General features: G+C 45.0%; 5 protein-coding genes across 53 annotated transcripts in view; 3 read left to right on the forward strand and 2 right to left on the reverse strand.

Annotated features, from left to right (window-relative positions):
* Positions 1 to 2,457: 2,457 nt before the first annotated feature.
* MAPK8IP3 (mitogen-activated protein kinase 8 interacting protein 3) lies at positions 2,458 to 75,887 on the forward strand. Of its 25 annotated transcripts, none has more exons than XM_085237933.1 (32): positions 2,458 to 2,911; positions 22,060 to 22,180; positions 22,952 to 23,022; positions 23,764 to 23,855; positions 27,646 to 27,669; positions 30,449 to 30,593; positions 35,272 to 35,518; positions 37,971 to 38,073; positions 40,547 to 40,665; positions 46,760 to 46,771; positions 50,085 to 50,142; positions 51,050 to 51,202; positions 52,773 to 52,854; positions 54,493 to 54,644; positions 55,342 to 55,398; positions 55,850 to 56,020; positions 57,719 to 57,845; positions 58,659 to 58,754; positions 59,720 to 59,881; positions 60,798 to 60,963; positions 61,522 to 61,614; positions 62,261 to 62,447; positions 63,154 to 63,276; positions 63,532 to 63,612; positions 64,127 to 64,194; positions 65,596 to 65,744; positions 66,578 to 66,749; positions 66,883 to 66,996; positions 68,303 to 68,341; positions 71,919 to 72,098; positions 72,370 to 72,513; positions 73,081 to 75,887. In XM_085237933.1, the coding sequence occupies exons 1-32, from the start codon at positions 2,594 to 2,596 to the stop codon at positions 73,200 to 73,202; spliced, it is 3,948 nt and encodes a 1,315-aa protein (XP_085094059.1). In that variant the 5' UTR covers positions 2,458 to 2,593; the 3' UTR covers positions 73,203 to 75,887. The 25 variants fall into 25 exon arrangements, with proteins under 25 accessions (XP_085094059.1, XP_019476422.1, XP_010718200.1 ...); XM_019620877.3 differs by having other exon boundaries at positions 2,459 to 2,911; positions 61,429 to 61,614; XM_010719898.4 differs by having other exon boundaries at positions 2,459 to 2,911; positions 54,496 to 54,644; positions 61,429 to 61,614.
* A 2,308-nt stretch (positions 75,888 to 78,195) lies between these two features.
* On the reverse strand, positions 78,196 to 80,138 carry MRPS34 (mitochondrial ribosomal protein S34). Its single transcript, XM_003210827.5, has 3 exons — positions 79,749 to 80,138; positions 79,629 to 79,671; positions 78,196 to 78,890 (listed from the first exon to the last, which is right to left on the reverse strand). The coding sequence occupies exons 1-3, from the start codon at positions 80,064 to 80,066 to the stop codon at positions 78,619 to 78,621; spliced, it is 633 nt and encodes a 210-aa protein (XP_003210875.2). The 5' UTR covers positions 80,067 to 80,138; the 3' UTR covers positions 78,196 to 78,618.
* A 608-nt stretch (positions 80,139 to 80,746) lies between these two features.
* GLYR1 (glyoxylate reductase 1 homolog) lies at positions 80,747 to 108,132 on the forward strand. 7 transcript variants are annotated; one of them, XM_085237938.1, is made up of 17 exons: positions 80,770 to 80,866; positions 81,410 to 81,599; positions 82,936 to 82,972; positions 84,018 to 84,097; positions 91,544 to 91,682; positions 92,298 to 92,540; positions 95,527 to 95,613; positions 96,520 to 96,576; positions 97,615 to 97,665; positions 97,769 to 97,842; positions 99,578 to 99,677; positions 101,514 to 101,624; positions 101,916 to 102,017; positions 103,099 to 103,261; positions 103,717 to 103,896; positions 104,366 to 104,490; positions 104,850 to 108,132. In XM_085237938.1, exons 5-17 carry the CDS (start codon positions 91,596 to 91,598, stop codon positions 104,922 to 104,924), a joined length of 1,455 nt encoding a protein of 484 aa, XP_085094064.1. In that variant the 5' UTR covers positions 80,770 to 80,866; positions 81,410 to 81,599; positions 82,936 to 82,972; positions 84,018 to 84,097; positions 91,544 to 91,595; the 3' UTR covers positions 104,925 to 108,132. The 7 variants fall into 7 exon arrangements, with proteins under 7 accessions (XP_085094060.1, XP_085094061.1, XP_085094062.1 ...); XM_085237939.1 differs by having other exon boundaries at positions 81,410 to 81,539; XM_085237934.1 differs by lacking the exon at positions 81,410 to 81,599 and having other exon boundaries at positions 80,747 to 80,866.
* Positions 108,133 to 108,486: 354 nt separating this feature from the next.
* On the forward strand, positions 108,487 to 120,539 carry ROGDI (rogdi atypical leucine zipper). Of its 9 annotated transcripts, none has more exons than XR_795426.4 (12): positions 108,487 to 108,579; positions 109,639 to 109,710; positions 110,697 to 110,779; positions 111,945 to 111,999; positions 112,671 to 112,751; positions 114,683 to 114,778; positions 117,001 to 117,099; positions 117,580 to 117,693; positions 118,440 to 118,489; positions 119,011 to 119,137; positions 119,683 to 119,852; positions 120,343 to 120,539. XR_795426.4 is itself a non-coding variant. In XM_003210822.5 (11 exons), the coding sequence occupies exons 1-11, from the start codon at positions 108,538 to 108,540 to the stop codon at positions 119,722 to 119,724; spliced, it is 861 nt and encodes a 286-aa protein (XP_003210870.1). In that variant the 5' UTR covers positions 108,487 to 108,537; the 3' UTR covers positions 119,725 to 120,539. The 9 variants fall into 9 exon arrangements, 7 of the variants coding, with proteins under 7 accessions (XP_003210870.1, XP_019476436.1, XP_085093480.1 ...); XR_014886753.1 differs by having other exon boundaries at positions 119,103 to 119,137; XM_003210822.5 differs by having other exon boundaries at positions 119,683 to 120,539.
* Positions 120,540 to 139,203: 18,664 nt separating this feature from the next.
* Positions 139,204 to 140,250, reverse strand: part of LOC100539108 (galanin receptor 2b-like) — an 8,299-nt gene continuing 7,252 nt past the window's right edge. For all 11 annotated transcript variants that reach the window (XM_085237351.1, XM_085237350.1, XM_085237349.1 and 8 more), the window contains exon 3: positions 139,204 to 140,250. This exon is cut by the window's right edge and continues 432 nt beyond it. In XM_085237351.1, coding sequence (XP_085093477.1) covers positions 139,944 to 140,250 — 307 coding nt within the window. In that variant the 3' untranslated portion in view covers positions 139,204 to 139,943.

The following is a 140,250-nucleotide window of genomic DNA, read 5'->3' on the forward strand; positions in this document are numbered from 1 at the left end:
GACAATTTCCTTTTTATTTTTTTAGAGCATTAGGGACACTGAGAACCTGGAGTGTATCCAGAGAGGGGCAAATGAACTGTAAAGGGTCTCTACAAATATGTATGTTTCAAGTATCTCAAAACTTCAGCTGTTCATGCATTGCAGTTTTAAGTGTCTAGGCTTGATCTGTAGAATTCCAAGCGAAAAAAAAAGTAAGAAATCAGGATTTGGATGAATGCCATCTGAATGCTCCACTGGAGTTTCCTGACTGTTAATACTTTGCAATTAACACAAATGAGCATGACCACTATGAAGTCCTGCACTGCCTCAATAGATTCAGGCTGAAGTAGTGCCTCAAAAAAAAAAAGAAAAAAAAGCATCTCCTAATATCCAGAATCTTACTACAAGAACAGTTTGGCCATTCTCCCACACCGACAAGTTCTAAGGGTCTGTTCTGCACATCTGAAATAAACACAGGTGAAAGTTGATTGAGTACCAGGGGGCCAGAAGAATTCCTATGACTCTGTTCTTGCTTTTGTGGGCGTAAGTCAAATATCCTACTTGGGACAGGCAGGCTGTGGTAATGCGAGAGCAGTGTGGTGCTGGATTCTTCACTTGAGAAAAATGATAGGACTGTGTAGAAAACCAGAAGTGGTACCTGCTGCCATAAACAGATTTTCTTTATACTTTCATTTCAGGTAGCTGGAAACTCCGGGAAGTTCAGAGAAATAAGGGTGTGGAGAAGATGAGATATACTGTGTATTTCTGATCATCAGGTGATTGCACAGTTATTTTTCATATCATAAATTCTTTTTCAGGGCTGCATTTTTTATCTGCTTTTCTAATTATAAAATCTTCTTCTCCTTTGCCTATGTTCATTTCTTCCAATAATGTAAAACATGTACCTAGCAGGTATACCTTTTTATTTCTGATCAGAATGCCTAAATGAGAAGCTTTCCAATTTCACAGACGTGTAAAGGATTTAATGATGTGCTTATTTGCCTTTTCTTTGTCAGGAACCGTAACCGTATGTCCCTCGTACTTCAGACTCTCTCCACTTCCTCAGCTAACCACGTGAAAAGCAATATCTCTCACATGTAGGTTATTCACAAGGATAGTTTGTAAAAGGGCATCAAGATGAATAAGGATGTAATGTCATCACTGCAGTGAGAATGGGTGAATGCTGATACCATGTGCATTTTGGAGCATTATTTCCCTTTTCAATCCCCTTGTTAGATTCCGTTAAGTTGTATTACGTAACTGAGTACCACATACTACTATGATATGAGCTGTGGATGCTGGAGTCCGGTGCATTTCTCTGACAGTGCTTCTGCTTATGGTAATCTGTTGATGAAGCTGTGAGGCTGCAGTGCTGCTTTCAAGGGCTCAGGCGCTGGATTTTTTAGCACTTAGGACAGCCAGTTTTCCCTCTGTTTTTCTCTCTTGATTCATCCCTGTCTGAATACGGCCCTTGACCCTTTCACTGTAGAAACCACAGCCACTTCACCTTGAAAGAATAATTACCTTAATTGAAACAACCATTACATATGGATGCACAGTAGTGCCCTGATTTTCATAGACCCTGGGCAGAAACATGCAGGTCTGAAAGTGTTTGGTGGTTGGCACTAGTAACTGGGTTGCAAAATTAGGTTCTAACTCCTGACTCCACCCTCTTCCAGAAATACACCTCCTAGATCAGGCCTCAGACTGAGCAATAGCCGGTTTGGATGATGCTCCTTGCCTTTTTGTGAGATGACGTGAGAATTTAAAGGTGTACTCAGGGAAGAATTGACTTGTTTGCAACCTTCATAGCATGCACTTTGAAAGCCTTCCCAGTTTGTGGCTTGTTAGGGTTTGAGGCCTGGGACGGCTCTGTGCCATGGCACGCTCAGCCGTGGGTTGGGGTCAGGGTGCTGAGGACAGAGCTTGGATTTGTTAAGAGCTAAAGGGACCAAAACACAAAGCCAGATTTGCCGTGGCCACGTCCTGGTGCCAGGAAAGGTGTTCCCGCAGCAGCAGCACGGCTGTGCGTGTTTCTGACACGGGCAGCAGCGCCTCGCGTACCCGGGGATTGCGGGGCTCCGTGCGGTGAGGGCACAGCACGGCACGGTGGAGCGGGGCGACCCTGAGCAGCGCTGGGGACAGGCGGAGGGTGGCGGCTGCGTGGCTTCGTGGCGGCTGCGGCTCCTCACAGGGAGCGGAGGGGCAGCGGCAGAGCCCGACGGAGCAGCGCGGAGCCGCGGCTGGGGAGGGCGGAGGGGTGAGGGAAAGGCTGCTGCGAATTTGGGCGGTGCCGTGAGAAGCCGGGGGTCGGCTTTGAGGGTCTTCGTGGGCCCCTCCAGATCGGCACGTTCCGGGCTTCCACGAGTCTGGGATTCCCGCCCGCCACCACTGCGCGGCTCGGGACGCACGGAAGGCGCCAGAACGGGGAGCACAAACCCCGCCCCGCGCGGCCGCAGCTCCGCGGCCCTCAGCACCGGGCTCGGTGACGGGGCGGGGCCGCGCGCTTCATTGGCTCCCGGCGACGGCGGCGGGGCGGAGCCCGGTGGGGGTCTCGGCGGCGGAGCGGAGCGGATCGACGAGGGGCGCAGCGCAGCGCTGTGAGGCCGGCAGGATGCTGGAGATCCAGCTGGACGATGGCGGCGTGGGGGGGTACCCGGGCGACGACTATTGCTCGGGTTCGGTGATGTCGGAGCGGGTGTCGGGCCTGGCCAACAGCATCTACCGCGAGTTCGAGCGGCTCATCCACTGCTATGACGAGGAGGTGGTGAAGGAGCTGATGCCGCTGGTGGTGACGGTGCTGGAGAACCTGGACTCGGTGCTGACCGATAACCAGGAGCACGAGGTGGAGCTGGAGCTGCTGCGGGAGGACAACGAGCAGCTCCTCACGCAGTACGAGCGGGAGAAGGCGCTGCGCAAGCAGGCCGAGGAGGTGAGCCGGCCCGAGGGCCGCCGGCCCCGGCCTCCATCTTGTGCGCGGCGCCGAGCCGGGCGGTGCGATGCGATGCGATGCGGGCGGGGGGGGCCGTGCGTCCCCGGGGCGGCGATAGCCGGCGGCCGCCCCGGCGGTGCCGCGCATCGCAGGCCGCGCTCCCCGCCCCGCTCCCGTCCGCTGCCCCCCGGGCCGGGGGCGGCCGATGGGGACGGCCGCGGGGATCGGCGCGCTCCGGTTCTCCCGCATCGGCGGGCGCGGCCCGTGTGAAGGGGAGTGGGAATGGGAATGGAAATAACCCCGCGTGGCTGCGGTGCCACGAGTTCGAATACCAGCGGCACGCGGATGACTTGAAAATTCCTGCTGGTTTCTGGTTTGAAAAGCGACCCTTAAATTGTTAATTTCTTCCCTGTGCTTCTCCCCCGTAGAAATGGTGGCCCGTCTCGTTACAGTAGGCTGCGCGCAGGCAGACGCCGCTGTTCGGGGCGGAGCGCTGCCCGCACGCACGGGCTCGGACGGCCGCCGCCCCCTGCCCAGGCTCAGGGGGTCCCGGGTTCGCGGCGCTGCGCCGGGCGCTGTGCGGGCTGTGGGAGCGCGGCCGGCCTGAGGTCAGCGCCTCGGGCGGGGACAAAGGAGAGGAGGCGACGTGCGCCGCTCTGTCCCTGCGCGCCCGATTCTGCTGAAACCACGAGCATCTTCTTGGCCTTAGGCGAGGCCTGCCAGCCCTGGCCTCCAGAAGCTGCTGTCTGTGCAGTGGGCTAAAAGCATTGGTGGTGCTGGAAGTCCGCCGCCCACCGCGTCATCCTCATGTCTTTACAAAACTACTGAAAAAGGAATACATATTTGCTGTGTTTTAAGATAGGAAAGAGGATTTCGGTTTCAGGAGTCTTGCTAAGAGTCAGGTTTTGATTTGCTTAGATGTTGTAAATGAAATATCTTCAGAACTCCAGGACAGTGTAAAGCACCGTGCAGTATTTTAATGGAGGTGTTCTGGTTGCTGAATAGTGATGTGCAGGAATCTTGCTAGCTGGATGCTGAAGAGGACTTAAGCCCAGGATGCTTATTGTCCATTACTAATACTGAGAGCTATAACCAGGCCTTAAGTTTTAAGTATTAATAAATCTTATAGCTAATCTTTTCAAATTCTTATGAAGGCATGTGGGGATTGAAAAATAGTCCCGAGTGCGCAGGATTTCATTCCATAGATCCAGTATTCTGTAGCTTCTGAGAATTAAATGGGTGGAAATGTGCTATTCATGGGATGGAATGGGACTTGAGGTGTGGAGTGGAACAGCCCGATGGAATGATCTTGCATCTTTGGACTTGCATCTTTCTGCTCTCGGCTTAGCAGGTACAGGGTGTGCTTCTTTCGAGTGTGCCTGTTCCTGGAAGCAGATGTGGTGACAACACTTACATCCCCTGCAGGGATGCTTGGGATCCACAGCAGAGTGCTGTTGACAGAGATGTAAAAAGCACTCTGTCATCCTCAGGCGCATCTGAGCTGAATGGGCAAAAAAGTATCTGCAGAGAGCCGTGTTAGCAGAAAGGAATAGATAATGTGCTTCTTATGAGAACAAATGAGTTTTGTCCCTCTACATAGCCTCTGTTATCAGCTTATGTATGTAAGATGCAGCTATTACTTCCCTTTGCACTTGCCTGCACCTGTATGCCTCTTACTGTGCAGCAGATTAACTGTTATGGAAGTGAAAACCTCTGCATGTTACAGAGAATTCTGCTGTTCATCAGTTCATAGTAAGCAGAGAAATGCTTTCCCCATCAGAGCACGCCTTGCAGTTCTGTAGCAGGGAAGCCCATCTCTGTCCCTGAGCAGCATTCAGTGCTGTGTGCTTTGCCTGTGCAGCTCCTGGGTCTGCAGCTTCCAGTGCCACCTTCACTGGCGGATCCTCCTCTGGGAACAAGGTTTAATCCCCCACTCTTGATTTCTCTGCATGTATCATTCAGCAACATTTCAACAACTAAAGCAACACTGGGATGCTGGGAGTTGATGATCAAAAAGTAATTTGTTCTTCTGTTGCAATATCATGTCGAAAGACCTGGGCTTCTAATTACACTGTTAGTTTATTGATTTTAAGTGAAATAAAACCAGAAGTGGATGTTGTTCTCTGGCATAAAAATTGTGTGTCGTATCCTCTTGTTACCGCTACTGCAGAACCACCCAATCTTGCTTTTACATAAGTGTATTGGGATTGTGCATATAGCTGTGTCCTGTTAAATTAGGGCTGTGTGCACAGCCTTCGTTTCCCTTCCCCTGAGTGCTCTGAAGGAAAGATTTCTGTCTCGGTATCCTTCCACGTGTTTCCCCAAGATGGTTGTATACGATGTCTTTTAAAACAAACTTTGCCAAAAGCAAAGCTTTTCTAGACATTTTGACTGCAGAGTGACTCAATATTTTCCACTTGCCCTGAAATAGGGCAGCAGAAGCACCTGGACAAGAGCGTTGAAATCAGAAGTTCCTTGAAATGAAGCAGTGCTGTCAGTCTGTGATCGCAGGGCTTAGAATATAACATTTCTTTTCCTTAACCTCCAAACTACTGAAGATGTAGAACGGCATCAGATTTTTGGCATTTTTGTGTTCTTCCATCTGCTTTGTATTGTGTGAGTGTAGGGAAATGACTGATCATATGGCACATTTGCAGAACTGCAGCACAGGCTGTCCAGAGAACTGGGGGTGCCCAAGGGCAGGCTGGATAGAGCCCTGCTCTATGGGTGGGACTGGGTGCTCCTTATGTTCCCTTCCAGCCCAAACCAGTCGATGATCATGTATTTATTTATCTTGAAATGAAGTTCCTGTGGATGCTTTCAGGCTGATGCCCCCAGTAACTTAGGAAGGCAGTAACCACTGTCAGGATGTGAGAAACACTCAGAATCAATAATTTTTTGTCAGGCAAAGATCTTCATGAAGAAGGAAATGTATTCATTGCAGTAATGGGGCACAGCCCTTTATAGCAAGGGAAGAATTGTGCAACTTATCACAGAAATTCACTTCATTAAATACTCTCACTCCAGCACCTCTCCTGGTGTTACTGTTACTCACTGGTTGAGCGTATCAAGCTCACAGTCTTCACAATGTGATTACTAAAATATTTTTCCATATCAATTTATCATCCACCTGTTCTTTCATCTTTCAGTGGGGAACAAGCGAACAGTGCATTCTAGGCCCCTCCATTTTTCAAGGGTGACTGGAGGGCAGTGCATATTGGGCCCACCTACACTTCTTCATTTATCAAGGGGACAGGAGGACAATGCATGCTAGATTCTCCCTCTCTATTAACTTATCGTGGTCTAGGTATGCTGGCAACCAAGCTACTTGGCAAACTTACTCTACCCTGTACTAGGCTATGCCCCAATGATTCGTTGTGAACAACAACCCCTGCGGCCATTTTGTAGGAAAGCTTAGCAAAAGTCTGTATCTTAGTTAGCATTGTTCTACTGCAAAACACAATTTACTTCTCACAAGATGTTTTGCCATTGGACAGGACCAGCACTAAGGTCACAGGCACCAACTTAAAGAAGCATGTTTACTTAAATTTAAAGCAGCAAGACAATCAATTCTTTACAAGGGTAGATAATGGCAGGACAAGGGGAAATGGTTTTAAGTTGAAGGAGGGAAGGTTTAGGTTGGATGTCAGGGGGAAGTTGTTTGCTGTGAGAGTGGTGAGGTGCTGGAGCAGCTGGAGCAGCTGCCCAGAGAGGCTGTAGATGCCTCATCCTTGGTGATGTTCAAAGACAGGCTGGATGTGGCCCTCGGCAGCCTGGTCTGGTATTAAATGTGGAGGTTGGTGGCCCTGCCTGCAGCAGGGGAGTTGGAATTCAGAGCTTTATGATCCCTGAGGTCCCTTCTAACCCAAGCCATCTGTGATAATAAGTGAGATGATACAGCAAGAATAATAGAGAGCAAGGCAATGCACCTAGCCATTACTGCGTGAGGATTGCAATAGTGATAAAAAAGATGCATCACCAATTGCCCGAATATTTCACCATCGTCTAGATTTCCAGTTGCTGGGAGCCCCAGTTGCAGTGAGGTCTTGGAGAGCCCTTCCCTATAGCTGGGGGCCCTACGCAGTATATCTGTTCATAGATGAAGTCTCCAGTTTTGCTACCAGAGGATCCAGCTGTTATATTGTTGAATAAACAAGTTTATGTGACAGTTAGGCAGAAACATAGAATCACAGAATGGCTTGGGTTGGAAGGGATCCCAAGGATCATCAGGTTCCAACCCCCACTACCGCAGGCAGGGCCACCAACCTCCATGTCTGGTACTGGACCAAGTTGCCCAGGGCTCCATCCAGCCTGGTCTTGAACATCTCCAGGGAAGGGGCATCCACAGCCTCTCTTGGAACATTTGGTTTCATTCTCTCTAGGATTCTACCTCAAATCCAGCTAGGGCTCAAGGAGGAACCAATGAAGTTTGTGTACTAGTAGGCCTTGACACAATGATTCTAAACGAGGAAAGGTTAATACATTTTCATAACGCTTTTCTAAGCTCCATCTCTTGCTAATGAGAGGTTTTGTCCAAGATATTTTGCTAATTAGCTTAAGTATTTGTCCAACATATTTTGCTAATTAGCATATGTATTTGGCTAATAGTCAGATACTGATGATATATAATGCTGAGTTGTGAGATTCATCTAGAAGTCAATTTTGGTTCCAGGCCTGCTGTTCAGGCCTTAGTACTTCAGGAGAAGGGAAAGGAATGGTACTACTTTTTGGTGGCAATCAGAAGGCCTGGTGGAGAAAGGTCTGGTGAGGGCCCTGCCTGCGGAGCAGGCTGCAGGGCACCTGCATGGCCCTGGGCTCATGGCATGGCACCAGCCTGTGCCTGCTGCCTGCTTGGTGTGCTCAGACCTCTGACAGGTGAGCAGAGATCATGGGTGTGCTAGCAGAAATCCCCACGGGAAATCAATTTTATTTTGTCCAATGTTAACAATTTTTGATTTATGTAAACCTGGATTCTTCTTTGCTTGCAAGAAAAGTGTGGTGTGCTCAAAGTGCTGGCTTCCACAGAGGTTGGTGGGACCCCAGCTGTTAGGTGACCACGAGTGTATGTGCAGCTGGAAGCTTCCACAGGCTGTGTGGCCTTCGGGCTGCTGCTCTGTGGGGCACAGAGGGGCGGCGAGGGGCTCTGCCAGGTTGGATCGGCTCCGGGTGTTGTGTGGTGGTGCTGCCAGTTCACCTCCAGCACGTGGTGGCTGACCGGATCCAGTGGGCTGACAGCAAAGTAGTGTTTTGTCCAGTGGGTGGCTTGCAGCATCAGTTGATACTCAGTAGAATTTTTAAAACAAATGTTAACTTAATATGCACATTGATACAGTACAAAAATAAGTACCTGGTGCTGCTTAGTAGATCTGGCTCCTTAATAATAAGCTTTTACAGTTAATGCTCTGTACAGGGACATTCCAGCGCCTGGGGCAACCTCCTTTGGAAAACAGTAGAAGAAAAAAAGAAACTGAGGGCTCTGTAAGTGTGAGTGCTGGCTGTACATGCCCCTTCTCCTCGCAGCAGGGGTCTAATTCCAGGCCATAGCCGTGAGCACTGCCTGCGTTCAGCTGCAGGAGCATGGAGCCAGGCACTGGTGCAGGGCTGCAGTTGGCAGCGGCTGCTGTGTGTATCAAAGCCCTGTCTGGTCTACCTGGCACCTGCAGGTGCTTGGGTGGAGTGGTTTGTGGGTGTCATCCTTTCCCCCACTTTTGCTGTCATGTTGCTGTGGCCATTGGTTCATCTCTATGGCTTGCTATACAAAATAACAATGGCATTGTTATTTGCAGTAAAAACACTTTTGCTCACTAGCTGAAGATGCTTCCAATGTTTTGTTTGAAAATCGGTGGTCAGCACTGTGGAAAAAAGTGGTCCTTGGAGAGTGCAGGTTGTAGTTGTCATAGGTGTGACAACTGTGTGGCTTGAAATCATTGAAGAGCTGTTCAGCTGGGTGGCAAGTTCACTAGCTTGTGTCTGCATCTTAAGCAACATAATCGCTCGTGAGAACCGCCCTCAGCCCAGCATAAAGGATGCTTTAAGCACAGTCCCTCCCTCTTAGGTTAATTCCCTTTACCAAGGTGATGGAGGAGAGCTCTGTACACAGCCATCTGCTGATCTCTGTTGTGAACGCTTTCCTTGCTCTGCCTTGTGTGCTGGAACAGTGGGAGTCTGGGAGGGCACTGTCTGTTTCCCCACCCTGAAATCCAAACTCCCAACGACCTGATGGATGGGAGCTGATGGAAGGGAGCCTCGGGAGCTTCATGGCGACCTCATAGTGTTGGAGGGGGAGAAGCATTCAGAATAGCAGATGGAGATGAGGGCTTTGCTTATCACGTGGATCCTTTCCACTGTGTTGGCAAGTGTGGAGTGCAGGCTGACTGTCCATGTATGAGACCTGTTTTTGTGTTCTTTAGACGCTGCTCTTCCTTTCCTGATGCCTGTGGGTAGTGTCAGGTTTTGCTAAAATAATGAGCAGCAGAATTTGTAATTATTGGGGGATTCTTCCAATTTAATGAGAAACTGCTTTTGCTATTGTCTTAATTTACAGAAGCTGTCAATCCTGAAGAAACTGGATTTTCTTTTTTTCTTGAAGAATCCTGTAATATTGTAATGATATTTTTCTAATGAGCCTGCAGTTATTAGGTGTCATATTTCTGATGCCTGCCTCCTTACTCGCTGTCGGGTGAGATATCCATATAATTGTTCAGACATGAGAGGCAGTGCAAGTGAGCACTGGCAGAGGGATCACCTGCATCGTTTGGAGACAGCACTTCGGTCACAGGGCACTGACTGTCTTGTCTCATATTTCTGTTGTGTCTTTGGTCAGGGATAGAACTTGAATGTGATTCATAGTGTTGAGAATGATGATTAAAACAGAATGTTGAGGGTACTAAGAACTGACTCCATTTATTAAAAAGGTTGGAACAGCAATGTTTCTGGAGAACCTTGTTTCAAGTTCATAGCTACGTAGGCAAGCACTGGTTCTTTTTGGTTTGAATTTTCTCCTTTCTTAGCTAGCAAGTTCCCTTTACCATTTATCTTTACCAGCAGTCAGACCCTGGTCACTGATTTGGCCTTCACTCCACACGTCCACTCCGGAAAAGTCAGAAATCTTTTGATTCAGAGCATGTCTTTACTTAATGAAAATGCAGCGATAAAACCAAATAGGGTTACAAGCTGGAGATTTGGCTTTCCATTACCCGTGTCCTGCTGCAGCCCTGAGATCGAAGGTAAAGCAAATAGTAATGATAGAAATGTTTCATTCCTTCCCCTGAAGGTGAACAAGGAGCGTACACTGGGAAATAAGTAAATGGCATCTCGTCTGTTTTATTGTGAGGCCTGAAGACTGCCTCTTCAAGCTTAAGGACTATTCACTGCTGTTTTCTGCTGCTTTTTTCCCCCAAATGCCCTCCCTCAGTGCCATGAGGGAAGCTCCCACCTGCAGAAGCTGAGGAGTGGGCCGCTTGTCCTTCTCCCACAGGATGGTTCTAGTGTTACAGAAGGCAGCCAGCTTTTTTATTTGCTTTCTTAGTAGTGCATCATTTGCTCTGAAGCAGTGGTTGCATGGTAGGCTGTGTGTCTGCGCTGAGGAGCAACCCAAATGTGAGCTGGTGGGAGAGCAGCCCCTTAACAAGTACAGAACAGGTCGGTCCCTCCTGTGACCCCATCTCCCATGGGATCCTTCTTTTCACACACAGGGTGGTGAGGCACTGGAACAGGTTGCCCAAGAGGTTGTGGATGTGGTTGAGGATGTTCCCATCCCTGCAGGCATTCAAGACCAGGCTGGATGTGGCTCTGGGCAGCCTGGTCTGCTGGTTGGTGACCTGCACATAGCAGGGGGTTGAAACTGGGTGAGCACTCTGCTCCTTTTCAACCCAGGCCATGCTATGATTCTGTGATTGGTGGCAGACCTCTTGGCTCTGGCTTTGCGATGCATGACAGTGCAGGAGGGAGATGTGTCATTCTGTTGGGGACGAGCCAGGCTGGTCTGACACAGGGCTACCAGAGGGCTTAGCTCTAGCGATTTCCCAACAGAGACATTCAAGTAAATACAGTCAGAACTTAACTACAAATTAGATAATTTATTCTGTAGTCTTTTGGGAGAGGGCAGTGCGTGCTTGGAGGGGCACACGTAGAAGGATTGTTCTGAAGTCTGTGGGTGGTTGTTTCAATATTACACTTGATGAGCTCTGTAAACATCAAATGGATCAAATGCTGAATTAAGAACTAAAAAGCAAGACATAATGCTTTGGGGTTAGGTGGAGGAAAAACACTCTTGGAAATGCAGAAGCAGCATGTCCTTCCCTCATCACTCTTGATTATTCCCCTCTAAAATGTTTCAGTGCAGAACATGTCTGCTGAGCAGAAATTACAGGTTTGTTTAACATATTAGAGATGTTCAGATCTGGCAAACAGTTGCTGGAAAATTACTTGCTCAATACAATTAGTTATGGTAAAGGTTTCTGATGTATTATATGAATTCTACACTGATTTGATGAAGTACATTTGGAGTCTCTTCATGTCACAAGTTTTATCCATCTTGTGAAAATTAGCGGACTGGGTTTGTGGTGGGCCTCACCCTATGATAAATATATCTGACTCAGTTCATTATGAGGGATGAGGCTCTTAAAATGTGGTGCCTGTCTGGGCCCTATGGTAAGTTCATTCATTCCCAGTAATGTTAGGGGGAAAAGTCTATGTCCAAACATGGATTCTTCATGCTTAGGTTCTTCATCTTCTTTACGTCACTTAAGCTTATGACACTTATTAATATCCATAAGCAGTGTATGTTATTAAAAAATACCTTTAAAGTAAAGCTGTTTTGAGCAAGCAATATGAATTTTTTTTTATTTAAAGATCAATTTGAGGTAATGTTCTGGATGACCGCTGATGATGATCTGGGCTGATGGTCAGGTCTCCTCGTAGCACATTTACCAGCAGCAGTCAGACTGTAATCCCTGTGAAACTGAGTCATGACCTGATTGAGCACCTGGGGAAAGGACCTGGTCAGCCCTGGCAGTACAGGTGAAGGCAATTCAGCTGTGTGACTGGAAGGGATGGAGCCTGCTGCACATTTCAGACCTCATTTAAGGGCTGACTGCCACTGGGGAAGGATTTCTTTCTGGAGATCCCTTCTTGGTGGAGCTTTCTTCTGCGAACCTGGAATCTTTTGGTATGGGTGAGCAATTTCTTCCTTTCCTTTATGGTGCCTTTCTATCATGCTGGTTTTTCAGTCATCACACCTTTGTTGTAATGCTCTTCCCATTGTATTGATCTGTCCAATTGCTACCATTGCAAATAAAATAACTGTGATGTCTCTAATTTCAGGAAAAATTCCACTATCTGTCTTGACAGAGCTGCAGTAGCACAAGTGGCAGCTTTCTGAGGGATGTGGTTTTGTGCCAGACAGAGGCATGTGTGGTTCTCCTGTCCTGTCCTGAAGGGAGGGTGATGATGGAGAGGAGTTGTCTTGTATCCCCTTTGCAGCTCATACCTCAGCCCTGAGGCCATTGCTGTGGAAGGCTGGTGGCTGTTTCCCTCCTCACCCACTTGCCCTGATTCTGAGGGCTCTGCTCGAAGCAAGATGTCATCCTCATCTGGGCCTGGCAAAGTCAGTATTCCGCTTCTTTTTGCTCCTGTTCTAATTGGGATTTGGCCATTCCCACCTCAGCGTGCTGCTCTGTGGGACAAATGCTGGCTGCTTGGTGCTGGAGCAAAGTGCACATCTGCAGGAGGACAGGACTCAGTGTCAGAGCAGTCCTGCTGCCCTCCCCTCTGCCACACCTGCCTGTCAGACATGAGCCAAGTTCCTTCCTGGAGGTAATGATACATCATGCTTCTGTCTTCAATTAGGATTTACAGTGAAGTAATCTGTAAGTGATTGGATTTTTTTCCCAGCGTATGCTGCTCAGAGGCACGTTTCCTTTTTACTTCCTTTTTCAGAGTGCTAACATTTTTAATTTTTGGAATTTGGTAGTTAAGTGGGCTGAAAAGACTCACGTGCAATGCATTTCTGAACAGCACACTCAAAAGAAATGTGCAGTATTGCATGACACATCTAGAACTCTGTTGTGGAAAGGTACCTTCCCTTTCCCACTGCAGGGAGAGGTGTCATTTTGGGATATTTCATGGTTATCTTTCACCCATCAGTTAGAGGTTAGGAAAAAAAATGATTTGATGGAACTAAAACTGAATCTTTTTTGTCTACTTGGTTGCTTCTCGATGTAAATTAGATTATGTCTTGCAGAAAGCAGGACATAAGGAGCATCCAAGCTCAACATGTCACAGCAAACATGTGAGAATGATGGGAAGCATCATTCGTGTACATGCAGACATGCAGATGTGGCCATGTGCAAGACATGGAGGCAGCAAGGTGCTGGTGTGACAGGGCACAGCTCCTGCACCCGGCCCTGGCTCTTCCCTCTTTAGTTTGGAGCTGCAGTTGGGGAAACAGGGCTTTGTTCTCAGGAGGAATTGTAATAGTTTGAGAAATGAATATGCAGAGTTTGTGGTATTTGTTGTAGAGCTGGTAATAAAACTAAGAGGATTCTGTTTCTCTCAGCGTCTTATTTGATGTGTATCTTTTTTTCTCCTCTGATGTTACTTAAGGAAACCATATAGGCTGTGTTTCAGAGCTCACTTAGAGCAAGTGGCTTCAGAACTAAGATATTATCAAGGAACAGATACATTTAAGCGGCTTTTTTCTTGGCAAATATGAAGGAGTTCTGTGTTCTGTGGTGATGCAATGATGCTCAGTGTTGGTGTGTGCCTGGCAGGGCACGCTGCTGGCTCACGTTCAACTTGTACCAGAACCCCAGGTCTCCTTTCTGGGGCATTCCCCAGCATCCAGCGCCCACTCAGCACATAGAGCTGACGCTGCCCTGTCCCAGTGCAGAATGTAGCACTTCTCTTGTTAATCCTCGTGTGGCTGCTGATGCACATCCCTCTAATTTGTCAAGATCTCACTGCAAGGCCTCTCTACCCTCAAGGGGTCAACAGCTCCCACTAATTTAGTAACATCTGCAGCTTATGTATAAGACCTCGCATAGTAATTTTTCCTCCTGCTCTGTAACTGTTTTGTCTCTGGTGTTAGGAGGGCACCCACTTGTATAGGAGCATAGTACTGGAAGGGACTTGCTGACTCAACATGTCCAGTCCCAGTATTGCAGGCAGTTGCATTACGTAAGCTGTTTCATAAATTTATCAAGCTTCGTCTTAAAACCTTTAGTTAAATCTCTTGCTTCTACTCTTCTAAAAGTAACCTCCTTCTGAATTCCAGTTTTTTTTTTTTTTTTTTAACTTGCAACCTCTTTTTACTGGTTTGTTCTTGTGCCAGCGTTGTCTTTTGCTCTAAGTAACTTCTGCCCCTATTAAATATTTATGCCTTTGATGTATTAATAGAAACTAGTCCAGCCTTTGGTCTCCATTGGCTTGGCAGTGCAAGCCAAGCTCTGCTTGCTGCCCACTGGAGAAGGGGGCAGCTTGGAGTGCCACGTGGGGGTGTTTGTGCAGCCACCTGCTGACACACAGCCTCAGCTTCCCTCATCCCTGTGTGATTTGGTGATGCTTTGCTGTGCCTGGCTTGATCCTCCCTGAACATTGCAGCTACCTGCTGCAATAGCAGGTGGCTTTCCTGGAAGGCTTTAGCAGTGTGGTAGCATGAATGGACGTACTGGAGTGTTGCATTGTTCAAAATCACAATGGTAGGATTTATCAGGGGTGATCGCTCTGCTTGTTCACCTCTGTGACATCCTGCTGGCTGGAGATGGCAGCACATCTGTCTGTCTCCCTCCTCACGCTGTGTTGCAGTGGCCTGGGGCACATAATTGCTCTGTACTCAGCTCTTTTCTCTCGAGACTTCTCATTGCAGTCAAAATGTTTGCCATTACATACATGCCCTTCCTTAGTCCCAGTACCTCTCTGGCCATCAGCATCACTTAGTTCCTCCTGTGTGATGTTTTGATTCTCTTCATGAGTGGCATCTCCCAGTCCTGTGTCATCTGCACTTGACTAGCACCTCCTCTCTTGTCAGCCTCACTTACCACGAGGCTGGCTGTGCTGCCTCTGTGTTCCTCTACAGCACTGATCCATGGCCTGTGGGAGCAGAGCTGTGTCAGGGCTGGGGTTGGGAAGAGCCCCTCTGTCTGCCCTGGCTCTGTTGTAGCACCAGGCCTGCTTTGTGGAGAGCATCTGAAAAGCAGAGCTCTCTTATTCTTGAAAAGAAGGCTCAGATCCCTTGGAATAGGAATTCAGGGGATAGTTTTGTTGATATATGCCAAAATAACAAGTTTATTTCACAGAAGCATTCAAAGACCAATATACAGCTATAAAGTAGCTAACACATAAAAGATGTATTTGTGAATCCTTGAAATTAGCAACAGAAGCAAAAGCCTTTCAGTGCTGCAGTTGTCAAGAAAATGTTATTTAACTATGATTGTGTGCTTCTGTGCAGATGGAAATGTTTCTTCAGAAGAGTGTTCGTCTTTGAGGATAGCAAAGATTTGAGTGTGGGGTGCAGCTCAGAGCATAATGCTGTGTCCTGCTGGGCAAGTGAATTCTGGAATCTAGCTTAAAATACGATTAAAATGGCTCTACAGTGTATCAGAAAAAATGGGGAGGGAAGAAGGAGGGGTTGTTCTCAATGCTCTTATGGCAATTTAGCTGTTTTACTAATGGCCTTTTTCACTGTCAGCTTTACTTGAGGTTCAGAGACCTCAGCCGAATCTGTGTTAAATGTTTTAGTGTTTGAAATTTGTGTAAGGATCTTCATGTGAATTGGTGTTCTGTGTCATGAATATTCAGTACAGAAACATTCATACAATCATGGAATCATAAGTACAAAACAATTCCTGGTCCCAATGGTGGTGTGTGCCATAAGGTGTATGGTGGAACTGCTTTGAAGTTCAGGCAAAGCTCAGCAATGAAAACTTGTGAGAGTTCTGTACCATGGCTGTTAAGCTGGAGCTTCGTACTTGTGGGATACAGCAAAACATGGGGAACCCAAGCAGAGCATAAGGAGAGGCTTGAGAATGCCTTTGTTGTTTGCTAAGTCTTGCTCTAAGTACAGGATAGATTTCTTAGAAGCTGTGAAATTTGAGATGATGAAGTAATTACCTGAGAATTTCAAATAGCATAGGGTAGGCAAGTGTTCGGAATTGCTGATTGCATCATTTCAGAGTTGCAGCTGAACTTTTTTCTCCAAATGATTATTTGCTACCAGAAGTTGTCTGTCTGCAGTTTCTGTCGGTGACCTTGTAGTAGTTTGGGGTCTGATGGTTGGGTGTTTGTTTGTGTGAGTGTAAATATATAAAAACTGTCCTTGTTCTGATAGAAATGAGGAACGTTTTCACACAGTGGAGTCAGATTAACACTCATAAAAATGATATGCACAAGACTCAGTTTCTTAATCATCCCCTTTTGCTTTGCTATACAAATGACTTTATTTTATATACATTCTACATAAAATAGAGATCTGAACGCCTATTTATAGTGTGGGGTTGTTAACTATTTGTTGATTTTTACAGAGCTCTGTAAGAGAAGTAACTGAACCAATGGAGCTGAATTCAGAAAGTGAGAAGCAGGATTCTTTTTATTTTGATGATGGAAACTGGAAGTTTTTTCCTGACCAAACCTGCTGTCTATGGCCACATCTATGAGAAGTGGCTTACTTTGAAGCATCCTCTTTCTAAATGTTAAAGTGGAAAAGTACAGCTTTACTTTCCTGAAGCTCTGGCTTTGCTGTTTGACTTGGAATTGCCTGAAGAGTAGCTACAGTAGGAAACTGTGACTTGCTGTTTGAATGTCAAATGCCATGCTGTAGGCATCTGTGTCACGAGAAAGTAATCCTCCCTTTTTGAGCCTCGCGTTGAGTGAAGTGAATTCTGTTAGGAGAGCAGAGCAGTGACTTCTCCTTGGGTAGCAGCTTAGTAGTCCCCCCACTGGTGAGTATAATGGAGTAGAAACTTAGTTTGGAACAGGTGAGAAGTCAGATAGCTGAGAATTGGCCTGCTCCTCTGTCTTGGCTTCCTAAGACAGAACACCGTCAATGTAACTTCCCAAATTGCCAGTTAATTCCTGCCCCAAATTGTGAGTTGATGGCTGCATTGCCTCCCTAGCCCATAGGCTTCCTGCAGCCCATAGGTGCATCCAGCTGAGTATTGCAGCTGTTCTGCAGGGCACTGCACCACAGCACTGCTCTCTGCCCAGCATGGGGGTGGCACTGGCTGAGCTGCTGCTGTTCCTGTTGGCGTGTACTGCGTGCTGCCAGCCAGCCCAGATTAAGGGCTTGTAATAAGATTTCCGCATATATGCATATCTAGCTCGCTCTGCTTGATTTATTGTTAATATGATATGATGATTTCTGACTGCGTGCTACTATTTTTAGTCATTTTCTTCCTCTGAAAGCCAGAAATGCAGGAAGCTAAGCAATCTCCAGTGTACCACTGCTTTTCAGAGCATTCTTTCACTTAAGATGAATTTATGCTAGATGTTTGGTGTTTAATGATGAGAGTGTGAGTCATGTTGGTTGTTGTAACCTAATCCTGAGTTGTTAGAGACCAGTTATCCTGCTTGAAATCCAGGGAGAGACTCTAGCAAGACTATTGTTTCAGCTTTCTTAATAACTGTTTAAAAATATCCGGTTCCTGTAACTGCTGAAAAATTATCCTTTGAAAGCAAGTATAAGGGTTCTGAAAAAAATAGTAATGCTGTGGTGAGCTTTGCTATCCAGAACAACTGAGAGTGGGCTGTTTGTTCTTCCAGTTCACCATTCTATTTTATTGTAATGGGATTAAAAAAAAAAGGAATATTTTCCCTTAAACATAATTGGAGTTATCTGTTACATTTAATTTGTTTTCTAAAAATCTTTGCTACATCTCCATAAAAATAAAGATAGGAGCTGTGAAATCATTGAGGTGTTGGTCTGAACTGAGCTCCTTCAGTGAGATAACTGAAGAAAATCAACCAGAGCATCTGCCTCTGCACATGAGATACCTCTTGATCTGCAGGACATCTCCGAGCATGAAGTTAAGCCCATGTTTCCTAACCAGTGCTGTTTTTTTTTTTTTTTTTTTTTTTTTTTTCTCTTGGCAGTGGTAAAGTGAAAGAAGGCAGTCAGCAAATGCAGCACTCACTGCTCTCCATGAGTTCTTCTCCTGGTCTGTTCTCTTACCAGGGATTGCCTCAATCCAAATGCAACACCCCACATCTGGCTTTGTTGAACCTCATTATTTCAAGTGGCCCCACTTCTCAAGCCTGTCCAGGTCCCTCTGTTTTATCAACTGCACTCATTCAACATAGTGGTATCAGCAAGCTTGCTGAGGGTGCACTTGAAACCCTTGTCTATGTCATTGATAAAGATTGGAATAGCACTGATTTCAAGACAGACTCCTGAGGGATGCCTCTTGTGATGTCTTCCACCTGGACATGGAGCCATTGGCCACGACCCTCTGGCTGTGACCATCCAAGCAATCCTTTATCCATTGAATACCTTTCAGATTTATATTTCTCCAACGTAGAGATAAGAATGTGATATGGTACCATGTCAGAGGCCTTGCGGAAGTCCAGGTAGATCATTCGCTCTTCTGTCTGGTGATGCCATCAATCCATTGTGGAAGTCCACCAGATTGGTCTGCTGTTGGTGAAGCCTTACAAAGCTGTACTGATTTTAGTTCAGCATCAAGAGAGGTGTGCAGCTTCGTCTTTCTGCATCTAATTGCAGCATCTAGATAGGATTGACAGTACACGGTGTTAAAGGAAAAAAAACCCAAACAAAACAGTAAAATAAACCAGAGTAAAACAGAGGGATAATTTTCCTGTGATGCCTGCTTTTGATGCTATTTATTTTGGTGCTATTTATGAATGTACACGTGGAGAAAAGATGACTTTTGAATCAGTGTCTCCACTGCCTGTTCATTTTTAGAAGTCTTGGAAAGAGTGAAATCTTTCTCTTGTTTGAGTTAGTGAGAACTTTCCCACAGTTCCAGTACAAGCAGGGTTGTACACTACATGTTAATGTAGTCTAGCATTAAATGGGGAGGTTGGTGGCCCTGCATGTGGCAGGAGGGCTGGAGATTCATGATTCTTGAGGTCCCTTCCATCCCTGGCCATTCTGCGTAATGAAGGAAGTGGAAAATGTGAGATGTATGTGGGTTTACTGAGCTGCATTCACTCAACAATATGCTTTAAAGTAAGCACGACTGCCTCAGAGTCAAGTTAATAAAAAATAACCAAAATTCATGATTCCTTTGTTGGAGTTGGAGGAGACCCACCAGGATCATCAACTTGCTGTCATCGAACCCCCAGCTCCCCTTCTGTGGGGCTGCTCGTCTCCCAGTCTGTGCTCAGAGCTGGGGCTGCCCTGTCCCAATGCAGACTCAAGTGCTTGGCTCTTGTTAGACTTCATGGTGCTGGTGATTGTTTACCCCTCTAATTTTTCACCATCTCCCTGGGAGACCACTCCAGCCAGATTTAGGAATCTCCTGGACTTTTTGTACCAGCTGTGTGGAATTGTCAGTTAACACCTGGCAAGTTGAAGTCACCCATAAGGATCAGGTGGCTGATCTGCAGGTCTCTCTTTGTTCCTTAAAGAACAATTCCTCTGTGTCCCTGTGCTTGCTGGGTGGCCGCTCCCACAGCACCCACTTGATTCTTGTCTTGACTCTCTGATGCACGGGGAGACGCTGGCTGAGAGATTCTGATGTGGGAACAGCTAGAAAGTGTTTTGGAGCCAGACAGAGTAAGGAGCCTTTGGGTCCCTGTGCCCAAGAGCTGGTGTTCGATCTCTTTAGGAGACAGAACAGGATATGCTGCAGTACACTTACCTGAGATGTTCTTCTTCCCTGAGAGCACTTAGAGTGGCATTAATTTTTAATATTGCTGTCTCTGTTTCTTCTCCAAGTGGTTACTGATTTCTAGTTTTCTGTTTCTTTGATTACTCAGATTGCAAGACAGACAGGACTGAGTAAGAAGACCTTTACTGTGGGACATTTAATCTTCCAATCAGTTTCTCTAAACTAAACCCAACCAGTGGCAGTAAATCCAGGAATCCTATTAAAGTTGACCTACATAGTGGGAATAAAATTGGTCTCATGCCTTCTTTTGCTTCCTATTTTACTGTTCAAATGTTTTCCTTAACATCAGTTAATGTTTCTGGCTACTATAAACATAATTCCTGCCTGGCTGGGAGGCACATTCCTGGGTGGGGAACTGGGGAAAGATGGGCCCCTCGAGCCAAGAAAGCTGTGCAGGAGTGAAAGCCAGGCACGTGAGATGCGACAGGGATTTGGCAGTTGGCTGTAATTAGAAGTTTGTCAACAGAGCATTAGTGTGGAGCACTTCCAGCAAATCCCTGAGAGGAGGCAGAGGAAAATACTTCTTTTCTTAGTATTGCTTCAACCAGTCCGAACCAAGTTAAATGGCTTCTTTAGGTCTGTTGCTCATGTGGTAGATAACTTTTTTTGTGGTTAGAACTTTTTTTTTTCTTTCCTTTTTTTAGTCAGAGTTGAACGATACAGTTATTCTGGAAAACATATCACAGAATGGCCAGGGTTGAAAGGGACCTCAAGGATCATAAAGCTCTGAATTCCAGCCCCCCACCCCCCGCTGCAGGCAGGGCCACCAACCTTCCCATTTAATACGAGCCCAGGCTGCCCAGGGCCCCATCCAACCTGGCCTTGAACACCTCCAGGGATGGACGGGGCATCCACAGCCTCTCTGGGCAGCTGTTCCAGCACCTCACCACTCTCTATAAAGAACTTCCCCCTGACATCCAACCTCAGTCTGCCCTCCTTCAACTTCAGACCATTTCCCCTTGTCCTGCAGTTACCTACCCTTTCACAGAGTTGATTCCCCTCCTGTCTGTAGGCTCCCTTTAGGTACTGAAGGCTGCAATGAGGTCACCCCACAGCCTTCTTTTCTCCAGGCTGAACAAGCACAGCTCCCTCAGCCTGTCTTTGTAGGGGAGGTGCTGCAGCCTCCTGATCATTTTTGTGGCTCTTCTCTGGACCCTCTCCAACAGCTCCCTGTCTTTCTTGTACCGGGGGCCCAGATGTGGGCACTGTACTGGGGAATAAGAATTTCAAGAATAAGTCTGCCTTTCTCACAGTCCATAAAGTGGTTTGCTGGTTGTTGGTTAGCGACTGCGTGGTTTTCATGTTGCATTGACATTTCAGAGAAAAAAAATCTAAAATTTTCTACAGCCTCAAAATTTAATGAAAAAAGGGGTATCGTGGTACATCAAGGCAGAATGGAAAAGAAAGTTGAAGGCTCCATTAAGGATTAAAAGCACAGAGTGCAGGAAAATGAGGCATAGTCAAAATGTGTGTATGCGTTTCTATAGATACAGGTTTGTAGGAATAAAAAGTGTTTTATTGTTGAGGTGAATTTACTGATGTCCAGAGAAGACTGGCTGGGATTTCCTTCCTGTGAGGTCTCATCAGCCACTGCTTCCTTTCTGCACTGATTGAGGCGTAACTCAACTTATAGAACTGAGAAAGTAAGACTCAGTTTTTCTCAGCAACTCAGGAGTTAGAAGTGCAATCCTTACAGAATCATCTCTTTCAAACTTACTCTGTTTTTGGCATGTAACTCTCTATCCCTTATTTGATGTATGTCTTTTCCCTAACCTCTGGTTGAAGATCTGGGAAGTGGATTGCAAAGGTGACTGTGAAGTCTGACAGTTTTCCACAAGACTTGTACGTTTCCTGCAAAACTTAGGTGCAACATCATTTATAGTGGAAGTTTTCTGATGTCTGAAGGAGATTTCTGACATAGATGCTTCTAAATGCATGATGTAGGCCCAAAATTTGTCTTTTCTGACATAAAACTAACAGGAATCCAAATTCAGCCTAGCATGACGAATAAAGATGTGCTGAAGATGATAGAATCATGTTGGTTTACATAGTTTGCTTTGGACAATAACATATCTTAGTGATACACAGAATACATCTTTTACTTTGTTTTATAAGAGACTATTTCTAGCTTGATTAAATGTGATTATACTACTTAAAGCACATGGAAATTCTCATCTCTTGCTTTCTGTGTATATATGTATCCACACAGCATGGGAGGAGAGGAGGGGAAAAGTCATATAGCACAAACACTTTATGTTTATTCCTCATCCTTGCTTCCTTCTCTGGTTTTTCCCTGTCCAGAAGTTTATAGAGTTTGAAGATGCACTGGAACAGGAGAAGAAAGAGCTACAAATCCAAGTGGAACACCTTGAATTTCAGACTCGACAGTTGGAGCTGAAGACCAAAAACTATGCAGATCAGAGTAAGCAAAGTTGTGCACCAGTTATGATTATATAGTTTGCTTTCCATGAGTATGTACTTGCAGATATTTTTCATGTGCTGTTTTTTTGTTATTTGTTTTAATGTAATTTATACAAAACCTGAGATCTTTGGCTGTCCCCTTCTTTGGTAGAAAATTCTGAGCCATCTACAGGGTGGATGTATCCACACTAGTCTAGTACAGGTTTAGTTGTTTGTCTTGCGTGGAGCATGTCTAGTCTCCCCAGCTGTAAGGTCTGGACCATGGCTGAAGGTTTTGATACCTGGTTTTTAGTTTCTCCTTGTACCTGAATAGAACCTCCCATGTTTTTCGTCATATAAACAAATCATATTTAAGCATTTGTTTATGCAAATATTTCCTTAATAAGCGTAATGCATTTTGTTGGTTAAGGTTCTCATCATGTTCTGTCTAACACTCCTACTGAAACAGCCAGAGTCACCCACCCCAAAGGATAACTTAAATTGTTGTCAAACCACCACACTTACAAGGCACCAGGCTCAAGAGTTCTTTTTTTACACTTGTCTTGCACTACCTGGTCTACCTGTTTTGGGAATGTGCTTGCATCCATGAAGTGACTTAGTAACGAAAACCACATACTCTAATGTGCATTATTGTGTTCCTTTTTGTTCAGTAGGTAGGAATTCATTTTCAGCATAGCATACCTATTTTGTGGTACAAGTTTTGAGATTTCTCTAGATTCTTTGAGGATCTTCATCTGTATGTTAGCTAATGGTTGGAATCTTTTCTTGGCAGTTTCACGGCTGGAGGAGCGTGAATCAGAAATGAAGAAAGAGTACAATGCTTTACATCAGCGTCACACAGAGGTAAGCTTTTGTCTGATTCCTTCCAAATAAACAAACTCTTACTCATAAAATCATGTCAGAGGATTCAATTTTGTCATCCTGGCAGTGACTAGAGCTTCTGAACTTTGAGAACATCAGAATTATCTGAAGGGGGGGTGCAAGGAGGATGAAGCCATGCTCTTTTCAGTAATGCCCATTGCCAGTCGGAGGGCACAGAAGGTTCTGTCTGAATGTCAGATAGCACTTCTGTGTGTTCAGGTGACCGAGTGCTGGCACAGGTTGTGTAAGGAGATTGTGGAATCTCCATAATTGGAGATATTCACAAGCTGTCTCGGCATGGTCCTTTGTGACCTGCCTTGGGTGGTCGTGCCTAAATAGGAGCATTGGACAAGGTGACCTCCAGAGGTCCCTTCCAACTTCACCGGTCAGTAATTCTGTGAACAGAGCTCTCCTCCCTCACCTTCCTCAATTAACCAGCCTCATGCAGACCTATATAATTGTTGGATATGCTTTTTCATGGCTTAAAGGTTAAAAAAGGTTAAAAAAAAAAAAAATGGCGAAGATGAGTGTTTTATATATATATATATATATATATATATATATATATATATTTTTTAAAGAAAAAGGAAAATTGGAAGTGAATGCTGGAAAACAATATTCAACAAAACAGGAATGACAGGATATCCCAAGTTGGAAGGGACACAACGATTGAGTCCAATAGAGTCTTTTCTGTTTGGCTCATGTATGTTTTCCTCTTCACAGATGATTCAGACCTACGTGGAACACATCGAACGATCCAAAATGCAGCAGGTTGGGGGAAATAATCAAACTGAGGGCAGTGTACCTGGGAGAAGGTAGGACCATAACCTCTCCATATAATGTTGCCATCCAGGAACTTAACAAATGAGTGCATATTTGTGTGAGAAAGAAACCAGACAAAGGATCTTTCCTTGTGGGCATGGATTATACCTGAAGCTTTTTGTAATGGGTTGAGGGTGAGTTGTAGGTAAGTTCTCTAAGGTTTGACAGAGAGGAGTTCTGTGTGTTCTGTTACAAAGCTTAGACTTTATGGTGCTGCTGCAGATGGGGGTCTTCTGGAAGGTGATGTTTGTATTCTCAGGTAGTATGTAAAAGACTTATCTATAAAATGGATGGAGGTAGAAGAGAGTGTTCACCTGTGTGTGTGTGTGTCTGTCTGTGTGTGTGATGGCCAGCAAAACTGGAGTAGTTAAATGTATTAGCCTTTATATAACTTCCTCCCCAATTTCTTCAAGAGAAGATTTCTCTGAGTCAGTCACTCAGTAGACCTACTTATGCCCCAGAAATATTTTTTTTTTTCCCCTTGTTTTCATAGCACCAAACTGATAAGAACCAGCCTCTGTTTAAAAGAATGACAGTAGTACGAAATGAAGTTTAGTATATAAAAGCACTATTTTTTTGGAGCCTTAGTCTAAATTTAAAGCACAAAAGTTCCAATTGCAATCATTTCATTACAGATATGTTACATGGACCAATAATATTGCCCATAGGCTGTGAAAGAAAAAAAAAAAGTGGTGTTCCATAAGTACCAATCGGAGAAGTAATAAATCAAATAAAACATCGTATAAATCTATTTAGACTGAGCACAATCTATTAAGCCATATAAAAAGATTATTTCAAATGAAGAAAAGAAGAAGTATGTTTAGAAAAAAGGAAGAATAAGAGTATTTTAGTACACTATGTTTAGATCTGTAACATTTAAATACTAGGGTGTCCATTGGGTTTGGGATAAAGAAAGTGGAAGGAAGTGTCAGGTCTCGAAATAAGAAATATAAGTTCTCTAGAAGCTGTGGCTTCCTTTTGCTGGATTGGAGTGCCTGGGAAGAAATTCAGATTGTCAAAGTTTTGACTGTGTATTGTAGAAAAGAAAAGGAGAGAGCAAGAGAGACACAAACTCCTATCCCAAGGAGGGAGGCTTGAAGGATGTGGAGAAGGAGAAGTAGAAAACATGAGTTTTTGGAAGAGCGTGAGACTTCTGCCTGATTCCTTATGGACATGATATTCCTTCTCCAGCCACTGCTTTGCATTCTGCCAGAGCGTCATGGTGTGAGAGGAAGGTGGGAGGGTCAGCCTCTGGTTCTGTACTGGTGGCATGCTAGTGTGCACACAGGGCTGGTGGGGGGAATAGGAGTTTTGTTCACAACTGTTGGTAATGTAACATCATAGTGTTGGAAGGGAGGGAGGATGCTGAAGGAAAATGGGCTCAGTAACTGCAGAACATCCACGTTTGAGACTTCTGCTGAGCTGTGTGCCTCTGCTGTCAGGTGACTTTGTACACCCATGGTAGAGGAGAAACAGGGTAGACTAGGTCTTGGTCAGTCCACCTCACCTCTCCCACCTGCCTGAAAGGTATGGATGTTTGTAGAAATAGCTGTGCTGATGTGTGCATTTATCTCTTGTTGCCATCTCCATGTCTCAGCTGGGAATGGGGGGAACTGTGAGCTGCTGAGCTGGCAGGGTGCAGCATAGCTGGAAGCGAAGTGTCAGTGTGTGCTCCTGTTTCTTTTGTTCTGCAGGGAGCAGCTCAGCTCTCCTGCCACAGAAAATATTCAGCAGCATTTCAGGAGCAGCAATATAGCAGTTTTAAGCAGTTGTATCCTAACCTCAAGAGGCAGAGAGTCTTATCTAGGTTTTCTCCCACATACGCGGTCTGATGGACAGTACGGATCTGTATCAGATCTAAAAGGAACTGGAACAGGAGCATTGTGATCTGGCTGAGCTCTTTCCATAGCCATAGAAATCCCAAGCATTTCAGAACTTTAGAGCTGGTGATCCTCTGTGGATCTGTCTTTCCAACATGAACAGTTGCACTTAAAGTCAGAAGCAACTGCTGTGTGACCTGTGCTCCGTCAGAGTTTAAAAAACAAAAAATAAAAGCAAACAGCAAAGTTGTGTTTATTTACTATTTTATTGCATTCCATAATAATTAAAGATACTTACAGCCTTAGCTACAATACCAGCATACAGCTGGAAGATAGTAGTGTAAGAAGGATCCTTCATTTACACTGAATTGATAGATTGATGATTATAATTTCTAATCTCATTATCATTTCTAATCTCATAGGGAGGAGAAGCCACAGTTAATTTACTCTTCCTCTTCTGATGGTTGAGTAGTCCTTTCAGGAAAGAGTATCTTAATGTACTTGTTTTAAAGAGGAATAACTAAAGGTTGTAGTCTTGTAAAGTGGGCTGAATAGTAAGTTCTCAGTGCTGTGTTTTCTGCAAAACAATAAATTAGTGTCTGGTCGGAGAGTGGCGTAGAAGAATAAAAGTGATTACAGGATACAGTGTTTGGCATTCTGGCCCCTTCCCATCTGAAGGTGATGCTTTTCCAGTATACTGGTGGACAAGTATTGAAGCCTATACAGGGAAAAAAGAGCAGCAGCTAGATGGTGGCCTCCCTGGGCAAACAGAGGCAGGCACAATGGGTGTGGAAAGAGAAGAGATGGTGTGAGAAGAACCAGTAGGTTGTTCTTAGGATTGTGAGAGCATGTGTTTCTGACAGCTCCATCAACAGGCTGTTTCTGTTTTCCTTCTCCTCTGCCCCAAATTGATCCTGGTCACAGCTGTAATGGTTGGAGTGTGTTGGGCTTGTTTCCCTCCCCAGTTTTCCTTCTGTAAATAAGGATGTATCTGTGCAATTACTTAGATGGTAAAATATGAAAGTACTGCAGGCAAAAGCAAGCTCGGCCTCCCTCCCTGCTTGACATATGCACCTGCCAAATTTGGAATGGACTGCCTAGTAGAAATTGGTTTTGATGAGTTTTCTCTAATTATGAAAAAAGCTAAAATTAATGGTGGCTTTTTGTTACCATTCAATGAAGGAAATACACAGTGAGAAGTGTTTGCTGGTTATACCTGTAAGACCACCGTTCTCTGGTGCGAAGGACAAAACTTTCACTGAGGATTGTCTCTGTGATGGAAGAACACTTTTACATGTACATATTGCTAGTTCCTGGAAGAATGAAAAAATAAAGAAGCTCTCTGTGTGTCTGTCACAGCCCTGCCAGGCCTCCATCTGAGTCTGTAGGAACAACTGGGCAGTGGGTCTTTTTCCTTCATTCCAAGCTCTGCACTGCTCGTGTGTGCTGTGTTTGTGTATGCTTGTGCCTTTGAGGGATGTGTGTTCCTGTGTCTCTGCACAGCTGCGTGTGGGTGAACACCAACATTTGTGAGTTGGTACATTGATGTGTTTTGGGGAGGGTTATGGCTGTAATCTCTCACTGTCTTCCTAGGTGTTTGTGAGTGCTTTTGGTTACTTTCACCTGTGGATGTGCTTGGGTGTGTTTTATATGGTAGACTATGTAGGTACATATTTGCATAAGGCCATAAATACACCAAGGATGCTTGCTTGTCACTTGAGAGAAGATAGTGCAAGAAATGCTGGGTATGTGTGTGTCTGCTGCCATCTGAGTAGGGGGATGAGTATAGTGCACACCTTCAAGTAGTAAGAACAAAAATGCATGTATATGCTGTCTCTGGTAGGGCTGCATGTTTGCATGACCTTCATTCTCTAATAGTTGTTGTTGTTTTTTTTGTTTTTTTTTTTGTCTTGCTTTTTGTGCAATTGCTGCTCTGTTTTGGCTGTTACGTTTGTCGCTGCAGTCATCGCCAGTCATGGAGGAAAAGGTAAATCCTACTGCTGCATCTTAACTTTGTTAATTGTAGTTTTGGAGGTTGCTGTTGGGTGGCCATGGTGTGATGCTGGGAGGCCTGTTTGCCCTCTTTGTGTACTGACATCCGCGTTAGACTCACTTACACATGGCACACTTCCCTTGGCTGGTGCAGAGGGAGCCAGCAAGCTGCTACATGTGGAGCTTGTGCACTCAAAAGCAGAAGGTGCAGAGGTTGGGTCCCAAACCAGGATCAGCCCTGTGTGATTGGACTTTTGCACTTCACCTTCCAGAATACTTTAAAAAGTTGTCTCTTCTCCCTTAAATTAGAATCATGGAGTCACCAAGGTTGGAAAAGACCTCCAGTCATCCAATCCAACTGTCCAGCTAATACCACCATTATTTTCCTTCTAATGCAGATCCCTTCCTACTGCATCTACATTTTTCTTGAACACTTCCTATAGGAGTACAAAATAGGCATATCTCCTAAGCAGGGCAGGGAATGCATGTCACCAGTAACTGTCAGAAAGCACATCTGACTTTGGGCGAGGCAAAGCTCTGCATGCTCAGCCTACAAAGAGGGCAGTTACCATCCTGCAATGATGGCAGACCTAGTAGTTCTGTTACATTTTCTAAGCTTTAGGATATTATGGGAGGAGCATTCGGATCCAGGTTTTGGGTACTGCAAGCCACTATAGAGGCTTTTGCTGTTTTCCTCACAACACAAGGTGGAACTCACCAAGTGCTCGGAGTCCCTCTGGACCAGAAGGGCGTGGGTGTATGAAAGTCACTCCAAAGGGCTGTAGTCAGCACTGAAAATTTATACCAACCCTGAGGATATTCTGAACTACTTTGAGGACTGGTAATGCCAACATCAGGACTGCAAAACTGAAGTTAGCTTTCCTGCAGTTTTTGCTCTTCCCTGGGAGATGCAGAAGAGACTGGAAAGTATTTCCAGAGAAACACAGTGTGGAAATTTTAAATGCAGCTTTCCTTGCAGTCTACATCAAAATACTTCCCTGAAGATCCTACAGTTTCTGATGTTACTTCATACTCCTCTTCTTTGTTAAAGTTCAAGTAGTCTGTGTACATTCAGTGGGGATCTGACAAATTACCTGAAGAGGAAGTATAACTTAACATCAGTGTCAGTGTGTTTGGGATGGCCCCATTTCTCCTAAGTGGCACAGTTGCCATAGGTAGGCCATAATCTCAGAAGTGTTTATAGTATACTGTCAGATAATTTGACACTTGTTTTGCAGAAATAAATTATTTTTTAAGAATATTTTAGAGCTATGGGAACTTTTCTCAAGCTGTAATGCAGCTGTGTAGTGTGATGCCCTTAGAGCCATCATTTTCATAGCGATGTGCTGCTTTTGTAAGAGGATTTATTTATAAAATTTCCCTGTGTGAATCGTTAGGATTTTCAGGTGAAGATTTTAATGGGGATTCTTAAGAATAGCGTTTCCCAAGTCACCCTGCTGGACCACAGTGAAAATTCCTTTCTGCCTCTCCTGCTTTTCCCAGATGGGCCACAACAAGCAGCCACTCCAAGCAGGAGCCACACTGGCACAGCAGTGCAGCGTGCCATGTCAGCTGGTCAGTGCTCAGAACAGAAAGGCTGAGCATTGTCTATTCTGTTAGACATTTTGCTTTCGCTTTGTAAATGAACTCTTTTCTGCCCCTGTGTCAGTGTGTTTGAGTTGGTCTTGGGGTGGCCTTAAATGCAGCTGGAGTTGTTTTCACCCATGGTCACAGACCACAGAATCACAGAACAGTTTGGATTGAAGGGACCTCTGGAGTTCATCTGGTCCCACTCTGTGATGGTGGTGGCTAAGCTGAATCTTAGTAAAGAGATTGCTGTGTCCAGGAGCAGCACTGATCTGGGCTGGCATGAAGCCTGGTGGAGAGAGACGCAGATCAGTGTTTTGCAAGGAGATGCCCACTGCTGCCCTACTTCTGGAGTGTTCATGCTGACAAACCACTTTCTTTCTTTGAATTTCCACCTCCACTGCTTGCTCTATATTTTCTCCCACTGGAACTTTGGAGAAAAATCCCCAAATCTGTGTTAGCTTACATATTCAGAATCAAATCCACCGCTCGCTGGTCACCTGCACTTGACAGAAAAGAGAGTGATGAAGAAAACGTAATTCAAACATCTGGCTTTATGAGTGATGCATTTATTTATAAGTTTGTTTAAATTCTGAATTTTGAGTAGACTGTAGTTAGATATGGAGAGTGGGTCACAGAATGCAAGTGTTACTTCTCTTGCTTAGTATTGGAAATGATCCCAAACCCACTGATTTCTGCTGCTGGTGCAAACCAGGTTTGGGGTGGAATGTACAAAAGTGGCATGTAGGTGACTCACTTCAGCCTCTTTCTTCATTCAATGATGACCATTTGGTTGTGGGATTGTCTGCTGTGGCTTGTTTTCCCACAGTACATCCGTTTCTCAAAGGCCACATTGGTTTAAATTGGCTCAGTTCCTTGCACTTCTGCATTTCCTTGAAACATTGCATGGGGGTGATGATGTCAGTTGTGCCTGTTTTGGTCTCTTGACCCCTTCTGACTTTCCAGGAATATGCGTGGCTCTACCAGTAGACACCCTGAATCTGAACAAACAGCACCATGGAGCTGTGGGTTTGGGAGTCCACCCAGCTGCTAAGTTGGGAGAATAAGTGCAATTCAGTTTCTAATAACTAATATTTTGCATGAGCTAGTGTGCTGTTTCTTTGGTGTATGAACCTTGTAAACAGCTAACAGATTGGCTTTCCCTCTCTCTCTGTTTCTCTGTTTAGCAGGAAGGAACGTCCTAACTCTCTGAATGTCTTCCCCCTCGCGGATGGCATGGTACGTGGGCAGATAGGGGCCAAGATCGTCCCAGCACTGGACCACTGGCACCTGAGTGACCTCGGCCAGCTGCAGTCCAACTCCAGCTACAAGGTTTTATAGACCATCTCGGAGCAAGGGTTTCCCATTCTGCAACTGTCAATAGCATCCCATGTTATCATTAAGGTGGAGATTAACCTGTGTCCATAACCCTTTGCAGCCTCTTCCTGCTGCGCGTTTACTCCTGTGATGCTGTGCTGAGGTGGGAGGATGTCCCATCACAGATCTGGCGTACGGTGCAGGAGGGATTTATGCAGCTCCTCTTGCTTGTTACCTCCTTGTCTCAGTGTTAATCTCCTTTTCTTGGCTGGCCCCGAGTTGAAAGGAGTGTGTGTGGAGGCAGCTAGAAATATAGGGAAGATAAAATCTTCACCTTTTTTAGCTTATTTGTGAGAGGAAATGATGGAATCTGCCTCCTCTCTTCCTTCAGTAAGAACAAGGCTTTTGCTCCTCAGCTGGGGCCAGGCATAGGGTTATACTTGCCCTTCAGCAATTGTTCTTTTTGTCTTACCACTCTTCTGGCCTTCCTATTTTCAGTTAAAAGGGGTACTAAACCTCCTGACTGCACTGTGCTTAAAACTCTTCACTTCCTCACACGTCTGGTCTGTGGCTCTGTTCTTGCCTTGTCTACATCCAATACACTTGTCACATTCAGTGCACGGCCTTCTGCACTGGGTCTTGCCAGAATTTGGTGTGGCCACGGCAGCCACACCAAAGCAGCTGGATAGTTGTGCCTCTTGCTTCAGGTGCTTGCTCTGCTATTTGGAGACTGGTTTGAGCCCAAAGACCCAGAGGTTGTGCTCTTAGTTGACAGATTTGTGCATTTATCAACATTTTATGCCATGCACAATGAGCCGTATTTCCCACATGCTGTACCTGTAGACTTCTCAAAGTCTTTGCTCAGAATCCTACCGAATTCCTCTTCAAACAGTGTTTCCCAGGTGCCTGGTGGCAGGCCTGACAGCCAGTAATGCATCCACCCAGCATGGCTTGCAGTATGTCCTCCCTGCAAAGCTTCTGGTCTGCTTTAAAAATGTCTTATAAAGTGCTAGTCAGATCCTACACTACTTCCTGGAAAGTTTTGCTGCAATTAGGGAATAGCAAAGCCAGTACAGTAGGATGAGGATGTGAAGGTGTGGCTTCAGGTAGACTAGGATGTGCCAGCACGTTGCTGGAGGTATGCACACAGCAACCAAAATGTACAGAGACTATACTTCTGCAAATGACTTATTGCTCTGGATCTCCAAACAGAGCTGTACACTATTGTATGAATGTGCTCTCAAACTCTCTACTGGTCAGGCACATGGGGCAGGTGTAAGCCTCTAGGGGAGCTGTAAGGAAGTTGAGGTCAAATCCACCTTCCAGGCTTCTGGAGGTATAATTCTTTCAGATATATATCATTGCAGAGCTTCTGAAAGGTTTTCAGTGAGAGTTGAGTGGAACTCATCAGTAACTCAGGATCTGCATTACAGAATACAACAGGAATCCAGATAAATTCTGAGCTTTGGTTTCCAAGCTTGGATAATGGAGAGTTACTGACTTGATAACTTTGTAATTTATTATTGGTGGTGTCAGGCAAAAAGTCCATTTCTGGTAAAAAGAGAACATTGTGCAGAGGTAGTTCTGTACTACTCTACATGTATTTGATGGGTAGTTCTGGGATTTGTGTTGATGCTTGTTAGGAAAATTCAGAATTGGGAAACACTTGAGGAGGTCAGCTGATAGTGTGCAGGTAGAGCTTGGGCTATGGAACATTTGGATAGCCAGTGTGTTATGGTGGATTTCCTAAGAGTATGGAACAGACCTATGAATAATTAAAAGGACTGATTAGCTGACTTGCTAAATTTGCAATTTGGAATGGAAAATTTTCCTCTTGCAAGCTACTTGTGCACTCTTTGACTAAAATGCTATTTCTCAGCTCTTCTGCATGACCGAAATCTCAGCACTGGTGGTGCTCATGCACTCCTTGCTTTTTCTTTATCTGCTCTGGTGTTTCATTGACAATGACTGCAAACACATAATTTACTTTCCCAATATTTTTATCTTGATTTTTCTGTCTAGTTTTCCTCCTTCATGGGGCCATATGTTAGTTATGTTTTAATTGTCCTTGTATACTTATTATGACTATTTTTTATTTAAGTTGCTGTCTTTGTTATTTTATTTTTACATTCAGTTGCACATTTATTTTCCATAATAGTTTGGAGATGAAAGTCCTTAACATTTTTGTTTTTATGTACTATGCTTTCAGTGTTATAACCATACAATTGTGACTACTCATGGTGACATATGACTGCTATGAATGTTGAGCCTTTGCAATGCATTTTGGAGGTCACTACTACACATTTGATGTTTAGGAGGTTGACAGGTATGGCTGTAGGTAAGTGGTGGTTGTGGAGAGTATTCTTTGGGTGAGCTATGGGCTAAGCGGTGTGCCTTCTAGACTGCAGAGGAAAGCTGTACAGAAGGACAGTAGAAGGAAGTTTAATAGAGATTCTGGACTGTGAAGAAGAGTGTCTTGGTAGTGTTTACATTTGAGAGGAATTTCTCCAGGGCAGGCAGGTAGACTTAATAAAGGACGCTTTTAGGTGACTGTAAACTACAGATATATAAAGTAAGTGTAATTACATGTGTAATTGCTCCCTGATGTGTTCTGGGTGAAAGAAAGATAATGTCAATTAACAAGAAGCTATAGGATATTTTCTCAGTACAAGTATCACTCTATACACTGATGATGTAGAACTTTAAATGACATCTAGATCTCAAGTGCAAGAAACTACACGTGTACCCATCTGCATGTCTCTTTTGCAGTGCTAAAATCCTCATGGACTTCAGTTATGCTTACATGTTGTGGGTACAAGAAGAAGCTCTGAATCTGTTCATTCAACAGAAGTTCTTTTTGGGTGGGGAAAGAGGTTTTATGATTGCACTTTACACTTGGTTTTCTTTGTCCCTTTATATGACAGAAAGCACAGCAGATAAATTGCAGCTGAAGTGTTACAAGGTTTACTGGATCACATTCCCAAAAACTGAACAAAACTATTAGAAAAGTAACTCACAAAACAATCTGAAGTAGAGATGAGAAGTGTGGTTTCCACATGTAGCCACATAAAGTGTTTCTATCTCACTTTTACTTGTAAAATCAGCAAACGTGCAGGGAAGCAACTGGAACTTCCAAGTGGGAATATGGGGACTATTTGGACTGGCAGTGCAGAAACCAAACAAGTCATTGATTTTATTGAATGGTCAAATATTAAAAATCTTAACTTTTTATGTAAATACACAGATGCAATATAAAACCTTTGACTTCTGCAGTACAATGTATTGCAGGGTATTTTAAGATAAGCATAGAGGCCAGTCTAACTAAAGGAAGGTGTTAATAAGATACCAGATTAAAAAAACAAAAAGGCTGCAAAGGGTTAATATATTTCAGTCTTTTCTCTCATCTCATTTTGAATTGCTTTGTTATGTTGTGCAGTTAATATTAGAACAGTAGAGCAAGACTTAGAAATCGGTGAAGTGAACCAGCATCACAGCTCCGAGGATGGGAGGCCCTGAAGCAGCTGCTGAGCAGTCTGAGTCTTTGCAGCAGTTGCACAGGAGGGGAGAGGCAAGCAATAACAATTATAGCTGAGTCTGGGTGTGCAGCTGCTGAATGTCACTGCACCCAATTGCAACTCGTTAGCACATATAACTCTCCAAATTTATTTTGCCATCTCCCTGTTGGCAGCAATTAGAGTGGGCTGCCATGAAGAAAGGAGAGATCTCATTTGGTTCTGGGAATGATCACTGCATCGGTCAAGACGTTAATTGGCTGACTTTGTAGCAGTGCTACTTTAATTGACAAAGAAAGGCTGTAGTATAAAATCCTCACAGAGCCTTACAAGCTTCCCATGTTTTTCAAGAGGTGTTATTACAAGAAATGGGGCTGTAATGTCTGTAAAGCTGAGACTCATTTGTGCACATTTCACAATGGAAGTCTGTCGCCTATGTTAATTTGTCAGCTTCTTATTGTTGAGTTTCTGGGTCTTGCCTAATCAATTTGGGGAGACCACACCTCTTTCTGCTGTGTTGTCAAGCCGGACCCATGCCTGGCTAGCTTCTGCATAACATCACGTGGGGACACAGGTCCTCTAGTGACATCAGACCATCAGTTTGTTATCTTTGCTTCTACAGTTTGGTGTCAAAAATACACTGCTGTTCTCTCAACACAAGGGATTCTCATCCTGGTTATGTCAGTGGCTTACTATAATGACAGCTTCTGGATCCTCTAAGAGCTCACGTCTTTCCCAAGCAATGTCCGTGTTACCTTCCAGTCTTGGGAAGTGCTGTCCTGGCTTACTGCAAGTGCCAAAGCCCTTCAGCTTCTGCTGTAGTCAGTGGCAATTGGAGGTGCTTTTCACTTATGAAAAGGCCTTCTTCCTTGAGGTGCATGATGAAGAGGTCACATAATGATGTGACTTGTGAAGATAAGTCTTCATAGTAGAAGAAGAAGGATGTCAATCCTTTCACAGGTAGGATTTGCTTGCTGAGTTCAGCATGAGAACTCACTGCTACGTTCTGGTTGCAGTGCCATGTGTCACCTGTGAACGCTGGGCATTTAGTCGGTACTGTGAGCAAGGCTCATTTTGCTTAATGCTATAAGGCAGCCATATACCAACAAATGGGAGATTAACTGAAATATATAGCTCTGCTTTTCCCTTTTTATTCTTTCCCTACCCTGGAATTGCCGTAGTGTCCCCAAGATGAAATGTCTGAATCTGGGCAGTCCTCAGCAGCTGCCACGCCGAGCACCACCGGAACCAAGTCCAACACTCCCACATCATCTGTGCCCTCTGCTGCTGTCACACCCCTGAATGAGAGCATCCAACCCATCAGTGAATACAATGGCACAACCAAGAGCAACAAGAGGACACGAGAAAAGCGGAACAGCCGGAACATGGAAGTCCAGGTCACGCAGGAGATGAGGAATGTCAGCATAGGTATGGAAGCTGGAGCATGTGTTCTTGATCATTAATTTACTTCACAGTGCTTGTGTCCTTCTGTAACAGGAGGGGCTGGGAGACTGATAGGTAATCAGCTTCAAGTAGAATTAAGCGTGAGGTTTTTTCTGAGTAGCAAATTTTGTGAAAAAGTCAGTAATGTGACTCCAGGTATACAGGATGACAGTAGATATTGAGTCCATTTCCCTGCAGGTGCGTTCATCCATGTCATAGAACCCCTGTCATGAACAAGCAAGTCCCATCTTAGGGCTTTTGGGAAGCTGTTTCTGGGCCTCATTAATATGCTAGTTAAAAATTTTGTTAATTTTTTTTCTCTGGATTTATTCTCAAGTATTTTATACCAGCTATTCATATATCAAAATTGTCAGTCGGGTTAAATAATTATTTTCCCTCCTGTGTGTTTACACCCAGATATATTTTAAAAGAACACGAGAAAAGCCACTTTCAGTGCAGTTTAATATGGCAGTACCAACATAGTGTGTGTCATCAGCTCTCGGGTTGTATTGTGTTTAGACTTGTGGCAGCCTTCAGAAATGAGAAGTGATGTGTTTCTTACGTGTCACTGACTTAAATTCAAAAGGACTGTAAAACTCAGCGAAGACCATAAGGAAGAAGTCAGTGTAGGAGCATCTGAATGAGCACAGGTTTCCCAGGACCATCAGAACCAGAACCTTTTCCTGTGTAATACAGAGAAAATGCCTGTGCTAACATTCAGCAGCTGGTTCCTAACAAATTAAGACTAGAAAACAACATGTAACATCTTCTGTTGTAGCATTTGAATAAAAAGAGTCACAACTGAGTCCCATGCTGTATTTTTATTAGCAGCTGAGGGGCTCCCAACTTCATGGATTTCAGTCTGCCAGAAACCAGCACAGTTCTCTATTAGGACATATGGCTTCTGCATAGACAACTGAAATTGTTATTTTGTGTGTATCCTGGCCAAGGCGAGTCAATGGGCATTAGTGACAGAGAAATTGAACGTGGATGTCTGTGGTGGCTGAGACCAGAAGTTAGAGCTGACAAGAATAAGCTGTACTGTGCGTGCAAGAAAAGAGGGATTGCTTTAGTAGGTCCAGTGATGATTCTGTATTTGCTTCAGTCATAAGTTTGTCCTAGTCCTAGTATTTCTGAGTTCAGTAGCTCAAATGTACTATAAATAATTATCCTCATTTTACATTTGCTTCTGAGAAGACTGTTTACCATCAGTAGCTCTCCTTTAATTCTGAAGGAAATGCCCATGTGAAAATTTAAGTTTTCCTGGTGAAATGATCACAGTGTGCAGTGTGCTCCAGGCAGATAGTTGTGTCTTTATGTGCTCTGCTGTTCATCTTTCTCTCATGTGTAATGCAGAACACATCTCTGCTGTGGAGAAACTCGGATACTTGAATTGTAATGACATATTCTATGCATCTGTTATTAAAATGTCTGTTACTGATGCAAATGTCTTAAAGAGGAACCAACAAAAATTATATTCCAAGGTATTTGCTGCAAAGTTTTCCAGGTTGAAAAGAGAAGGAACTGTCTGTTTGTATGAGCTAGAGAACTGCTGTGTATGGATGCCTGCTTTGGCAGCAGATACACATCAAGCTTTGTCTTCAGCATGGCATTGCTTGCCAGCTAGCCTGCAGTGCCTGCCTGAATGGAGGAAAGAACGCTCTCGTTGTTGTGAGCTTTGTATATCTGGGTTCCAAGGCAGTTTGGAAAGGACAAAAATGTCACCTCTAACACATTAAATAGACTAACATAGTATACAGATGACGTCCTTAATCCTTCAAGAATTTTGTATCTGAACAGACATTGTGTTTATGTTGCTTGCCTCAGCTTTTGAGCATTTTGGTTTCTAATACACATAAATTGACAAGAGGGGGAAGTCCCTTATTTACTTCCTCAGATATTGGCCTCAGGCTATAGATTATACAGAAACCAGAGTGGATTTCATGCATTGTACAGTGCAGTTTCTAAGTGAAATTTCACTACAGTGGATATCTAGACTACTTGTAGATTTGAGAAATTGTGTTGACTAATTGTTTGTATTTAAATGAGCCAGTGCCAGTTCATAGCTAGAATAATCTCTGTGAAGTGATGTAATTTTGGCTAAATCTGCACAGTGACTGAAGAATTTTTACTGATTTAAAAGATTATATGGAAGTTATTCTAATGGATGAAGTATTTCTGGTTGTTATGTTCTAATGAAGATCTAGGCCAGCAGTGTTGGTAGCACTGTGGTATTGCAGGGAGCATGCTTATGGTCTGTCTGCCCTAAAGATATGAAGGTATCTTTCCAGCACAGGTGCATTTGTGACTCCAGGTGATCTGCTGCTTTCTGTTCCTATTTTAACAACTGTACACAGCACCATGACATTCTCGATTTGAAGCTGCAGAAGTGCCTTTGAGGAGAAGTGTTACATAGATTATGTGTTGTCTCACCTAGGTATGGGAAGCAGTGATGAGTGGTCCGATGTTCAGGACATCATAGACTCCACTCCTGAGCTGGATATGTGTCAAGATCCCCGCCTGGAACGCCCTGGGAACAGGTACTGTTGTGACTTTCTGCTCTTGGCTCTCTGTCTTGATTTTGTGAGGAGTGAACAGTGGATACCGTGGTTCAGAGTTCAAGATGCAGCTGTTTCAAAAAATGCATGTATCCTGCCTAATGCAGAAATGAGGGCGTGTTGGCCTTCTTTGAGTTCTCTGGGGAAGGCACATATCAGCTGGTAGTCTGGAAAGATCTGTGCAACTGATCCCTGATCTAGGCAGGTTAGGTTGCCTTGCTGGATCAGGGAGTGCAAAGAAATGTAGCAACAAAAGGTTAAAGTTAAGCATAAGTAATATGGGCTCAAGTTTTCAGGGAGAGGAAAAAGATGTGTTTGTCTAATGAGATCAGTTCTGAATGCAGTTTAAAGCTTCAGGACTTTTAATTTTGTGTGGTATTCTTTAAGTGTTGGAAGAGCAGAAGCAGAGCTGCTGTGCATGGGAGGACAAGCAGGAACAACCCCACTGGGCAGTGCTCATCATGAGCAGGGTGCAGGGGTGTAGTAGAGTGCTGGTAAGAGGCTCCATCAGCACTGCCAGACAAGGAGGGGATGCATTAGGTGCAGAGGATACCCAGAAGCTGCAGACAGAGCTGAGGATAAGTACTCCTATAGCATAGCTCAGATAAGGACTGAAAACACAGGCCTGAGGTTTAAGGGATGCCTTGGACCAGCAGGATGAGAGTGTTCAGGTGTGAAGTGGTCAATCAAAGCACTCAAGACCTCTATAGAGTCCTCTGAGTTAGTGAACCAATACGCTGATGTGGTTCCTGCCTGGCACCTGGCACTCAACTCCCTAAAGGCTAGTAATTTTGGCTCCATGTGTATCTGTGAAACATGTATCAGACTAGAATTATTAGTCTAGGTTCCTTGATCCATTTTTACCAAGGTCTAGCAATTTTGTAGGTTTTTTTTTACTCTTTTTTTACTGTCTAGTGGGTAACTTGACAACACGTCAGCAAAAAGGTAGGCAGAAAATAATAGTCTGACAAAGCAAGATTTCCTCACAGACCAAATGTGAGCTGGATTGCACTTGTTGGGCACTCTCCTCTAGTCTCTAAGAGCATATGTGAGCAGCAGTGACAGATGCCTTTCTCAGTTAAACTTCCTTCAGAATATGTAGGATGCGTGGGCAGTTGTTAGCAGTGCGACGAATCCAGTCAGCCAGAACAGTGCTGTGTGAGGAAGGCAAAAGTGACTGCTGTGGTTGGACCAATAATTGGTTTCAATCTGAAGAAGATAGGAGTGGAGAGTACTGCTGCATGGGGAGCTCTTCAGGCAGTGATCTCTGATCCTGAAAGCTACAGGTGACACAAGATAACTCTGGAGCTGCACCTTTAATAGCAGAATGCTTTTGGGAAAATGTATTGCTTCAGAAAGTGGAGTGCTAAAGCTGAATGATGCCTTCAGGTCAGACCTTGAATGCTGGTTGCTTGTCATCAGTTGTGCTGCCTGTTAGACTGCATCAGCTGATTAATTCTGATGCAGTTGTGGCACCCATCTGTATTCCTTAGTGTTCTTAGATTAGATACCTGGATAGCTTTGTAGTTAAGAAAGCTGTTTATTTCTTTTCTCTGCAATATGCTGCATTGCTGATGTATCAGTGACATCTGTAATCCCCAAGCTTGATCACGGAGACTTGATTTACCTAAGAACAAAGCCACAGAACTTGGGATGTTATCCAGTGGTGCTGGCGTTTCTGCTAGACTGCTGGAAAGATTGCACAAGCTGGTTCCCCTTGTACAAGGCATGGCACACAGAAGTGTTTTTGTACCTGCTTCAGTGCTGATTGTTGGAGTAGGCACTGGCAATCCCACAGGACACCTCACTCATGCTGTGCCTTCCTGCAATGACTGTCTTCTCTTTTAGCCACGAGTCTGTCAAGGCACGCAAGGTGATCCTCCATAGAGAAGTTGTGGAAATGTACTTCCACATGATGTAATTGGAGATCATTAACTTTGATTACCTTTAATGAAGTACATTTTGCTGACGTACAAAAAAGCATTTGTGCCCACAGATTCACCCAAAGAAGAAACTAATCCTTCAGGCTGATTTTACTTACTAGCTGGCAAAGAAAAAGGAAAACCACTGTTGTTTGCAGCATTTGAGTCCTTATCTGATCTTACTGCTATGAGGATTGCTGTTTAAGTTGGTGGGAGTGTAGGCATCATTGCAAAGTCTAGGACTGTGAGTTGAAAGTTTTCTATGAAATACTGAGAAGTCATCAGCTATTTGAAAAGGAGTCAGCTAGGAGAGCTTTGAGGTTATATATGGTAGGTACTTGGTATGGGGATTAAAACATGCTTTTTCCTTTACTTACTAAATTCCCTCAGTCAGTCCATCGCAGGCAGGTGGAATCCACTCCACCTGTTTTGATTATAATGGTCTGTGATGCTCAGTATTTCAGAGAAATTATGTTCTAGCTTAAACATTGCCAAGTAACAAGAATCCTTGCCTTTCCTTCTTCCAACCACAGCCCAACCCAGGGGATTGTGAACAAAGCATTTGGCATCAACACAGACTCTCTCTATCATGAACTTTCCACAGCAGGATCTGAGGTGATCGGGGATGTTGATGAAGGAGCAGATCTGCTAGGTAAAAACTTGTTGGAACTGTTTTCTCTGTTTTCTCTGATGCAGTGACAACTCCGTTAAGCTTCTAGAAGCATTTAAATTCACTCTTTTTTCAGAATTTGGTCATTTGGCCTTTAAAAAATGGCATGGAATTTGGGATACACTGTGACTGAAATATGTACCTACAGCACAGTTATTCTTACCCAACAATTTAAGTTAATGTATGTATTGGGCTGTCTTTATGTGTCTTTAAGTTATTTTCCTATAGAATTCTCCTACACGAGCAGTTTGAAGATTGCTTCTTCCACTCCTTCCACAAATTTTCACTCCAGTAATTCTGCACTCTAGCAGCTTCACTTGAAATAAAGGTTTTGTTGGAAGTTTGCAAGAAAACAACTCCTTTTGTTAAGTATTTTAAATTTAAAGGAACAATTTTTCTTTGTTCTCATATGGAAACATCATAGTCTTCACTGCAGTTTTTACCTTTTTATAGTCAATCCAAGAGAGATTTGCATTTTCCTTTTAGGCTGATTTTGAAGAAGCTTTTTGTATCTGAAGTCTGATTATATTCTGTGTTCCTGATGAGGACTTTGAAGCAGTCAGAGAAGTGGCTTTGTGTCAGTAGCAGTCTGAGCCCTTACCATGCTTTCTGATATTGAACTCTGAGTATGCAAAGCTTAATTCATAGCAGAATTTAAGCTTGTTCTGAAGGCCTACTGAATATTTTCAGGAAAATATTATGGTATTTGAATATCCCGATAACATAAGCTACTGACAAAGTTTATAACTGTGTAACTCACTGTCAGTTTTACTGCTTGATTTAAAGAACTGTAGAAAATACAAGGACTCCTACAATATTTCTGTTACGACATTGAGCAGCAAGAGATCTGATGTGAAAGTGAACATTTCTGGTGGTTACTGACATAAGAGCTGCATTTGGATAATCTTACAAGTTTGGTTCTGGAAACAAAATTTTTACTGAAAAACTTTTGGATATACATGGGTTGCTCCAGAAGTAATGCCTCCTATTTATTTTCACAACAGATACAAAGAACACAACAGCACTGTTTGATAGAGCAAATTCTCAGCTTCAGAACATTATTTTTCAATGCAGTCACTACCATTAGTTATTCATTTTCACCAGCAATGAACAAGAGCTACATGATGTGCTTGTACAAATCTGCACCAGTGGAAGTACCTGCTGTCAACATTGCTGAAATGCACCACCCACTCCTCACTGTGCCAACACCCACTGTTTGGTCTCCATCAACGTTCACAAGTGTTGATGAATGTTAATGGTCCTTTTTTTTTTTTTTTTTGCATGGAGAAGTTCAGTGACACCTTTGCTTCATCTGCACTTTCATGTCAGTTACCATTCTGTCAGACTGCCTCTCTGCTGCCATCTGTCACATAGCAAAAAATTTAATGCAGTGCAGGTGGGAAGGTTCAACCTCTGATGGATTACCACCAACATTCGCCTCTGACATCATGGATCAACATAATAAAATAGGAGACATTACTTTTGGAGCAGCCCTCATATATCTAGAACATGATCAGCTGAATCATGTCGCAGAATTGCAGCAGCTTCTCTTTACAAGAATTAAATTAGGGGAATACTTATATTACCTTTGAATGAGTCTGGTATCAGGAACCTCTGAAGGAGATGTTTCTGCAGAGAGGACAGATTTTAGCCTATTCACTGAAGATTTAACCATGAAGAAGTGGACTGAAGGCTGTAGAGTAGGTTAGTATATCATTTCTTGCTCTATCTAAGACAATCTCTGAAATTGATACTGTTGTGGGCAAGTGTGTGACTGGAATGTAAAAGAGATCTAGACTGTGATCAGAACTCTTGCAATAGCTGTTTGATATAGATTTGTTTTTTCTAGAAACATGATGCTAGCTCTGCAGCATGCAGCCTAACTCTTGGGCATGAAGTGATGACCATTGCCAGAAGTCTTAAGACATTTATTGTTTGACTCCTCTTTCACCATGGTGGAAGAAAAAGTCTATAGAAGAGTAGAGATAAACTTTTGCAGTTTTGGAGCCAATATGTGCAGATATTGAAAATATCAGAATTAAAAAGAAAAAGCAAGAATTCTAGGTTTGAGAGTGACCTGTATGTTAGCAGTCATTGCAGAAGGGTTTGATCTCCTGCTCCTAGTGAAGGTGGCAGTAGCAACAAATTGCAGCGGCAATTAAAGCTTTAATGTGGGATGAATTTTGTTTAGTCAGCCCCCATGCATTATTGGGAGCTCTCTTTGTGACAGACTCGAATTAAAAGCAATCAGAATCTTGCTATTTAGCATGTGTTTTATCTTGATCCTTAGGTGCTTCCTTGTCTAGAAGAGCATATGATGTAATACATGGCTTTCTTCCCCTAAATCACATATATCTTCTGTGCCACTTGTTGCTTTTTATCTCTCTTGAAATGGCTGTGGCATCAGGAAGCATGAGCATCTAAGAGTCATTCAGGAAATGAATGACTTGCTGTATGAACTGCTTGGGAAGACCCATTTCCCACTTCTGGAAGCCTGTCTTCTCTGAATCCACTCCCCAGAACCCAATAGTCTGACCCAGTGATCAGTGAGAAATATAGACTTCTTTTTGAAGGATACAAGTGTTTAGTTGCCCAGTTTGGACCTTGCAAATTACATCACCACTTCCAGTTCCAATTAGTCACCTTTTCCAGTAATAAGACAGCCCAGACATTTGTAGACGTCTTGAGTCTTCTGTTATTTGGCAGTTAACTCTTCTAAGAAAATTATAAGGAGACTTTGAACAGTATATCCACGTAAGTATGGCTCGTGAAGATCAATTTCCTTTCCACCTAAAGCCTAAACTATCAATATGTATATATCGAGTTTTTAAATTTAAGCATTGAGTTTCTTCCTTGGGAGGAAGTTCTTTACTCAAAGGGTGGTAAGGGTCTGGCACTGCCCATGGCCCTGGATGGGGCTGTGAGCAACCTGGTCTGGTGGGAGGTGTCCCTGCCTGTGGCAGGAAGGTTGGAACTAAATGGTCTTCAAGATTCCTTCTAACCCAAACCATTCTATGATTGTATGATACATAGACATAGCTTGTCTTTATACACAGGGATGCCCAAATACACAGGGAAAAAAGGGAGATTGTTTAATCCTTCGATTTCTTTTTGCTTAGGAAATAAAAATCTCTTCTCCCCTCTTTGTTAAGCACAAAAACATTTCCAGCTTACACTGCTGTTGTTAGGTTTCTGGTATTTTGTATCTGTTAGTTTTCCTTTGAACAGTACACACATTTCAAGCCTTATTGAAGTTGACATTCTTTTTTCTGTTCTTCATTTTTGAAGTATTCTGGACAAAATATGAAAGTCTGAAACACCTAAAATATATTTTAATGAGAGCATTTGGGAGGTTTGTCTGAGGAGCAGTAGCTTAACTATACGTGCATGAATTAAACGCTTAATGGAAAAGATGTGCACATTTTCTTCCTCTGTCCTGGAGATGTGTATACAATGTGCTATGTGTATACAATACCCTATACAGTGTCAGAGGGAGTAGTATTAAAGTTGATGTCACTCTATGTTTTTAGTTCTGAATGGCTCCTCTTTTTACTGGCTCTTTAGGAATGAAATAGAAGGATGAAACTGCTAATGGTGAAGAATTCTAAAACTCCTCAGAAGGAATTTCTCTTTGTAGTTTGTGTTCCTAACTCACTTACAGAAGAGTTACATTAAACCTTGGTTATCATCTTCTCAGCAGAGATGCTGTGACATGTAATTTGGCAGTTTTTCTGTACTCTTCTCTGGGATAATTTTCTGATTTGAGAAGAGCAGAAAAACTCTTGCAGATGGTGGCATGGTGGGCTAGCAGAACAGGAAGGCTTCTTCCAGTTCCTTTTGAGATCTGGAGTGTGATTAAATCAGTAAGCTGAGTGAGTTTCATGACAGAATTGTCAATCTAATTGATTATTTTGTTGAGTTCTGGCTACCACCTCTGTCTTCTTGAAAGTGTTCTTTAACATGAACACGTGTTGCCAGGATTGTTTAAAGGAAGGAGGACAAAGAGAGATCTGAGAGGTCATGCTTCTCTGATCGAGAAATGAGATTCAAACTTCTTTTTTTTTTGCTTTGAACTATAAAAAGCACTTAGAATGTCCGGAGAGTAGATCTCAGTACTACCAACGTTGGCACAAGAAAATTGGCACTCTTCATTGCAATTTTGAAATATAAAATCTACTTTTCCCCCTTGTTCTAATACTGCTCTACACAAATCATCATAGAATCACGGAATGATTTGGGTTAGAAGGGACTTTAAAGATCATCAAGCTCCAACCCCATGCCATGGGCAGGGTTGCCACCCATCAGATCAGGCTGCCGAGGGCCCCATCCAACTTGGCCTTGAATACCTTCAGGGATGGGGCATCCACAGCCTCTCTGGGCAGCTTGTGCCAGTGCCTCACCGCTCTCTAAATAAATAATTTTTCCTAAAATCTAACCTAAAATCTCCCCTCTTGTGGTTCAAAGTTATTCCCTCCCCTCCTCCCCCCATTTTGACACTATCAGAGTTTGTAAAAAGTCATACCCCTTCTGTTTACAAGCTCCCTTCACATTCAGGAAGGTTGCAATGAGGTGTCCTCAGAGCTTTCTCTTCTCCAAGCTAAACAAGCCCACCTCTCTCAGCCTTTTTTCACAGCAGAGGTGCTCCAACCTCGGGCATCTTCGTCGCCTCCCCCGGCCCCGCTCCAACAGCTCCCACCCTTCCCGTGCCGGGCCCCAGGCCTGGACGCAGCACTGCAGCTGGGGGCTCCGAGGGCAGAACAGAGGGGGACAATCCCCTCCCTGCCCGCTGCCCCCCTCTGCTGATGCAGCCCAGGATGCAGTTGGCCTTTGGGGCTGCGAGCGCACACTGCTGCCTCACATCCAGCTCTTCGTCCCCCACAGCCCCCCGTCCCTCTCCGCAGGGCTGCTCTCTGTGAGCTCTTCTCCCAGTCTCTGCTCTTATCTGGCATTGCCCCAACCCAAGTGCAACACTCCTAGATTCTCATGGCCCCACTTTTCAAGCCTGTCCAGATTCCTCTGGATGACGTCCCTTCACAGTTGTGTCAACTGTGCCGCTCTGCTTGCTGAGGGTGCACTTGATCCCATTATCTATGTCATTGATAACGTTGTGAAAGAGTACCCGAGATAGGCTTCTGGGGGACACCATTTGTCATCAGCCTGCGCTTGGACATAGAGCTGTTGACAGCAACCCTCTGGCTGCAACCATTCAACCAATTCTTTATCCGCTGAATGGTCCAGCCTTCAAATTCATAGCTCTCCAACTTGGAGATACGGATTTGGTGTGGGGCATGTAAAAATCCTTACACAAGTCCAGATAGATGACATTAGTTTGTGTAGGGTGCATTCTGGAGAAACATGTAGAATGTGACCGTTTTCTAGTGTAACTGCTGATAATTACCTTCTTTCTCACTACAGCCTTTGGAATATTCTCACCATCTAGTTGGCTGCTTTCCTGCCTGTTTATTAATTGCATTTCTTATCAGCTGCTCGTGGGTAGTTCCCACTTTCTCTCATATCCCCTTTCCCAATATTCATTATCCCAATACTCTGGAGATGGGGGAGGACTAACAGTTGGGTTATGGGCACTAGGAAGTCCTTTCTTTTAGAGTTAGGATGCTTACCTGTGTTTGCTTTGGAGATTAAAGTCTCACTTCATGTAATGGGTGTTTTATGGTGAAGACAGCAGGTTTTACATTAGTGGTAAGTTGATGTATATAAATACTGTTTTTCTATACAGAAGTTGAAATGAAATTATCAAACTGAGTCCTGGCACTGCTGTAGGGAAAATGCAACTGTCCTTTGCACACTAGGGGTAGCTGAAGCATGTGGTTGCAGTTATAACATGAGTTACCTCCCCTGGATTTTTTTTGTCCTGTGTGTGGAATCGTGCCTCCTACAGTCATGGCAGTTCCCGTCCTTACTATTTCATGCCTTTTGACATTGAAATGGCTGAATCATTGTTAATTTATTTTTTTTAAACAAAATTTTAATTTTGTTGGTTTCAGTCACTGATCAATCCTTTTTTCACTTCCTTTTTTCCCTTGTCTCTCTGTGCTTCGCTGGACATGGCCCATAGGGGAGTTCTCAGGTGTGTATCTCTCCTCTGCTCAGTTTCCTTTCTTGTTTGTTTTTACCTGGTTGAGACTGAATGACATGGTATACACGTGTGATACTCCCCTGCTCTTGTCCAATCACGGTTGGCTTTGCTGACTTTCTCCCACCTTTGTCTTGCTTGGTTCCTTGCACTGGCGGGCCCCTGGGCAGTAGGGCTTCCCTGCTTTGTGTTCACGTGTCTGCTGCGTTTTGATCCACTTTTTGTGTAGCTTTCTGCAGGTTTGCTCCCTTATATTGCACTGGTCCGTCTCTCAAGGTCTTGGGAAAACACACTGCACCTTTCCTTTGCTTCAGGGTGCAAAGTGCCTTTTTTTAGGGCAAGTGCTGTGCTCTGATCAGAGTTAGTTTACCACTTTTCTTCAAGTGAACAAGGCTAAGAGGAGTCCCTCTGCTCCTGTGATGCCCACTATGAGTTTCTTACTGCATACAGACCCTCTTCTGCACAGCTGCAGTGGAAATAAAGACTTTCTTGTGGGGCAGAGCCACAGGCTTTTTTAAAGTTTTGTCTTTTTGATAGGAGTTTGAAGTGCTATCTCTGTTGCCTTTCATGCCATACAAAGGTCAGCAGGCCCTAAATTGCAGGATTTTCACCTTTCTATTAAATGCAGTTGAGTGCTGATAAAAAAAAATCAGATGAAATCAAGGCCATCTCTCGTCAGTGCAAACTGTAATAAGGGTAGGTGACTTGGGCTGATATGGTACAAAATCTGTAGCATAATAGTGTGCAGTGATAAGCTCTGTCACATTCCTCTACACAGCACCTCCTGATGTTGGGTCTGTAAGGTTACAAAAGGAAGGAATGGCATCATCCTTTCTCTTAGTTCAGATTGTTTGTACTGTTACCCTAAGCCACTTTTTTGTGTTTTTTTCTCAGAAACTCTTCCACTGAAGTGGCACTGGAATTCATCTCAGTAAAGTGGATTTGGGTTTGTGCAAAAAGGCCAGATAGCAGCTTTGATATCCCTCCTCTTTTGTTTTTTCTCCTGCCCCTGTCCTTTTTTCACCCTATTCGTTATGTCTGTTGAGTCCCCGTTGTGGTGGGGTTGGAAAGCACGAAGATATTTAGTCCAGGGTAAATGATGAAGATGGAAGAAAAAGATGAGTTCATCTTGAGCTTGTCCTGAACAATCAGGCATAAATCTCCATCAGGCCAGGCTGCAGCTGAACAGGATGTATGTTAGTTTATGCTGAGCATCACATATACTGGCACCACATACGTTTGCACATGCTGATGAGCTGCTCTGTTTGCTATTTACAGATTGTTACTTAATGGCTGCTTTTTTCTCTTCCTTTTTTCCCCTTTGCCCCCCTATCTTTCTGTTCCCTTTCTCGTATGGAATGGTCCTCATAGTACGGGATGATTTCTTTGGTAAGGCGAAGGCCTTTTTTCTTTTTTTTCTTTTTTCTTTTTTTTCCTCTTTTAACCATGCGTTTTTTCTTTGAAAATTTCTTTCATCCACTCAACATTCCCCCCATATGTCTTGCATTACCTTGGTTTGTGGGTTTGTTTTTTTCTTTTTTTCTTTTTTTTTTTGTGTGATGGTGGTGTCACCTCTCCAAGAAGCAGGATGCAGCTGGTGCAGAGTTGTGATCTGGGGATTCTCTTCTTTCCCTTGATATAGTTGATTATCCACTTTGATGCTTCACACTATTTGCCTGGCTATAGGAGGTGCACAGTGATGAATGGCTCCCTCCTTTGTTCCACACCACAAAGAGTAAAGAATTCTCTTTTTAGTCACTCCACAGTGCCTTTTTTTCTTTCTCATGAGTGGGGCTTTGTCATTACAGTTTGCATGAGATTATCTCATAATGTCTCACTCTGTGGCTGTAGGATGGTTTCATCCATCTCTTCATTGCAAGACCAGTCCTTCAGACCTCCCACAGGTTAAAGCATTGGGCTGGGACTGGGCCACACACTAATTAGATGGTTCTGGGGTAACAGCTGACCCTCTGCACCAGAGTACCTTTCTCTCCCAGAGGCAGACTCATGAGTGTTATCTTACTCGTGGATGAGAAGGAAAACTGTTACTGACCAACCCACCAACAACAGAAAAACCAAGCTGTGAGGATGACGATGCCCCTCAGCACTCACAGTATCCTTGTGCCATTTTAATGTCTTACTAGTTAAATACTTATTTGATCATTTGTAGAATCATTCAAAAGGAACAAGAGAAGTATTTAATAAACTGATGTCTGTATTGTATGACCTCTGGAATTTAGGAACAACATATATGCCATGGAAAAAAAGGGCTTTAGCTCATCCACCTTACCGATCCAAAAGTACACTTCAGTTGTCACATTTTTGTTTGCAGTATTCCTTGACACACAAAGAATGCATTGCCTGAAACATCAAAGTGATTAATTATCTTTCTACTGATTAAAAAAAAAAACACAAAAAAACAAAAAAACTTGAAAATGCTGCTTCTTATTCCTTCCTGCTGGGAATCTGCTTTTGCCATCATAACTTCATGCCATCTAACTGTGGGAAGAGGATTTGTTTTGTTGGAGTGTTGTGATGTGTTCTCACTTCTTGTATGCTATCACGTTTCTCTAACTTCCATTAACTTAAAGTTTATTTTGTTTTTATTTTATTGTGAATATTAATCAGCAAATAACAATTGTGGGAAATATTGATGCCTTTGCTGTAAAGGGATAGGTAGTCCAGAGGGCAGGACAAGGAACACTTCAGCACAAACACTGATGGTTGTGATGCCTTTTTGTTCCCTGGGGCTTGTGTTGAGAAACAAACTGCAGCACTCAGCACTGTCCCTTAAAAAACCAGGTAGCCTCTGTATACATTTGCAAAATAGAAGCAGATCCTGGGATCCAGCAAGTCCCTGGCAGCAGGAAACACTTCTGCTGTGCATTCGGTCCCTAAATTCCTTTCAGTTCATTTTTACTAAATTCAATCTCTACACTTTGCACGCACTCTGAAAGATTTGGAGCTACCTGACCTGTGTGCTGCAGCCCTCATGCATTCTTACCCAAAGTGCAGTATGTCTGGTCTAAGTGCTTTTTTGGGAGTGATCCTTAAGTCATGGGCCTGAGACTTCAAACTGTAAATCCCTTTTCAAGGTAAATAGTAGAGTATTGGACAATATGAAATCCTTTTAATGCTGCCACGGTGGAAGGTTGGTAGTAGGAAGCCTTTCAAGTGGATGAATCTGGCTGTAGGGAAGCCTAACAACAATTTCTCTTCCTCAAGCATCAGTCAGTCAGTGCCACGCAAGCTCCATATCCTTAGGAGAACAGATGAAAACTGCTTGACCTTTTTTTTGTTTTTTCAGGAATGGGCAAAGAAGTAGGCAATCTGCTGTTGGAGAACTCACAGCTACTGGAGACCAAGTAAGAAACTGTTGTGTGCTCTGAACTGCCTGCCTGGTTATATAAGTGAGATACCATCACAAATAAGGTTGTGGCTAGAACTCCAGCCTCACTATGGCTGGTGTATCTGGCAGTCTCTCTTGAATACTTGTTATGCTTTGAAATGTAGAAGAGGAACTCCTCTCCTGACTGGTTTTCCTAATGGGGTCTGATCCTACCTGAAGTCAGTGGCAGGCTTTTCACTAACTTCAGCAGCAGTCTAGATGGGTCTGTGTCTCTTTGAAGTTTTTATTTGCAAGGTTTACTATTTGAAAATAAACTTGTATTACTGTTGAGAATATCTAATAGTTGATAAAGAAAAGTGAGGCAATGTAATTTGCTTATCCTTTGGGAAAGGCTGGCAAGCTAGATAGTAAAGAATGGCTAAACGGCCATGAAGAGGAAGGAAAAGTAATCCTAAGGGCGGTAGCTGTAGAACTTGCTATGATGGGAAGCTGCTCATTTTAAAGATTTGAAGATACTTCAGAACTGATTGGAAATGATGAAGTATGTCACCATCATCTCCAGCTATCAATAACTACAAATAACGTAGGTTCTGAAAGGTATGTTTCAGTACTTAATTCTCTTTAAATGGATTTTAATGGAGTTTAATTTCGTGCAGCTGTTAAGTTGCCCCGTATATCTTTCTGCATCTTCTATGAAGCATCTGAGGTTGGTCTCTCAGTCAGAATGCAGAACTGGATGGACCTCATCCTGACCAGTTATGTTCTTCTGCAAGTTGTGCTTTTTCATGACTTATAGTCTGACTTATTTCAGTGTGCTCATTTCAGGTTTCCTTGTAGTGGCTGTGAGTTTAGTTTCAGGTCTCTCTTATGGATGGCTTACGGTTTTGGGCAGTTTTGCTTATTGTCCCTTTCACACCTTTAAGAAATGCTTTGAACGTTGTGAAGAATGATTTGATTGCCAAGGTGGACCAATTGTCTGGAGAACAAGAAGTACTGAAGGGAGAGCTTGAGGCAACGAAGCAAGCCAAAGCCAAAATGGAAACCAGAGTGAAGGAGCTGGAGGAAGAGCTGAAAAGGTGAGTGATTCCCATGCTGTGTCGGGGAGCTGGGAGAACCTGAGTGATGAACTCACAGCCTCTGTGAGAGGACCTGAGAGAGAAACTTGTGCCAGTCAGCTTTTCTGCATTTCATTCATGAGCATTAGTGTTAGAATTCAGAGGTAGCTTACAGAGCATTTCAAGGCTGATAGTACGTGGCTGAGATAGTTTGAAATGAGTTATTGAACCTTAGAAAATCTACAGAATTTTCCCCTCCAATATTAGGGCTCCATCACAGTGGTTGCAAATCTAGGCTTCCCAGAGTGAAGCTTTCAGCATTTCAGTTTGCAATTTAAAACAAACAGCAAAGGAATTTCTGAACCAGTAGTTTTGAAGAAAACTGTCAGGAGCTTGATCCTGTTGGTGGCCAAGATTGTGCAGAGAGGCATGAATGCTCATTCATTTAATGAAAGAACGAGTGCAGATTCTTACAAACAGTGTTTAAATGTCAGTATTGTTAATTGTCTCATTGTTCACATTAAGAATAAGAAGAGGGAGAGGAGATTCTAGAGTTCTGCACAGGTGGCATTTGGACAGATCCCATTTCTTATTTTCCACTCAAATCAGAGAAACCCAAACCTGAATGCCTACAAAGCCTGGGAAGTTTTCACTTCCATAAAGCTATGCATGCCCCATTGGTCTCCTGGCTACATAACTGCATTTTAACTAGCTGTGCCAGCTGCACTGTGACACTCAGATTCAGAGGCCAGTGTTTATTTTGCATCTTGAATCTGGAAAGTTGCCTCTGTTCTTTTGAAATTCTTGAGCACAGAGTCTCTAACAACAGCACAGTCTGGTTTCTTCAGTGTTCAGAATGTCTGAAGTGAAGGTGATCTCACCATCAGTGGAAATAGATCTGATTTTTTGAAAATGCCTTTTTGAGTCTCCTGATGTGTTATGTAGTACATAAAATATGCTATGCAGCATGGATGTGGACTTCTAACTGTCCACTGTGCTTTACTAGGAGATAAAGATGGCATTTTTTTTTCCTTGCTAATAGAAGTGCATCTGATTCAAATGGGACTGACCCTCATCATGAGGCTTAAATAAATTTAAACCATTCAGATAAATACTTTAAATTTGTATTTACATATATTTGGGATTCATTTCTTTGCTGTGATGGTAAACTGCCCTTCATATTAGAGGTTTTTTTACTACATTGGACAGAGAAGCAGCCCAGAAGAACTTAAACCAACGTTAACTGCTGGTAATGGCTCATTTTTTTACATTGTTAAGATCTCAACAAACATTTGAGTATAAATTCTGGCTTTGAAACAAGTCTGTCCCAGTGGTCCATATTTTGGAGCCCGGTGCTTAAATCACGTTTTCCAAAGAGAGGGGATGATGTCAGTTAAGCTGTTTTCAGAAACATGCTGCAAGAGTGAGGAAGAATGGCACAGAAGCACCTTGTAATTTGTTTGTGTTACTCACAGTTGGAAAACAGTTTCTTTCTGATGCAATCAGATCTCCCCCAGAGCCCTCTCGTTCAGCCCACCCGTTGCAGTCACAGCATCACTTGCTGGTTTGATGCATTTCTTCTGTTTCCTAGAGTGAAATCTGAAGCGATTGTTGCCCGACGAGAGCCCAAAGAAGAGGTGGAGGATGTAAGCAGCTATCTCTGTACAGAATTGGTATATTACATTACTAAAATGCCTGCGGGGAAAGGGGGTTTATATACTTATACTGTAATAATTGATATAAGGTTCTTGAGATGCACACTGATCTGTCTTTCGTAGAATCACCAAGGTTGGAAAAGACCTCCAAGATCATCCAGTCCAACTGCCCACCTATCACCAATATTTCCCCACTAAACCATGTCCCTTGCTGCAATATCTAAACGTTTCTTGAACGTTTCTTTGTTAATGATGAGAACAGATCTGCTGAATTGCAAGTGGTTGTCGTGCAATTACCTTTGCATATAACTTGCAAACTATAATTTGGCAAAGAGCAGCAGCTGACAGTGTGCACAGTGTGGTTTTAAAACACCAGTGTTAGAGCAGTGCCCAGCTCAGCACCTTTCCATTTTACCTGTTTTCCCTCAGTTTTGGAAGCCAGACAGCACAGTGTGTGGTGAGCTTTCTCACAGAATCTAGTGATAGGCTTCCCCAGAAGAGTTAGTCTCATGTTGGCAGTGAAGCTGTAAACCATGAGGACTCTGTGCAGTGAAACTCAGGTTAACAGCCAGCTTTTCAGCAGAAACTGCCTTCTTTTCATAGCTCTGTAAGCTCCAATCTTGCAGTGTTATTTTTTTTACTTTTACATAAGCCTGTACTTATTACAGAGTGCAGGCAGAGAAGGCTCAGTACTGCCTTCCTATTTTGGCTGAGTTTGAGGCTTTGCAGCAGAGCACACTGTAGTCAAAAATAAAGCAAACCAGAGACTAAGAGAGTATCCTCTGTAAATGTCTCCTCTGCTAGTGTAGGAGATCAGAATCATGGAACTGTGTAATGGCTTTGGTTGGAAGGGACGTTAAAGATCATCTAGTTCCAACCTCCCTGTGCTTGCCAACCACTAAATCAGGCACTAGGTAAGGTTGCCCAGGGTCCTGTGCAACTTCGCCTTGAAGACAGATAGATACATTTCTTTTTAATATAACTGTGTTATTCCTTTGTAAAAAGTATAGAACTGAGTTCAGTTCTAGCCTAATTCTCCTGCGTTAACTGAGGTGAAATTACTCTGGTTAGAATGTAGGTAGATAGGAAAATTTTCAGGTTGTGCTTGTGAAGTGCTGCAGCCTTGTTTGCTTTCATTGGGAAACGCCATTTTGTCACCAGGGAGGAGAAGGTCGTTCTTCAGTTTCGTGTGCCCTCTGCCTTTATCAGTGCATACTAACAGAATGCTTTCTGCATAGCCATCTAGAAGGGAGAGAGAACATTATTTTCTGCTCTCTGCTGCTTGTTGCTGAATTTGCTACTGAATGTTTTTCACTAAAACTTTGATTTCCAAACTTTATGGGCCAGCAGACTGCTGTCAGTTCTCAAAACCTCTTGCAGATTACCAAAGCACCTTAATGGCAATGTTCCCTGAGTAGGGTCTTCAATTTGGTGGTAATTCTAGTTCTATTTTCCCTGGGTTTTCAGAGCACCCAGATGTCCATGGGCCATAGTTTGGAAATCATTTGTCTGGAATTAGTGCCTCATTCGGGAAGGGTGGGGGATGGGGAGGGGTGCAGTCAAGCAGAAAAGGAAGAGCACTAACCAGTATGTCTTTCTGTCTCCTGACTTGCCCTGTACTAACTTCAATCCCCCTCCATCTTTTGTTGGCTGAAGCAGTGCTCCTCCCCTCTGCAGGACAACATTCCCATAGCTCAGCGCCGACGCTTCACCCGTGTAGAAATGGCCCGGGTTCTGATGGAGCGCAATCAATACAAAGAGAGGTTGATGGAGCTCCAGGAGGCTGTCAGGTGGACTGAGATGATCAGGTGAGGATGGAGGTTGTTGCAACATCCATTTAGGACAGAGCCTGCTCACACTGGACCTTTTGCTTTTAGCCTTAATGCCCTTAATAAGATACGGGAGATATGCTGACCATTTTCCAAACTAGATTCTTCTCATACCTAATCCTTTCTCTCTTATTGCTGATCCTGGGCTGCAAATCAAGAGTTACCATTATTATTTGGAGACACTGGGCAGCTGTTTCTTTTGATAGTTTCTTGTGCTAATTAAGCTCAGAAAAGCTGTAGGGAAAAGGTTTGCTTCTAATTACTGAGTTCCTTTGGCGGTGGCTTTAAAGGACTGTAATGCTGCGGTTTGGGTTAGGATTAGGGTTTATAATTACCAGACTTATACTGGTAATTGCCAGTTTAAGTCAAACTGGCAATTTTGCAAATACCAGCATAAGTCTGGTAATTGCACAGTGATACTGTGAAAGAGAATTGATACAGCACTGATCTGAGAACATTTATTTGCACTTCATGTTGACATTGAAATATAAAGCAATTGGATGTCCCTTCATTGAAATGACTGCATGACATTTGCTCTGTGTTAAAATGAATTCTGACTTGTGACATGGCTTCCTTGGTGCAAATGGCCTGCTGGTTGGTTGAATTTTAGGTTGGTTGGCAGAAATTTGGGTAAAAGATGCTGAAATTAAATTGATTCTTTTGTATTTGTCCTTAGAGCTTCCCGTGAGCACCCATCCGTCCAGGAGAAGAAGAAATCCACCATTTGGCAGTTGTAAGTTCTTTGGTGATCTATGTGAGATGAAGAAAAGGGGAAATGTTGCCATTTCTACTTCATACAGCAGCTTTGTAGACTCTTCCCCTCATATTAATGAGAAGTCAGTTGAAACTCTTGTTAGCTGAACCCTTTTGCCTTCAAGGGCTTTCTTTGTCCTTAGCGAAATTAAGATCAGATCTGAACATCCCTCTCAGTTTTGCTTCACAAGCTGAAAAGGGTTCTGCTTGACCTGGGATGGAAACAAATGTATACTCAGAATCTTTTTTAACAAAGGAGGTTTTTCAGAAGGCCCCTGTTTTTTAAAGCTAAGAACACCTCATGTTGATCAAACAGAAGTAGGGCAGTTTTCACGAAGAGCTTAAAGCAGCTGTGGGCACCCCTGTTGTGTGTCTGTGGTATGTTGTGTGCCTGGGCTCCTTTTCTCATGTCGGCCTTTTCCTGTCCCTAGCTTCAGCCGTCTGTTCAGTTCCTCCTCAAGTCCCCCACCAGCGAAGAGGACCTACCCGTCTGTGAACATCCACTACAAGTCTCCAACCACAGCAGGGTTCAGCCAGCGACGCAGTCACACCATGTGCCAGATCTCCTCTGGCAGCCGCACCCTGGAGTTCTTCCCTGAGGAGTGAGTTACGTGCTGTGTCCCAAGCCAGGTCCCCCAACACTCACAACTCACACTTTTTCTTAAAATGGGCTGTTTTCCACTGGGAAAGAAAAACCCACACATTTGTGTGTGGTGTTAGCTCATTGATTACTGTGTGGATAGGCTCAGCAAAGTGAGCAGTTTTGTTCTCTGAAAGTATGACTGCTGTGGTTTTTGGGCTGTGATGGTTCATATCAGCAGAGACCACTTTTGGCCTCAGGATTCGCCTCAGCCCTAGTTGTGCCCTTGTGTTTGCACATCATGTAAGAAAATGAAGTAGGGCTTTTGTGGTAGTGTGTGGCAGCACTGGGACAGTGGACTGGGGACAGTCTTGCCCAACCCCATCAACCAACACGTCAAATGAAGACAGAAGTTCTCTCAACAGCACATTTGTTTTTCAATATTTGGTTTTAATTTTCCTTTAAAAGAGCTTCTAAATACTGCTACTGCAGCACTTTCTCTCTGTCCTTTATTTCTCTGACACGAGGTGAAAAAAATCTTCAGTTCTTCATGTGATTTCAGAATGGATATGTTCTACAACTACAAGGTTGTACAGTTGTATGTGCTGTGTTTGTGTGGAAGGGCTTTGGAGAGTGCAGTGATAAACTACAATATGTAGTGTCTGCAATATGAAGTTTTTACTGGAAGGCCAGTAAACCAGCTGTACGCAGATTTTCTGTAGGTAAAAAATATCTTTAGGAGGGTGAATTTGTATTTTATAGATGCCCACTGCTTTTCTTCATCTTATCTGGTTACTATAATGCAGCCGTTGTGTGGTTGCTGAAGGCATTTTAATACTACATGAAGTGATGTGGCTAACAGCTGCTAGAAGCTGTTTTCTCCTCTCTCCGAGGGAAGAAGCATGTGCTGGGAAATGTTTTACCTTAGGAATTTGTTTGAAGTGTATTTTTAAAGTTTGAAATTACATTTTAAGTATAATCACTGAAAAATAGTTCAACTATAATTTTTGAAGTATATAAGTTTGATGGGATTTATTTTAAGAATGTGCATCATTCCGTGTGTGGAGATGTTTGGCTTGGATCTTTTTGCTTCTGTTGTTCATACCTTGGAATGATTATTTAAAAACCTACTGAGAGCTGAAACTGATATTCAAACAAACCTTGTTTATATGAAAACACATCCTAAGAGGTGACTGATGTTTCATCTTACCTTTGCCAAAATTGAATTTATTGTGTTGAAACCAGAGTTTCAAAAGCAATTAGTGCATATTTTCCCTGTCAGCAAAGTTTAAAATGGACATAAAAATAAATAGTTGAACATAATGAAGGAGGGAAGAGATCAAAATGCATTCCTCATGGAGTCATTAGCTCAGGAAACTGTAACAGCTAAGCAAAAATGGATGGAGTCTCATAGCTAGTCATATGGAAGGTGGATGCTGTGTCTAAAGGGCTCATGGAACATTGAAGTGGAGATGATCATGGTTTGGCCTGTGCATCATTCAGGTGACAAGGCATTGGAGGTTAGGGCTGCTGAGGGCTGTCTGCTTCAAAACAGTTTTTCTCTCACTTCCTGCATCTCCTTTTCTCCCCGTGCAAAGATGGACTGATGCTGCTTTGCACTCTTAGACTTTCTGCCTGAATTTCTACTGCCCCGTTAAGGGACAGCTGCCCGTGTTTTTAACCCCAGGCTGAGAAATAACGCTGTTGCTTCTCTCCTCAGTGACTGCACGTCCTCAGCACGCCGTGAGCAGAAGCGGGAGCAGTACCGCCAGGTCCGGGAGCACGTGCGGAACGATGACGGGCGGCTGCAGGCCTGCGGCTGGAGCCTCCCTGCCAAGTACAAGCAGGTAGGTACCTGCCCAGGGAGACAGGGGGTGTAGACTCCATCCCTCCTAGTGAAACTCTGAAGACCTGACTCTCCCTCTGGTAACCTTAGCCGTAATTTTTAAATATTCCAATTGAGGTACCGTGTATGTGGTAATTTTCTGTGTGATAATTGCAAGCACAGAATAAATGAATTTTTTTCTGTATCTCCACCAAAGTTAACAGGAGATAATTTTTCTTTTTGAAGGTACAGAAAGGACCTAGCCTAGAACTACAGCAGCTGCTCTTTGTCCGAAGTCCAATCCTTGTTTTCATTTCCTTCATTATTGAGTTTCAACATCAGCTATTTTATTTACGAGAACTCTACTGGTTGTTCAGTTTAAAAGCCAAATGCAGTGCAGTTTGTTCCCCATTCTCCTCTTGAGTAAAACAAACAAAAAGTTATCAGCCTCATTTGTTGGCCTATGGCTTGTATAGCTCTGATCAGAAATGACCTGAAAAGAGTGGAATTGAATGCATTTCAGGCTACGATGGAAAAGAATGCCAGTGTTCTACCTCTGCACAGGGAGTGTACTCCAACAAAACCTTTGTCTTTCGTCAGCCTTGGCTGGCTGTACCTGGGACACCGTACCATGGTGGGAGAGATGGTTTCTCAAGTTCCCATCCCTGTAGGGAGGGACATTTTCATACATGATGTCAAATGAAGCAACAGCTGCTATTGGCAACCAACTCTGAAGCTAAGAAGCTTGGTCTGCCCTGTTGGTTAGAGCTCTGACAGTGCCACGGCCTGGTGTTTATGCCCTGGTACTGTCTTTTCTGTTTTCTCTTTCCCACAGCTGAGCCCCAATGGTGGTCAGGAAGATACTCGCATGAAAAATGTCCCTGTGCCTGTATACTGCCGCCCACTTGTAGAGAAGGACCCAACCATGAAGGTATGTTGCATGACATTTCAGTGCAGAAAGGGGCATGGAATAAGCAGAATTTATTTGCAAAGTATGCAGTTTTTATGACAGTCTGCATTTTTTTCATTCCGAATGTTATCTTCTGCTTCTTTTTTGGAAATAGTAGTTTCTAGCATATGTGGGGAAAAGTACCTCTCATACATAATTATCAGCTGATTCTCAGTGCCAGGTCCCACATTTGTCTTACTTTTTTTTGGTTTTTTTTTTGAGGCATCTCTTCCATAATATCAACAACATTTAATACTTAGGAATAAGGCTTTTGATAAGTCTCATACAGATATAATACAAAGCAATGTAAAAATTCATGAAAAGGAGCAGGTTAAAGCAAAAACACATTTCATCACCCTTCCTTTGAGTTCCACCATCGATCAGGAATCACTGATTACAAGCCAAATTAGCTAAGGGAGTCTTCTGGGAAGCTGTGTCTCTCAATACTGGAATATTTTCAGTAGAATTGCAATTAAGAATAAATGATCTTCTTCCTGTATGTAGCACATTTGTCTGCTGTAACTGGTTGTTTCCAAATAAGCAGTCTATCATTAACTTCACCAAGATTTAGAGCTGATTTTTAGACATTAGGCTTTGGTTGAGTACAGTGCTTCTTACTGTGCCCCAAATAGTTAGAAAGAACTGCCATGTCCTGCTTGCTTTGTTACTCTGCCTTAGGAACACCAGAGTCAGATGGAGGACGTTTCAGAAGTCTGTTTTCAGTGATGTACCTGATTTTTATATTTATTTTCTTTAAACATTAGTCATGTCTGTTAAAAATCAAAATGGTTTTCATGAGGTGGCAGAGATCCTTTTTCTTATCTCCATTTAGTCTGACTGGGTCTCCTAGCAGAAATCAGCAAGACCTGTTGTTTCCACCTCAGTGTTTGAGGTGTTGGGTATTGTGCTAAGCAGTGTGGGCTTAGGATTCCATTTCTGTTGTTTAGCTCTGGTGTGCAGCTGGAGTCAATCTCACTGGATGGAGACCATTGGAGCAGGAGGCTGGGAATGGGCAGAAACTGGATCCTGGACGGGATCCTCTCACCTGTGATCGGGAAGTGGAGGGTGAGAACAACAAAAGTAACCATACATCCCCTGAAAAGAAAAAGGTCAGATTTTTTTTTTTTTCTTCAGTGTTATTTCTCATTCCATCTCTTACATTCCTTGTCTCTCTGCACTGTCTTGACATTATGTAATGCTCTGGATGAAGTCTTCTACTGTCACTACTGCTGTAGTCATTCAGAGGCATTGGCTATTTGGGGAAGCTTAGTGGGGTTCTCTTAGACAGGAACTTTTTGAAATTTGGCATAAATCCTCTGGGGCGAAATTTTCCACTGTCAGTTTTTGGAACATTTGGAATTTTGAAAAAAATTCTAATAGTGATAGATAAGGACCGATGAAGTTGCTAGGAAGACTGCAGAGTCCTCAGCACTATAAATGAAAAAAGAAAACCACACAAAACCAAACAGCAAAAAATGCTTTGAGAAGAACATAGACATAACAAAGTCCATGAATTCATTTGGTTCATAAATTGAAGTTCTTGAGATTTTATTACAGCTCTGTTTTTTCAAATGTTGTCTTAAGCGTTTTTTAAGACCCACTTACAGAGTACAGATGTATATATACAGATACAACAGATACAACATTTTCTCCTTCCTGGTTTGTAGATTTTGTCACACCTGTCTCACACTGTGATCAGTTTGCTTATGCTGACAGCTTGAGCACATCCCAGCTTCATGGTATTCTGTCTAAAGTGAATGTTCAGTGATATTAGTCAGATAGCTCAGAAATTAATGGCTGAGTTCCCCTGGCCCTAGGAGCCATACAGGCTTTTGGCCACTCTTCCAGATACAAGTGCAGCAGTGTGAAGAAAATTTGCATTGCTTCCGTTGCACCAGCTAGGAGGAGAGTGGGATCTTTGGAACTGGTATTGTGATCTTTGCATGCACAAATGTTGCCAAGCAAGAATATGCTCGGTCTGATCTGAGGGGAGCACTGATTCCGCCTGTGTTTGCTCTCCTGAAGGCAAAGGAGTTCCATGAAATGGATGCCACGTCCAGTCGTGTCTGGATCCTCACCAGTACCCTGTCAACAAGTAAAGTTGTAATCATTGATGCCAATCAGCCTGGCACAGTGGTGGACCAGTTCACTGTCTGCAATGCTCATGTGCTCTGCATCTCCAGCATCCCTGGTAAGTAGTGCTCCACCACTGGCTGTGGTCTGCACAAGGTCATGACCTGCTCAGCTAAGGAGTGACAAATGTAGCATCCTCACTTCAGAGTTGGCCTTTGGAAGCTGCTGCATTCTGTAATTGTCCCTCAAGAGCATAACTCCAGAGCTTGCCTTCTTGTAAGTGGAATCTTTTGGAGATTCTTCACTTCTGAGCATTTAATAAGTGATTCCTTTGGCATGCAAAGGATGACTCTTGGGGAGAGGAGTGACCCTTGCTCAGGTTTGGAGGGCTCTGTAGCTGGTGTGATAGTTGACACTGGAATGAGGAGATTCACTACAGTGTTGGCTGATGCTGTGGTCCCTCCCTGGGGCTAGTGAATCCTGAGTATCAGCATCCAACCATATGGTGACCTCAGGACTACTGGGATGTGTAGGTTGGCAGTGACTGCTAGATTTATGGGAGAATCTGTTCTTTGCCCTTCAGCGGCCAGTGAGAGTGATTATCCTCCAGGAGAGATCTTTCTGGAGGGAGATGTAAATCCTGAAGAGTCGTCTGGAACAGATGGTGTCTTGGCAGGAATCACTCTGGTGGGCTGTGCAACTCGCTGCAATGTGCCACGAAGCAACTGTTCCTCGCGTGGTGACACACCTGTGCTGGACAAGGGACAGAGTGAGTTTTGGATATAAAGCCTAATGGCAGCTATTAATAGCTAGTTGCATGTGATCTTCTGGTCTTACAGCTGCATCCTTCTGCTCTGACTTAACTATTTCAGAGATTTCAAGACGTTTCTTAATGCAGTACATGATATCCGAAGCCCATTTGGTGCTTTTTCCTTTAGACCCATCCTTTTCTGAGTGATCCACAGCCTAGTTGTGGGGTCAGTCAGGAAGAAATAAAATAAATAACAGAATATTTTTAGTAGGTGATGTTAGCTCTCCTAAATCCTGTTCTAATTGCTTTTTCCTCTCAACCATGTCTTCAAGTCATATAAGCTTATATGAAAATGTAATAATGCTCTTGCTGATTATGTACTGCTGATTACATGCTAGTGATTACCCACTGCTGTGGGTAGCCTTGGAGAACTCTTGATATTCTGTTAAGCTCGGGTGGTGTCTCACTGGAAAACTGCCTCTATTTTCCTCCCAGAGCAGCAGACATTCTGGAGGAGCTTCTGTCTGCGATGCAGTCTTTAGGTTTGATTGTAATTTACAAATAAGGATAAAGTGAAAGAAATTAAGACACGATTTCTTTCTGGCTAGCTTTCAGCTCGGTCCCCCTGCTCTTTGTGCAGCTCACACTGTTCTTTGTCTCCTAGGTGAAGTGGCTGCTGTCTGCAATGGGAAGATCAACCAATCTCAGTCTACAGAGGAGGCAACAGAAGCTACAGAGGTGCCAGAGAATGGTACAAGTGAGACAGAGCCCGTTCAAGCCCGTTCTGGACCCCTCACAGAGCACGTGTTTACAGACCCAGTCCCTGTACAGGCACCTCTTCGTCAGAACGGGTAGGCTGTGTGGGGCCAATGTGTCCCTTCAGTTACTACCAGGTCTGATTTCATAAGCTGCTTATGAGAACAAATCTGATCTTCTCATAAAGTGTCAAACTTTTTCCCATTTTGTGTCCAGATAGTATTTCTGATGGAATGATGAGGGCAGGAAGAAATAAAAAAAATGCAGTTCAGGCAGCAGCAGATTGTGTCAGCTGTTGAAGAGCAATTATTTGATCTCTTGATGATTATTTAGATAGATCTTCCAAATACACAAACACTTAATGTTCTTACCAAAGGGGCTTTTTGATCCATGTGTGATCATTTGTTTATGCCAGCAGTAACTCTGAATGTCTGTAAAGATAATGAAGAAAGCATAGTCAGTGCCCCAGAATTCTTAATGTGCCTGATATGATTGGTTGAGGGGTTGTTCTGACTGATTTCTGTTGGAGCTGAAAATGAACAGAAATTGTTAGAGAAAATTACTTCCGAACACTAAATTAATTTTGTTGGCCATAAAGTAATGGCTGTTTGTTTTGGCAGGGGATGGGAAAGGAAATTTTGCATATTCAGGAGCCAAGGAACTGAAAAACACTGAGGGGAGGGATGTGTTGTGTATGTAGAAGTGCCTTTATCTGCTTGTGCAGTGCCAGTCTGTGAGTGCAGGTGAGCATTCTGTGCATTACAGCTAAAGGCCTCTAACAACCTTCCTTTGCCCTTTAAGAGAGAATGGGCAGCTGAAGACAGAGTCGAGCACAGCACTGCCAGATCAGGAGCTGAATGGGGATGCTGCTGGGACGTGCACCAGTGCTGCCCCCACCATGTGGCTGGGAGCACAGAATGGCTGGTAGGTTCCCTTTATGCAGATTCTCTGCCTCAGTCGTCCTCTGGCCTCCACTTTTCATGTCCTTGCATATCTAGTTTGCTTTTGTTGCTAAAGTAGGTATTCATTACTGTTTCTGAGTCCTTAGCTCATAATGGGCGCTGTAACTTCACCTAACTGTGCACATTTCTGTCTTACCAAAAGAAAAAATGCAGGCCTGGTTAGTGTTAAGATGTGTGGCCTTGCTGCTAACCCTCCCTGATTTGTCCTTTATCCCAGGCTTTACGTGCACTCTGCTGTATCTAACTGGAAGAAGTGTCTGCACTCAATAAAGCTAAAGGACTCCGTGCTGAGTCTAGTGTAAGTACACACACCAAGGGACACTGAAGGAGGATGCTCAGTGCCTAAGCAGTATCTTCCATGGGGGTGGTAATTCTTTGTCAGTCATCTTTTTTCTTACTCTGAAGTGCATTGATCTATCGGGATAGTTTTCCTGGGGCTCCTGCTGAGTCACTTTCCTGTACAGTTGCAGACGTGAGCCAATACAGTGAATAAGGAAGGTACTACAATGTATTTACAATATCAGGTGAAAACAAGTGGGAAGGAGAAGAGGAAAATTTGAGAAGGGTTGTAAATAGGGTGGAACCTGTTGAAATTGATGGAGTTGATAGTGTGAAAGAGAAGTTAAACTCAGAAGGAAATTGATGATCTGACTACACACAAGGTAGGAGATTGGACTCTGAGCCCTTATAGGCCATTCCAGCAAGACTAAATCTGAATGGAAATACTAGAGAAAACATAAGAATGGTTTGCCTGGATATCAGAAAGAGGATCTGTTAAGTTTTTTATAGTTTTTCCTGTCCTGTGATTTCAGACATGTGAAAGGAAGGGTCCTCGTTGCTCTGGCAGATGGAACACTGGCCATATTCCACCGAGGAGAAGGTAAGGATTAGTGTAATAAAAGAAAAACAAGCTGGTCAAGACTGTGGCAGTTATTTAAATAGTATTCCAAGTCAAGAAAGAAAAAGTGCTAGATTGCCAGAGTACAAACACATAGTTAAAATGCATAGCTATTATATACCTGTAACCCTTATCCTGAATCATCTCCAGACATCTCCATATATATTAGAAATTTTCCAACATCATTTCCTGAGGTTTTCTGAAAAGAAAAAAAAAAAGTGTAAAAATGCTATATAGCATAGGTGGAACAAATGCAACATGCCTAGGAGCACATACACTGTGCAGTTGCTTGAGGCATGTTTGATCTCATCAAACATGAGATTAATGCATTTGGGTCATAACCAGTATTACTGGGCGTTCACAAATCAGCTGTACGGTTCGTGTGAAGGGAGCTCCAACAGCTCCGGGAGGCAGTGCCTGAGCAGATCATCTGTGCAGTGCAGGGAAGTTAGAATCTGTGTCAGTAGTGGAATTGGTCTCTGTGTATGCAGAAGGACGGAGCTAGGATTTTCTGGAAGACTGAAAGTCCCAAACAAATAGATCCTTCACATTGCACCACTTGTTCTTGTGATAAAGGAAAGATGTCTGAGTAAACTGATGTGCCTTAATCCTCTCATTTCAAGATATTTTTTTGAATTCTGTGTTTCTTGTCCTCTTCGCTGTTGTAGATTTTGTTTCCCTATAACTTCAGCAGTTCCTGAGCTGTGCTCATACAGCTCAGAGGAATTTGCAAAAATTGTGAATAAAAGAATTTATTTATCAGGTGTTCTTTGGGTAACAGTTTATCAACCAGATACTCTGGTTTTGTGCAATGTAATTTTCGATTCAGGCTTTTTCGTGAGTCTAAGCCTGACCGCTGGCACACTCTAAATGTTCCCATCAGAAATATGATAATGCTTCATCACCTAGAGGCAAAAGACAGTATCTATCTGATGAGGTAGAAAGTAAGAACAAGAGAAGAAATATCTGATTCCTTATCCTGGATTTGACAATTCACAGAAATAGTGTTGTCTGTGTATGCAGTGGGACAACCTCACCATAAAGAACTGCGTGCTCCATTTGCTTTTAAGTTTCCACAGAGTCTTGTTAGCTTGTCTTTCTTCTTCCCCTTCTGATTTTGTTGTACTTGTTAAGGAAGACTGTTCACTTCATTACTGTAAAAGGATCTGTAAATTAGCCTGAGCTGGAGAGCTTTTAGCCTACCAAACTAAGCTTTGTCATGTGCCTGCTAACTATAAGGCTGTGCCTGAAGCAGTATCATGTGCTGATGGGGAGTTCACAGACATAAGCAAGATCAGCTTTTAAGTATCAGCTAGGCCTTGTATACCTAGATATAAGTGGAATGGCAGAAATGCATCTTTCTGCTCTTATTTTTCACCCTAGATCGTCAGTGGGATCTCAGTAATTACCACCTAATGGACCTTGGTCACACCCACCATTCTATCCGCTGCATGGCTGTTGTGTACGACAGAGTCTGGTGTGGCTACAAGAACAAAATCCATGTTATTCAACCTAAGACAATGCAGATTGAGGTAAGAGAGCAAATGTGTGCATGTATGCATACAGATAGTTACATTTATTCTTCTATCTGTTTTCTGCTGCAGATATGGAAACACAGAACTTATTTGTTGTTGATACTGACTGGGATGAAAACTATCAAACTGCCAGCTGGGGTTATTTTGAGACCCAATCTGCCAGGGGGGGTTTTATTCCTTCCTCCATTGGCAGAGATTAAATCTTGCAGAAAGTCTGAAATGAGCGCTGTCTTTGCCTTTGTTTGTGAGACCCTGGGCTCACATGCTGTACAAACATGTCTGTGCATTACAGCTGCCTTCGTGTACAGTCTGAGACTTCTCCATCTGCAGGCATTGTGGCATGAAGGAAGAATAAGTCAGCAAGCCAAAGTGGTTCCACTTGCCTAATTAAAAAAAATAAAATACTCAGACCCTTTTGGTTGAAACATTTGTTTAGTGGTGTTAGTGCAAGCATGCTTAACAGTGCGTGGAGTAATTTACTCATAGAGAGAAGTGTTGAAGCTACAGTTCACATCAGTGAGCGAAGGCAGCTTGCTGATCTTCAGAATTTCTCTTGGAGCTGCTGGTTTCTAAATGTTTTTGCTCCCAAAGTGGCATGCAAAGACTGTCATATTCTCTGGGGAGCCACAGCTCTGCACCATGAAACTCATTGTTTGATACAGCATCATCTGTACCCTATACTGAACTTCTGAGGTCATGTGGCATTAATACATTTTGTCCAAGGCCTTTGAAACCCAAACAAGCAATCTGTTAAGGAAAATAGAATATATGTATAGATAATTGGAACACCTTTTGTGAACTTGCATTGCTCTACTTATGTGTCATTTCAGAAGTCCTTTGATGCCCACCCTCGGCGCGAGAGCCAGGTGCGACAGCTGGCGTGGATTGGAGATGGAGTGTGGGTTTCCATCCGCCTGGATTCCACCCTGAGGCTTTACCATGCCCACAGCCATCAACATCTGCAGGACGTTGACATTGAGCCTTATGTCAGCAAGATGCTAGGTGAGGCAGTAGGGATCGCCTCTCGATGGTCTGTTGCTTACTGAGATCAGAGAGAAGTGAAAATTCGTTAGCAGACATTGCCCAAAAGTCATACAGATTTAACTGCTGCTCCCATTCTTGTGTGTGCTTACAGGTACTGGAAAATTGGGCTTCTCATTTGTACGGATTACAGCCCTGCTCATCGCTGGCAATCGTCTCTGGGTAGGAACAGGGAACGGTGTTGTCATCTCCATTCCATTGACTGAGAGTAAGTGACATTTGTCAGAGATTTTTCTGTGCCCCCCTGAAAAGAGCAGTGCTTTGATGTAATTGGTGATTCCTGGCAGGTGGCTTTGGTGGGCTAATACTTTCTGGACATTTTTACTCTGAGCTTGACAAAGTGTTAGAGAGAAGAGCGCTGAGTGTGAGTGACCCAGGCCTCGATTTAACTCTTCCTCAGTTATGTAATTAAGTGTTCAGCTGAATGGATTTAACCTGTTTAAAGCCAAATAGACATTTTATCACTGTTCCTTTTCAATTCAGTTGAAGACGTATTTCTCTTGGGTGCCAATGTCATCTGTACCCTCTGTACAGCCTTCTCTTTTGAGGGTGACCTTGACAGAGCAGGCTGATGTGAACTGATTCTGTACCTACTGGGAAGCAAGTTGAAACAGTTGGGAATTGTAGCAAGTCTCCAAAAGGAGGAGGCTGTGGGATGAGAAGTCACCAGGAAGATCTCCCTGGAAATTTTTATCTGGTGTGGAGATGCTCAGATGTCTATGAGACTATTTTGCAGAAATTGACCTTAGAAAAAGCTTCATTTTCTCAAATTAGAGTTCAGTTTTTATTAGTCAAGTAGAAATCAGCATCCTAAGACAAGTCCAGTGGCAGCAGTTGTTGAAAGGCACATCTCCAGCACTGGAAGTTTAATTGAAGCTCTCAGTAAGCCTGTTCAGTACCTGCCAGTCATCATCTAATTTTTCGTGGTGGAAGGTCTGTTTCAAAATATAACAAGGAGTAGGACTTGAGGCTGACTGCAGCTCCTTTCAGTGGAAAGCAGCGAGATGTACATTTTCTCATCAGTGCTGGCAGGAAAGCTGAGAAGAAAATGGCTCTCAAGTAAAAGGGGCAAACCTGTTGCAACTCTTCTGGAAGTCAGAGTTGAGGTTGTCTCCTCTAAGGCTACTGGAGCTGAACACCTCCTGGGTCTGATGCTGTTGTCATAATTCCAATTTAAGCTTGTTCCCTGCTGTAAACCAGTTCCATTATCTTTTGATGTTTCTTTAAAAATGTGATAAGCTGTAATCCTTCACTAGAAACTTTAGCAATAGATCTTTGTGACCAAGGACCTTCATCTGTCTCAGATACTTCATTTGTCTTTGTAAGATAAGAGTAAAACGAGCAAGAACAGTGTTGGAATGAACTAATGGAGCCCGTAGCTCATGTGGTTTCTCCAAGTATATACATTTCTGTTGCTACCTGAATTTTCTCCCAGTAATCACCTTTTTCTTTTCTCCCATCCTTCCTGTCTCTTCCTGTGCCCCTTTGTGTTCCCACTCCTTGCCTCTGCCTAGCTGTAGTCCTCCACCGAGGCCAACTCCTTGGGCTCCGGGGTAAGTCCATTGCCTCCTTCCTTCAGCTTTCACTTCTGCAGCTGCTCACCTTTGCAGTCACTTTCCTACCCTTCCATCCTGCCATTCAGCTCTCCCCCTCCATTTTTCCTCATCTCTTTCATTTTAAGTTAGTCAAGTAAGAAAAGTGACCAGAGACAATAATGTAAATATGATCATTTCCTACGGTCTGAAACGTTTTCATCCATCTCATCAGCTGCCCCTCTGCTTTTTGTGTCAAGTACTTTACTATATAGTACTATGCAGTACTGCCTTTCTGGTAGGCCAGGTCTGAGTTGGAGACTGTGAGGATTCATTCATTCAGCTCCAGGAAGCAGGAGCACACTGTTCTTCCAAGGTCGTCCTTGATCATCCTTGGTTTTCTGAGGCTGCATCTCACATCAGTTTCCAGGCCAGTGTAGGAAGTGCTGTGACACCTGCCAGCTGCAGGTAGTCAGCCAACACTTAAAAGAAGAACTTGGATGAATACTGAGAATTGTTTGGTTGTGTCAGTTAAAGCAAGGTCTGATCTTGCTGTTCAGATTTATACTTGCCTCAGCGTTTTTAGAGACAGAAAGTGTTTTTTCTCATTGTAAGATGCTCCTGTCCAGAAACATTATTGGTGCATCTCTCTTCCTTTTAAAGCCTCTGGTAGTGATCACTGTGAGAAGCCAGATACTGAGCTGGAAGAGCCTTGTCTACTGGGGCTCAGCCAGTTCTGTCTGTCCTCAGTAAACCAAAGCACAGAGGTGCAGAAAGCTTTCATCTCAGGGATCTTCCCCCAGCACACACTGATTCTCATTCCTCCATCCAAATATTTGTACTTACCTCAGCATCCCATTGCAAATCTGCTAGGTGAGAACCTCCTTTGTTCCTGAGCCTCTTAATAACTGAAAACCAGCCCAAGCCAACATACACAGCTACAGATAGTAAGTAAGCGATTCATTTTGCTCTGTCAGTAAACAGGAAGTGAAAACCTTCTGATTTTAGTACTGTTTGGTTTTGTTTACTGATATGGGTACATGCAGAAGGAAAGCATTTCCCGTCCTCACCTCTGAGAACTGCTTTCTTCCCTGGTGAATGGAAGCTCTCCCACCCTGAAAGCACAGGCCTGATAGATGCATGCCTCTGAGCTCACCTTGAGGTCCTTGGATGCTGTGGATGTTGAACATCTTTTTGATGTTCGTTGTTTGAGTAGCTGATCTTCTAAATCAAGGACTAAGGAAGGCGCTGGTTCCACTGCTCTGACACTTGCTGGGCTGAGAGGCCTTTGCCAGACACAGAGGCTGCTGAAAGCAGCTTGGCGTGAGCAGAGGACTTGATTTGGAAGCAACTTCATTTCCCAAAATAGCAGTAGTCCTCCAGGTCTAGTATGGGAGACTAGAGCCTTGATTGTGTCTCAGGTACAGTGGATACATTTGCTTACATTGCCGAGTCCCAAAGGCTGATCACTAGGACAGTAAGTGACTTCTGAAGGCTGGACAGGATTGTTCCTGGAGAAGAACATTATTATTATTATTATTATTATTATTAGCGCACCCCAGAGGCCTTGTCTTGTGTGCCCTAGAGTCACTCTTGTCCACCACCACCACCAGGGAAGTGTGCATCATTAACAGCCAAATAAAAAAAGGACTTTGTTACTATGAATGGATTTAACCAGCCTAATAGAGAGGGACCATATAGACTGCTATGGTCTCCTCTGTTACAGGGATGGGATGCCATCTAGGGGGACCCAGACAGGCTGAGCAGTGCACTCAGGAGAACATCATGAGGTTCAACAAATCCGAGTGCAAAAGGTCTGCACCTGGGTCAAGGCAACATCCATTACCAGTACAAGCTTGGGGATGAAAGGATGGAGCACAGCCCTGCTGAAAAGGACCTGGGGGTACTGGTGGATGGCAGCAGGACATGAACCAGCACTATGCTCTCACAGTCCAGAAAGCCAGCCATATCCTGGGCTGCATCCAAAGCTGTGTGGCCAGCAGATCAAGGGAGCTCTGCTCTGTGAGAACTCATGTGGAGCTCTGCATCCAGATGGGGAGTCCTCAGTACAGAGAGACATGGACCTGTTGGAGCACATCAGAAATGATCCAAAAGATGGAACACCTCTCCTGTAAGGACAGGCTGAGAGAGCTGGGGCTGTGCAGCATGGACAAGGGAAGGCTGTGAGGTGACCTGAGAGTGGCCTTCAGTATCTAAAGGGGAGCTACAGGAAAGAAGGGGACAGACTCTTCAGCAAGGTCTGTGGTGATAGAGCAGGGAGAAATGGTTTCAAGCCCAAAGAGGGTAGATATAAGTTGGATAAAGGAAAAAGTATTTTACAGTGATGGTGGTGAGGCACTGAACGGATTGCCCAGAGATGTGGTAGATTCCCCATCTCTGGAGACGTGCAAGACCAGGCTGGATCAGGCCCTGGGCAACCTGATCTAGCTGTGGTGTCCTTGTGCATTGCAAGGGAGTTGGATGAGATGACCTTTAAATTTCCCTTCCAACTCTAGGGATCCTATGAGTATAACCCTTACATAATTCTGGGCTTAGTTCTAGGGCCTGTTCTATTCAATATTTTATCAGTGATCTGGATGTAGGACTGAAGTGCATCCTCAGCATGTGATGGCACTCAGCTAGGAGGTGCTTTTGACTCCTCAGAGGGTTGAGAAACCTTGCAGAGGGCTCTAGATAGATAGAGCATTGGGCAAGGAGCAACAGCATGAAGTTCAGCAAAGGAAAATGCTGAGTTCTGCACCCAGGATGGAGCAATGCTGGACACAAGCAGAGCATGGGAGACGAGTAGCTGAAGAGCATCTCAGCAAAAAGGGATCTAAGTGGTGACAGCAGGCTCAGTGGGAGCCAGCAGGGTGCCTTGGCACTAAGAGAGCAAACTGCATTTTGGAGTCTGTTGGGTCACAGCATGGCTGGCAGGTCAAAAGAGGTGATTTTCCTGCTGTACTCAGTATTGGTGTGGCCTCACCTTGAATATTTGGTGTAGTTCTGGGCTCCACAATATAGAAAGGATGTTAAGGTGCTTGAAGGCATCCAGATGGCAACAAAGCTGGTAATGGGACTGGGAGGCATGGCTGTAAGGAGAGGCTGAGGGCATTCTGGAGAACAGGAGGCTGGGGGTGACCTCTCTGCTCTGCACTCCCTGAGCAGGGAAAGCAAGGCAGGTGCTGTGCTTTGTGCCTGGGAGCCAAGGACAGCATGTGTGGGAGCAGCCCAGAGCTGTGAGGAGGATCACACTGGGAATCAGGAAGAATCTCTTTACATGAGGGGAGGGCAACAGTGGAACTTCCTAGAGAGGCGAGTGCTGCCCCATGCCTGTCAGTGTTCATGAGATGTTGGACTGTGTATTGAGATGCCCTCAATAAAATGCTTTAAGTTTTGATTAGCCCCGAAGCGGACAGACAGTTGGAGTAGATGATCTTTGAAGGTCCTCCCTGAACATTTTATTCTATAAGACCTTTTAAGAGGTTTGAATCCATAAGGGTTTTCCTTCATGGCTCATGAATTTTCTTTTTGATTGTGCCCTTCCTGTAAATGGGGCCAAAACTATCACTAACAGTGTTCTTTCTCCTGTCCATAGCCAACAAGACTTCACCCACCTCTGGAGAGGGCAGCCGCTCTGGCGGGGTCATCCATGTGTATGGCGATGACACCAGTGACAAATCTGCCAGCAGTTTTATTCCCTACTGCTCCATGGCTCAGGCACAGCTCTGTTTCCATGGTCACCGCGATGCTGTCAAGTTCTTTGTCTCTGTGCCTGGTAAGGATGAGCACAGCCCTTCCTTATGAGGGTCTGTTAGTGCTGTCCATTCTGAGGCAGGAGCTTAGGCTGACCTGCAGCAGAAGGCTGCCAGTTTCTAGCACTTGGCACTAGCCAAGTGCTTAGCACTAGCACTGTGACTCAGACACTGGTAGCTCAAACTGCAGTGCCTTTGAGGTTTCACCAGCAGAAGGCCTGCTCAGTCGTGTTTGTCTCTCAGAGTCCCTGAGGGCTGAACAGAGGCACTGATGGCACCTTTGTCCTGTCCCAGGCAATGTCCTAGCAACTTTGAATGGGAGCGTGTTGGACAGCCCCTCGGAGAACCCCAGCACAGCAGCCACAGAGACCGAGGGGCAGAAGCTGAAGAACGTCCTGGTGCTGAGTGGAGGAGAAGGGTACATTGATTTCCGGATCGGTGAGTGCCTGCAGTGGGGGGTGTGGAATTGGATGGGGTCCAAGGGAACTGTTTGTGAAGGAGAGGGATCATTGCTGTGGGAAAAGAAATCTGAAAAGCGAGGCTGTTTTTCTCCCACCTCCTGCTGCGGTGGCAGATAGCAAGTATTTTCCTTCCACAGCATGAAGCTGCCAAACCTTCCCCCTGCCTGTGCCTGCAGTGCTGTGCAGTCAGCATTAATGGCCCTGGAAAAATAAAAACATCTGTGCCACTGGCTGCAAACACTGCCGTCCCACCGGAGTCACCTATGCTGTTCTGGGGCACTCTGCTGTAAACATTGGCTTCCCCATATGGGAGGGGGTTTTCCCTTTAGCTGGAGGCAGTTTGTTCCATTCACAGAAGCCTAGTACAGAAAAGCACCGTGCTGTTATAAATGTTCTCCAGGCATGCAGGGAGGTCTCGGCTCCTGCTGCCTGTCATCGGACTGCAGAGCCTGTAGCACAAATATCCACCTCCTCTGAACAATTCCAGGGCAGTGTAGCTTGGGATTTTCTTTCCAGCCTTTTTTACTCTACTTTCTGTCTTCAGGGGATGGAGAAGATGATGAGACAGAGGAGAATGCAGGAGATGCCACCCAGGTGAAGCCAGTACTTTCTAAGGCAGAAAGGAGCCACATTATTGTGTGGCAGGTATCCTACATCCCAGAGTGAGAATTTCTCCTTTCCTACCAATGTAAGTGTCCCTGTTCCCACCTGAATGCCACGATGTACATACAGAACGCCTGCATTATTCCTACTGCTGGAAACCGACCCCAGACAACTGCAGCGGCTCCTGCCTCAGACTGTGACCCCTTTGTAACCTCTGAACTTGCAGCTTTCATCTTGGGCCCATGAGCTTTCTGCGTGGTTGGATTATTGTTCTGCTCTGGAGCTGGCGTCTACAAGGAGAGAAATGACAGCGCATTGATAACAGTGAAGCTTGGAGCCAGAGCTGTGCAAAAGCTTTGCCCAGGGCTGGGGAGCTGGACAGGTGGTGGGTCTGGTTCTCCAGCAGGATGCCTTGCTCCCACCTGCATGAGAAGTAGTACAGCACCCTGGCATCCCCGCCAAAGCAGCGATGGAGGATCACAACTCCTACAGCACCCCAGAAGAAATCCTTCCTTGTTCACCAGTGGACTTTCCACCTTATCCACTATGCACAGAGTGCACCCGAGCATAGAATAATATCCCACAGACTGACAGCAGCCAGGTCCATGGAGCCTCAATAGAAAGGAATGTCGAGGTTGGGAAGTGCTTTTGCTGTTTGGCTGGAGAAGGTGGCAGGGCCATTAGTGCGGGGAACGCATCCTCCACACTTGCAGATGGAAAATCTCCCTCCTCTTCTGCTGCTTTTATCATAGCAGTAGTGTGCTGGGTGACTGCATGTGTCCAGAGGGGTTGTTTGGTAGCCTCAGGTGGGTGACAGATGGTTGATTGTGGAGGCCATGGGGCCTTTCAAAACTATTAACAAAGAAGTACTGGAACCCTGTTATTTTGAAGGGGGAAAAGGCAGTGATTTTTTAACTCCCCAAAAAAAAAAAAGTCAACCAGAAAAGAATTGAGTTCATTCGTTTTGTGAGCCTGAAAGCTTTAGGAGAAAGTTATCTCTTCGTAGGATTTATTGGCTTTTAAAATAGAGGCAATGGCAGATAATGTTGGTGTGCTATGAATTCTGCATTAACACACTGAGATTACTTTGACTCATCAGGTTCCCATCCTGCTGGAAGGAGGTGGCTGTTTTCCTTTACACGGTGGCTGTCAGGTTAGGAAAGGCTGTGTAGGTGCAGTCAAGGTGTACAGGCTGTCTCTTGCCTGAGGTCTTGAAGATAAGGGAATTGAGGCCAGATCTCCCAGCTCCTTTTACCCAGCATCACAAGCACTGATTGACTTGGTTAGCGAGTAGTTTAAAAAGCTGGATCTCTGTTACTGCTCTAAAGAATGACAGCCTCTGAGAGAAATTCTGACTGCGCTCCTTGTGCAAGCTGTGTGTCCTGCTTAGAGGAGAAGCAGCCAAAAATGCAGCCAGGGAGAACAGTTTTAAGCTCCATATTCGAAGTGTGGCAGCTCCAGATGTAGAGGCAGTGGTTTGTTTTCCCCTTCTGACAGTTGCAAGTCCTTTCTCTACAAAGACTAGCTGTTAGCAATGAATTTAGAAGATCCTGGAGGCTGTCTTGTTGGTTTCCTGGATCTCCCAGGGGTGTCCACCTCCATCTCTGAGGAATATGGCCTGTGCTTGTTGACATGGGCCAGGCTGCTCCCAAGCCTTGTGGTCTGCAGCTGTTTGTGTGCTGCAGGAACACAGCATTCACTGGGGAAGCTTTAACACCTGTCCTCATTCAGCAACCCTGAAATGCTCTTTGGATCCTCAGTTCCAAAAAGGCTCGGGCACACAGTTCCCATCCAGGGAGGCAAGAAGACCTACCCAGAGTGCAGAGGCCTCAGCCATCAAAGTATGGGGCCACGGTGCTTCCCACACTGCCTGAGCAGCTGGTGACGTGCAGACCCACGCTGCTCCTTGCAGAGGTAGGCAGCCAGCTGGGCTGTATCTTCAAGCCAGCAGCTTGCCAGGATTTGTGGCTTGCATTTGGCTGACTCTGCAAGCAGCCATTCATGTAGAGGGGAATATTTGAGAGGAGACATCTCACTGGGGCAATGCTGACCATGCCAGACGCTCACTCATATCTCCAGAATGCTTTCTGCTAGAACAGGCTCTCTGGGTCACGGCACAGGGTGCAATAACAGATGTTTAGACAGCAGATTCCACAGATATCTAACAGTTAGAGCCAGGAAAATGGCATAATTTGGTGTCATTTAATGGCAAATGCTATTCTTTAGGTGTGTCAAACCTTCAGCGTAAAAATACAGGATTGCAACGTTCTTACCTCTTACAATTTGTTCTCTATCTGGTTTTAGCAGTAAAAGTGACAATATTCAGTCTTCTGTCACCCACTGGTCCATGGCAACATAAGGAAACCACTCTCGGGCCTCTGCCAGCAGGTTCCTTCCCAGTTTGGTGCATGGTTTCCTTCAAGAGAAGCACACATGTCAGAGGGGTGGCTCCAGCTCAGCCTCTGCTATCAGCTCCTGTTGGGATGTGGTGGCTGCTGGGCAGCAAGGTGAGAACTGACTGGCTTCAACACACTTCCCTGTCATATCTCCACTGTGATGTATGTAAAGTATCTTGTATGTTACAAAAGGATTTTAAAAAGTGTCTTAAGGCCTGTAAACTCCGCTGTTTGGTCTGAAGATGGCATTCTGTAAAGAGACCGCTGTATGAATACGTTCCCGTGCTTTTTTCCCTATGCTATCAAACAACAAACCATATCTGTTCTGTATGTAATAAATGTGTTAACATCAGCAAGTGCCAGTGCGTCCTATTGCTGGAAAGGTCACTGGGATTTCCGCTCAGCCTTTAATAACATCATGACACTCAGAATGGTGGGAATGGCTCCCATTCAGCAATTAGCAGGAAATGAGATGTGTGTTCCTCACTGTTTGACCAGGAGGTGCTGGTCCTGCAAGACACGTGCCCTTGAAGCCAGTGCACACTGTGGCTTCTCTCAGTGTCAGAAATAAAAGACAGATCCTTCAGCTGCAGTCTGTCCACATGTGTCCTTATGGACCCCTTTCAGACAAGCTGTGGGGAATCTTCCATCAGTTCCCTGCTGATACCAGGTGGAAGTTGACAAAGTGCAATAGGAATGGTGACATTCAACACTTAAGAAGGTGAGTTCAGCTGTTCCTCCCAATCCCAGCAGTATTTAGATACGCTCATACTTATTTTGTAGAATTGAATTCATTCAAAGGATGTGTACAGCAGTAATAGATCAGAGACAGAAAAGGAGTGAAACATACTAAGATTATGAATATTGACTCAGACAATTACCAGCTGTCAGTCTGTATGTTGAACTGCATTAAGCAGCTACTGCTGTCTTCCTAGACAACTTTAATTGCATGATGAGCTGCTTCCTCATTAGCTGCATTGCCTGTGCATCCTAAGAGCATGCATATAAAATTGCAAATAGCAGCATGTTGTAGTAGCAGTGACACAAATAATTTGGTGCAGCACCCTGAGAACAGAGCACTTGGCTCACACACTTGGTACTAACTGCTGTGCTCACTTAAATAGGCCATCCCCATCTGCTACCCTTATGAAGACCTGGGGAAGAGCCCACAGCATTATGGAAAAAAAGTGGCCAAGCCTTGCAGGTCTAAAGTGACTTCTGTAGTGTGCTGGGAGCTGTAAACCAGCTCTGGGAGAGAGAGTCCTGGCTGCCCAGGAGCCGTGTGTTCTAAGCAGAAGGGTGAAGAAGCAGAAAGGTTCCTCAAGGACACCCTGCCAGGGGTCAGCTGGCAGCCCTGTAGACCTGCCCTGCAGGAGCCGTACAGGACGCCCAAGCCCCTCATCTCAGGAGCTGTGTCCACAACATGGCAGGGTGTGGGGCCACCAAGCAGTGATCCTGAGCTGCTGGCAGAACCTCAAAAGCCTGGTTTGGAAGCAGGGTCCCATTCCATCTGTTTCTTCTGTTTCTGCTTCTGTCCAGGCTCCCTATCCATGCCCTGGGCCTGACCCATTTCTTGCTTTGTCTCTGGCTGTTGGTGGGTGCTCTGCTGCTGCAGGCTGCCTGGAGGAGGGCACTGCAAGTTCTGGCTGCTCAGCCAGGCTATGCAGGACCGACGATAGGATTGCTCCTTCTGAACCCAGAACTACTTTCTTTCCCCATCCCATAGCAGTGTTAATGCATTATCAGCACTCTGGACTTGCCTCCTATGGATGCTCCCACTGCTTCAAAGTCCTTCTGAACCCTACAGCTCCCTACAGCTGTCCACAGCACAGGAGCAAGAGCCCAGTGTTTCCCAACTATTATGGCTCACTATAGGACCAGCTGTTAACCCACATGAAAGCCCTCATCCATCTTAAGCCTTCATGAGCCTTTGGGGAGGAAACCTGTGAAACACAGGTAGCTGCTGACCTGTTTGCTCTGTCTGGTGACAGCCTCTTTCTGGCAGCTGCAGCCACGCTACCTTGTGGCATCAAGGCCTGCCATGCAGACAGAGGGCACAGAGTCACATTTTTGCTTTCCTCCAGTAAATCCCTTTGGGCAACTTGTGATTTTAGGATGCTGCTGCAAATGCAACAGCAATTCTCAGACAAAAGTGCCAAATGTTGAACTGCAAGGAGCTGAACAGCTCGTGACACCTTCACACACAACCAAACTGGAGCCCCCCACCACAGTCATTCCTGACACTGCACCAAAGCCACAACCATTGGGAGAAGAAATGAAAACATAACCTCTGCACTAAGAAGATGCATTTTTGTAACTTTCACCACAATGTGCTGCACCAGAACAAGTGATATTTTGCAACTGGCTTCAAATAGTAAGAACTAATCCTGTATACCTTCCGTGATCAGAATTAAAATGATTCCTCTCATCTCCTGACAGCCATTGCTGGGAATAATGCTCAGTATCCAAAGTTCAGCTGTATTCTTGCCATGCTGTTCATTGCAGTTATATGTCAGTAAATGAGATGAGACTGCACTGGTAAGAGGAATTGATGCTCTACCTCTATTGTAAAGGCTAAATTTGGACCCCAACAAATCACGCTGATCTCCAAGCACTGAATAAATAAATCACCCACCAAAGAACAGATTTTCTTAGAAATATGCTGTGGAAATAAGAGATCATTTATTTTGGCTCTGTGAAATAGCGTCATATTTAACTTAGTCATTTTTCCACGATGTAGGACTTACTTAAACTACTTGAAAAATGTTCTTAAAAAACTCCTTGATTTTCAAGCTGTAAATGAAACTGTGCTCCCAAGCATTGTAGCTGGATGACAGGAGCTCTAAGTTCAGAAAATATACAGTGAATCTGACTGAGACCAAAGTTATGAGGAGAAAAAAATAAAATAAAATCCAAATGCATCTTCATCTTTAATTTCAGATGAGATTACCATATAGTCCAGGGGAGAAAACGAGGTCAACTGGATACACTGTACCACAGTAGGCAAGGGGGTCTTCAGTAAGGTGATGTACTGCCAATACGAAGCAAGAGCATGTGGGAAGATCAGGACACAGAGCAGGACGTTACAGTGATGTCCCCGTAGCATTTTTCTTTGCAGCCTTAAGGTGAGAGGTCCTCTGCAGATCAATCATTGGCTCCTCTGTGATCTCTTTCCCCTCTTTCTGCCACTGAGCAAGGATCATGGCTCGGAGCAAAGGTGGGTATGGAAGGTACCGACAGGTCTCCTCTGGCACTGGGGTAAATTTCTTGAAGGCCTCCTCCTCATGCTTGGGCACCATACGCCAGTCATGATACATGACTTTGTCAATCTCTCTGTCTTCTTCTTCAGTTTTACCTGATAAAAGACGATGAACGTTAGTGGACAATGTTCTCAGCAACAGATTCTCTCCAGAAACTACAGCAAGTGTCAGCTCTCCTGTGCCACAGATACTGAAAGAAGTTACAGTAAAGGAAATTTTCAAAAGATCATACGGTATTCTCACTGCTATACTATGGGATCCCACTTCAGTCCTTGGAAATCTGACCAGGAACAGACTCAAAAGACACAGGCAAGCTGCTCCATACTGTGCAGAGGTCATGAGCTGTAATGTAAGGAGTCACCTGTATTAGTTTCCATGGCAAAGAACGAGAGCAATGCATCTCCACACTGTAAAGTTCAGTGACAGAAATACTCAACAACTTTAAAACCTTTGAATGAGAAGTGTTTCAAAAACTCTAATAGACCAGATTTATAAACTTAACGTCAAGCAGCTTGGAAAATGGAAAATTCACACATGCAACTCTAAGAGTTACTTTACAGTCCCATCCAGAAGCTGCCCTGCCACCACTGCTGCTCCACCGATGACTCTACCTGGCACATCCCTGCATGCTCAGCACACGCTTTGCATTCCAGGTCCGCGAGCAGCCCATCACCTCAGCCCTGAGCGCAGGGCCCAAACTCAGCGTTACGGCTTCCCCATAACGTCCCTGACAGAGGTGTTCCGGGAGCGCCGGACCGCAGCATTTGGTATCAATGGCCGGGAGCCGCTTTGCTCAGCCCCCGCCGCCCCCCGCCCCGCCGGGGAGGCCTTACCTCGGAACGTCAGCCGGCCCCAGGCCCTGCCGTGGTCCATGCCCTGCAATGAAGATCAGGGAAGCTCAGGGCCGGAACGGCGCGGCTCCCCGCAGCCCCGCAGCCCCTCGCCGTCGTTACCTCGGCCGTGTAGTCCGCGCGGACCTTGGTGATGACCCAATAGCAGGGCTCGTCGTGCGCCCACAGCCAGGACTTGCGGGTGACCACGCGGCCCACACCGAACAGCGGCAGGCGGCACAGCAACGAGAATAGCCGCTGCTCGCGCCGCACGTCCTCCCAGGCCAGCACCGGCAGCCGCTTCTGCGTCAGCGGCCGCCTCATGGTCTCGTAGTCCAGGGCGAAGCGCTGCGAGTCCCGCGGCCGCTCCTTCAGCGCCCGATACTCGCGCACCTTTTTGGCCATGGCGGCGATCGGGCGGTACAACTTCTTGCGGGCCATGGCGCCGGCCCCGGCCCACCGCCGCCACCCTCAACTTCCGGCGTCCCCCGGAAGCCGCCTAAGGCCCCGCCCCCGGAAGTAGGACTGCTCCGACTCCAGTCCACTGCCGCCACCCGCAGCTTCCGGCGCTCTCCGGAAGTCACCCCCGCTCCAGGCCCCGTCCCCGGAAGCAGGCCCCGCCCCTTTCTTAGGAAATCACCCGCCGCGATGTTCCACGGCGCCCTTTAGTCAGGCGTACAGACGCCAGCTTTTGTCAGCCAGCAGGCGAGAGCGATGTGTGTGGGACAGGGAGCAGAGGAGGATCCATTAAAACTCAGTTTTGTGCCGTTAATGCCTTTAAAACATTCAATGTTCTCATAACGTGCCGCATCTCTCCTGCAAGGAGCGCGGAGCTGGAGCGGGGCAGACATGTCCGCTTAAATCGACAAATGCCAGTTTGGAATTAGATACTCAGCCTCAATCAACCCTGCAAGGGAAGCGGCTTTAAGGCAAAAGACGGGCAGTCAGGTCCGATGACGGATTTTCTCTGAAGGGCGGTGAGGCGCCGGCACCGCCGCCCACAGAGCAGCGGACGACCCAACCCAGGCGGTACCCGAACGCGACGGGCGCCGCAGCGGCAGCCACACCCCGGGGGAGCGGCGCTGACAGCCCTCCCGCCCACGTGACCGCGCCTGGCCAATCAGCGCCGCCGCGGCCCCCGGCCCCGCGGGGGGTGCCGTCCTGTCCCGTCAGGCCTTGCGCGGCGGTGGCGGTGTCGGTAAGATGGCGGCCGTGAGTCTGAGGCTCGGAGACCTGGTGTGGTGAGTGCGGTGCGGGCCGGCGGGGCGCGGCTCGGACTGTGCGGGCGGAGAAGGCGCCTTCCGCGGTGCCCGAGGGAGCGGCGCCGAGGCTCCGCCCGGAGCGGTGCAGAGGCGGGCGGGGCGGCGGCGGGGCTGCGCCCGGTTCGGCTGAGCGCGGCGGCGGGGCTGGGCCGGGCGGTGCCGCCCCGGGGCCACGGAGAGACCGAGGCCCTGCGGCGGGGGGGGACGAGCTGGGGAGGGGTTCGGGAGGGCGGGCGCCGAGTTTCGCCGTTCCTCTTCACGCCGCCCCCGGGGGTTGGCGGCGGCGGCGGCGGCGGCGGCGGTGGTAGTGACGGCTACCGGGCTCGGCGTCGAGGGGAGCGGCGCTCGGGGCGGAGGGGGGGGAGCGGGACCGAGGGGCGGTCGTTGGCTGGCTCGGCTGGAAATGCGGTCTCCTCCCGAGAGGAGCGAGAAGGAAAATAAGTAAGCGAGTGAGGTGGTGAACGAGTGCGTCAGCCAAGCAGCGCAATAACATGGGAAAGCACCTTTTTGTTTTTTTTGCAGGTTAGGATGTTCTCCTTGAAGCTCACAGAAGCTCCTTCCCTTTGTCACTCCAGTTTTACCTTCCAGTAGTCGGAGAGCTGTGGTTTTGTATTTCCCGATCGGGAGAACTGAAGGGATTCCTTCGAGGCCTGTAAGCACTGATCTCCAAGTGCTTGGAGGGGCTCTCTTGAGGCTCTGCTTCACCGGACAGGTTAGGGCTTCCTGTAGGGCTCGCAAGAAATAGCTAATCCCCACCACGCAGGTTTGTGCGTTTGTCTCAGGTAAAAAGAAGGGTGTGCTTCTGGCTGTGTGACAGCTGCAACTTCTCATCTGAAAAATGGACAGTGCTCTGAAACTGTTTAATATATCTAAGAAAGTAAATAAAGCTTCCTTTGAGCACCATTTGCTTCAAATAGGCATTTGGGCAGTGCAGTGCTCTTGGTGTTGGAATGCAGATCATCCTGCTTTAGTTACGCATGTGACAGACTAGACAGCTACCATCCCTGGCACCATTGCAGAAGACCTATAGCAGTAAGACAGTAACATAGAAAAAGCTTTAAGCATCTTGTTCAGCTCAGGGATGGAGGCATCAGCACTGAGCTGTGAGCTTGGTTAAAGCTCTTGGCAGTAGCTCTGCCTGATCATCGCTACAGAATCTTCTGGGTAACATTCCCATCTCAGGAGGGGCTGGAATGCCTCTTGTTTGGAGTTTTTTGCTTAGGAGTTGGCAGGAGTTACAGATTCTCTCTTGCTTTCTTGTAAGGCACCAACCAAATGACTTCTGTGAGAGTACTGCAGCTTCTGTAGCTGGGAAGGGTAAGGTAGCAATAAAGTTGGCATGCTGTGAACTAAGGCTAATGTCTCTTCTATTCCTCTGCGGAAAAAATAGTTTTATTTAGTTCCTGTAATTGAAACACACACAAGTGTAGGAAGTAAACTTTTCTGCCTTTCTTCTGGCTCTTTTCTGTGTAGCACACCACCACGTGTGGTGGCAAGCATCTGAAGAATGTGGCAGTGGAACACCTAGTGCAGGGGTCCTGCCAATTAGTGCTTCCCTGTGAGAACTTCTAAGAATCTCAGCTGTCTGAGCTGCAAATCCATCCCTTCTGGGTTTACCAGACTGCTCTATCCTGATGGATAGAAGTTACCAACCTAATCTTTGGTTTGGTTGCCTGCATCACTGCTTATCTCAGTTCTTTGTGAGAGAATATCCAATCTTACAAGAGCAATAAAAGCTGTAGCATTCAGTCTTCCAGGCAGTAGCTGTGCTGCTGCTGGTGTTCTTCTGACTTAAATTCTGATTGTGCAGCCAGTTCATGCAGACGTCATAGAGGCTTAGTTCAGGTACAGGTACCTCCCACTAACAGTGTGTCGAGTGCTCGCGCCTTGCCTGTCACGGTAGGTTTTGACTATAAATTGTATTTCTCTCAGTATGAAAAACATGTAATAGAAAGAGGTAGAATTGGGATGTTGTGGGTTTTTTTTTCGTTTTTTTTTTTTTCCCCCCATCTCTGTTCCTGCTGCCTAATTCTTCCATTTCTCCCTAGGGGGAAGCTGGGTCGGTACCCACCATGGCCAGGAAAGGTGAGTTGGGTTTTTTGTTGTTGTTTTCTTGGTGGTTTTGTTTTTCCCTCTGCATAGACAAAGCTTTACCTGAAAGCTTTTCGGTTAAAGATTAGTTTTTGGTTTACTTTCTTTATATACCATCCATGTGGATCTGAACTGTGAACTATCTGGGGTTTTAATTGATGTAGAAGTTCACCCTGTCACTGAGCTGTTAGCTCAGGTGTGATGAAAAGCAGTTCATCCAGCACTGGAACTGATTGTTTTCCCCAGACCAACCTCTGTCAGCTTCTAGGAAGCTTTCCTTTTCCATAGTAACTTGGCTAAAATAATAGAAATAAAGAACCTGCCTTCAAGATGCTGTTTTAGAGCAGTGATATTTAAGTAATAATTACAGATGTTGAGTGTGGTTGTTTTTATTTTTTTATTTTTTGCTGATGAAAGTCCAAAAAGATTTTAAAATGGCACTTTTTTATAATTACCATTTCCATTGAAGGACTTTGTTTTTGGTGTATATACGAGGTGTGAGGGTGCTCACACAAAAGCACGCCACAGAGGAAAATGCAATTAATGCTGCTGATAACCATAAACATTTGGTTTCACTCCTGTCTCTGGATCAGGTTAAGTGCAGGCTCCCCTGTGGTGTCTCCTGTGTAACAGTGGCTGTTTTTCCCTTCACCAGTACTTCACGCTTTGCTCACAGAGTAGTTTGCTTATTAAGAATATAAAATATAAATCCTTAGGGTAGTGAAGTGGAACAAATTCCCTTAAGTGCCATTTGGACTGATAAAGTTAAGAGGGATTCCTGACTTACCCATTGGGAACAGCCTTGCTAGGGATTGGTGCTGATGTATAACTGGCATTTGGGTTTTTTTTTTTCACTCTGCTGCTGCGTATCTAAAGGTATATATGAGGATACATTTAATTGTAACAGATTCAAGTTGTCTTTGTAGTTAGGATTAAAAATAACTAAAAGTCTGCAAAAATTAGAATGCCAGATAATTAAATCAGAGTATGATCTTTCATTATGTACTTTATTTTAACTTTTACTCTTAATTGCCTTCAGATTGTTAATCCACCTAAAGATCTGAAGAAACCTCGTGGAAAAAAGTGCTTCTTTGTGAAGTTTTTTGGAACAGAAGATCAGTATGTACTGCTTGTTCTCATCCCATGAAAATACTGCTCCATGTTACATGTTTGGTTTTTTTTTTTTTTTCATGGAAGAAAACTTTCCCAGCGCAGCAAAGCGTGGCTTTGTGAGGGTTTCATTGATCTGTGTGCAAAGAAATCCATCTATTAGGGCATGCTGAGCCACTTGTGAGTGTATGAAGGGTGTAAAGACTTCTGTACTCGATCACATTAGGTTTTAGTTGATGATGGGAAGGGAACTTCTTGGTAACTTGCCATTTTTAGGGGAGTAGGTGTGATGTGACTGGGTTAGGTTTTGGCTTGTAACTGTTTGAGAAGGGTGCAGCTAAGGGCATTCGTGTACTGCCATGAAGAATAAGGTGGCTTAGCACTTGCCACTCCTGATCAGAATGTATTCTCATGACTGATGACTGAAAACATTCTTGCTGTGCTTTAGGAAGACTTTGCAGCGTTGGACTTTTGGAGGCTCCCTTTTTGCACAGCTGAATTTGTTGATTCCAAACATACCTGCACAATGATATTTACAATTTGGAGTGAAGCCTTTTGTGAAGCTGAAAATTATTTTGCTGGTTTTCACTTTTCCCCTTTGTTTGTTGCCATTTGGCATTCAGTCATGTAATAGGAGTCATTAAGTCGTGCAATCCTGCAACCATGTGCAGAATTTTAGAAAACACCTTATTTTTGGTAGGAACAGAAGTAATGAATTGAGACCAAGTAATGGATGTTTCTTAAGGAAGCTGTTTTCAATTGAAAAGATACTAAGCAAAAATAATTTTAAAATATCAGTTTTCCATTTCAAGGCCAGGCTGGATGTGGCTCTGGGCAGCCTGATCCTGGTGCTTGGTGACCCTGCACATAGCAGGGGATTGAAACTGGATGAGCATTGTGGTCCTTTTCAACCCAGGCCATTCTATGATTCTATGATTAAGAATTGGAATCTGTACTTGATGGAGCAGAAATGAGTGCTGCACACAAATAGGAAGGTTTGCTGGATCTGTAGTAACATAAGGCAGGTGAATGTTGATTTGAAGTCATATAGTGTTTTTGATGTTGTTTTTTTTTATCTTATTAACTAATGAAATGAAAGCTTTCAAACTTCTTTACAGAAAACTTATTTATAGAAAGGGTAACAACCTCCAGACTCCCCAGGGAGGTGGTTGAGTTACCATCCCTGAGTGTGTTTAAAAACCATTTGGAAGTGGTGTGACTTAGAAGAGGGCTGTGAGAGTTAGGGTAGGCTGGTTGAGTTGTGGTTGGACTCGATGATCTTGAAGGTCTTTTCCAACCTGAACAATTCTTTGAATTGAAGTTGAGGGAATTGTTTCTATCCTGTTAGCTTACTCTTGATTCTTGTATTTTGTGTTTTTGGATCAAGTACGGAGATGTTCTGTATTAAGAAAAGTTTGGAGAAATCGGTTGTATGTCTTAAGGTTGTGTCACTGAGATGAGCAGTTTGGTTGCAGGTGAAGAGTTCAGACATACGAGCAGCTGGGGTTTGCTCTGTGTTTCTAGATTCTGGCTGGGGAAGATGCAGCCATCTCACACAGTGGTGCTGAATGCACACACCTGCAGGGCTGATCCTCGCACCCCTGCTGCTTGTGGGATTTAATCAATTCCTGCTCCATGGTTACTGCTCAGAGACCTGCTCGCTTTGACTTGCATACCCTGTCTGAAAATTGATTAGAAATAAATACTGTCTCTTTTGCTGCCCCTAAAATAATGTTTTTAGACAGGAGAGAGAGAATCTTGTGTACCTGGGAGTTATACTGGTGTTACAACCATGAGAAAATCCTTATCTTTGAGCAGAGTCACAAAAACTTTAAATCATTTCACTTAAAATGTTGATGTCGGGGGAAAAACCCTTTTATTCTGTGTAAGTAAACTAATGTGTTTTACAAATTCCTTTTTTTTTTTTTTTTTTTAAGGTCTATGTAAACAGGGAGTAGAAATACCAAACTGACAAAAAATCACTAGGTAATGAGCAGAATTAGAAATGGGAGGATGCAGAGCTCCTATCACTGGCTGTAGCCCATGGTCTGATGACTACACGGCCTTGTACTGGTATTCCAGTGTGAATTGCTCCTGTCTTCTTGCATTTACATCTTTCTGCCCTTTCCAAGTTTGGAAGGTGATACTAACATACCATTGATCAAATTTCATGGATCTTCTGTTAGTGCCTTGCTGTGCCAAGGTTTAACAGATGGGTTTGGACATGAGCCCTTCACTCACTGTCACCTTACACAGGTGAAGGCGGTGCTTGGTGGTGGGTAGAGTCACTGGCTGGGTTGCCAGCCAGTTTGTCAATGGTAGGTAATCTCAGAGCATGGATGGTCTGTTTTCTTGGGAGGAATTCTGAAATGCCACCATTTCAGGCTGGGGAAAGGCTCTTTCCTTCTGACTAGCATGGTTCCAGTTTCCCCTACCAAAGATTAAGGAGAAAGCTGCTTAGAAGTGAGAACTGATTTGCACATATGTGAGCAGAGTGGTTAAGTGAATGAAAATGTTCTGTTTGGCAGTGCTTTTGCTGTGGAGTACAGATAGGCACTGGTTATTTTTGAAATCCTGAATGATTTGGGGTACAACTGTAAAGAAAATTTGGTGCTCTAGCTGTAACTTGGACATGGTACGTGCATAAGGTGTACGTGCTAATTCTTACTGGCTTAGTTTGATGCTGCAGTGATGAAAGGAATACGTTACCTGGAAGGCTCTGTGTAGCTGTGGTGAAAGATACAAAAAGGAGAGTGGAGTGCAGTCAGACTGCTCTGTAAGTGTTGGCTTTTGAAAGTTCCTGCTGAGCTCAGAGTTCTGTGTTTGTTCAGTTGGTAGAGTTGCTCTGTTGCTTTCAAGCTGGTGTATTTTCTAGAAGAGAACTGTTTTTACCCATGGAAAGGGAATTTGTGTTTTGGTTTAAAGTGTGACGTATGCACCTGTACCGCATGGCAGAGCAGGCCACCTGGATGTTCGTAGCAGTAATGTAGTGTCCATGTCCTATTCTGGCAGACTTCCTCAGTTGTGGTGCATAATACTCATGAAATGCCTCTATTAACTTAGTCTCCAGTAGAGAGATTTTCTGAGTCTGTCTGGGACTTACCTTCCTGAGTATCTGTCCTCAGACTGACTTCACATTAAAATGATTCTTCATCCAAAATCGATAACAGCTGGTATTTCCAGCCCACAAAAGTGACAAGTGTGCAACAACGTTCGGTTACTGGAATTTAAACCTTTCTAAATTGCAATAGAACTTTGACCTCTTATCAGCATTTCTAGCTGTACTTCTTAGCCTGGAAAATAAAAGGAGCTTTCCCAGACTACAGTCTTGTCACATGAAGTATTGGTTCAGCATTCTAGTAATCGAGGGCAGCAGTGTCAGAACTTCTAAGTTGGTATGCATGCTTCTTTCTGTTCTTTCTTGCTGTTAGTTGGTAGGATGACTAGGCTGGCAGGCTCATAGTCTGCTAATCTTCTGTAAATTCTCAGTGCATTCCATCCAGTTGCAAATATTCTTAGATTTCATGGCCTGTTTGGAAACCATTTGACCTTTTCTAAGCTAACTACTTAACTGGAAGCAGCAGGAAGTCTTGCAGGCTGTGGGCGCGCACACACACAAATATACACATACACAGGCTGTAGAAATGCTGTGATAGCTGTATAGTCTTGTAAGTTATGTATCAGAATCTTAATAGGAAACTGGAGCAGCCCACTCTTACTCAGAGCCCTCTTTGAAGCATCAGTACAAAAGTAAACAGTCCCACTAGAAGTGCTGGGGTTAGGGGTCACTTCCTGTCTGTTACATCAAGGAAAAATGGGAGGAAGCTTGCAGTCCAAGGTAAACAGAGTCATCTGCAGCCTGTTTGCTCCTTGTTGTTAGGCCCAACAACTTCAGCATAGACTTCTGTCTTCCCGTTCTCCATGCACTGTTGTGATGCCAGCACGTTTGCTCTTCTTATGCCACTGTTCTCTCTGTCTTTTTAGGGAGAGATAAATTATTGGATGTAGTCTTCATAAAGCATTCTTTGAGATCCTGACATCAGAGGACACTTGAAGTTTGTCAAGTGTTGGATGTGATGCTTTGGGAATATAAGGAGCCAGAGGTTATCATAGAATCATAGAATGGTTTGGGTTGGAAGGGAGCTTTAAGACCATCTCGTTCCAACCCCCTGCTGTATGCAGGGACATCTCCCATAGCCCAGGTTGCTCACAGCCCCATCCAGCTGGCCTTGAGTGCTTGCAGGGAGGGGGCATCCACAGCCTCACCGGGTAACCTGTGCCAGTGTCTCACCACACTCAAAGTAAATAATTTCTTCCTGATATCTAGTCTAAATCTACCCTCTTCCAGTTTAAAACCATTTCCCCTTGTCCTGTTGCTACCTGTCCTTATAAAAATTCCTTCCTCAGCTTTCCTGTAGGCACCTTCAGGTCTGGGGAGAGCTATAAGGTCTCCCTGGAGCCTTCTCTTCTCCAGGCTGAGCAGCCCCAGCTCTCTCAGCCTATCCCCATAGCGGAGGTGCTCCATCCTCTGATCATCTTTGTGCTGTCTGGACCTGCTCCAACATCTCCATGTCCTTCTTGTGTTGGGGTCTCCAGAATTGGACACAGTACTCCAGGTGGGATATCACAATATCAGAGGAGCAGAATCATCTCCTTTGTCCTGCTGGTCACACTTCTCTTGATGCAGCCCAGGGTATGTCTGGCATTTTGGGCTGCAGGCACACATTGCCGGCTCACGTTGAGTCTTTCATCCTCTGATAGCCCCAAATCCTACTCCTCAGGCCTGCTCTCAAGCCATTCTCCACTATAGGCTGAGCAGAGGGTTAGCTTGCTGCTGTTTTCAGCTGGGCATAGCCCATACAGAGCTCCATGTTGCTCTAGGCAGGCTGCTGTATGCCAGAGCTAGCTGGACTGTTGTTGGACATCTCTCAGCAGAGTGCCATAGCTGAACATTACTGTAGTCAGAACTTTTTGGCCCTTTGCTGCTGATACCTCCAGAGGTGTATGTCCTCTGCTGTACATTTTTCATTATTACATACTTTTCTCAGCATTGGCTGCTGCTTGTTCTTTTGCAAAGTATTCCTTCCTTTCAGTTGCTTGGCTGTATGATTTAACGTAAATGAGATGATTTTTGTGCTTCTTTTAAATTTCCTTTAAAAACTGGATGTAATAAATCAGAGCTCAGCTGTGTGACTTTACTCGTCATGATGCCAGTACTGATGAGAAAGTGCAGCATTCCATTTTCACATCACAAAATCCATCTTGATTTTCTCCATCTGGCTTCTTGTGTGCTAGCTAACACTGGCTACTTTCAAACCCAGGCTATTCTCCTGTGATTTTTGTAGCTGGCTGTGCTAGCACTTAGTGTGGGCCTCTCAACTGGCACAGCGTAAGCTTTGCGAACTTTCTCCAGTAAGTAAAAGAAATTTGGAGGTAGTGCCACCATTTAGCAGAGCTAACTGTAAGTTTTGCCAAATGTGGGTATATGGGGAACTTCTGCCACTTCCATCTCTCCAGTTTTTCAGGCTGTCTTTAGGAAGTGATATCTTCAGACTGGAAAATGGCTAAAAGCAGCATGCTTTAAGGCCTCATTACCTGTGCCAAGCTCATATAGTGGATTTGAATCTGTTCTCTCTGGCTGTGTTACTTCTATGCTACCATTCTCCATGCTGCTCTTGGTCACATTCACACTTAGCTCTGCTTCACCGTGAGCATTTTTAAGTTTTGTTTGTTGTTCATGACTAGAATGTGGATTTTTATAAGGGTTTTCCTAGGAGTGCTATTTTGAAAGGGATGAGAAAGGGCATGGAGAAATTAGCAGAGAAGTCTGGAACTAAAATGTAGATTTTTAACACCTTTTTTGCTTCCTATTTAAGCAATTCTTTATGGGTATTGGATGACTGTGCCACAATATGAATACAGTCTCATCTTAAAATGTGACAGCTTTAGTAACGTGATGTCACTGATGTTTTTCTTTTCTAGGATGTTCATTCATTGCTGAGTTGTAGTTCCTTTTAAATGTTGCATCCTGGAGACCTCTTCTATAAATAACAGCTGTGAGGTCATTGCTTAACAAAAAAAGAGATCCTTTGCATAAACATGAATGAATATGTTTGGTGGAAAATGGTTTAGTTTTCAGGTGTCTGAAACACACAAATGCTTTATGGATGGACATACAGTGTCAGAAGACTCACTGTACCTTACAGAAGGTCTTCCAAGTAGGTGGCACACAAAGGATAAACTTGATGACGCCCTTTTTGTTTATCTTCCCATGAGGCAGCATTGAAGGCTGTTTCTTACTTGTGTGTTTGCCTCTGATAGTTTGGGTGATTGCAAGTGCTAAAATGTACCTTCTAAGCCAGGGAGCAGAGGCTTTCTCCATTCCAGTAGGAAAAGTAATGGGGGGGAAAAAAAGTAATAAGCATATGCAGAGAAAAGGAGTAGCATGTGCAGATAGAAAGAAACATAAGAGAATGCCTTGGAAGAAGAGGCACTACTTAATCTGTAATTCAAATCTGGGAACAACACTTCATGTGCCTTCTTACAGCGTACTGACTGATTTTATTTCCTTTGTATAGACAATGGAATGACTTAGTGTGGGTTGATGTTGCATAGTACCCAGGTGTGCTTTGTCCCTGAGAGTCACAAAAAAGGCTGTTGCACCTCAGTGAATGTTAGGATATGTCACTGTGAAGCTTGGGCATGTAGGAGGAGTTCCCTGTGTAGTGCTGACTGCAGATGCCAGTATGAAAACAACAATTTGACTTTCTATAGCATGTTAAGTCAGTTATTACGAAGATGATGTAAACGAAGCAGAAAGATTCAGCTTGGTGTGCAAGAGAATACTGAGTTCTGCTTCCAGGCAGTGACAGAATTGTGGTGTAGGCTGTATGGCACTGTGGAAGGGATGCTGCTACTTCTGCAGTCAACTCTGTCAGGGGATCTTACCCCTCCCCACATGGGACACAAAAAGTTTCAGTCTATCTTCAGCAAGCTGATTTCTAACTAGAAATAGTGGTTACTAGAGCACAATGTATTTGAGCAAGGGATTGATGACTTTTAACAGCACTATGAACAGATTTATACTAGGAGCTACCAAATATGGTGGCATGTGATTGTGGATGTTCCTCCTGGTGGTACAGGAGAGGCCACTGGTTAGCCTTTGTTCTGAACAGGTGCCTGTGATCACATCTGAGGGCTGGTCTGCTGATAGAGTATGTCAGCAGTGCTTAGAGGGGAGTAATGCTAGCAGAGAGGGGATGCAATGTGAGGGAGAAACCAAGTAAAAGTGCCAGAAAAAAGTTCTCAGTGAATGCAGACATTGCAGTCCTTCAGGCTGTGGAAAGCTTGTCACTGATTGCTCTGGACAAGAAATGTGTCTCTGTTTCTAGGAGTTGGGTGGTTGAGGAAGCTGCTGTTACAGAATATAACTGATTTTTTTTCTCTGATTTCAAGTGCTTGGATCAAAGTGGAACAGCTGAAGCCTTATCACCTGCACAAAGAAGAAATGATAAAGATTAACAAGGGTAAGCGCTTCCAGCAAGCCGTGGATGCCGTGGAGGAGTTTCTTAGAAAAACCAAAGGCAAGGACCAGGTGAGTGAGTGGGTTCTTCTTCACCGTGTGCATAAAAAAAAGTCTTCGAGTGAATGATGGTGAAATGTGTTTTTATTTGAATGGAGTTGATTGTTTCTGGCAGTTTGCTGGGGAGGATTTTGTTTTCATTTTTGTCTTTTTTTTTTTTTTCCCCCCCCCCAATTTTAAATTTTTATTTTTTTCCTAACCTCTCCTCTTCCTCATTCAGTCTTGTCTGATGAGGAGTGAAAAGACTTGTTACACTGATGGAGAAACTGAAGAGGCTAATTGATCTGCTTATACTGAATTTATAAATCAATCTTAAGTCTAGGACTTGGATGATAGCTACCAATCTTACTGTTAGTGGAAGTGCATACATGTGTATGCACTCCCACTGAGTCTTCAGATGTCCTGTGTTGTTACTCAGTGACTCAAAGTGAGTGTTTTTACAGGTGAACTAACAAGGAACTTCACTCACCGACTTCGAGGGGCTAGCAGTCTAGTTTTCATGTTCCCATGCTGTTGGTTTGCCTGATAGTAAACAGCATGGGGGTCCTTCGCATCCTTGGTTTTGCATGAAAGTCATTCTAGCTCTTCTCTTCTTTCCTTACCGTCTTCTATTCTGTAATCTCTCAGGCATCTTCCCATAACTCCAGTGAAGAGAAGAATCGGCGTAATTCCAGTGAAGAAAGAGGCAAGCAATCTGCTGGTGAAGAGAAACGCAAAGCCAGTTTGTCTGAAGGGAAGTTGAAGAAGGGCACAGGGGAAGGAAAAAAGAGGGTCTCTTCTGTATCGTCAGAGAGAGGATCAAAGTCACCTTTGAAAAGAGCCCAGGATCAGAGCCCCCGAAAGCGGGGGCGTCCACCCAAGGATGAGAAGGTTTGTGTTGTGCATGTCCGCCAGTGCCCTCTGTGGACTTTGCAGGTGGACTTAGGGATGACTGGCTCCTTAACTAACAGGCCAGTGTGAAGAGTATCAGTTCAGTATCAGATTTTTTTTTTTAAGCTCTTCCTTGTTGCTTCCTCTAGACCAACTGGCTGTCGGATACCTTTGACAAGCACGTTGTTGATTCTTCATGTACATTTTTAGCAGTTAGTTGCTTTGAGTGGCTCTAGTCATATCTTTGAGAGGGCTTTGAGAGCTGTCTCATGAGACTCCACCTTCCATCTTACCATCCCTCAGATTCAGTTTATGTGGGAAGGATTAGTGAGGAGGTGTGGCTCTTCATCTGACTTCCGTCTTTTCCCTCCTCATCTCATCTGCTTTATATGATTAAGTGATCTTAACTTCACCCTCCGTGCTTACTGAGGGTGGGACGTTCTTAAGGACTAAGGTGTGAAGAAGAAATTCGTGTAGCATGGGAATAATGCACCAGAAGAACTAGCTGTATTCATTTCCACTTCTATGCTATGGAATATATTTCCATTCTCCATTATAAAGGTCCAGCACTGGAGCATTATTATTTTTTCCTCGTTACTTCCCTTGTTTACTTCTGAGTGTCACAACAGAAGCAGTAGCCAGCAATATTTTGTCTTCTGTCAGAAGTATTGATTATTTTGTCTTCTGCAGAGTATTGATCTTTCTTTATTGTGGAGCTCCTGTTGTGGTCCAGATCTTTCTTGTCCAAATGGATAGAAATTTCAGTGGATTACTACAATGCACGTTCTTCACTGGAGACTACACCTGAGGACTGTTGGGAGGCTTCAGCTGATGCACCATGCTACAGCAGTGTGCTTACTGCTGCTTCAAAGGGACTGTGCTACTCTATGCCTCCAGCCTTTGCTTTCAGTGTGTTTCAGGATGCAATTCAAAATAGTTGGCTTCCATCTCCTGAATTGTTACAGGATTGGCTTTAACAGGTTGAATAGCAAACTCTTGATGTCTTGGTGGTAAAATTGAAGCTGGTTGTAAAAGATACTGGATTTTTTTTTTTTAAGCCAGTTTTTGTTAAATCACATCATATGACAGAGCCCATCAGTTACTCCTTTTGGGGGAATTGGAAGAAGGGGAAGTTGGATGCATACAGGTGAATTACTATTAATTGTAAATCTTTTCACTTGACTGCAGAAAAACAGTTTATGAGCTCCTTGGCTTACCCTTCTGAGATGTTGCTATAATCATTTCGTATCTTTGAATGTATCTGTTATGATAAAGCCCTGGACCATTTTTTCTCCAATGTAAAATGCTTTTTTGTCTTTGAGGTAAATTCAATCCAAACTAATCAAAATGAGTGGTGGGAGAATTCCAGAAGTGCTGACACACTGCATGCTTAGTTTTTATTGTATGAGCTGCCTTGGGGTATTAGAGAGGGCTTTGAGTGACTTAATTACAGCACTAGAAATTTTTACTGGGAAAGTGCAAGTGGAGTGGCTTCAAACAGCTTACCACAGTTTGCCAGCTAGGGGATGAATGCCTTGCTGCAGACTGTGAAAGTAAGCTGGTTTGTGTAGGAAAGTAACTGTGCAAGTTCTGAAAGGCAGTGTACTGATAATTAGAGAAATCACTGTGAAATTATAACAGCACTGTCATAACACTTTTTCAGTCCATGACATAAATTTGAAATCATACATTGTGCTTACCTGATTCTCATAACTTCCCAGAATAATTTCCCAGTGCTAGGGGAAAGGAAATGTTTGTCTTGAACTGTTCCGAATTACTGCAGTGTTGGTATTTGGGATGTGTTTTTTCGTTTTTGGTTCATTTGTTTTGTTCAGTCACAGTTCAGCTACCTTTCCCAGCTCTTGGGATGCATAAAATTCGAGGATCCAGTTTTTTCTGAGATGTGGTCTATCTGGAAATGCCCTGTAGGCATCCGTGTTCATTCAGATACTCTCATTGTCAAGTTTATATGGATATTTTCAAAGGACCAACATGACTACTTGTGTATCGGAGCAGATTTCATCCTTGCTTTGCCAGTTGAAGCAGCAATGTTGTCTTCAAAAAGAGAATTCTAGTGTACAGTGGCACTTTAAGATTAGAGGCTGATGTCTAAGTTGTCCTTGCTATCAGATGAAACGTTTGCATCAGTGTCACTTACCTCCAGCAGCCTTTTCTTCCTTGTTTTGTAAACAGTGCTCATCTCTGATGGTGCTTTGTGGACACTAAGGTACACTGTGCATTTGCAGGAAGTGCATTTCATTTCTGAATCTTCATCTCAGGAAGGTGACACAATATATAGAAGCCCTGCACATTCTCTTCATAAATCGTAAAGACCTATGTTTTAATCTTTACCTGTGGAAATAAGGATGAACAGATAAAAATTTAACGACAGTAAAATAATGGTGCTTTAAGTGTCATCATGACGCGTTAAGGAATTAGAACAGTCCATGTATGATTTCCAGTTTCATGCATTCTGGAAACTACAGCAGGTGTGACTGTATGAGGTGCACACTTAGAAGGTTTTCCTGCTAACAGGTAGGCTGCTGCCTTTTTTTTAACAACAGTGGAGGATGAGGAACAGCTCAAACCTTGTCTGAATGTGGTGATGTTCTTTACCTATTTGTTCAGATTTTTGCATCCACCAGAGGGAAATGCTGGATCAAGTGTGTTCAGTTGTTTCTCTGCTCATTGCATGATTACACAAGTGTGATTAATTCCTGTTACAGCTTCTGGAAAAGCCGTTCTTCATATGTAACTGGTTGAATTTAGTTGTTGACAGTTCTTGTTTTTTGTTCTTGTTTTTTTTTTTTTCCACTTTGCATCGCCTGTGTTGATAGTACACCTTGTGCTTGAAGTATTACCTCTTTGTGGAAAGGCATGCGTAGTGCTTTTCAAAACTGTGTGTGTGCTCTTGCAATCATTTTGCTGTTACCAGCCACCTAGCCAGTTTGTAAGCTCTTTTCTGATCTCCTTTGTATCTTCTCAGGATCTCACAATTCCAGAGTCAAGTACAGTGAAAAGAGTGATGACTGGAACAGTGGCTGGATTTAAATGGCCACCAAGCGTCAGTGAGGTGAGAAACCCTGGGCTGGCTTTACAGCACAGTTCTGCAAACTTAGATCCTAGCTGAAGATGATGTAGAACCTTTTGTTTCCAATTTGAAATAGTGGAGTTCTCCCTTCTTAAGGTGCTTTCTTTGTCATTCTGTAGCATAACAAAGCTGGACAGTACCTTTGGGCAGCTAGTAAGTATGTTGGAAAGCGAGATTTTTGTCCTTATGGAGCAGTCTGCAGATTCACCCCTAACTTGCTGCATGTGTTTTTGCACTTCTGATTTCAAAAATATTTCTGTGACTGGCTTTCCAGAACTGGAAGAGAAGACTTGGATAGGCTCTCCGTGTCTGGATTATGTGACGTTGGATGGTTTACTTCAGTTTCCTTCATAATCAGCTTTTGGAAATCTTTCATTTTGTACTTAAATAATTAAATGATCAAGCAGAGTAAGAAGAGTGCAACTCTAGGCTAGTGCTTAGAGTGTTCATTGGAGAGATGAATGCTCCAGCTGCCCATCACGTGATTGCTAAGATTAATGTTCAGCCACTACCCACCATGAGTATGTTTTAAGGAATTCCTTGGAAGCTGGAAAGTTTTTTTTATTTCATTAGGAGAAGGAGGTGGGATCTGGCACTACAGATAAGAAGGGGAGGCTACTTCTTCCCTTGTTAATCCTGCTGATAGTTTTGTTTTGATTTTCCTGCAGAAATTGAGAAATAAGGGATTTGACTTGAATGGCTTTGCTTTTGGAAATGAAACACAATGTAAACTGCTATATCAAAACAAACTGCTTGATACAGCTGTCATGCATTAAATATTTCCCACCTGAATTTGTTATTGTGCAGCTCGGGAGAACAGGGGAGTAGTGATGTGGTTGCTCAGTGACACTCTGAGAATGTTTCTGAGTCTGTACTTTTTCTCTGTAGCCTGTGAAGGACAGTGATCCACACTTTCATCACTTCCTGCTGAGCCAGACGGAGAAGGTGAGGATTTGGCAGACAGGATAATTCTGCTGATCGCTTAGCTTGGCATCCTGCCCTTTGCTGGGATGAAGGTCTAAATACAAGGGGCATACATAACCAGCTCAGAAATTCTGTTCTTTGGGGCCTAGTAGCAGTGAGACTCTCTTGTGCAATCTTACCATTTGGTTACTTATCAGCATTTAGGTTTAGAGTGATTTGGCAGTGAGGGCAACAAATAGTTCAAGACATCAAAGATTACCTAGCACCAGGATTCAGCAGACTTGTTCTGTTAAATTACAGATTGAATAGGAAGGCTAGAAAGGGATGTTTTACTAATTACAACCCTGTCCTTTGTTTGATGGTGATCCTTCCAATTCCTTCATCTGGATGAATTTGTTAATTAACTGAATATGGCAAGAAAATTGCCCCTGACTAGAAAAGCTCCATGTAAAATGTAGCCAACTTCAGAGTCAGAAGCCATGCAGGTTTTTATATTCAGCCTGTGAATGTCAGAAGGAAAACAAAATATCAAATTAAATGAAAAACAGTTTATATCTGGCTGAGGATCTGTGCAGAGACAGATTAAGAGCAGCTCAGAATAAGCAGCCTGAGCAGGAGCAGCCATCACACTGTTGTAAGCCACGTGCTGCCTTAGGTTAACAAAAACGCTTTGCTTCAGCAGCTACACTGACATTAATGAGCACCGGTGCACTGCTCTACAGCAGCTGTGGAGATCTGTGTCCTTTGATTCAGATTGAGAGTGGGGATATGCTGTATCCTCGATGCTGGAGTGCCTGCCATGTGAACTACAGAAAGGATTTTGTAGTCCCTGCATCAGAAAACAGTCTGAATTGTTGGAGTAGGGTAGGAAGAGAGGAACTTAGTATGTTACAATAGGGTTTTATTTTCTCTGGTTGAGGGAAGCCTGAGAGCTTTCCTGTGCTGCAGATGGTGTGTGGGTGAGCTGCCTGTTTTCTTTGTAGCGAGGATACGGTCTGTTTGCTCAGCAGAGCAAATCAGCACTGTCCTTCCCCTGAATGCTTTGTTTTATCCATACAGCCAGCTGTCTGCTATCAAGCCATCACAAAGAAGCTGAAAGTTTGTGAAGAGGTGAGATAGATGTTTGCTTTGATGGATTTTCTGTATTATCACAAGGATTGGCAGTTCCTCCAGAGCTGTATGGTCCTTTTTTTTTTTTTTTTTCTTTCTTCAGGAAACAGGATCCACCTCCATCCAGGCAGCAGACAGCACGGCAGTCAATGGCAGTATCACACCCACAGACAAAAAGTAAGATCTCCAACGCACTTCAGCCATTTCCCTTCCTTTTCTCCTTTCCATCTCATACATGCAGCCATTATCCAGCTTGTCACTGAGAATAAATAAACCTAACATTTCTCTCTAGAGATCTCCTCTGTCCTTGTGTGAAACACTCATTTGGGTGGAGGTGGGAGGGAGGCAGCTAAAATCAAAACAGGAGCTGTACTGCAGAAGAGTTTAGAACAAGGTCTGCCCTGGATGTACTTGCATCTCAGTGCTTTCCTGCAGTTGCCCTTTTCCTGCAGGGCACATTGCAGAACATGAAGAAGCAGTATTTCTGAATGCCATGTGGGGCAGGATGATAAAAGGATATCTTTCTCCAGTGGTGCGTGGCAGTTGACTAGGGCTGTTCTGTTGCTGCCCTGAGCACATAGAAGGCGAGCGGAAGAGGGAGGCTCCCAGCACAGGAGCTTTGCTGTGCAGCACGTGAGCTCTCTGGTTTCTTCTAACGTCCCCGTTCTCCTTTCTAGAGTGAGACGAGCCTCACTTGAGCTTCCTGTTTCACTCTGTAACTTCCGCTGTGTTCAAATTGCACTCAGGCCTTGCTGTTTGCTGTTTGCCGTTGGGGTCATTTCTCATGGGATATCAATTCTCAGCTGTACTCAGGGGGAACTAAAATAACGATGAAGCTGTTCAGGTAAAATAGTCTTTCAGGAAAGCATGGCTCAGAGCTGGGTTGGGAGAGGGAGAGAGAGAAGGTCTGTTTCAGTTTTGTAAACAGATGGACGTTAAGCTGTTGAAGGAACCTGTAGTGAGTTGTGATCTGTCTGAATTAATCTGCTCTAACAAAAAAAAAAAAGGTTGGGAAAGTACAGGTAACTTGAGAAAGCCATAGTGCAGCTGTAGTATGGCTAGTTACGAAGAATTACCTTTTGGGAATTGTGAGGCTGAGGTTACATCAGGCATGTAAGTGAACGATTCAAAAATTCCTAATGAAATTGTGGTTGGGTATGAAGCTCGCTGCAGCAGAGACTGCCAGAGAGTTCCAATTACACATAATTATGGAGATGAAACTTGTTAGCTTGTTGTCTTTTTCTTGAAATGAGGGGAGCAAAACTCTCCCCATCTTAGGAGAGGGAAGGCAGCAGTTATCTGAGATTGTCACTCATGTTGACCTGTACAGGAGTACTACTATTTTTTTGTTGAATTGCATTTTGGAGAGGTGTTAGGCCTTTGGTCTGTGTGTGATGCATAGTACAGTAGTTCTTTCTGAGTTTTACTGAAGTAAAAGTAGTAATGTATCATTCAGTAGTGTAAACAAGTCATTGTATGCATGACTTGGTTCAAAAATCAGAAAGTAAATTAGAGAAGCACCTGCTGATGTGCAGTTGACCTCTTTTTCTTCAGTACAGCAATGGCTAGTAACGGAAAGCACAAGAGCAGCAAATTTAATCAAAAGCAAACTAATGAAGAACCAACAGCCCCTCAACCTTTAGCGTTCAGCTACTCTTCCAAAGCTGACTGGAGTCTTTCTAGAGGAATTGTTAGCAATGCTTAGTATGCAAAACAAACACTGGCTTGCTGTTAAAGCACAGTGTCTTCCCAATTTGGAAGTCCTATTCTGGCTGTGGCTGCGTTGTAGTCTAGTTTTTGCTGGTTGTGCTCCAGGTTTTACTCTTGATCGCTTCCAGGATTAAGGGAAGCTGACAACAATTGCTTATCTGTTACATAATCCCTTGCATTAATGCTTCTCCCTTCCCTTTAGGATAGGATTTCTGGGACTTGGTCTGATGGGAAGTGGCATCGTCTCCAACTTACTGAAGATGGGTCATACTGTCACTGTCTGGAACCGGACTGCTGAGAAGGTAGGCGTGTACCTTAGATATAGACAGTACTTTCCTTTTTTAAACATGTTCCTACTACCTCTAATCACCAGTCGCTGGTGCCTGGGAGAGGATGCTCAGGAAACACAGGTATGTTTGCCACCTTGTTTTATTATCACAGAATCACAGAATTGTAGGGGGTTGGAAGGGACCTCTAGAGATCATCGAGATCAACCCCCCTGCCAAAGCAGGTTCCCTACACCAGGTCGCACAGGTAGGCGTCCAGGCGAGACTTGAATATCTCCAGAGAAGGAGACTCCACAACCTCCCTGGGCAGCCTGTTCCAGTGCTCCGTCACCTCACCGTGAAGAAGTTCTTACGCACATTCGTGCGAAACTTCCTGTGCTGCAGCTGATGTCCGTTTCCCCTCGTCCTGTCTCCATGTACCACTGAAAAGAGACTGGCCTCACCGCTATGGCCGCCACTCCTCAGATATTTATAAACCTGGGTCAGGTCTCCTCTCAGTTGTCTTTTCTCAAGGCTAAACAGACCCAATTCACTTAGCCTTTCTTCATAGTGGAGATGCTCCAGGCCCTTCACCATCTTTGTGGCCCTCCGCTGGACTCTTTCCAAGAGATCCCTGTCTTTTTTGTACTGGGGAGCCCAGAACTGGACACAGATGAGGCCTTACCAGGGCAGAGTAGAGGGGGAGGATCACCTCCCTCGACCTGCTGGACACGCTCTTCTTAATGCACCCCAGAATGCCATTGGCCTTTTTGGCCACGAGGGCACACTGCTGGCTCATGGCCAACCTGTCGTCCACCAGGACGCCCAGGTCCCTCTCTGCAGAGCTCCTCTCCAGCAGCTCATCCCCCAGCCTGTATTGGTGCATGCAATTATTCCTCCCTAGGTGTAAGACCCTACACTTGCTTATATTATTATTATATTATTATTTTATTATTATTTCCTGAGTGTTTGTGGGTGGCCACTTCATACTAGAAGCTGTGAACGGTTCCTACCATGTTGCTGTTTTGATGTTAGAAGTTGCAGCTTTGTGTCCCTGTTGAGGACTGCAACATAAAGTTCTTCCTGGGCATACAGGTAGCTAAGATTCAGGATTTCTGGATAAGATACCTGGATTCAGGTAGCTAAGTCATTGTGTTTTGGAGCTTGACGAAAGGACCATGTGCTGGGAAGTTGATCCCAGGAGTGGTGTGGTGAGATACTCCTCTTGGCCACAGCTTCATCTACACATCCATTGTGCTATTTGCAGTGGCTGAAGATTCTGCGGCAAACATGCTGTGTCATGACATGAGACCAGGTTAAGAATGTTCCTTTTCAATGTTGAAATGGAGCTAAATGGCTACACAGTTGTATTCTAGCAACTGTAATGGAGGAGAAAATATGCATGCATCAACTGTATTGTAAAATAGCAAAGGGTTTTTTAAGGATGTTTTCTAACTACAAAACAAGAGGATAGGATGGGAAGGAACTAAGAATTTAAAACAGCAGCCCTTTAAAGCCTGCGTCAGTCTCAGCTGTGCATATCCTGTTTACTGTTCAGCAACTGGTTCTGTTTACCAGTTCTTTTGCACTCATCTCTGCTAAAAACTGCAATATTCAATCTCTTACAGTTTATCACCTAAGCCTTCCCTTTTGTGCATTTGTTTTGAAGTTCTTCTCTTGAGCATTCAGAAAAGCTGCAGAGGAGCCCCTTGGGTGTAGGAGATGAACCAATGAAACTCAACCTAGTTACTGAATAATTAATACACTTGACTCATGTTGAGTCTGGCAGTAAAGTTTGTTTCATCAAAATGCTAGAGAACCCATTTGGTTTGTACTTAATTTTGCTTACGTTTCAATTTGTGACTTTTGCAGTGTGATTTGTTCATCCAGGAAGGGGCACGGCTGGGAAGAACCCCTGCTGAAGTTGTCTCCACCTGTGACATCACCTTTGCCTGTGTATCAGATCCAAAAGCAGCAAAGGATGTAAGGATTAGCTCTTGTTCTTCCTCCACCATTGAGTGCTAGTTCTGATTCCTACTGATGAAGGTAGCCTGGGTTATTGCAGGTGCTGGGCAGGACAAATACGTAAAATTGTTTCCCAACAGAGTCATACTTACCTCCCTCCCTTTTACTCACAGAAAGATAATCCATGGGGATTGGGTTTTGATATCGTTTTAGAAGACTACCACTGCAGTGCCAGACTTTCTTGGACTTGGAGGGTTTGAGTTTCTTTGCAGACACCCTATTGCTTTACCGCTCTTCTGTTCCTCACAGCTGGTGCTTGGTCCGAGTGGAGTGTTGCAGGGGATTCGACCAGGGAAGTGTTACGTGGATATGTCCACTGTGGATGCAGATACAGTCACAGAATTGGCCCAGGTAATCACATTAGCTGATCCTTTAACACTTGTGGCTCACCAGCAGTACTGCAATACTTGTTTCAAGCTTTAAGCTGTTGATGATACAGATGTTTTGTAAGATTTCTTGACTTCTTCTTGGGGAGACTCATGTCTCAAACAGGTGAGACAGAATGAATTGTCATATCTTGACCAGTGAACAGAGCTGGATAAGATGTACTCTGATAGTGGCAAAGCCTCTGGATTTGTCAGGGCTGTCAGGTGGCACCAATGCAAACTGCCTGCTGAGTTTTTAACCCTCTGTGGAAGTATTTAGTATAGATTTGGTACAGATTTGGTATTCTGTAGCAAACTGGAGGAGGAACACTATCTGGATGTGTAAGTCCTTAAACTGATAAAATAGATAATCTTATTTTAAGTGCCCTAGTTATGGGGAAAAGAGTGCCTTCGTATTTCACTCTAGAACTTTTTTCACTTTCCAGAAATTTTTAAAGGGAGGATTGATGTAGAAGTGTCTTGATTTACTTCTGGCATGGCATTTTTTTATTTCTTCCTTGACATCTTGATTATTATTCTCAGCCCTTAAATGAGTGTGTTTTATTGCAGAAAGAAGGGAAGTTTTGGTGAAGTTTTAAGCCGTGATGATGCAGTAATGCATAACACGGGAATTTGGAAAAGGCACAGTCACACGTATTAGTAAATGTCTGGCCAAGGAGTTCTGTCAGAGGCCTTTCATTATTGGGGAAGAGAGGTTAAATACAAAGTAAATAATCTGAGAGTGCTATGCTTCATGGACAGCTTCAGCACTGTTTCTTGGCCATTACAGGGTGCCATGGCAGAAGCACATAAACTCAGCTGCTGAAAATATTCACCATTAAAATAAGAAGTGTTGCAGAGAATGAAGGCAACTTTTGTGCTCAGGCACACCTTTCAGTGTGTCGTGCATCATGTTAGGTGTATTACAGTGCTTCCCTCTTCTGTTTTTGTGTCTAAGCTCTTTGTGCTTTAAAATTTTTTCCTCAGACAGTGCTCTTGCCGTGCTGCCTGTTCAGGATCAATGCCTGCTATTTATGCACTGCTAACCAGAGATACTATTTTTCCAGGTGATAGTGTCCCGGGGTGGTCGCTTTTTGGAAGCACCAGTCTCAGGAAATCAGCAGCTATCTAATGATGGAATGCTTGTGATCCTGGCAGCTGGTGACAGGGGTTTATATGAGGACTGCAGTAGCTGTTTCCAAGCGATGGGGAAGACCTCTTTTTTTCTAGGTAACTGAAACACCAAGGGTTTGATAGCAGATTCTTAGTCAGTGCAAGGACTGGGATATTCAGGAAGGAGTCTGAGAGGCACATGTATCATCTTTGTAGGCTGTTGGCAAGAGGGATTGGCTGCTTTCTATCTCCATAGGCAGTATGGGAAACCAGCCCGCTCCTCTGGAATTCTGCCAATTTCAGAGCCTTCAGACTAAGTTTTCATTTTTGAATATTGTCTCATTTTGGAGAATCTGTGGTGCTTCTTATTTTTAAATGATACTTTAATTTCTCCCGTTGTTCAAGTGCATGGGAAACAGCTAAGTTTTCCAAAGCCTGTAAGGAGAAGGGGCATCTGTAAAGTGTTTGGGATCAGTATGGAAAGCGTAGTAGTGTTAATACTGCGTGGGGCGGGGGAGCAAGGCTGCTGCATCTGTTCTGGAGGAATGTTCAGTGCTGTATTTTGCTTCCAGGTGAAGTAGGTAATGCTGCCAAGATGATGCTGATTGTGAACATGGTCCAAGGCAGCTTCATGGCTACAATAGCAGAAGGACTGACTTTGGCTCAAGTGACTGGTCAGTCCCAACAGACCCTTCTGGATATCCTCAATCAGGGACAACTTGCCAGCATCTTCCTGGACCAGAAGTGCCAAAGTAAAGTTCTCTTTGTTGTTTTATTATAGGACATTTGTCACAATCTGTCAGCATTTCAGTTAACAATGGAAGGAAGGGAATCATCCCAGCTTCATCAGCCTGAGTGCTTTAAGCATTCTGAAAATGAAGAGCTGAGTTTTATTGATTAACCTTTATAGACAGAAACTCTGAGAATACATCTCAAGCTCTGCATTGTATACAGCCTGCTCAGGTCTTGAGTTGATAGTGATGATTTCATTGGGATGGGGTAATAAGTGAAGTGGAGGGCAAGCTGCTTAGAAATCTGAGCTCCCTTTGTCAGTGGGCAGAAGTGGTATTACCTGCTGCGGTGGGATGAGGATACAAAGCAGAGAAACAGAAGATCACTATGGGAAAGGGAAGTTTGGCGTTGAATTGCATGACCTTGCAGTGTGACAGGCTTGATTTACTTTTGTCATGCTTATTTTTTTGCGTGCATTCCTCTCAACAGATATCTTGCAAGGAAACTTTAAACCTGATTTTTACCTGAAATATATACAGAAGGATCTTAGATTAGCTATTGCACTGGGTGATTCTGTCAACCATCCAACTCCTATGGCAGCTGCTGCCAACGAGGTGAGTGTTCAGATGTGTGTGTTACTCAGTGTTTGTTCAGTGGGCGGAGTTAGAGCTGTTTGTCACCAAGGGACAAAATTTAAGAGTTGTGTGCTGTCTAAGAGCAAGGAAGAGCAATTGAAATATATTCTGAGAGGGATGGAATTTAATTTCATTTGATGGTAGAAGCTCTTATAGTATTACATCAGTGAAAACAGATGACCTAAAGAAAACCTGGAGTATTCTGATCTGTGCTGCTGTATTTACTTGAAGCACTGTGCAGTTTTCTGGTTTGTAGTGATCAGGAAAGTAGTTTTTCCGCTAGGGAAAGGCTTCCCGTAAGAGCAGGCACTGATCCTTTTCTAATTTCTCTTCTCTAGGTCTATAAACGAGCAAAAGCGTTGGACCAATCAGACAACGACATGTCTGCAGTGTACAGGGCCTACATCCACTAGGCTGCACCATTCTTACTGTTAATACTATGATTATTGATTAATATTATTATGATACTGGGTTTTAACTCTGGACCAGTCCATCTCTGTCTCTCCATTTCCTTTTATACACAGACTTTGAGATCTGCCATGGAGGCAGCTGCTGCGGTCAGCCTTCCCCTGGTGGCAGAAGGGGGGGAGGAGGGGGCTCGGATTGTTGCAGTCTAATTAGAAAATCCATGCCATGCACTGACAGTCATGGAACAGAACAGTGGCGGCTTGTTCAGAAGCTCTGAGGCAACTCTGCCAGAAATCTGCTGCTTGGCTGCTTTTATTTTCTTCTTTGTATGCTTGTCCAAGATGCTGTTTCTAACGATCCCCTTTCTCCTTTGCTGTGAAATAATGCGTGTGTTGGACTTTTTGCATCAAGGGGAACAGGTGACTACATCCCATCTACCTGTGAATATCTGTAAAGTCCTTGGTCCCAAGTAAGGTGAGGAGCATTCCTGTTTGTCACCCACTGTTTGAGAACAAAGCACCTCCCGTGGAGGAGAATGACAGTTCCAGAAGGTAATGGGGTTGCATGCAACACTGTCTTGATTCTGTTTCTTTTTAAACTTCCACCTCCCCAGCACCTTGATGGAGGAATTCCTCATATTGTTGAGAACAGATTGCATCCAAGTCTTCCCCTGTACAGAGAACTCTAGCATAGGGAACAGAAACCTTACTGAAAACGAGAGAGTACCAGTGTAAGTGTGGCCTCCTAAAAGGCTAATGGCAGCTGTCCACCCCACAAACAGCATGGGAGCTTCACAAGGATTTGCATAAAAAGCTTCAAGAGAAACGTTTAGCTTAAAACTTAGCCAGAGGTGTTTAATTTGGTGAAGGAACAACTTTAGGGGGTTGCTCCTGGCCTTAGTTTGTGTTGCTTTACTATTTGCTTTCTTTTTTTTCTTTTTTTTTTTTTTTTTACCCTAAGAGTCAATAGTTACAAAGGCGTCTTGGATTGTAGCAGTGTCACAAGCAGAGTCTGAAAGGTGAGAGGAATGATCATGGTGCCAAGAGATGAAGGCTCCTGAGCTCCTTCCTGTCCTATCTCTGGCCTTTTCATGGTCATCTTATTTGTTAACCTGATTGCCCATCTTCAAAGGTGGGTGATAATTACCTACCTCACAGGGATATTTTGTGTCATGATTAGTGATCTTTATACATGTCAAATTTTCCATAAGTATTCTTAGTGTTACTACTCTGAGTACAACACTAGCACAGCATGAGAATATTCCCTGTACTTGTGACTCTGCTTGTGGCCGGGTACCAACTTCTAGGAAGACTGGTGGATGTAATGGGAGGCTAGTACTGCTGCTGAGCTGTAGTCTAAATGTGTGGGACTTGGACTGCAGAGGCCAAAGCTGAAGAGCAGAGATGATCTCCGTTGGTAGCAGAGCAACCCAGAGTCCAAAGGATGCCTGTCTGTAAAAAATGCACAGAGCATGTTTGTTTATTTTTAACCTCTCAGTGTTAGCCTTTTAGGAGGATTCTTCCATTTTAGATTCGAGAGTTAGTAAAATGCCAGTAAGAAATGTTATTAGTCAAAGTCGCTGCACAGTGGCACGATCTTCTTCCTTCGAGTAAGATTCTGAAAGGAAAGAAAGCAAATTAAAATTAGACCACGCTGCTCTAAATCCTTGAGGTCTGCCCCTCTCACCATCTTATTTTTTAGGAACTTATTGACTATTTATGGAAATTTTCCTGTGGCTTAGGATTTCTTACTGATCCTATCTGCAGCAAGTGTATATGGTTCAGGGGCATCTTGTTAAGAAACAGAGGGTTATCAGGTTCTCTGTTGTGAGACATGACATCTAACGTCTAATGCTTAAATGTTATTTGGGTGAATATTTCTCCTGCTGCAGTCACTGTTATTTGTAGGCTAATACTGTGTTACGCATTGTGTCCTGTGGCAAACATCTAGTAATAGATCTGTTAGGCATTTCTTTGCCCACTTGTCAGTGGTATCTCTGAGCAGTATTAGTTATGCATACGTGTTTCTTTGACAATACAACTGTCATCCTGCATGTAGATATTCATATTAAAGGCACATAAGTACCCAGGAAAACCGCCCATTGGCCTGCTTCTGACTTTTACATGGTTCCCATCTCAGAGCTGTTAGCATCAGCAGACCTTGATTAATCAAATGCATTGCAGTTAGGAAATCGCATATTCAGGGCATCTGCGGATAGTTGTGTTTTGGGGGCAGGAGATAAGACCACATGTCTTGTAGCTGAAGGTGTGTTTGGGAAATAAGGGAATGGGAGCTGTCCCAGACCCATTGAGCACAGAAGTGTTCAGGTCAGTGCAGCAGTCTCTTGGAGTACATTAAAGAATGGGTCTGAGTGGATGTCATCAAGGAGTGGGTGTCATCTCTTTTTACTTACGGTGCCTCTGCAAACTGGGAATGCAAGAGGAGCTCTCAAGTCTCACGACATGCATTGCAAAGTGAATTCAGAGAACCATCCCTGCAGCAGGGATCCTGAGGCACCTCGGTGCTGCAGGTCTCATTTCCCAGAACTGCTGCCTTTCTCAGAGCAGAGGTGGTTCTTCCTGTGGGTGCTCCCAGCTGTTCCTGCAGCCTCTGGCTGGCTTTGTGGTGGTGAGGCGGGCGCAGGCTCTGCAGGGGGCCAGGAGTGGGGCACGGAGCTCGGGAGTGGATGCAAAGAAAGGAAGGGGGGTTAAATGGTGGAAAGTGGGCTGTGGCAGATGCTGTGTGAGGCTGATGCGTCAGTCTTGCTTGGGTTCTTTTATTTATGTCTGCTGCCTCCGAAGGTGGATCTTGCTCTGTTCCTAGGCCTGAGGTCCGGGGAGGGGGAGCTGTGGATTGAGAGATGCTCTAACAAAACTGGCTAGTCAGTGTTGTCTTAATATTGTTGACAATTCTGTAAAGTTCCTTTTTATGAAGATTTGTTTTTAGCAAATTGCATTTTTTTGACTCCCTCCTTTTTAAAGAGACAATGTGACACTTGTGAGAAGCTTGTAAGAAAAGCGGTTTCTTTTCTCCTCAATGATAGATCCTATCGTTAATTAAGATTGTGAATTTTTATTTTTTGCCTTGTTTTTAATTAACATTTGTCATTCAGAATAGGATGTGTGAAGATGTTTAAATGGCAAATCAAAAAGATTTTTTGTGCAATTAACAAAGCTACTGGCAAAAAGAATAAAACCTTTCTTGGTAACACGACGTTGTTGTGGCCGTTTCTACAGCCTATCTGACTGCTGCGTCAGCGCTAAAGGAGGGGGAGCGGTGCTCTCGCCATCCGAAATGCTGTGGGGCGGCTTCAGCACAGAAGAACCCTGCGGGCGCCATGGCCCCGCCCCACCCTTCTTCCCGCGTCACCGCCGCGCCTCAGTCCTGCGGAGGGCGGGACTAGAAGAGGGAGGGCAGCCAATAAGAGAGGGAAGGGGCTGGGCGCGTGACGGTAGCCAATAGGGGAGGGAGGGAGCGGGGTTCCTTGCGGAGCGATAGCCAATAGGGAGTGTGGGGCGGGGCTGGATACAGATCGACAGCCAATAGAGCGTGGCGTGGGCAGGGCTGGAGGCGGGGTAGACAACCAATGGGGGAGGTGGGGGTGGGGCTGGCGGTAGGATGGCGGCGGCCATGGTGAGCTCTGCGGAGCGAGCGGTGCTGGTGAGTGCGGGTGGGGGCTCGGAGCCGCCGCGATGACTGAATCCACCGGCAGCGGGGCAGCACCGGGGTAAAGCCGCGGGGCTTCGTCCCTTCCCGTCCTGTCCCGGCGGCGCCCCTTCGAAGCGCTTTAACGGGGCCGAGCTGCGGGGGGTTGCGGGGGGCGGGTGCGGTGCAGTCCCGTGTGAGAGCCGCTGCCGTGCGCGTGTCCGAGCTGCCGGGGCGGCTGCTGGGGGTCCCTGCCCTCGAGGACCCCGAGGACAGAGATCGCTGCAGAGGGCGGAGGTGCCCGCTCCGACGGCACGGAGCCCTGAGTCGTTGTGCGCTCAGCTCTTCCGGAGAAGAGCCGTGCAGCAGAGCTGCCCGTCACCCCCTGTGCTATCGCTGCTCCTTGATAAAGAGTCCCTCTCCAGCTTTCTTCTAGGCCTCCTTTAGGCGCAGGAGAGCTGCTATCTGCACTCAGTGGAGCGTTCTCCAGGCCGGACGGCCCCAACTCTCTCAGCCTGCCCGTATCGTGTAACGGCCATAGGATGAGAGGGAACGGCCTCGGGTTGCACCAGGGGAGTTTTAGGTTGGATAACAGAAAAAAGCTTCTCAGAAAGGGTGCTGAGGCACTGCGATGGGCTGCACGGGGAGCTGGGGAATCACTGCAGTCACCGTGCATGGAGGTTTTGAAGAACTGGGGATGTGGCAGTGACAGACACGGTGTGCAGTGTTGGTGGATGGTGGGACGGGATGAGCTTGGAGGTCTTCTCTGACCTTAATGATTCTGTGATTCTTAATGGTGTGATTATTGCAATGATTTGTGCAAATTCTGTTTTATTAAAGTCAGGGCAGGAATGTGGAGAATTGATTGTCTGGGGTGGAGCAGAAGAGAACAAGGCCTCTGAACACATCCAGCAGAAAAAAGATCTTTCTTCTCCTAATAACATGATGCAAATTTAACACACATTGCAGTTTACTTACAACTTACATCGTTTTCTTATGTCAGTAACAGTCAGTTTATTTCCAGTGTTTGGCAAATAGTTCTAATGCTTCTGCCGCTGTCTTTCCACAATGTAGGAAGAAGAGTTTAAATGGCTGTTACAGGAAGAGGTCCATGCTGTTTTGAAACAACTGCAGGATATTTTGAAGGTAAGGGCAATGTGTTTCATGCACCTCTGCGCTGTGAGTTTGTCTGTTTGCTCTTTGCTGTGAGGAGAAATCTCAGTAGGGAGTGTACAGAAAGATCCATCAGCTTTTTATTGTGCTGTCCCAAAGGTTTGCCTGCTGTCTGGCTTTTCCATAAGGCAGTGAAGCTGTTTTCTCTGAGCATGCTCTGTTCTTGACATGGAGCATCCTCCATGCTCCATGCTCTGGAAGGACATGTGGAAGCAGCCAGGCATGTGTCCCAGGCTATTGCTTGGGGCATGAATGTTTTCAGAACAGAGAATCTGAATCTTCAGGAAATCTGCCATGTGAGGGCAGGAAGCAGTATGCTAACCTTTAGCCAGCAAGCTTCTGTTCATGCAGTAACTTGCACACGTGCCCTCCCTATTTGAGCCCACTTTTCCCCCAACATACCACTTCTCTGCATCACCTGCTCAGGTGGGGGTAGTGGGTGATGCAAGAGCAGGGGCAAATATGAGGGCATGATGGGAGGAAGATGCCCAAGGAGGAAAGATTGTAGTTGTGACGTGGCATATGGCCCAATAGCGGGTGAAGATGATCTCCAGTATCTGTATATATTGTACTGCTTTTGAAGAACGTCTTAGTTTTAAAGATGAGGGGTAGCTGAGGACAGTCAGTGGCCAGTATAACCAGTCAGAAGGGCTGGTCTTTGGGGGTTGCTGTGGGAGAGCTCTGCAGGTATGACTGTGAAGCCGCATGAAGTGGCACTCTGACAGTGGACAGCTCTGCTCTGCTGTGACTCTGGGGTGAGCCATGGCATGCTGGTGCCCAGACAAGAGTCGGGGGATGTCTCTGTTCTCTTGTGATTGCTGGGCAGGGTGCTGAAGGCTCACAGAAGTGACTGCACTGCTCCAAGCCTCTTGTTGGTATTGTTCTGCCTCGCCCTCTGCCCAGGCTGAGGTGGGCCAGGCCTGGGGGCTCCAGCACTCACTGCTCTCTCTTTGGGGCAGGAGGCCTCCCACAGGTTCGCCCTGCCAGCGGGGGGCTCGGAAGGAGCAGCCAAGCAGGAGAGCTTCGTGCTGAGTGTGGCAGGGTAAGTGGTGTTGCTGCTGGAGCCATGATTCTCCCCTTATGGGGCCATTTTCTGTCCTTTGGTGGTGAAGGAATGCTACCTCCCAAATGTCTTTGGGAACAGTTCCCATGGCACTGCTGAAGTAAAGGGGCCTCATTCAGTATGGGATTTTGCCTTATGGAAAAATAAATTCTTATGACAGATTACTTTAGCAGTCTGTCTGTATTCATGTTCAGGGGCTGTCTTGACTGGACATTTGCAGCTTCCTACTGACTCTGTAATACAGTTGTTGATCCCTGACCGCATGCTGGTGTACTGCATCAGTGCACTGCTGTCAGCAGTTCTCACCAAGGGGCATTTGATTCTGGGCTCTGAGAGTTGAACCTACAAGACCTGCTCTGACTTTGACCTTGGACAAATCTTAATCATTGTTGTAATCTCTCTAAGACAACAATGCTAAATCTCCTTGACACAGAACAAACAGAGCTTTGTATGTGGTCCTTCAGGATTGTAATTCTGAAATAGCTGTCCATTTTTTGATCTACAGCATAGTCCTCTGTTTGAATGTCTGCGCCTTGGCAGGGTTACAAGCCATGGGCAAAGCAGAGTACCTTGCTGCTTAGAGACAGCATGGCGAGCACCAAAGAAGGGTGCAGCATTCCTGTTTTTTGAAAGTCACAGTCTTCAAATTTTATAGCATTAAAGTGAGCCTAGCTTTTATTCCTCATTTTTCCGAGGTAGATCTTAATAACTACAAATCTGAAGCACCTTAATATATAAGGTATGGAGAAACTGAGTTTTACAGCCCAGGCACCTCAGTCCTCCCCCACTGTTTGCTGGAGGTGTGAGCCATCTTGCAGGACCTTTGAACGGGTTGGGGTATGCTTTTTTTGTTTGTAAAGGAACCAAAGTGTTGATAGGTGACACATGAAATAAACCTTGTTTGGAACAGAATGTGATGTTTTAGGTAGGGCAGGCAGGGTGTGGTGGTGCATAGTGTATGGCAGAACACCAAGAACTGGGGATTTGAATGTGTTTGTAGAGTTCACCTGCACCCAGCAGGAGGGGACCGTGGCTGGCTGCATGGCCTGGGGAGGGACAATGCTCTGCTGGCAGTGTGTGTGGGTGTCTGTTGTCTCCTGTGACCTGTGTTACCCAGATTTTCTTCTCATTCTTTTCATTTCAGCATGGACCAGGTAAAAGGAGTGTTGACACTGCAAGGAGATGCCTTGTGTCAAGCTGTGAGTATATCCATGCTTTGTATGTAAGAGATGTGGGAGAGGTCTTCGTTGCTATGCTTTAAAAGTGATCAATAAGTATTTTTTGTCTTCCTTAATAGACCTTAAATCCTTAATGTTTCAAGGACTGTTGAAATTTTTCAAGATCCAACATTTTGAACCATCCCCCTCAATGGCATACCACTGCAGTCTTGATGTCATTTGAACTGGCAGTGGATAAGAGATGTCTTTGGTTGTAGTTTAGACCATATAGACCCTTAGACTTGGAACTTTTTGCAAAAGTTTTACCTGTTTGGCTGCAAGAAAGAAGCATAATTGATGGAGGTATTTGTTGGTAGTCATATCACGTGGTACTAAAATTCCTATGGTGGTTGGTGCAGTCAGCTTTTATGGGGATTCTCTGCCTTTACTACTTGCACTGTTGTAATTTCAAACTCTCTTGAGAGAAGACTTTGGAGATGAGATGGTGTTTTCTGCCTGGTTCTTGATATGCTAAATTCCCTTCAGCTTATTTGTAGTTTTAACATCATCTCGGAAAAGGACTGATGTTCTGACCATGGTGGAATGGCTTTTAGCAGCTTGCCAAGGTAGTGTGAGAGGCAGAATGGATTGGCAGCCTCTATGTTCTGCATGTGGGGATTGCTTGCTCTGATGTGTTTGCTTCTTTCTTCAAGGACCTTAATTTGAAAATGCCCAGAAGTAATCAGCTCCTGCATTTTGCGTTCCGGGAAGACAAGCAGTGGAAACTGCAGCAGGTACTGTTAACTTTGTAAGTTTACCCCTCTGCAGCATCTGCTGCCTCGTTTCTTTCAGTAAGGACTATTCCATCCTAAGTTGTGGTAAAAGCTAAGGGAGGAAACGTACATTTACATTGAATTATGGTGCTAGGAGAGCAAGAAGTGAATTTTGCTTGTTCCTGAAACACCACCAATCTGAAGGCTGTTTATATAGAGCTCATAATCCTTTAAAAGGAGTGTTTAGAGTGTACGTGCAGCATGTAACTGGATCTAAAGACCAGGCAAGCAGAACAGAGAGCAACTTCAAAGGTTTTGAGCTGGTTTGGTCACTTGCTTTCAGTGTCTTACAGAAGCATTTTTTAATCCTAAGAACAGCTGTCACTGCACTGTGCCCTTGTAGCATAGCTGAGGTTCCTCAGTTAAGGATTTCAATATTGAATCTCTTACCCCCGTTTTGCTGAGAGATACTTGATTTCAGAACCTCATCCAGAGCCTGATCTTGAAAGTGTGGTTTCCCACAATTACTTGTCATAGCTGAAGAAGGTTGAAGGAAGATGTATGCTGTGTACCTTCCTGTGCCATGGCTTGGATGTTTCTACGTGGTTGGTGTATTTGGTCCTGGAGTGCAGTTTGCAATGACTGTTTGGGCAACAGAGTGAAAGCTCTGCCTGCTAACTTTGTAAAAATCTAGAAAATTGTGTGCTCGAGTTGTTGATGCTGAATTGAGCTGTGCTTTGCTTTGTGTTTCAGCCAGCCAGGATTGTAGATAAACTGTTTGTGCCTTACAGGAAGGAAGGGAGCTTTGGTGCTAACACTCCACAGTCCGTCCTGTTCTGTGGCTGATGGGCTTCTGCCAGCTAACACCTTTATTCACTTGGAAAAATTATGCTGAACTGTTGTTAAGATGTGGAATGTGGATGTGGAATGCTTCTGTGTAGAAGCATTTACTGTAATTACGTGGAGACCTTTGTCCTGTCTGGGTTAAAATTGAGGATCTTGAAGTGTTGTATTTCCCTTAGCATGTGGTGCCAGTTGGAGTTTTGTTTTTCTGTGCAGAGTGGGGTAAAGCCGTGGGTAAGAAATAGCAGCTTGGGTCTGGTTTTGAGGAACACAAGCACATGCACAGAACTTGACTAGAAAAGAGAGCAGCATCAAGGGGAAATAGAAATAAAGCAAGTCCCTGTAATGGCATTATTGGTATTGCTGAGTTTGTCAGTGCTGCCAGGAGCCGTGTTGTTTGCACAGAAGCACTTGGGAGATGCAAAGGCTGGAAGTGGTGGCATTTTAGAGATGTCATAGTTCAAATGCATACAGAATCTCTGTACAAACTGTCACTGGATTTTATAATATTACCTTTCTGTAACCTCCAATGCCAATGAGAACACTGGGGTACACCTACAGAGCTTGCTTTAATAGTTGTCTCTCAGCTGCAAGCAGTCTTACGTGAGAGAAATTTGGGCTAGCTGTCTCCTGTGTTTGGTCAAGTTCCACACAAGCAGCACAATGGCATTTTCTTGAGGCTGGAAATAACCTTCAGTCTCCAGCGACTACAGGGCTTTTGCATTTGTCATTTGTTTTAGCTCTAAGGGAGAAATCATTATTCGTGATGGTAGACTGAGTTCTACCATGTGCTGTCAGCAGTGAGAATTCATGCTTGAATGTTGTGATCAGAGTGTCTGATGTCTCTGTTCCTTTGGGGCAGCAGCAGTATTTTTACTAACAATTCATGGTGTAGCTATTAAAGTGCTTAGTATGTCCAGTGAACAATATAGTAATGTATCTGGACAGCAATGGCAGATCTGTGTTGGCAAGTATCTGGTAGTAACAGAAAAATGGCATTTGAGAAGTCACCATTTTCTTGGATGACTCCCAACGAGATGGGGAAATGGTTTTCTTTTGTATATTACAGAGAATGCTTCTTTAATGCTGCTACATTTGTACCTTTGCAGATCCAGGATGCTAGAAACCATGTTAACCAAGCAATTTACCTGCTTATGAACAGAGATGTAAACTACCACTTCAAGACAGGCTCAGAGGTTCTTAAGGTGAGGAGAAAAGCACTCTAGCTGAGTTGGAGTATGCATGTTTCTCATGTTTCTTCCCTCTGTTTGTTTGCTTTTTATTTTTTTGGGGAGGGGGAGTACTTACTGCACATTACTGTCTTGTCTCTTAATACTGGAAGTGTCAAGGAGTATCTGTGTGACTTCATATTTGATATGAATCTATTACCAATCTAGCACCAGTAACGAGGTTTTAAGTCACACTGAATGGTAATCTGAGCAGTCAGTGCCTGGTTGCACAGCAGTGATGCTGTGAGAGAGCCTCTCTTGGGTGATGCAGTTATCACAGAATCACAGGTCTTGGATGGGACTTCTGGAGATCTCCCAACCCCCATCTAAAACAGGTTCCCTACGACAAGTTGCACAGGAAAGTGTCCAGGTGGGTTTTGAATATTTGAATGTCTCTGGAGAAGGAGGCTCCTTGGCCTCTTTGGGTAATTTGTTTCAGGGCTGTGTAATCCTCTAAAGAAGTAGATCAATCATGCTCTTCCCTGTCGGTCAGTGCTCTTGAGGAGAGGAGAAGAAACAATGCAGTTGTAGCAAATAAAAGGTAACAGGATTTACAGATGATTTGAAAATGGCTTCTCCAGTTGCTGCTAATGATACCTCTGTGATACAGACCAGCTATTGTGTGGGATACAGCCCAGTCTGGACATGCCCTCTGGACCAGAGGTTGGGCTTTACTCAGTAGAACTCAGAATGTATCAAACAATTCAGCTAAATTTTTTTAGTTGCTATATGTATGCACAAGGGCTGCTGATAGGGAAGACACAGTTTTATTATCAATATCCTTTTTAATTTTGAGTGGAAAGAGAGGGGAGAAATTAGTCAAGATTTTAAATAACTTCATTTTAGCAGCTGTAACTTTGCAACAGACAAGTGTTGCTTCCCACTTCCCTGAAAAAGGAAGTCTGCCTGAATAGAGCCTTTGAACTGTGATGTTTCAGGCAGAACTGGACCCACAATGAGCTGGTTCTGTACTGCTCTAGCTCTTATAGGGTTATGAATGGGTCAGGAGGCATTCAGTACTTGTACTCATGAAGTGGCCAATAGGGAAACTGGAACATGGTTTGCTTTTTTCTTGAATATCTGCTCTTCAGAAGAGCTTATGATGAGCTGTGGATACTTTTGTGACATCAGTAATTAATCTCATCTTCCCTACTTGTTCTTATAATGAATAGTTATCTCTTCAGTCTCTATCATTAAACACTTATTTCTCACAGCACATCCAAGGATGGGGCACACACAGCTTCTCTGGGCAGCCTCTTCTGGTGCCTTGCCACTTTCATAGCATTGAATTTATTCTGGATATCTAATCTAGATCTACTCGCCTTTAGTTTAAAGCCATTATCCCTTGTGTTATTGCTGCACTCCTTGATAAAGAGTCCCTCTCCAGTTTTCTTCTAGGCCGCCGTTAGGCACAGGAAAGCTGCTGTATGGGCTCCCTGGAGCGTTCTCCAGGCTGAACAGCCTCAACTCTCTCAGCCTGCCTTCATTGGAGAGGTGCTTCAGCCCTCTGAGCTTCCTCCTATGGACTCAGTCCAACAGATCCATATCCTTCTTTGGGTGCCCCAGAGCACCAGCTCAGGATCAGTTTTTTTGTCTACCAATAATGCCAGGTCCTTCTCCACAGGGTTGTTCTCAATGCACTCATTGCCTAGTCTGCATTCATGTTTGGGGTTCCCCTAACCTGGGTTCAGGACCTTGCACTTGGTCTTGTGTCACCTCAGTCAAGATGAGGAGGGGTAGAACAAGTTACCTTTCTTTGTTATTCTTGTATACTTGTTAGTTTTCACAGCTTTAACCAAGTGCACCTCCACCTGTGCCTTGCCTTTCCTGATCTCCTCCCAGCACTTAACGCAGCTGTAAGCATGGTGCTGTTTCACTGTATGAGTCTTGCTTTACGATTTCAACCATTGCCAGAACCTTGTATTTGTTGCTGATTGATTGGTATTTGTGAGGAAATGGGAATTGTCATCCTGTTACCTTGAGTTTATAAGAGACCACAATGCCTCCTTTTCCAGCAGCCTGTATCCAACCACGTTCTTTTGTCTGCTGGTCCTTGTGGGAGCCACATCTTCCCAAGTCCCTGAATTCTTGAGTGGAAGAGGGTGGTTGTAACACTGGCAGAATCCTACAGCCTTTTGCAGCATGTTATCAAGAGCTGTCCCTGACTTTCCACTCAGCACTGTACTGTCATTTTCCAGCTTATGGATGCTGTGATGTTACAGCTCTCAAGAGCACGGAATCGACTCACCACTCCAGCCATTCTGACTCTTCCAGAAATTGCCTCTAGTGGTCTCACAGTAAGTATGTGGTAGTCTAAATCTTTGATAGTCTAAATACTTTGGTAGCGTGCAGTGGTCAGGATATTGTGCTGCATTTTGGTGGGAATGGATTTCTGAAGCCTCTCGTGGGCATGGGAGAGAAAGGGAGAGAGATGAAGTGCCCTGAGCTCTTAGTTCTTGTCTGTTCTATATCCCTTGGAGTGTGAGGACTCTGTTTCTCAAGGAGAAGTTGTGTTCCCTGCCCAGGAAGGTTGTCCAGGGATCATTTCTTTTTATGAATATTATTCCATCCTCTTTTGGCACCAGCAGTCATGCCCACACCATCTGATCAAATGCAGCAGGAGGAACAACCATTACATGCATGCTGCTCAATCTGTTTCTTTTGTCATATCTCACACTATGGGCTACTTGCTGTACAGCTTAGAAAAGTAGTGATTTTGTAGCATTAGAAATAATGGACTGTTCACTGATTGAAAAAACAACTTTTTTTCTCACCAGAAAATGTTCAGCCCTGCTCTGCCTCCAGACATTCTTGTGAATTTCTATATAAATCTGAATAAGCTGTGCCTGACTGTCTACCAACTCCATGCACTGCAGCCCAGCACGACCAAGGTGATGCCTGCCATTTCTTGAGCCTTGTTTATTTACCTCTCCTTCCCTCCTACTGTGAGGAGATCACACTGTTACATAGTGCACTGTAATAAGCATAAGATAATGTAGAAATCATGGTGACTGGTATTGTGTCTGTATTTTGGTCTACTACAGCCAAAACACTGGCTCTAAACCTAGGTCATGGCATGGCTCTTTAGCCAAGTGGAAAATAACAGTGCTCTGGAGAAAGTCATAATTATTTTTTGCCAGGCAGTGTTTTGTCTTGCAGTTGGATAACTTTTACATAGTTCTGGAAGGGCATAGTTGTAGTATTGCATTTTATACTGAAGTCACATCTTAGGTTTTCTGAATAGGGTTTTGGTGGTTACTTTTCTGCTTAACATAGTATATTTGGGTCAACTTGATGTCCCATAAAAATAGAATTAAACTCTTACAGTTAATGAAATACAGTCCTTCCATAAGGATATTTTTCCTAAAATCAGTTTTCTGCTTTTCTTCTGGATATTCTGTTCAGAGGGAACTTATTTCTGTGATTGTATAATCTGGAGCTAAATTGGATTCAGCCACTGTGTAGAATGTTTTTCTAAAGGAGCAAAATGGGATCAAGTGGCATGGATTCAACATGAACAAAGTATTCAGACGTATACAGCAGGTGATTTTTTTGTCAAGCTACTGATTTGCACATCTTATAGGTCTTCAAAATATTTTACTGCCTCAAAATACTAATTGCCTTTGCCTTCTCCTAGAACTTCAAGCCTGCTGGAGGATCCATTCTGCACAACCCTGGAGCCATGTTGTAAGTACAGTTGCTACAAGGCTGTGTAGCAGTGATAGGAGGATGCAGAGGGTAAGGTCCAAATGGATCAGATGCTCTCATCAGATTGTTTAAATGGAAAAACTAAACTGAGTAATTTGCTGTGGCTGTACCTGTAATTGCACAGCTACCTGCAGTAGTGTTTCTTTAATGACTGTGAGAAAGGCTTTTTGGGATTCAGCTTACCCATAGAATGTCACGAGTTTGGCAAGAGATCATCGGAGTCATTAGCCACCAGAACATCAGACTATTGGTATGGCCACCTGCATTTCCTGCAGTGCATCTCTCTGGAAAGTGATAATGTTTCTACCTGAACCCTATTAAATTGTGCTTAACTCTGAGTCCTGCTGGAGGTAAACTGAGAGTTTGTGTTCTGTAACTTTGCCAGCTGCTGTTTTAAATGTAGAAGTCATTCTGATTCCTGCTGTGAGAATGGAGGACAGTTGAGTTTTGTGTTCTGTGCTGCTGTGTGTGAAGCTGTGCTCTTCTTTTACCCTATCCAGTGAGTTCGGCAACCAGCGGTATGAAGTCAGCCATGTCCATAAAATGGAGTGTGTTGTCCCATGGTTAAATGATGCTCTTGTCTTCTTCACAGTTTCACTGCAGCTTTGCCAGCAACTGAAGGACAAGGTAATGGCCTTAGAGAAGGAGCTTTGTTTTATAACTCTGAATTTCGAGGGAATCTCAGATATCCTAAAAATCTGATGAGATATTTTGTACAGCTGGTACACAGACTGAAAACAAGCAGTGAGTCAGCGCTCTGGAGCCTAGGAGCTGGCTGTGGCTGCCGAGCAGACAGCCATCTGGGGTAAATGTAGCGTGGCAGATGTTTGCTGAGCTAGACAGAAAGGAGCAGGTCAAAGTTTTTGTGTTAGTCGTGAGGTGGATGTTAAGAAATGCCAGTGTCCTGGGGAGATATGGAAACCTGTCCAGCAAGCTGGTTTCCAGTAGTACAAAGTTCACTTCACTTCCAGCTCTGCAGCTGACCTGGCTGCTACCTTGGCAAATAACAGTGTGCTCTAAGCCTCTTTAGTGACAACAGCAGCAAATCTGTCTTTCTGCAGCACAGTGCTAGATAATACTGTAAAGCTCAATCTTTTCGCACTTACTGTAAGCTCATTCTTCTATGGTCGAGGGATTTCAGGAGCTTAACTGCTTTCTCTCTTGCTTTCCAGATCTCAGTTTTCTCCAGTTACTGGAACTACAAGCCATATTAATTCCCTGTGGACTGTCCAAACCCTTAAAGCATTTCCAATGTCTCCCTGTTTGTTTTCTGTGTGCCAGTTGAGTCCAGGTCAGCCTGTGAGGAGTGCTATGATTCGCTTTCCTCGTGGTCCTCTTCAGGGTAGGGTCAATGGATCTGGAGACATGTCTGGTAGCCTTGTCTGGGAATAATGCATGAGCAGGGCACCAAGCAATGCTATGTGCTCAGTGGGAGCTTCCACCTATCTTCATTGTGTGGTTTATGCTTTGCAAACCTCTGATAATTAAACAGCAGTCCCTTACAAGGGATGGGGAGCTGTGGATCGACCACCTTCAGTAACAGTATTTGCACACAGTGCTATCACTAACTGCTGGACTATGAGCTGGTTGGGAAGGGTTGAAATTAGACTCATTTAACACACCACAAAAAGTGCAGGGCATGTTGGTCCAGCTGCAGTTATAACTAGCTCAGCTTTTCTCTCCAATCTGTTCTGGCCATACCCGTGTTACTTATTCCCCTTTGGAGATATTCTTACTTGCTACTATTTGAGCTTTTTTCCTTGGCATCAATGTGATCATCTGTGTTATTTATTTTTCCTAAACCCCAGTCTGGCCACTTGGTTTTTTTCCAGGTGTGGTATCTCATTTTCATTGCCAGCCTTTGGAGCTGCCTTGGTACCTTGAGCACAGCTGTGCAGTCTCACATCCTGTCATTAAACTCAAAGTGAGTACCATGTTGTTACTATGATTTGCTGCCTATTTGTGAATGCTACATGATGTAACTCAGCCCTCTAACCATTGATAACTGAAATAAAGATCCTCAGACTTACCATGCTCCTGTGGGTTGTCTTTGCTGCAAATAAAGATTGCCAAAGGTTCTGTGCTCTTTTTCAAGTGAGCACTTTAGTTGTGCATGCTGTATTACTGCCTGGAGAACAGAGCCTAAGAGCCTGTAGCTCTTAGTCAGTGCCATCTGACCTGAGTGTTATTTAAAGCCCTTCTCCAAACTTCCCTTGACAGTCATGTTTTGAAGTGGCTGTATGTACTGTGACTGGATTGAGTTGGCTCTTGGAGCTGACTGGCTATGCTGGGGAAGCATTGCCTATCGCCTGCTTGGCAGCTACTCACCCTGTCCAGCCTGTGTTTCTGATAGGTTTCATCACTGGAGGACCTTACCCAGGAGCCTACATGTGAGCTGAGGTAAGCAGAGCAGGGTACAGGACATCAGGGCCATTGGAGGCTGTCTTGACAGGATGCAGGATTTTGTTGCTTTCCAAGTGGTATCAAGAGCTCTCTGCTCTAAAAGGAGAGATCACAGAATGGCTAAGGTTGAAAGGGGGAATGTAGTCGATCTGGTCCAACTCTCCTGCTCAAGCAAAGCCACTTGAAGTCAGTTGCTCAGATGGTTTTTGAACAACTCTGAGAATGGAGACTAGAGATAAGTCACTTTGATTTTTTTTCTTCTCTTTGGATCTCTGCTCTGGGCATATGTGTTCTCTCTCTTTTGTCTGTAAGCTCCCTTTCTGTTCCATAATGAGACCCTTGGGATCCTGGAGTGACTTTGTGCCCCTTGTCTGAGGACTTGGCACCAGGGTTGTGCTTTGCCTAACATGTTATTATTGCAGGTTGCAGGCATTAGCACTTCCTATACATGAGTATCAGGCTGTGACTGATTACTGTATGTGTCAGTAGTGAAAGGTGGAAAGTAGAGAGGCCTGGGTGAGCTAATGCAATAGCAGATACAAGGCTAATTGACTGGAGTTAGTAATGTAACTAGTTATGGTCATGACCCTGGGTATGCATTTACCAGTCCTTGCTCTGTTCCAGACTATTTTCTGCTTAGAGAGTGGCTATAAATGTGTGCTCACCACTAACAGCCTCTCAAATTAGAGTATTTTTATAGTTAATGTCTCTGGAGCTGTCTGAACTTCTCTGTGTGTGTGTGGATGAAGGATTCTCTTTTATTTCACACTACTGTGTGCAGTGCTGTCAGTGTTGCTACATCCTCTCCAACAGTGCTTCCTGCTGTCAGGGATACAACACTGTTTCCTCCCAGTGAAAACAGTCTCCTTCTGTTGTGAAGGGCAGGAGTGTGCAGAGTGAATAGCTGTCCTGCTTCCAGCTCTGATGCAGAGTGCCTGTGTTGTGCGAGCTGAGAGGCAGCAGGGTAGCTCCTGTACAGAGGACACTGCCTTGTCTAATGATCCAGAAGAGCAAGGTAGGAGCAAGGTAAATGGAATTCAGCAGGCACAGCACCCTGGCTTATGTCCCATGATTTGAAAGATAAAACAAGGATCTACCAATTAAGGTCTTTACAGCTTATTCTTTTCCCACTCTGGGCCTCTGAGGGCAGAGGAAAAAGAAAGTTTTTGCAGCTCAGTGAGGTTGGTATGGCACAGCTAACAGCAGCCCACCCCTCTCTTTGCAAGTGCAGCTCAAATGTAGTCTGGGCCACAGTTTTAGCAAGCTCTTGTCAGCACAAGGTGTGTGCCACAGTACTGGCAGCTTCTGAATGGTACGTGTGTCGTGAGTTGCTGTGTGGCTGAGGCGGAATGAAGTAATCAGACTGTCAGCCCTCTCCTGTGAAGAGTTTTTGTGGCCTTCTGGGTTTTTTTTTTAGTTTCCTTTTGAGAAGCTGTGGCTCTCATGAGCAAAACCTTTCATGGTGGCACCTTTTTTTTCCATTTTGCCAGGGGGTATGTAGTTAATCTACATTTTTTCTGATGGAGATAGAAGTATGCTGCTTATATTCCGTGGCTGCTTGCTTTTGAGCAGCTGAGTTGTTGTCTGGATGCTGCTGATGCTGAAGCTACAGAAGACACTGATCCTTGGGCCTTGGCTGTTGAAGCTCTAATAGCCATTGGAGAAGGAACTAGAGTTGCCTGAACTAAAATGAAAAATTCACGGAATCACAGAACTGTAGGGGTTGGAAGAAACCTCTGAAGATCATCTATCTAGTCTACCCCGTCTTGCTAAAGCAGGTTCCCTAGAGTGGGCTGCACAGGAGAGAATCCAGGAGGGTTTTGAATATCTGCAGAGAAGGAGACCATAACCTCTCTGGGCAGGCTGCTCCACAGCTCTGACACCCTCAAAGTAAATAAGTTCTTCCTCATTTTTGTATGAAGCTTCCTGTGTTCCATTTCATGCCCATTGCTCCTTGTCCTTTTGCCAGGCAACCCTGAAAAGATCCTGACTGGGCAGCTTGTGACAGCAGCACTGCAGCAGGCTGACGGTAGAGCAGAAACACAGACTATGAGTAATTAAGAAAGTTTATTTGACGTCTGTCTCAGTCTAAGCAGCTATTTCTGTCTTGCCTACTGAGTAGTAACACACAACAAGCAGACTCCCTTGGTGCCCTCAGCACCATCTCAGCACTGAGCAGAGCCCGACCAGGTGCAATCATGGTTTTCTGGAGCTGTTTGTGAAACTCAAAATATCTGTGTGTGCTGATGCCAGCCTGCTCAGGCATTGCCGTGAGCTGCTCAGAATGCTACCTAACATCTCTGGTTTCCCATTAGAAAGCCCTGTGCCACCACTCCCATACACAAGTACATCCTTGGCTGCATTTTAGAATGTCTTCTGTTCTTAATTCAGAAGTGGGTCTTTCTTGTTCTGCATGTGCACTGGCAGAAAGGGTCACTGCCCATCTTGGGATCACACTTTACAGGTATGCAGAATATCACCAAAAAGTAAAGGTACTTTTCTATACCAATCCACCAGGGACTGTAGGGTGCTCAGTTAAGGAGATGATGCTTTTCAGATGGGAAGCAGTGCTAATCTTTAGCATGAAGAACAAACCTTTTCTTTTCTGCCTGCAGCTTGTCTCCTGGATTCACATTCACCCCAGAAGTGCAGCAGTAAGCTGATGCAAGTCTAGTGTGAAGGGGCTTGAAAGCTTCGGTCACAACAACCCCAGGCAACCGTATAGGCTTGGGGAGGAGTGACTGGAAAGCTGCCTGATGGAAAAGGACCTTGGTGTACTGATGGACAGTTGGTTGAATATGAGCCAGCACGTGGCCAAGAAGACCAATGGCATCCTGCCTTGTATCAGGAATGCTGAGCAGGACCAGGGAAGTCATCCTGCCCCTGTACTCAGCACTGGTGAGGCCTCACCTCGAGTACTGTGTTCAGTTTTGGGCACCTCAGTACAGAAAGGATGTAGAGGTGCTGGAGCAGGTCCAAAGGAGGGCAACAAGGCTATGAAGGGCTTGGAGAATATGGCTTACAAGGAGAGATTGAAGGAACTGGGGTTGTTCAGTCTGGGGAAGGGGAGGCTGAGGGGAGACCTTATGGTTCTCTTCCAACACCTGAAAGGTGACAACAGCAGAGCAGGGCTGGTCTCTTCTCACTGGTGACAGGATGAGGGGAGATGGCCTCAAGTTGCACCAGGGAGGTTTAGGTTGGATATCAGGAAAAACTTTACAGAAAGGGCAGTTAAGCACTGGAACAGGCTGCCCAGGGAGGTGTTTAAAATCTGTTTGGATGTGATGCTCAGGGACATGATTCAGTTGTGGGTTGTTAGAGTTAGGGTGTATGGTTGGGTTGTGGTTGGACTCGATGATCTTGAAGGTCTTTTCCAACCTGAGCAATTCTATGACTCTATGAGTGTGCAGACATCATTCCTGCTGCTCTTGTTCCACCTGTGCCATGAGCAGGGACCAGCAGCACCTGCTCACACCTGCCTGGCTCAAAAACAGCCTGTAAACGTAGAAATGCCCTTTGAGAGCCCAGGTGCCTTGAGTAGAGCAATCCCTGGGAGGCCTGAGCAGGGCAAGGTGGGGAAAGGCCAAACCCAGCCAGCAGAGTAGTGCCTGCTTTTTGCAGCTTGTCTGTAGCATGAGCAGCTGAAGCCGTGTTCCACCAGCATAGCCCAGAGCAGCAGGGACTGAGATGGAGTGCCCAGTGACATGGGACTGGATTGCAAATAACATCACTGTAACAGGAAATAAAGGAGTCTGGGTCCATGGTGAGGTGGGTAGAGAGCTCTGTGTTTGCCTGCACAGACTGTGCTGCACAGACTTCCTTCTGCCTTGGGGTGGCATGTTTTCTAGTATGAGAGTGAATTATTGGTAGCATAATGCATCTGTCTGGGCTCAGGGGCAGGTTGCAGGCACAGCCCCAGCTGGCTGGGAATTCTTTTTTCCATTGTTCTATAGGGTCAGAGAGCAGCACCCACAGGAAAGACAGTAATTTATTTTCCTTCTTTCTGAAAATGGCTTTGGCCTTTACTGCTGCTCCATATTGTTATTAACAGGTGCCAAACTAATTTGGCAATTCAGCTCACGGTGCTGGACATCATTGAGGCAGTAATCATCTATTCCGTATGAGAACCTGGAGCACATTACTGAGAAGTACAGCTGTCCTGAGGGAATGCAGCTTGCAGACAGGAACATCTTCATGCTGAGAGGCACTTTCCATTCTCACACCAAAAAAATAAAAAAAAAAATAAAAAAATAAAAAAAAAAAAAATCACATAGCAGAGGTAGTTTGCTGGAATGAGTGGAATGAGCCATCTTGGTGGACCAAGGGTAGGACTTAGGACTGGACGAGTTGCGTGAGGCAGAGATGTGGGTTTAAGCCAAGATGAGCTGTGCTGGGATAATGTGAGTGTAGACGAAGATTTAACTCCAGTTTACAAGGTGGTAATAACTGTCATAACTTTAGTTAATGGCGTTGAGAGTGGTTTTGGCTTCATTCTTTGGTTGTGTGGCCCAGCCTGCTGGAGGTAGATGGCACATCTGTTCTCAGGAGGGCACTGTGCGGCCACAGTTCAGAAGCTGAGCTTAGGGTCAGAACAGGTTCACAGTGTTGTGGAAATAATGCACAGGATGATGCTTCACAGCAGTGTGTGCTGGTCCGATGCCAAAGAGGAAAGGCACCCAAGGGCTCTGCCTGCTGTGCTGTTCTGTCATCTGTCATCTGTGCCTCCTTGAGACGAGCCTTGATTCCTAGGGGCCAAGACACGGATTTTGCTCACTCGTACTTCAGGCTTGACTGTGCTTGTGTTATTTGAAATGACAGCAGGCAAGCTGATTTGACAGGTTTGTGCTCTGTGGAGTCACAGTCAAGTGGTATTTCATGCCTGTCTTGTCCATCTCCCTGATGCAGTGTGGAAGGAGGGAGGAGGTTTGCTGGGGGCTGCTGCTGGGCCGCAGAGAGCCTCTCGCCTCTGAACACAACTCGCTTGGGCAGAGCTTGTGCCCAGCTTGCAAAGTGTTTGCTCTAGCAGAACTGCTATTCTTTCTGGTGTCCCTTGATTTGGCAGCCTGCCTGCTGTTCCCAGGATGGGGCATAGAGGATGGAAACCTTGGTCATTGTCCCTCAGATAGGGGACTATTATTGGGTACTATTGTTGAAACTATTTTTTTATTAAGAGAGAAACTGAGTCACTATGAAACTTATTGTTGCCAATGTGGAACAGGGAGGCTCAGACCTCAGAGCTGTGAGATTTTTTTTGCTGTTAAATGCTCGGGAAGGATTGCTGGCTGGTGCTGCTGCTGCCCTCACACTATCAGGCAGAGGAAGCTGAGTGTTGTGACCAAGGCTGGGTGTAGATATGATGCTGAGTCCTTGAAAGCTTGGGCAGTCCTCTCAGTCCTGAAAAAAGGGAGCAGTGCACTGCTCCATGAGGAGCCACTTGCAAATACTCCTCTCTGACAGCCTTAGCCTGCAGGGAGGCCACAGGGAATAGGAGTGCTTCAAAGCTGGGTACCCTGCACTTTTTGTGCAGAGACTCACTGAACGCACCTCATTGCTGAACACACCTCATTTATTGATCTTGCAATTGATACCCAGATTGCTGATTGCTGCTCTCTTCTGCAGCTCCCCCCAGATATACCGGTCCAAAATGCGGTGGGCTTGTCGTGCCCTGGAGATGTTGCCCAGTTCCCCCTCAGATTTGGACAGCAAGAGGAAGCTTTCTGGGTGGCCTTGGCTGCACAGTGAGAATTCAGTTTGCTCTGCTACCTCCTCTCTGCTATGCTGATGCCTTTCCCCATCAGAAAAGCAAGAGCAAAGCTTTGCCTGTGCAACACTTTGTTGTGTGCTCACGAGGTGGTACCAGCAGGTCCCTGCTGCAGGCTGGCACCAGGCTAGAAGGACACCATCACACTACCGAGAAAGAGATGGGGTGTCCAGCTGAAACCTCGCTGTGTCCAGCTTGGGTAAGATCTGGGGAGAAATTGTGTCTCAGCAAGAACTTTCATGGTGTCGATACAACTCTTGCTGGATAGAGCAGCCATTCCTCACAGACTGTCATAGCTAAGCATGTGCTGCACAGATGTGCTGCACTTCTCTGTCCATGATGTGTATAAGAGCACACAGACCTGTTTCTTGGTTGTCCTCAGTGGTTTATTGCACACGTGCATCATGCTGGGAGCACTGAGGTGTGCAGGAGAACACAGGCATCCATACAGTGTACCCGAGGGGGAGGCAGTTCTGTTTGCTGGAAATCTCTCCAGAAGTTGGAATTGTTTGTCCTGATTGCTGTGAACAGCTAAGAATACGTCTCCCTGCTTCTCATCACTTACAGTCTAATTAGAGCCCAATTCCACTGCCTTTCAAACTGTGCTGTCAACTCAGGCAAATGAATGTTTTACCTCTAAGCTTCTTATCAGCAGAGTCTGTAATTCACCTGGAAGATATTCATGTGTGCCAATTCATTGCCTGGAGAATGGAATGACGTTTGTCTCATTGCCGGGCTGCTGATTATGAGAGCTGGGATAGGGGCAGTGGCAGCAGGGAAGGCAAACGCATTTGCCCACGTAGCTGGCCAGAAGTCTGAGTGGGTTGCAGGCAGATGAAAGGTTACACAGGGAGACTGAAAGCTTGAATGGGCAAGAGACAAAGTGATGCATTTATTTGTTGAGTGACTAGGTAGATATAAATGGACATGAGCGAGACTTCAGTTAAGCAGCTGATGAAAATTGAGTTGTTGTCTGGCAAATGGCCCTGGGAGCAAAAATGATTTGTGCTCCGAAAGGAAACATGGACTCCAAAATGTTGGAGCTGGTGTAGGAGGCACTCCTTGGCACTCGAGCTCTAAAATCACTCTGCATCTTGCTGGATCTCCTCAGACTGCTCTCTCCTCCCTGTGTTCCTGTTGCTGGTCCAGCTGTTCCTTTGTCACAGATTTGCCATCTTCCCCACTGCGTGTTGGGACTGGGACTCCCTCTTGCTGGACATCCCCAGGAGAGCATGGAGTGCTTTCAGTAGCTGCAGTCACAGGATGTTAGGAAGTGCAAGGCAGATATCAGAGCAGTTTCTCCTTTTTTAAAGTAGATTATCAGGTTCTGCACTTTGCAGTGGTGTGGGCAATGCTGCTCAGGTTATCAGTGTGGTCAGCCCACATTCTGGGAGGTTTGGGGTCAAATCCTACATAGGGAGTCAGGCCATAAGTGAAGAAAACAGGGAGGGAATGCAAACATGCACACGAATGCATGAAAAAGGTCACAGAGAAAAGGGTCTGTTCAGGTTATCTGCCCACCAGATGGTATTTCTAGACCTAGGCATGCTCCAGAGAGCCTGGTGGTCTGACAGCAGACCCTGCTCCCCTGCAAGCCTACAGTGGCATGAACTCCTACAAAGACCATCACTGAGGCTGATCGAGCTTTCCTCTGAGAAAGCTTTTGACGTGAACTTGAGCACTTCCACGGGCAGGGTGGAGGACTTGCTACCAATTATAATGACTGTCACCATGCCAGAGATAAGAAATTCACCCATTCCAAGTCTGAGCACATGCAACTTCTGTTTTCCAGCTAGATCTGAGATTCCAACCTGCAAATAGGGCTTCTCCTTTTTTTTTTTTGCTAGCACAAAGAGGCGGTATATGTCTGGACTGAATGCCAAATACCTGCTATCTTCCAGCCTGCCAAGTGAGTGGGGTGAAGAAGGGTCTCCATCACAAGCAGTATTCACTCAGCACTGATTCTCCCTTTCTAGTGATGATCTGTGGCACAGTCATTTTAATGGGGTTTTAACCCATGTCTTGTGCATTATTCTGATTTTGTATTGTTCTGGCCTGTTAAGCAAGCACTCAGGCATGGGACCAGTGCCAATCAAAGCGGGGTTATAGAAAATAGCTTTCATCAAAGTCACTTGATATTTTTCAGTACAGGATATTTTATGTCAGAAGACATCTATAAAGGCTCTGTTCAACCACTGTGCGGCAATAATTAATGAATTTTATTTTCCATCGTTCTGCTGATGTCTGTCTAAAAGAGCACAGCTGGACTGTAGAATCATTAAATCATTCAGGTTGGAAAAGACCTCTAAGATCATCTCATCCAACCATCCACATACCACCAATACTGCCCACTAAATCATGTCCCTGAGTACCACATCCACACAGTTCTTGAACACCTCCGGGGAGGATGACTGCATTACCTCCCTGGGCAGCCTGTGTCAATGCTTGAGCACTCTTTTGGAGTGGAAATTTTTCTTAATATCCAACCTAAACATCCTCTGGCACAACTTAAAGCCATTCCCTCTCACCCTATTGCTGTTACCCAGGAGTAGAGGCTATCCCCCACCTTGCCACAACCTCCTTTCTGGGACTTGTAGAGGCAGTAAGGTATCTCCTGAGCTTTGTCTTTCCAGCTGCTCCTCCTGAATGGACTGTGTGCCTGTGCTGTATGTGGCTTGTCTCCAGTAGTAGTGCTGAGGTAGTGTTGGCATGTGGGCATTGCTGGAAGGACCAGAGGACCTGACTAGGGACAGGCTCTGTGCAGAGAATGGGATGAGCTGTGTTGGGTTGGCTTGTGGACAAGCTGGTGCCTATTGGCATTGGGTTGTGGTGAAATCAAAGGTTCCCATCCCAAGGACTATTGGTGCTGCTCGGAAAGGAAATGTTTTGTGCTGAGAAAGTCAAGGGGATACTGCTGTTTAAGCCTGCTCTCAGGCTGGTTCCCTGGCCTGTCTGCCTGGGGACAGCAGGCCTTGATCCAGCACTTAGAGGAGTGAAGAAGGCTCCTTCTGTCAAAGGGAAGAGGTAAACCTGCAAAGAAGTATTTAATGCACCTTAGTTCCTGATAACTCTCCAGTCAATGTAGCAGCTAACCTGAGGAGAGTCTGGAGTCCCTGAGTTGGGATGGCTCTGCAAGTGTGAGGGCTGCAGAAGAGTGGGAGCTGCCTTTGGCATGCGGCTTTTCTCTAGAGAGAAGGGAACCGAGGCAGTAGATGTTTTATGTCAGGAAGTGGAACAGCAGTTCTGAACACCCAAAACATCCCTCCAAAAAAGGGATTTTGAGCATGCGGTCTTGAAGTCTAGAGCTTTCTTACCTCTGAGCATTGCCAGCTGTGATGTGTGAGACTGGTAACACTTTGGAACAGGTTGCCCAAGGAGGCTGTGGATGCCCCATCCCTGGAGGCATTCAAGGCCAGGCTGGATGTGGCTCTGGGCAGCTTGGGCTGCTCCTTGGCGACCTGCACACAGCAGGGGGTTGGAACTGGGTGAGCATTGTGCTCCTTTTCAATGCAGGCCATCTATGATTCTATGAAGGAAACTGCTTCTTCTCCACACCAGATTCTGTGCCCAGTGACAGCAGCTCTCACTGGAGCCAGTGCTTACAGGAGAGACTCAGGTTGTTTTAACTGTGCATTTAGCTCTACTCCATCTTGAAAATTATCACCGTTAAAGTAAGCTTAAAATAAGATCAGGACTGTTCTAGATTTAGCTACTGGCTTGGGCAATAGCCAGCTGGAAGCCATTAACAGGAGCAGGAAGGATGGCTGGGCAGGAAGCTGCACAGGACACCGCGCCAGGATTTTGCTATTCACCACAAAGCCAGGTTGAACACTTCATTAGAAGCAAACTGTGTCATGTTCCAATATTAGCAAATGTGCAAACAGCTTGCTCTGTCCGCTGCTGTTGTGCAGGCTGTGCTGTGGCACGGAGGCCACGTGGCTTTGCAGAGCAGGGTGTGCAGGGCTGCTGCTGGCAGAGCTGCCTGTGTGTGGGGCTGCACTGAGAGCTGCCGGCCCCTGCCTCAGGCATCCAGTGCTTGTATATGTTTAAACATCCCTTGAAATATGTGTCTTTATCTGGGAGGGCCCAATAAAGGGAGAATCCTGCCCAGCAAGTTGGATACTACGCAAAGGTCTCTGCTTGGATGCTTTTATTGATGCAGTAGTCCAAGCTGTTATTTCAGGTGGCTACAGTCCAGAAGGAATGGATGTCAGGGCTGTAGGGCTAGGAAGGTTGTTGTGGCTCAGTCTTTCTGGGAGAGCTGTGTCTCGAGGCCCCAGCATGAGCGATGAGCTTAATTATTGCTGACAGGTTCCAAATTAACCTGTGGCTGCTGAGATGAAGAGAAGCACCTGCAGGTTGCCTGATACCAGGCAACAGAAGAAGAAATGGAGGATGTGGTTTGAGCTCTCACGTGCTCACTTGATGGTATAGGAGATGAAGTTAAAATCAGTGCCTGAAGGTTTCACTGAGCTATAGGGCAGAGCACCAGGCAGGCAGTGACCATAGTGCAGTGGTATATAGGGGCTATGGCTGATTGGAAGGAGAAAAGGGACTTGTGCTGAGCTAGATGCACCTTGGGCAAAAATGTACAACTCCAGATCTTGAAAGAATTCACCATTTGCTTCCACAGCTACAGATCCCCACCTCAGTGACTCTGGTACCTTCAGACTAACCTGAGGAGCTGCCTGCTGCAGTACATCCTGCTGCTGGCACCCATGTGTGCATAAGGCACCTTATGGGCAGTAGAAAGGGCACGTGAGAAGAGATGTCAATACCACTCACTACATGGGACCAGAAAGCTGTGATTTTAACGCAGTTATGTATGGGCAGGCATATGGACCCTGAAACTAAAATTGCCTCTTCTACCTAACTGCACCTAAGAAAAGAGGTTATATGTCCACCCAGAAGCATCAAGCTGAATAATAACCCTGCTATCCCCAGCACAGCTTCTTTTTCCATTGCTTTTCATTCATTCAAATGAAATTATTACTCTCTGCAAGTTGAACACTACTGGTCAGTGGGGAAGGATGAACTTGGTGTAAGAGCAGATGGAAACCTGTATTTCTGCTTGGGTTGGTACTCATTTCTCTGAAGGCATCTGGAAGTATTTTGACACCTGCCCTGATGCACACACCATGTTGTAGTAATATCAAGCATGCTCCAGGCTCTCTAATCACAGCGTTTATGTAACTGGCACACTGGGAGGATGCAGAAGCAGACACGGGAGCCCCCAGGAACGCAGGCAGCCCTTACAGAAGACAGGCTCCATATCCAAGCGTGCTGTCTGCCTGCTCATGTCTTTATTGACCCCAGCTTTAATCACCAGGACTTGCATCTCCTCCTTGTCTGTTCTCTCTGTGCTTATTAACGGCACTGCTGAGGTTCTTGTACAAACCACTTAGCTAAATGGTGGTGGGCATCTCCGCCAATATACTCAAATTAGTACCGTCTCTGTCTGACATTAGGTGAGAGAGGTATAATTAAGATAATTACAAGCAATTCAGTAGCGGACAGGAAGAGCAAACTGTCTTTCACATGAGAAAAACACACTATGTTAGTAAGTCTGCCCAAACCATAACAGCACGGTGAAAAATTGGAGATTTCCAGCTGGTCCATAGGTGTCTGATCCCCAGCACAGCCCAAACGTGACCCCAGGGATTGGGTATGCTCCCAGCACTCCCCTTGGGGTGGGTAACACTGTGGCTTCTTGCCAGAGGTGGGGTTGTGTTCATCTGTTTGTGTGCCTGGGTAAGTGAACAACACTTCTCCTGAGCCCCTGAGTGGGTGCTGGTCCTCACTGCAACACAGGGAAGCAGCTGGGAACTGTGGTTGTTGTATTTGTCTTAACAACTCTGGTGTGCCTTGTGGCTCTTAGGGTGGGACAGGTAAATGCTTCAGGACTCACACCCACTTCTTTCCCCTACTGCTGGCATCCTCAGAGTCTGTACCGCATCCTGCCTGGCTAGACAGCAAACCTCAGCTCCCTTGGAGAGCTCTAAAACTCACTGCAGGAGACAGAAATGCCTGATGTGCTGCACAGTTCTGCATTCTCTCTTTTGTGTGTTTCCCACCTGTTCCTCTGCTAAGGGCTGCTGTGACATCCTCCCTAGGTCAGGAGGGAAGAAACAATCTGTGTCTTAAATCACACTTAGACCTCTGTGTCAAGAAGACATTGCCTGGAACTGAGAGAGGGTTTCACATCAACACTTTTTGCTGCTGCATCTGTACTGGAAGGACCTTCTCCAAGGCTGCTATGTGTCATCTGCAGGCACCCCTGGCGTTTGGAGCAGTTCCTCTGCCTCGAGGGCTTCATCATCAGCCATGGGTTGCCATGCTGGAGTAGCAGAGCAGGCACATCGAGATACACCCAACCATACATCCTTATTTCTTAAATTGAAAGCATAGACATGGATTCACAGCCCTGCAAGAAGGAAAAGGCTGGAGTTGCTGGTGTGACTAGCTGGAGGATCTCTGAGACAGAAGGGAGCAGCATGCTCTCTCCTGAGGAGTGAATTGCTCTCTGAACTGTCAGTTGTTTGATGAGAACCAGGGTCCTTGTCACCAAACCACATTGGTGTATGTATGGCCCATGCCATCCCTGCCATGCACTTCTGCAGGTTGTCATGTCCTCCCCAGCACAGTGCTGGGAGTAGCTTTTCTCCATCTCCTGTCAGAGAGAGGAAATCTGTGGGCTTCAATTTACTGGGGGACAGATTAGGTACTAAGGGATGGAAAGCTGGAGGGGCTCTGTGTGCGAAGATGTTGAGAACAGCCACCAGTGGCCCCAGCATGGGCACTGGGACCTCTCCACAGCTTTGTTTCCTGTGGTTCTGGTTGTAGCTCAGATGCACTGAGCCATGTTCCCATACTAATTGGTCCAAATGAGAAACTAGTTGGGCTCTGTTATGACCAGCTTGTTTGTTTTCCACTCTATGGGCATCAATTATCAATTTGACAGGGTGTCCTTACAGAGGGGCAAGGTGCTGAGTTCTCTGCTTTCTCGTGTTTTGCTCTGGGGTACCATGCACAGGGGCTTCCCTTCATTGGAGGCCTTCCCCAGCACTTCCCAGTGGCTTTGGGCAGGTGTGTGGTTTGAACTGTGTCAGGATTCCCAAAACACAGGTGCTTCTTAAAGTTCTGTTCAATTCAGCTGTTCTGCCTGTTCTTATCAATTTTAGAAAGAAAAAGGAAATAAGTGAAAACCAGTCAAAGCAAACAGCCAAACATAAAACAACTCCTGATTGTACGGAGTGTTCTCCACCATTAGGAACGGTCTCTTAAATCTCAGAGCTCATTACTTTCCTGATTTATTCTCCTTCCTGACCAGTTTCTGTCCTTTTGTCTTTGGTGGCTATTAATGAGTTTTTCCATTTCCTTTGTCTGGATGTGCTGCTGATTGTGTTACTGCAGTTCACGAAACAATATGAATTGAGCTGGGTGTGCAAGGTGGGCAGCAGGAGACCATTAGCACCCACCACTGATCTCTGTCTAAATGTGAATATGGTCACCTTCTGTACGTCTTTTTCAAGTGGGAGCTGAACTAGGATTCTGACCAAAACCAGTTCTTTGTTCTGTGATTCAAGAGGAGTTGAGAGCAGCAGTGAGTGGGAAGAGCTCTCAGCCCTGCTTAGGCAGTTCCCAGCCAGGATGTGAAGAGGAGGAAGCCCCTGGGGGCAACAAGTAGCCTTAAATGCCACTGCTGAGGAAGCTGACAGTTGCAGTGGCAATGGATATTGTTTGAGACCAGACTGAGGAAGATGGCTGGGTCCTTTGCTTGGCTGTGCAGACAGGAGGAGCAACATAGGTATCACAGTTGGCCCTTGGCTGTGGAGCCCTGGCTGAGGGTGGAAGGGGCTGTGCTCAGGAGCTTTGGCAGAACTGTGAGGCTGTTTCTCAGTAAATTAAGATTACTGATCTTCTGGCACTACTAGTTTGGGAACAGAGGCAGGAGAGAGATGTAAGAGTTACTATGGGGACATTTTTCTCAGGCACAAAGCAACAAGTTGCAAGAGGCTCACAGCCACTCCTGCTCTCTGTGGTCTTGCCCTTGCTTGACAAGGCAGAAGTGAAAACCCTAGGAATGGTGTGCTGCAAAGCAGTACTCACACTGCTCACAGGTAGCTATGCAGTCAGAGAGCCAGGTAAGACATGAAGCAAAAGAAACAACCCATTCCTCCTTCTGGGTCTTTGTCTGATTTGTTTCTAATTGCTGAGTTAATAGGTGCCTGATGGCTAGCAGTCAAGTCTGCTAATTACAGGGCTTGCCTGACTGCAATTTATCAGTACATGGGGCTTGAATTCATCTGTTCTGCAGAAAAAAAGGCAGAAGGCAAGCTATGACAGCAATCCTGATGGTAGTGTGTTCACCAGGTTCCCCTATGTGCTGAGACAGATCCCTCATTTGACTGTACCTTTCCCTGCACAGAGGAGTTAAAGCAACTGATTTTTTTTCCAGGAGTGTATGAAGAAGGAAAGGTAATAGCAAGTATAGGGGAATGGCAGACATTCTGGAAGTACAAAGCCAGCTGTTTGCCCACCAGAAGGAGCTCCTTGCAGAAGGAGCAATAGGTGATACCTACAGAATACCTGTGGGTTTTCAGCTCTGATGAAAATCTTGTTGTTTGGGCAAAATTGCTTGTGCAACTTCTGCTAGCAGGACAGCAGATCTATGCTTCTCATGCACCCAAGGGATGTGGAACAGTTCTTTCTGACACTTCCAGAGCTTCCTGAGAGCTGTGTGAACAGGGGATATGGCAAACTGGGTCTGCTGTCCCCCGAAGCCAAACACAGGGCTGGCCTGTGCTGGTTTGTGTGGGAAGTAGGTCTTAACTACCCCTCTTTAATAGGAGATTTCAAGGCTCTGAGTGCTGTGCTGGCTGCCAGGCTGTCACTTCAGCCTACAGCCACTTTGCTTACTCACCTCCCTGCTCCTGCAGGCCAGGCTGTTTCTGATACATGCCAGGATGCTGTTGGCCTTCTTGACTACCTGGGCACACTGCTGGCTACTTTTCAGCCATCTGCCTTCCAACAGTCCCAGGTCCTTTTCTGCTAGGTAACCTTCCAGCTACTCTTCCGAGTCCATGTATATACATATATATCTCCATATATATACAAGTGGCTTTACTCTTCCACCAGCTCTTTCAGCACTCTTAGGCGGATCCCAACTGGTCCCATGTGTCCAGTGGTGTGGTATGCTGTTAACTATTATTTCCCTAGGATTGTAAGGAATTCATTCTGTTCTTTGCCTTTGTCTTCCAGTTCAGTGGGTTGAGTACCCCCCCAGAAATTAGTCTTATTACTAATAATAACTGAGGTAAAGAAGGCATTCAGTACCTCAGCCTTTTCCTCACTTGGCTTCTTCCTTGTCAGTTCATGTTTCAGCACACAGGGACATCCTGCTCTGGTGCCTTCAGAATTTCATCACTGAAAAAAATCCTTCTTGGACTCCTTTCCCTTTAGAACTGCCTCACGAAGGTCTCTGCCAACCAGGTCTCTAAACAGGCCAAAATCTGTCCTCCCCAAAATCTAAAGTAGGGCACTTCTGCCAGCTGTTCTCCTTGCCATCCCGAAGGATGGAGAACTCCATCATCTCATTATCACTGTGCCTCCAACCATCACATCACCCACAACATCTCCCTCTTAACAAACAACAGGCACTTTTTCTAGTCTGTTCTCTCACCACCTGTGTCAGGAAGTCATGTTAGATGGGAAGGTGCTGCCTTTGGCTTCCTGAGATCTTGGGACTGAACAGGAGCTTGCCAGCAGTCCTGGAGGAGAGCTCAGCGTAGATACACTGAGCTTTTGAAACCCCTGCCTGTGGCTCTTTCTCACTGCTGCATCTAGCAGCAGAGGTTTTTATGTGATGGATAGCACAGCTAGTGGCATCAGCTAATGCATTTCTGGATCTGGCAAAGACTCTTTCCCAAATCACTCTGTAGCTGAGCTGCAGGGGAGTGAAGGTTTTCTGTGAGCTTCTGTTTAGGGGAGGCAGGAAAGTATCTATCTTCTGCAAAATAAACCATGTAAATTTGGTGGGGAAACTTAATATTGTTAAAATCCTTGGGCTTCTTTTGGTGGAAAAAAAAATGACAAAACAAAAACATAAACAACACTTTGCTTTAGATTTAGATTTCTGCTGGTTTGAGCATGCCAGGAGCTTTCCAGCAGGACTAATGAGCAATGATAGATGTGCCACAGCTTGATTAGTTCTTGTCTGGTGGCTTCTGCACAGACAATTATTTTTGCCCAAGACAAGGCTGCTGATGAGAAAGTCCTAGCAGTAATGTTGTTAAAGATCTTTGCTATCAATCTGATTCAAGCAGAAGAAAATCAAAGCTGAATTCCTTATTGATGAAGGTGAGGCAAAGAAAGCGTTTCCTGTTGGGACAGGGCAGCTGGAGGTTGTGTGGTTAGCTGCAGAACTGAGCAGAGGGACTTCAGCAATACTAATGAAGATGCAGAGGGTCCACCCAGGAGCTGTCTTCTGAAAAACTCGTATCTGTTCACGACTCAAGCTAGAAACAGCAGTCCTTGGTCATCAGCCAAAGGAGAGGGTGCCCATTCTGCATAAGTAACACTGGTCTTTGGTGCAGGCACCACAGGTGATATCATGTAAAAAGCACCCCAAAAAAATCATCTCCAGCCAAAAAGACCTTTACAGTTGGTCAGACCAAAAGGACAGAGTTGCTCAAAATGAAAATGAATAAAAGAATAAAGAGAAAAGTCCTGTGTTTGTAGCAAGGGCACAGAGGGAGTAAAGAACCAGGCTGGATAATTCCTTCTCCTGAACCAAGGGTTTCCTCTGCCTGGTTTGTTCTTGAGCTATCTGGTTCTGCTCTTGCACCCAGGGATGCATCACTGCCAGAGGCGGGAACTATAAACTTTGGAGTATCTACTGTTCTGTTGTTTTATGAGAGCTGTCTGCGTATTTCTGGGCTGGAGAGAGCTCTCTGTCATTTGTTTCAGCTGCCTAGTACAGGCACCAGGGGGTTCTTTCCATGCCAGGAACCAAACCATAAAGCAGTTTGTTTACGGCAATCACCATTAGCTGAATTTACTACTGCTGCCAAGGGTAAACCTGGAGAGTCATGTATTGGTTTCAAACAGGCTGGAAATTGCTCTCTAGCTTGTTAAGTCCAACTCCTGTGGCTGAAGAGAAGTTGCCTGGTGGTAGAGAAGTTGGAAGGATTGGAGAGTAATATATTCTTTAGAGAGGACAAAATAAGGCAATTGGGTGTAGGGGTCCAGACACTGTATCTAAAGAAGCCTCCTTAAGAATCGGGATGAGGAGTCACCAGAGAAGTGCTTCACTGATGGAAGTGCTCAGCATCTGGAAGCCCTGCTCGGCAAGCCAGCAACTGCAGCTCTGCAGAGAGTCTCCCCTTGAATTCTTGCTGCCCAGCTCTGGGTGAAGAGTCTTTGGGACAGGAACCACTATCTCTGCACTGGGTTCCTACAGTGTTGTGCACATGTGGTGAGGGACCACACCTGGGATTTTCAAGATAACCTGCAGTGGAACTGGTAGCAGTGCTGGACAAGTAGCAGGGCTTTGCCAGTGGGACTGAGAATGCAGCAAGCTGGTTTGGAGGCCCAGTCATGTTTTGCTCCATACAGAATCCAGTCCTAGAACTGGAAGGAATGTATACATTGCTCCTGTGTTTGTCCAGCTCTGCAGGACTGCGATCACTTGTTGAAAAGGCAAGAAAGCCTCTGAGTTAATAGGGAGAGTTGGCTGGACTGCACTGAGCACAGCAAGGAGGTAATGGTAAATTATTCCCAGTCTTGGGTGCAAGTCTCTGGTGTGGGAGTCTGTTGTGTTTGCATGTTTTCTCAGATCTGTTTTTCAGATCAAACTCAGCTGGAAAGGCTTTCTCCATCTCCAGTAATTTAGTAACAGCAGGAAGGCATCTACTAACATCTAATCAGCCTCAGAAAAGGAGATGAGAGTTTTCCTCCCTGAAGCTACAGGATTGCATGTTTGGCATTCAGCATGCCCTGAAGACAACCATCTGCTGCACTGTGGACAGAGAGCTTCCCGCATCCCTTTTGCAAAGACTCAGCTATGCAGGCAAGACAATGGATGATGCAGCCAAAGAGCGATGGATGGGCAAAGCTGCTTTTATATGTTGATGGTAGATTCTAAGCTGTGGCTGGTGGAGTTCAGTTATCTTCTGAGAAAAATATCATCTGTGTTGCAGAGTGATTAATCTGACATGAAGAGATGTGCAGGCAGGGTAAGGGAATGCCTGTACATCTCTGGGCAGTGACTCTTTGCATGTGTGGTTTCCCAGGCTCGGAGTTTGATGGCTTGAGGTGTGAGAGAGTGTTGATGCAGCAAGATGATGATGGTAACCTCTCGGCAAACCCTGGACCAACCCCATCCAGAAACTCTTCCTCTGAACCTCCTCCTGCCTGGGCCTGGTCTGAGGATGAGCAGAGAGGCCCAGTGATTATGTCAGTAAGCATGGCTGTGGTGTGGTAGTGGGGATGTGAGGCAGGGTTTGGCTCAGTAGAAATTGCTTGATAGTAATTTCTGTAGTATGTTTATTTATACCAGATAAGAAAAAGGCCACACTGAGGTGTGGGTAGTCCATTCCAATCCCAGATCACCATCAGAGGCCCCTCTATTGCCTCGATTAGGGAAATACATTTATTTACCTTGGGTCAGAAAAACATCTCCCTAGTATTTACAGCAGCAATATCGCACACATACAGACATACAGACAACCCACAGCCCCACACCCCAGGGAAGGACTTGTCCACCAGGAGGGCAGCACAGCCAGTACAGAAGCCACCACTGTAAAAATCCATGGGCAATGGTGGTTGCTCTCTGTCCCTCCTTTGTTCACCTGGCCCTGCTCACGCTGCCTGTCTCCTTGCCACTCCATAAGAAACACTTTGTCCAGATCAGACAACAGGAGGCAAGACGGGACCATCTGACAGCAAACAAATGTGTCCAGTGTAGTGGGGCTGCTAAGTAGAGGACTTAGAAGGATGAGAGTCAACAGAAGAGCTGGAGCATTAGTCCTTGAACTCCAGGTGGACTGTGGATCAAGAGCAAGTGTGGGTCCATTCCTTCCCTTGCACACAAGATGTGGGGAGATGGCTTAGGAGGACAATTGGTACCCAGAAAGAAGAGGAACAGCAAGGCCAGAAGCAGGATAAGCAAGATTTCTGTCTCGCCTTTCCTAGCATCCTGTCTCATTCAATGAGAGAGAGTGGCCTGAGGCAGATGGCACAGCTGGGTTGGTAGATGGTGTGGAGATACTAAGAAAGGTGAAGGTGCTTGGAAGAACCAGAGGGGACTGCCAGGGAATCTGGGTTCGGCTCACACCTGTTATTTTCCTCATGCACCTGGGACACTTCAGTGGAGCCTGCCCCGAAGCCAGGCACAATGTGAGCAGCGTGTAACACATGCACCTTGTTGCGGTGCTTTTTCCTCAGGAGACAGCTGAAGACTTTTTTGAAGCCCTTACGGAAATGCTTGGATACCAGCGCATAGACGATGGGGTTGAGGCAGGAGTTGGCATAGGCCATGCAGTGGGAAAGCAGACGGAAGGCGTAGGTGGCCTGG

This window comes from Meleagris gallopavo, chromosome 16 (genome assembly GCF_905368555.1).
Source record: "Meleagris gallopavo chromosome 16, MGAL_WU_HG_1.1, whole genome shotgun sequence".
NCBI classification, from domain to species: domain Eukaryota; kingdom Metazoa; phylum Chordata; class Aves; order Galliformes; family Phasianidae; genus Meleagris; species Meleagris gallopavo.

Bases quoted from the DNA above. Each gene is read 5' to 3' on its own strand.
- MRPS34 (XM_003210827.5), bottom strand. From the start codon at position 80,066: ATGGCCCGCAAGAAGTTGTACCGCCCGATCGCCGCCATGGCCAAAAAG. The intron at 79,672-79,748 runs GTAACGACGGCG...TCTTCATTGCAG, and splicing joins GCGCGGACTACACGGCCGAG to GGCATGGACCACGGCAGGGC. The intron at 78,891-79,628 runs GTAAGGCCTCCC...GTCTTTTATCAG, and splicing joins GGGCCGGCTGACGTTCCGAG to GTAAAACTGAAGAAGAAGAC.
- ROGDI (XM_019620891.3), top strand. From the start codon at position 108,538: ATGGCGGCGGCCATGGTGAGCTCTGCGGAGCGAGCGGTGCTG. The intron at 112,752-114,682 runs GTACTGTTAACT...GTACCTTTGCAG, and splicing joins AGCAGTGGAAACTGCAGCAG to ATCCAGGATGCTAGAAACCA. The intron at 118,490-119,010 runs GTAAGTACAGTT...TACCCTATCCAG, and splicing joins CACAACCCTGGAGCCATGTT to TGAGTTCGGCAACCAGCGGT.
- MAPK8IP3 (XM_019620877.3), top strand. From the start codon at position 2,594: ATGCTGGAGATCCAGCTGGACGATGGCGGCGTGGGGGGGTACCCGGGC. The intron at 23,023-23,763 runs GTAAGCTTTTGT...TCCTCTTCACAG, and splicing joins TACATCAGCGTCACACAGAG to ATGATTCAGACCTACGTGGA. The intron at 58,755-59,719 runs GTATGTTGCATG...TCTGTTGTTTAG, and splicing joins AGAAGGACCCAACCATGAAG to CTCTGGTGTGCAGCTGGAGT.
- GLYR1 (XM_085237934.1), top strand. From the start codon at position 80,829: ATGGCGGCCGTGAGTCTGAGGCTCGGAGACCTGGTGTG. The intron at 80,867-82,935 runs GTGAGTGCGGTG...ATTTCTCCCTAG, and splicing joins AGGCTCGGAGACCTGGTGTG to GGGGAAGCTGGGTCGGTACC. The intron at 104,491-104,849 runs GTGAGTGTTCAG...TCTCTTCTCTAG, and splicing joins TGGCAGCTGCTGCCAACGAG to GTCTATAAACGAGCAAAAGC.